This window comes from Chiloscyllium punctatum, chromosome 33 (assembly GCF_047496795.1).
Source record: "Chiloscyllium punctatum isolate Juve2018m chromosome 33, sChiPun1.3, whole genome shotgun sequence".
In the NCBI taxonomy this organism is placed as follows: Eukaryota; Metazoa; Chordata; class Chondrichthyes; order Orectolobiformes; family Hemiscylliidae; genus Chiloscyllium; species Chiloscyllium punctatum.
Window position 1 is genome coordinate 31,077,067 of NC_092771.1, and position 142,835 is coordinate 31,219,901.

The 142,835-nt window shown below is 48.0% G+C and overlaps 1 protein-coding gene across 3 annotated transcripts; it reads left to right on the forward strand.

The window, feature by feature from the left end:
• Window positions 1-10,945: 10,945 nt before the first annotated feature.
• On the forward strand, window positions 10,946-76,976 carry LOC140458536 (BPTI/Kunitz domain-containing protein). 3 transcript variants are annotated; one of them, XM_072553312.1, is made up of 8 exons: window positions 10,946-11,083; window positions 27,987-28,169; window positions 61,481-61,672; window positions 64,960-65,133; window positions 70,078-70,122; window positions 72,352-72,429; window positions 72,715-72,802; window positions 76,864-76,976. In XM_072553312.1, exons 2-8 carry the CDS (start codon window positions 28,085-28,087, stop codon window positions 76,925-76,927), a joined length of 726 nt encoding a protein of 241 aa, XP_072409413.1. In that variant the 5' UTR covers window positions 10,946-11,083; window positions 27,987-28,084; the 3' UTR covers window positions 76,928-76,976. The 3 variants fall into 3 exon arrangements, with proteins under 3 accessions (XP_072409413.1, XP_072409416.1, XP_072409414.1); XM_072553315.1 differs by lacking the exon at window positions 72,352-72,429 and having other exon boundaries at window positions 10,952-11,083; XM_072553313.1 differs by lacking the exon at window positions 10,946-11,083 and having other exon boundaries at window positions 27,975-28,169.
• Window positions 76,977-142,835: the final 65,859 nt, after the last annotated feature.

Below are 142,835 nucleotides of genomic sequence, written 5' to 3' on the forward strand. Positions count from 1 at the left end.
ATGGTGGTGGTCTTCTTGAAGCAAGTGGGGACATTGGCTAGGAGAGGTTGAAGATGTGAGTGAATACCTGCACCAGCTGGTTTTAAGTGTATGGCCAGGGTCTCCGTCCAGGCCCATTGCTTTCCTTGGATTGACTCCCAGGAAGACCAATCCGAATTCAGCAGCGGTGACGGAGGGAACAGGTGTGTCCAGGGCTGTCGGAGCAGGTGACACTGCGCCGCTGGCATTCTGCTCAAACCAAGCATAGAGAGTATTGAGCTCATCAGGAATGGGGTGTGACACTGTCCTCTATCTTGCTCTGCTTCATTCTGTATCTTGTTATGTTGTTTAGACATTGTTACAGGTGGTGGGAGTCTGTTTGGTTGGTCTGGTAATCTAACCTGGTCCGGTACTGCCTCTGGAATGCCTGATGACTTTGCGAGGTCATATCTGTATCTCCTGTCAGCTGACTCAAATGCTGCACGTCTGGTCTTCAGTCAGGAGTGGATTTCCTGGGTCATCCAAGGTTTCTGCTTGGGAATACTTGGATTGACTTATTTTGCAAGAAGTCCTCCACAAGTTTGCTGATGAAGTCCATGGCGGTAGTGGCATACTTGCCTGGCTTTTCCACTGAGTACTTGAATACAATCCAGTCCACTGGTTTCAAGCAGTCCAAGAGGATAGATTTTGGATAAAGATGGTGGCAGGGATGTGCAGAAAAGGCAGGAGATTGTGACTAAAGGATAGAGCCGGAATGGGCATTAGAGCCAGTGCACGCAAATTCTGTGATTTTTACAACCTTTTCTGAACATGCTTGCAATTCTCCATCCTCCAGCACCACCCGAATCTGTGGAAGATTGAAAGATAATTGTCAGTGTCTCTGCAATTTCACTTCCTTCAATATCCTTGGATGCATCTCTGTTCCTCTGTTCAAGAAGGGAAATAGGGATAATCTAGGAAACTATGATTTGGAGATGCCGGTTTTGGACTGGGGTGTACAAAGTTAAAACTCACACAATACCAGGTTTAATTGGAAGCACATTAGCTTTCGGAGCACCGCTCCTTCATCAGGTAATTGAGAGGGTGCAATTGTAAGACACAGAATTTATAGCAAATAAAGTTTGCTATAAATTCTGTGTCTTACAATTGTGTACTCCACAACCACCTTATGAAGGAGCAGTGCTCTGAAAGCTAGTGCTTCCAATTAAACCTGTTGGACTATAACCTGGTATTGTGTGAGTTTTAACCAGGAAACTATAGACTGATGTGTCTCATCAGTAGTTGGGAAGCTCATGGAGAGGATTCTTAGGGATAGATTTATGTGTCCAGCATAAATTTGGAAAAGCATGGCCTAATTTGAAAAAGTCAGCATGACTTTGTGCAGGGTAGGTCATGCCTTACTAACTTGATTGAATTTTGTGAGGAGGTGACAAAGCTGATTGCTGAGGTTAGAGCAGTGGATGTTGCATGAATTTTTATAAGACTTTCAACAAGGTCCCTCATGATAGGCTCATCCAGAAGATTAAGATAGCGAGTCTTGAGAATATTTGTAGCTCAGGTTGAGGTTCCTTGGGAAATTCAAAACACATAAATAGAAAGTGGGCTATACCACCAGTGCATCATCAGAAGGCTCACTGAAGATCTTACCTAGTATGGTGACAAAATATCTAAAAACGAATCTTCCAGCTCAGCAAGAAAACCTACATCAAGAGAAGGTTATGATGTTTCATCCACAATGACTTGGCAGTGTGGATTCAGAATTGGCTTGCCCATAGCAGGTAGAATGTAGTGTTCGAAGAGAGTTTTTCTGGCTGGAGATCCGTGATTAGTGGTGTTCCATAGAGAGCCATACTGGAGCAACTGCTTTTTGTGATAGCTAAAACCAAAACACCCAGAGAGGCTCACTTCACCTCATAATCTGATAAAGAAGTGTATCAGGTGGTATAACGTATCTCTCACACCCATAAACTGTTATAAAGGAATGGTTAAATGAAATAAAATCCATTCACTCACTCTATAATCAACAAGTAACAACTTATTTATCCAACCGCCAATAGTGAACAAATTAACAGAACAACTAATAAACCGAACAATTCCCTTCCAACTAATTATTCCCTAATAAACAAAATCGTAATGATATACTGTTCGAATAAAATATAATTGCCATTTATATAACAAAACAATGGAGTGTAGACCCAAAATTACAGCTGGGATATGTCTTCCAGAATGTTCCTCACCCTCTCGACTGATCTTCTTTCTTCGAATTGTGCTGTCAGGAATACTAGTTAAGAATGTGACAGTACTTTTATTAATTAGATGGTGCTTTCTTTGAGAGTTGAAAGTTGTTATCTCTGGGCAGATGACAGTTGGCTCTCTGCCAAATTTCAAATGCCTTCTTTTATACCCTTAATTTTGCACAATCAGATTGGCTCTAAGTTGTCAAAACCATCATATTTAAATTTAATAGACTCTTGGTAGCTAAGTGCTTGGCTTAAATCAATTGGCCAAATTTGAAAATGCTTCTTGTCTTGGTAAAAACTTTGCTTGACTGATTGATATAAAATGTTTCAATTTGGGTGCGCTGTGTGTATCTGCACTTTAAGCTGCTGTTCAAATATCCACTTCAACTCTAAGCTCTGGAAAAATACACCATCTTTTAAAGGGACCATATAATGCTTTCAGCCATTTTACAAATTTACAATTTTATGCATACCAACTTCACAACAATATAAATGACTTGGATGAAAATGAAGATGGGTAGGGTTAGTAAGTTTGCAGATGATACAAAGATCAGTGGAATTGTGGATGGTGTAGAAGGTTATACTGGATTAGTGGTGCTGGAAGAGCACAGCAGTTCAGGCAGCATCCAACGAGCAGCAAAATCGACGTTTCGGGCAAAAGCCCTTCATCAGGAATAAAGGCAGTGAGCCTGAGGTGTGGAGAGATAAGCTAGAGGACGGTGGGGGTGGGGGTGGGGAGAGAGTAGCATAGAGTACAATGGGTGAGTGGGGGAGGAGATGAAGGTGATAGGTCAAGGAGGAGAGGGTGGAGTGGATAGGTGGAAAAGGAGATAGGCAGGTGGGACAAGTCCGGACAAGTCAAGGAGACAGTTACTGAGCTGGAAGTTTAGAACTAGGGTGAGGTGGGGGAAGGGGAAATGAGGAAACTGTTGAAGTCCACATTGATGCCCTGGGGTTGAAGTGTTCCGAGGCAGAAGATGAGGCGTTCTTCCTCCAGGCGTCTGGTGGTGAGGGAGCGGCGGTGAAAGAGGCCCAGGACCACCATGTCCTCGGCAGAGTGGGAGGGGGAGTTGAAATGTTGGGCCACAGGGCGGTTTGGTTGATTGGTGCGGGTGTCTCGGAGATGTTCCCTGAAGTGCTCTGCTACGAGGTGCCCAGTCTCCCCAATGTAGAGGAGACCACATCGGGAGCAATGGATACAATAAATGATATTAGTGGATGTGCAGGTAAAACTTTCATGGATGTGGAAGGCTCCTTTAGGGCCTTGGATAGAGGTGAGGGAGGAGGTGTGGGCACAGGTTTTACAGTTCCTGCGGTGGCAGGGGAAAGTGCCAGAATGGGACGGTGGGTCGTGGGGGGGGGGTGGACCTGACCAGGTAGTCACGGAGGGAACGGTCATTGCGGAAGGCGGAAAGGGGTGGAGGTGTAGAGGGATTGGATATTCATGGTGAAGATGAGGCATTTGGGGCCGGGGAAACGGAAATCTTGGAGGAGGTGGAGGGCGTTGGTGGTGTCTCGAACATATGTGGGGAGTTTCTGGACTAGGGGGGATAGGACAGTGTCGAGGTAGGTAGAGATGAGTTCAGTGGGGCAGGAGCATGCTGAGACAATGGGTCGGCCAGGGTGGTCAGGCTTGTGGATCTTGGGAAGGTGGTAGAACCGGGCAGTGCGGGGTTCCCGGACTATGAGGTTGGAAGCTGTGGGTGGGAGATCTCCTGAGGTGATGAGGTTCTGTATGGTCTGGGAGATGATGGTTTCGTGACGGGGGGTGGGGTCATGGGGTCATAGAGAGGTTAGGTGCCGGCGCATTGCTGCAATGGGGGTCGAGGGGACAGTAGGAAGAGGTGTCCTCGAGTTGGCGTTTGGCTTCAGCGTTGTAGAGGTCAGTGCGCCAGATTACCACTGCGCCCCCTTTATCCGCTGGCTTGATGGTGAGGTTGGGATTAGAGCAGAGGGATTGGAGGGCTGCGCGTTGTGAGGGTGAGAGGTTGGAGTGGGGGAGGGGGGTCGACAGGTTGAGGCAGTTAATGTCCCGGCAGCAGTTGGAAATGAAGAGGCCGAGGGCAGGTAATAGGCCAGCGCGGGGTGTCCAGGTGGATGCAGTGTGGGCGAAGGGGTACTCAGAAAGTGGGCGGGAATCCTGATTGTGAAAGTAAGCTCGGAGGCGGAGGCGACGGAAGAATTGTTCAACGTCACGGCGTGTATTAATTTCATTCATGTGTGGTCGGAGGGGGATGAAGGTGAGGCCTTTGCTGAGGACTGATCATTCGTCCTCAGTGAGTGGGAGGTCTGGAGGGATGGTGAAAACTCGGCAGGGCCGGGAGCTGGGATCTGGTGTGGGTGTAGAGATGGGAGTGGGGTCGGAGCCAGTACCTGGAGTGGGTGTGATGGTGGGGGGAATAGGGGTGGAGGCATGAGCAGGGGTAATGTTCCCCTCGGGGTTTTGGGGGGTGGGGATAGTGACAGTGGGGTCTGTGGGGGCCGTGTCAGCAGAATGCAGGTGAGTGGCGCTGGTGGGGGTGGAAGTGGTGGTGATCATGGCAGTAGGGGTGGCGGGAGTCACTGAGCATGTGGCATCAGCGATGATGTGAAGGGCCGGAAGTGGCTGTGGGAGTGGCCATGATGTGGGCGGAAGTGACATCATCACTCAGCGTGGGGGTGGTAGCTGTGTCAGCCGCATGGCTAATGGCGTTTCCGAGGCCAGGGGAATCTTCTGGGATGTTTGAGGAGCGCTGGTTATGGAGATGGGTGGATAAAAGTTTGTTGTACTTACAGTTTTTGATGTTTGAGATGGAATTGAAATACTGTTTGTTGAGAGTATGAATTCTCCTGAGGATGTAGTACAGAGTGGGTCCTTTGTAATTCTGAGACAGTGTGGCCCTCAGCTGAAGCAGGGCTGACTGTAGAGAGGTTAGGTGCCGGCGCATTGCTGCAAGCGTGGAGCGGAGGTTCTTGAAGGAACACTGTTGCTGGTGTTTTTGAATCTGTCGTCTGTACTGTTTGTCCTGTTCGGGTCCAAACTCTGCTGGTTTAAAGGTGGTCCGGAGTCCGTGTGGGATGAGTTGGTTACGGAGGCATGCACTGAGGAAGCAAATGTGGCTGTGGTACCGAGTTTGTTTCACAACATGGTTGAAGAGCTTCAGAGCAGAGGAAATGACCTGGGAGTTGCAGTGGGAGAGGAAACCTTCCTCAAGGCCTTGCAAGAGGATTCGCAGTAGGGTTAAAATCAACGAGGTAAAAACAATAACTGCAGATGCTGAAAAGCAAATACTGGATTAGTGGTGCTGGAAGAGCACAGCAGTTCAGGCAGCATCCAACGAGCAGCGAAATCGACGTTTCGGGCAAAAGCCCATGGCCCAACATTTCAACTCCCTCTCGCACTCTGCTGAGGGCATGGAGGTCCTGGGCCTCCTTCACCGCCGCTCCCTCACCACCAGACGCCTGGAGGAAGAACGCCTCATCTTCCGTCTCGGAACACTTCAACCCCAGGGCATCAATGTGGACTTCAACAGCTTCCTCATTTCCCCTTCCCCCACCTCATCCTGGTTTCAAACTTCCAGCTCAGCACTGTCTCCTTGACTTGTCCGGACTTGTCCCACCTGCCTATCTCCTTTTCCACCTATCCACTCCACCCTCTCCTCCTTGACCTATCACCTTCATCCCCTCCCCCACTCACCCATTGTACTCTATGCTACTCTGTCCCCACCCCCACCGTCCTCTAGCTTATCTCTCCACGCTTCAGGCTCACTGCCTTTATTCCTGATGAAGGGCATTTGCCCGAAACGTCGATTTTGCTGCTCGTTGGATGCTGCCTGAACTGCTGTGCTCTTCCAGCACCACGAATCCAGAATCTGGTTTCCAGCATCTGCAGTCATTGTTTTTACCACCTTGGTGTAGAAGGTTGTCAAAGGATACAGCGGGATGAGAGATCAGTTGCAGGAGAAATGGCAGATGGAGTTTAATCTGAGTAAGTATGAGGTGATGCACATTGGGAGATCAAATGTTAAGGAAAAGTATGCTGGTAGACCCTGAACAGCACTGATGTACTGAGGGACCTTCGGGTAAGGAAGGCATGTTGCATGCTTGCCTTTATTGGTCAGGGAATTGAGTACAGGAGTCAAAATGTCATGTTGCAGCTTTATGAGACTTTGGTTAGGCCACACTTAGAGTATTGCATTAAAGTCTGGTCAGCACATTACAGGAAAGATGTGGAGGCTTTAGTGATGGCTTAGAAGAGACTTACCAGGGTGCTGCCTGGATGAGAGGTGAGAAAAACATGGGTTGTTTTCTCTGGAGTGGCAGAGGCTGAGGGTACACTCGTTAGAAACCTATAATATTATGAGATTCATAGGGTTAAAAATTGCACAACACCAGGTTATAGTCTAACAGGTTTAATTGGAAGTACTAGATTTCGGAGCGACGCTCCTTCATCAGGTGGTGTGGAGTACAGAATTTATAGCAAAAGTTTACAGTGTGATGTAACTGAAATTATACATTGAAAAATATTTTGATTGTTTGTTGAGTCTTTCATCTGTTAGAATGACCATGATAGTTTCACTTCTTTCCTCTGTAAATCACAAAACATTTTTTAAAAGTTACATTCTCAGGTTAACTGTAACAATTAGTGTCAGCCAGATAAGATGTTCAACATATCAATTACATTCTTTTGCAGTCCAGGCCAGTAAAAATGTTTTTGTACTTTAGGTTGAGATTTTCTTACCCTTAAATGACCTCCTTCTGGGAATTCATGTGCTACCCCCAACACCTCCTTTCTATAGCCTGCTGCTAATGCAACTTGATGAATTGCTGCCCATTTCTCATCTGCCTGAATATATGATAATCTCCATTTTCTCATCAAGACATCATTTTTAAGATAGTAGCAATCAAGAATATACTCAGATTCTTCTTCTGTGTATGTGTTTTGAATCAATTGCTTAAGATTTTCATCTTTCTGGTGGAACTCATTTAATTTCTCTGAGCTAAAAATATCCACCTTGTCCTCCACCTGTTCTTGTTTCGGCTAAACCATTTGATCAAAAATGGTCTCTGATAATTCTACTTCAACTTCCTTATCTTTATTATTTGATTTCTCCTCCTGTTTCAATTGTGGCTTTGTGACCTTGTTATCATACAGTCCGGAAAAATCCCAGGGTATGATTCCTGTAATATCTCAGTTGCCTGATTTTCCACTGGGTTTTCAACCACATTGGGCAGCACTCCTATCTGTGACCCAGCCATATCATGAGCAAGGGCAAATTGTATCCCTGGAGCAGCGAGTTTGTCCAGTACTCCTACGACCACTTCACGTTTCATTGGGCACTCCAAACTCACTCTACATAATGGAGCACTTCTCATCTCACTAACTCTACCAACCAAGTTTGTTTGGATCAACAAAACCCATGTGGTCGCTGTCCACTTCATTTGATTAGCCACTTTCTCAAAAGAAATGAAAAAGGCTTCTACATCCTTCTCATGAATTTTATATCCTTCTCATATATTTAAACAGATCCCCACCAGGCCTTTGGGTCCGATGGACTTGCTCATCCTTACTACCCTCCTCGGAGACCGAGAGGGCTGCCAATGTTGGAGATCAGAGTCAAGATTAGAGTAGTGCTGGGAAAGCACAGCAGGTCAGGCAGCATCCAAGGAGCAGGAGAGTCAATGTTCCAGGCATAAGCACTCCCCACCCTCCTCACTAAGCCTACCTTCTACCTTCACCCTCATCCTTTTATTTTGACTTTCTTTTTTTAATTTCCAACTTCTGAAATTCAAACCCTCTCTCTTTCTCCATTTCTTGTACTAGGACGTTCCTCCCCTTTTCTTATTCCTCTGCCAGGGTAATTATGTCCTTTTCATTTTGTTCTGCTCAGGCAATTCTTTCCTTTTCTCTGGGCCAATGGGCTGAGAGGTGGCAGATGGAGTTTAATTCAGATAAATGCGAGGTGCTGCATTTTGGGAAAGCAAATCTTAGCAGGACTTATACACTTAATGGTAAGGTCCTTGGGAGAGACCTTGGAGTGCAGGTTCATAGCTCCTTGATATTGGAGTCGCAGGTAGATAGGATAGTGAAGAAGGCATTTGGTATGCTTTCCTTTATTGGTCAGAGTATGGAGTACAGGAGTTGGGAGGTCATGTAGCGGCTGTACAGGACATTGGTTATGCCACTGTTGGAATATTGTGTGAAATTCTGGTCTCCTTCCTATCGGAAAGATGTTGTGAAACTTGAAAGGGTTCAGAAAAGATTTACAAGGATGTTGCCAGGGTTGGAGGATCTGAGCTACAGGGAGAGGCTGAACAGGCTGGGACTGTTTTCCCTGGAGCATCGGAAGCTGAGGGGTGACCTTATAGAGGTTTACAAAATTATGACGGGCATGGATAGGATAAATAGACAAAGTCTTTTCCCTGGGGTTGGGGAGTCCAGAACTAGAGGGCATAGGTTTAGGGTGAGAGGGAAAGATATAAAAGAGACCTGAGGGGCAACATTTTCACGCAGAGGGTGGTACGTGTATGGAATGAGGATGTGGTGGAGGCTGGTACAATTGCAACATTTAAGAGGTTTTTGGATGGGTATAGGAATAGGAAGGGTTTGGAGAGATATGTTCTGGGTGCTGACAGGTGGGACTAGATTGGATTGGGATATCTGGTCGGCATGGACGGGTTAGACCGAAGGGTCTGTTTCCATGCTGTATATCTCTATGACTCTATGACTCTTTCCTCGGCTATTAACTTGTAATTCAAACTGTTTTCCATGTTCAAGCTGCTTCATCCGCAGTTAAATTCAAGCCATTTCTAAAGATACCAATGGCATTTCCAGCAAATCTAAACGCCAAACTATTGCTGTAATTACCTGTCCTTTTCACACAGGTGATCTGACCCCCAACTCCAGCCTATCTGCCAATTCTAACTGCTTTTCCTTGCTCACACTCTATAAAACCCCCAAAGTCACTTTTTCCTCCCCCAGAGACCTCTTAGTGACTCAAAGAGCCATTACTTAACAAAGCACTGTTTAAAACCAACTGAATTCAACACCAAGAACAAAAGACACTTCCACTCGCCACCTTTGTGTCCAGCAACCCTAAACCCAAAGTGGAATTGTAGAATCAATTTTGACAAGAGCCCCTAATCTTTTATGGACCAAGCCAGACCACCTCAAAATATTTAAAGGAGGTAGCCCAGATCAGATTCCTGGATTCAACTCATGAACTAGCAAAGTTGATAGTTTTGGTACAAGAGCTGAGTTTGTTTTTACTCACTTGCAGGACATGGGCATCGCTGGCTGGCCAGCATTTAGTTCCTGTCCCTAGTTGGCCTTGAGAGGGTAAAAGTGAGCTGCCTGGTTGAACCTCTGCAGTCTGTGTGCTGTAGGTTGACCCACAATGCCATTAGGGAGGGAATTTCAGGATTTTGATTCAGTAACAGTGAAGAAACTGCGATATATTTCCAAGTCAGAACAGTGAGTGGCTTGGAGGAGAACATGCAGGTGGTGGTGTTCCCATGTATCTGCTGCCCTTGGCCTTCAAGATAGAAAAGATTGTGGGTTTGGAAGGTGCTGCAGGTGGGTTTGGAAGCTGCAGCTATCCAAGGCCAGTGGGAAGTATTCTATCACATTCCTGATAGATGGTGCCTTGTAGATGGTGAACAGGTTTTGGGGAGTCAGGAGGTGATTTACTGGCTGCAGTATTCCTAACCTCTGACCTACTCTTGTGGCCACTTGGTTTATGTCGTGAGTCCAGTTGAATTTCTGGTCAATGATAGCCCCAAGGATGTATACAGTAGAGGATTCAGTGATGGTAACAAAGGGTATTGGTTAGATTGTCTCTTATTGGTCATTCCCTGGCATATGTGTTTTGTGAGTGTTACTTGCCACATCTCAACCCAAACCTGGATATTGTCCAGATCTTGTTGCATTTGAACATGAACTGCTTCAGTATTTGAGGAGTCGCAAATGGTGTTGAACATTGTGCAATAATTGTGAACATGATGGAGGGAAGGCCATTATTGAAGCATCTGAAAATGGTTGGGCCTTGGACACTACCCTGAGGAACTCCTGCAGAGATGGTGTGTGGGAGGTGCTCTTTAGTGGATTTAAACCTGTCTGAATATTTTCTCTAACCACACCCTGCTTCAGTTCCGACAACATAGTGCACACTCTAACGCATCATGGTGGCACAGTGGTTAGCACTGCTGCCTCACAGCGCAAGAGACCCGGGTTCAATTCCTGCCTCGGGCACATTCTCCCCATGTCTGCGTGGGTTTCCTCCCACAGTCTAAAAATGTGCAGGTTAGGTGAATTGGCGATGCTAAATTGCCCGTAGTGTTAGGTGTAGGGGTAAATGTAGGCAAATGGGTCTGGGTGGGTTGCTCTTCGGAGGGTCGGTGTGGACTTGTTGGGCCGAAGGGCCTGTTTTCACACTGTGAGCAATCTAATCTAAAAAAAAGTGGACTTCAACAGTTTCCTCATTTCCCCTCACCCCAGTTCCATAATTCCAGCTGAGCCCTGTCCTACCTGCCTATCTTCTTTTCCACCAATCCACTCCACCCTCCTCCCTAACTTATCAGCTTCATCCCCTCCCCCACTCACCCATTGTACTCTATGCTACTTTCTCCCCACCCCCACCCTCCTCTCATTTATCTCTCCACCCTTCAGGCTCTCTGTCTGTATTCCTGATGAAGGGCTTTTGCCCGAAACGTCGATTTTACCACTCCTGAACCTGCTCTTCCAGCCTCACTAATCCAGAATCTGGTTTCCAGCATCTGCAGCCATTGTTTTTACTTAACTCCGACTGACCAGCTTTATTTTAACAATTTGGTGCGTTCGAAGGTTATGGAATGACTGCACTAAAAGCTAGACCCAACAGCCACAGGTGAGTGCCTGCTGGGAACTTTCTGATCTTATTGTATCTCTATATCTGTGTATTGTCTCTGTGTGTTGATGGCTTACCTCGATGACTACAGTTGTAAGTTTGAACTGGCTCTTTTTTAGAGTCAGGCTGAGACTAAAATAACCAGCAAATTGAAACTTTTCTCCAAGACTGTTTCCCCTTTTAAGCAACGTGACATGACACAGACAGTGAAGAGGCGAGTGGAAAAGCACAGCAGGTGAGAAAGCGTCCGAGGAGCAGGAGGGTCGACATTTCAGGTATAAGCCCTTCATCAGGAACGAGGCTTGTGGGCTGGGGGGCTGACAGATAAATGGGAGGGGAGTCGGGCTGGGGAAGGTATCTGGGAAGGTAATAGGTAGATGAATACAGTAAGTATACAGCTTTGGAAACTGTTGGGGGGGACAGCCTTGCAGGTGTAAGCTGCAGTGAAGGGGTCTGTGGCTCTGAGATTCAGAAGGGAAAGGGGGAGAAGAGGAGAGCGCTAGTTATAGGGGACTCTCTAGTTAGAGGGACGGACAGGCGGTTCTGTGGACATGGGCGAGACTCTCGGATGGTTTGTTGCCTCCCGGATGCTAGGGTCCGAGACATCTCGGACCGTGTCTTCAGAATCCTTAAGGGGGAGGGTGTGCAGCCAGAAGTCGTGGTACACATTGGCACCAACGACATAGGTAGGAAGAGGGGTGGGGAGGTCATTCAAGAGCTCAAGGAGTTAGGCTGGAAGCTAAAAGCTAGGACAGACAGAGTCGTCATCTCTGGGTTGTTGCCGGTGCCACGTGACAGAGAGGCAAAGAATAGGGAGAGAGTGCAGTTGAACACGTGGCTGCAAGGATGGTGTAGGAGGGAGGGCTTCAGATATTTGGACAATTGGACTGCATTCTGGGGAAGGTGGGACCTGTATAAACAGGACGGGTTGCACCTGAACCAGAAGGGCACCAATATCCTGGGGGATAGGTTTGCTAGCACTCTTCGGGGGGGTTTAAACTAATTTGGCAGGGGGATGGGATCTGGACTTGTAGTCCAGCAAGTAAGCTAGCTGTGTGTCAGGATGTCCAAGACTGTAGGGAGACTGTGGAGAAGGTAGCACTGACAGGGACTACTTGCGGACACAGAGATGGGCTCAAGTGCGTATACTTCAATGCAAGGAGTATCAGAAATAAGGTGGGTGAACTTAAGGCGTGGATCGGTATCTGGGACTACGATGTTGTGGCCATCACGGAAACATGGATAGATGAGGGACAGGAATGGCTGTTGGAGGTTCCTGGTTACAGATGTTTCAGTAAGATTAGGGAGGGTGGTAAAAAAGGAGGGGGTTGGCATTGCTAATTAGAAATGGTATAACGGCTGCAGAAAGGAAGTTTGAGGGGGATCTGCCTCTGGAGGTAGTATGGGCTGAAGTCAGAAATAGGAAAGGTGCAGTCACCTTGTTGGGTGTTTATTATAGGCCCCCCAATAGCAGCAGAGATGTGGAGAAACAGATTGGGAAACAGATTTTGGAAAGGTGCAGAAGCCACAGGGTCATAGTCATGGGCGACTTCAACTTCCCAAATATTGATTGGAAGCTCTTTAGATCAAGTAGATTGGATGGGGCGGTGTTTGTGCAGTGTGTCCAGGAAGCTTTTCTAACGCAGTATGTAGATTGTCCAACCAGAGGGGAGGCCATATTGGATTTGGTACTCGGTAATGAACCGGGACAAGTGGTGGGCTTGTTAGTGGGTGAACATTTTGGTGATGGTGACCACAATTCTGTGACTTTCACCTTGGTTATGGAGAGAGATAGGTGCATACAACAAGGAAGTTTTTACAATTGGGGGAAGGGAAATTACGATGCTGTAAGACAGGATTTGAGGAGCATACGTTGGGAGCATAGGCTGTCAGGGAAGGATGTGGTGGAAATGTGGAACTTTTTCAAGGAGCAGATACGACGTGTCCTTGATATGTATGTACCGATCAGGCAGGAAAGAAATGGTCGTGTGAGGGAGCCTTGGTTGACGAGGGAGGTTGAATGTCTAGTAAAGAGGAAGAAGGAGGCTTACATAAGGTTGAGGAAACAGGGTTCAGACAGAGCAGTGGAGGGATACAGGATAGCCAGAAGGGACCTGAAGAAAGGGATTAGGAGAGCTAAGAGAGGGCATGAAAAATCCCTGGCGGATAGGATCAAGGATAACCCCAAGGCATTCTATGCATATCTGAGCAACCTGAGAATGACGAGAACGAGGGTAGGTCCGATCAAGGACAGTGGTGGGAGACTGTGTATTGAGTCGGAAGAGATAGGAGAGGTCTTGAACAAGTACTTCTCTTCAGTATTTACGAACGAGAGGGACCGTATTGTTGAAGAGGAGAGTGTGAAACGGACTGATAAGCTAGAAGAGATACCTGTTAGGAAGGAAGATGTGTTGGACATTTTGAACAACTTGAGGATAGACAAGTCCCCCGGGCCTGACGGGATATATCCTAGGATTATGTGGGAAGCAAGAGAGGAAATTGCAGTACCGTTGGCAATGATCTTCTCGTCCTCACTGGCAACGGGGGTGGTACCAGGGGACTGGAGAGTAGCGAATGTTGTGCCCCTGTTCAAAAAAGGGAATAGGGATTACCCCGGGAATTACAGGCCAGTTAGTCTTACTTCTGTGGTAGGCAAAGTAATGGAAAGGGTACTGAGGATATAGGATTTACGAGTATCTGGAAAGACACTGCTTGATTAGGGACAGCCAGCACGGATTTGTGAAGGGTAGGTCTTGCCTTACAAGTCTTATTGAATTCTTCGAGGAGGTGACCAAGCATGTGGATGAGGGTAGAGCAGTGGATGTAGTGTACATGGATTTTAGTAAGGCATTTGATAAGGTTCCCCATGGTAGGCTTATGCGGAAAGTCAGGAGGCATGGGATAGAGGGAAATTTGGCCAATTGGATAGAAAACTGGCTAACCGGTCGAAGGCAGAGAGGGGTGGTAGATGGTAAATATTCAGCCTGGAGCCCGGTTACAAGTAGAGTTCCGCAGGGATCAGTTCTGGGTCCTCTGCTGTTTGTAATTTTTATTAATGACTTAGATGAGGGAGCCGAAGGGTGGGTCAGTAAATTTGCAGATGATACAAAGGTGGGTGGAGTTGTGGACAGTGAGGAGGGCTGTTGTCGGCTGCAGAGGGACTTAGATATGATGCAGAGCTGGGCTGAGGAGTGGCAGATGGAGTTCAACCCTGCCAAGTGTGAGGGTGTCCATTTTGGAAGAACAAATAAGAATGCGGAATACAGGGTTAATGGTAGGGTTCTTGGTCAGGTGGAGGAACAGAGGGATCTTGGGGTCTATGTACATAGATCTTTGAAGGTTGCCACTCAGGTGGATAGAGTTTGTAAGAAGGCCTATGGAGTATTATCGTTCATTAGCAGAGGGATTGAATTCAAGAGTTGTGAAGTGATGTTGCAGCTGTACAGGACTTTGGTTAGGCCACAGTTGGAGTACTGTGTGCAGTTCTGGTCGCCTCACTTTAGGAAAGATGTGGAAGCTTTGGAGAGGGTGCAGAGAAGATTTACCAGGATGTTGCCTGGAATGGAGAGTAGGTCGTACGAGGATAGGTTGAGAGTTCTCGGCCTTTTCTCGTTGGAACGGCGAAGGATGAGGGGTGACTTGATAGAGGTTTTTAAGATGATCAGAGGAATAGATAGAATAGACAGTCAGAAACTTTTTCCCCGGGTACAACAGAGTGTTACAAGGGGACATAAATTTAAGGTGAAGGGTGGAAGGTATAGGGGAGATGTCAGGGGTGGGTTCTTTACCCAGAGAGTGGTGGGGGCATGGAATGCGCTGCCCGTGGGAGTGGTAGAGTCAGAATCATTGGCGACCTTTAAGAGGCATTTGGATAGGTACATGGATGGGTGCTTAATCTAGGATAGAAGTTCGGCACAACATCGTGGGCCGAAGGGCCTGTTCTAGAACATAGAACATAGAACAATACAGCACAGAACAGGCCCTTCGGCCCACGATGTTGTGCCGAACTTCTATCCTAGATTAAGCACCCATCCATGTACCTATCCAAATGCCGCTTAAAGGTCGCCAATGAATCTGACTCTACCACTCCCACGGGCAGCGCATTCCATGCCCCCACCACTCTCTGGGTGAAGAACCCACCCCTGACATCTCCCCTATACCTTCCACCCTTCACCTTAAATTTATGTCCCCTTGTAACACTCTGTTGTACCCGGGGAAAAAGTTTCTGACTGTCTACTCTATCTATTCCTCTGATCATCTTATAAACCTCTATCAAGTCACCCCTCATCCTTCGCCGTTCCAACGAGAAAAGGCCGAGAACTCTCAACCTATCCTCGTATGACCTACTCTCCATTCCAGGCAACATCCTGGTAAATCTTCTCTGCACCCTCTCCAAAGCTTCCACATCTTTCCTAAAGTGAGGCGACCAGAACTGCACACAGTACTCCAAATGTGGCCTAACCAAAGTCCTGTACAGCTGCAACATCACCTCACGACTCTTGAATTCAATCCCTCTGCTAATGAACGATAATACTCCATAGGCCTTCTTACAAACTCTATCCACCTGAGTGGCAACCTTCAAAGATCTATGTACATAGACCCCAAGATCCCTCTGTTCCTCCACCTGACCAAGAACCCTACCATTAACCCTGTATTCCGCATTCTTATTTGTTCTTCCAAAATGGACAACTTCACACTTGGCAGGGTTGAACTCCATCTGCCACTCCTCAGCCCAGCTCTGCATCATATCTAAGTCCCTCTGCAGCCGACAACAGCCCTCCTCACTGTCCACAACTCCACCTATCTTTGTATCATCTGCAAATTTACTGACCCACCCTTCGACTCCCTCATCTAAGTCATTAATAAAAATTACAAACAGCAGAGGACCCAGAACTGATCCCTGCGGAACTCCACTTGTAACTGGACTCCATGCTGAATATTTACCATCTACCACCACTCTCTGACTTCGACCGGTTAGCCAGTTTTCTATCCAATTGGCCAAATTTCCCTCTATCCCATGCCTCCTGACTTTCCGCATAAGCCTACCATGGGGAACCTTATCAAATGCCTTACTAAAATCCATGTACACTACATCCACTGCTCTACCCTCATCCACATGCTTGGTCACCTCCTCGAAGAATTCAATAAGACTTGTAAGGCAAGACCTACCCTTCACAAATCCGTGCTGGCTGTCCCTAATCAAGCAGTGCCGTTCCAGATACTCGTAAATCCTATCCCTCAGTACCCTTTCCATTACTTTGCCTACCACAGAAGTAAGACTAACTGGCCTGTAATTCCCGGGGTTATCCCTATTCCCTTTTTTGAACAGGGGCACAACATTCGCTACTCTCCAGTCCCCTGGTACCACCCCCGTTGCCAGTGAAGACGAGAAGATCATTGCCAACGGTACTGCAATTTCCTCTCTTGCTTCCCACATAATCCTAGGATATATCCCGTCAGGCCCGGGGGACTTGTCTATCCTCAAGTTGTTCAAAATGTCCAACACATCTTCCTTCCTAACAGATATCTCTTCTAGCTTATCAGTCCGTTTCACACTCTCCTCTTCAACAATACAGTCCCTCTCGTTCGTAAATACTGAAGAGAAGTACTTGTTCAAGACCTCTCCTATCTCTTCCGACTCAATACACAGTCTCCCACCACTGTCCTTGATCGGACCTACCCTCGTTCTCGTCATTCTCAGGTTTCTCACATACGCATAGAATGCCTTGGGGTTATCCTTGATCCTATCCGCCAGGGATTTTTCATGCCCTCTCTTAGCTCTCCTAATCCCTTTCTTCAGGTCCCTTCTGGCTATCCTGTATCCCTCCACTGCTCTGTCTGAACCTTGTTTCCTCAACCTTATGTAAGCCTCCTTCTTCCTCTTTACTAGACATTCAACCTCCCTCGTCAACCAAGGCTCCCTCACACGACCATTTCTTTCCTGCCTGATCGGTACATACATATCAAGGACACGTCGTATCTGCTCCTTGAAAAAGTCCCACATTTCCACCACATCCTTCCCTGACAGCCTATGCTCCCAACGTATGCTCCTCAAATCCTGTCTTACAGCATCGTAATTTCCCTTCCCCCAATTGTAAAAACTTCCTTGTTGTGTGCACCTATCCCTCTCCATAACCAAGGTGAAAGTGACAGAATTGTGGTCGCCATCACCAAAATGTTCACCCACTAACAAGCCCACCACTTGTCCCGGTTCGTTACCGAGTACCAAATCCAATATGGCCTCCCCTCTGGTTGGACAATCTACATACTGCGTTAGAAAAGCTTCCTGGACACACTGCACAAACACCGCCCCATCCAATCTACTTGATCTAAAGAGCTTCCAATCAATATTTGGGAAGTTGAAGTCGCCCATGACTACGACCCTGTGGCTTCTGCACCTTTCCAAAATCTGTTTCCCAATCTGTTTCTCCACATCTTTGCTGCTATTGGGGGGCCTATAATAAACACCCAACAAGGTGACTGCACCTTTCCTATTTCTGACTTCAGCCCATACTACCTCCAGAGGCAGATCTCCCTCAAACTTCCTTTCTGCAGCCGTTATACCATTTCTAATTAGCAATGCCACCCCCCCTCCTTTTTTACCACCCTCCCTAATCTTACTGAAACATCTGTAACCAGGAACCTCCAACAGCCATTCCTGTCCCTCATCTATCCATGTTTCCGTGATGGCTACAACATCGTAGTCCCAGGTACCGATCCACGCCTTAAGTTCACCCACCTTATTTCTGATACTCCTTGCATTGAAGTATACGCACTTGAGCCCATCTCTGTGTCCGCAAGTAGTCCCTGTCAGTGCTACCTTCTCCACAGCCTCCCTACAGTCTTGGACATCCTGACACACAGCTAGCTTACTTGCTGGACTACAAGTCCGGATCCCATCCCCCTGCCAAATTAGTTTAAACCCCCCCGAAGAGTGCTAGCAAACCTACCTCCCAGGATATTGGTGCCCTTCTGGTTCAGGTGCAACCCGTCCTGTTTATACAGGTCCCACCTTCCCCAGAATGCAGTCCAATTGTCCAAATATCTGAAGCCCTCCCTCCTACACCATCCTTGCAGCCACGTGTTCAACTGCACTGTCTCCCTATTCTTTGCCTCTCTGTCACGTTCTGTGCTGTATTGTTCTATGTTCTATGTTCTATGTTCTATGAAGGTGGGGGACAATGTGATAGGCCGGAGAGGAGGCTGGAGCAGATAGGTGGGAAGGAAGATGGACAGGTAGGACAGGTCATGAGGGTGATATCGAGTTACAATGTTGGATCTGGGATGAGGTTGGGGGGAGGGGAAATGAGGAAACTGGTTGAAGTCCACATTAATCCTGTGTGGTTGGCATACAGTAAAGAGCCTGTGGATGTGAATGGGGTGGTGGGGGTGTATGGTCTATTTGAGGCGAGCTGTCAGAGGGTTTTCTCTATAACTGTGTCTCCTCTGGATACTGCTTTCAAAAGGGAACATTTTGATCTAATAACATTTCACACAGAAGTTTGTTTCTGCAATGGTTTCTGGGCCTATGGAGGAGGATGTGTCTCTAGCGGAAACAATTGACCACAATTCACAATTTAATATCTCTCTGCCTTCCTCTCAACATTGCCTTGATAAACAAAAGATGTTTTAATCAACAGACAGTTCTGTCGATCGGGGCTTGTTGTAATAGGCATCATGTGATGGTTGACAGCACAAAAGGTAAATATGGAGCTGAAACATAGTTTACCTGAGGCAGCTTCAGTGGCTGATATATCACCCGGGAGAATAAAAGGGCTTTTCAATGTCTACATTCTGACAAATGAGAGAATCTAGCCTAGGAATATCCACCAGTCACCAGGTGAGCCCAGTGTGTGTCTCTGAGACAGACAGGAACCAGATGGATCAAACAGAGACAGACAGAATGGGGATGTTGCTATTTTTAAAGGTTTTATTTTTAGCTTAAGTACTTTCATTATCACAATTTTTTTACAGATTAATCCAATTGGGCTGGGACAGGATAAATTAGAACCCATGCAAGTAAGATCAGAACAGACCTTAAATATAAAATGAAGGTTTAATGAAGTGGGGGAGGTGGTGCTGGGGAGGGCAGTATTTGAGACCCATTCTTTAATCAGGACTTCCCAAAGTGAGGATTGCGAGCTGAGATTCTGGGCTGGCAGGTTCTGAAGCTGTGTTTCTGTTGCACGAAGCCACCCCCTCCCCAGTCACAATCAGCCCTCAGCCCCTCATCCCAACATTCTCACTCAGGTCTTACTGTCAACCTTGAAACAGGATGCAGCAGATTGTGGACAGGCTTTGGGGAGTCAGGGGTGGATGGAGTTACTCACTGTAGGATTGCTAGTCTCTGACTTGCCCGTGTAGTCTCTGTATTAACTGAATGATCCAGGTGTGTTTTATTTGGTCAGCGAACAGACATTTCAGACTCTCAGCACCACCCTGGTGTCTGGGATTTACAGAAGTGGAACAAGAGACTGGTAACTTCAATGTTTCAGTCAGATTGGCAGGCTCTGCTTTAACCTGTTCTTCTTACGATTAGCCGGTTGATGAGGTTTCCCAGGCCTCAGGAAAATCAAATGCTAAAGATACAAACCTACTAATTAGGAGCAGGAGGTCACTCAGCCCCTCAATCTTGCTCTGCCTTTCAATATGATCATGGTTAACCTGATAATTCCACATTCCCACCCTGGTAACCTCTTACCTCTTGCTCATCAAGAATCTATCTATCTCTGATTTAGTGAAGAAGGCATTTGGTATGCTTTCCTTTATTGGACAAAGCATTGAGTACAGGATGTTATATTGCAGTTGTACAGAACATTGGTTAGGTCACTTTTGGACTTTTGCATGCAATTCTGGAAGGATGTTGTTGAACTTAAAAGTATTCAGAAAAGATTCAGAAGGATGTTGCCAGGGTTGGAGGATTTCAACCACAGGGAGAGGCTAAATCGGCTGGTGTTGTGTTCCTTGGAGCATTGGAGGCTGAGGAGTGACCTCATAGAGGTTTTTGAAATTAAGAAGGGCATAGATAGCATAAATAAACAAGATCTTTTCCCTGGGGTGGGGTCTCCAGAACTACATACAACATAGAACATAGAACATTACAGCACACTACAGGCCCTTCAGCCCTTGATGTTGCGCTGACCTGTGAAACCAATCTGAAGCCCATCTAACCTACACTGTTCCATTTTCATCCACATGTTTATCCAATGACCATTTAAATGCCCCTGAAGTTGACAAGTCCACTATTGTTGCAGTCAGTGCTTTCCATGCCCCCACTACTCTGTGAGTAAAGAAACTACCTCTGACATCTGTCCTATATCAATCACCCCTCAATTTAAATCTATGTTCCCTCATGCTAGCTATCTCCATCAAGTAAAAAGGCTATCTAACCCTCTGATTATCTTATATGTCTCAATTAAGTCACCTCTCAGCCTTCTTCTCTCTAACGAAATCAGCCTCAAGTCTCTCAGCCTTTTCTCATGAGACCTTCCCTCTATACCATGTAATATCCTAGTAAACCTCCTCTGAATCCTTTCCAAAGCTTCCACATCCTTCCTATAACCTGGTGACCAGAACTGTATGCAATACTCCAAGGGCGGCCGCACCAGAGTTTGTACAGCTGCAGCATGACCTCATGGTTCTGAAATTCAATCCTTCTACCAATAAATGCTAACACTCTCCATATGCCTGCTTAACAACCCTATCAACCGGGGTGGTAACTTTCAAGGATCTATGTACCTGAACACAGAGATCTCTCTGGAGAGGCAAAAGTGAGGACTGCAGATGTTGGAGAGCAGAGTCGAGAGTGTGGTGCTGGAAAAGGAAGGGCTTATGCTTGAAACATCGATTCTCCTGCTCCTTGGATGCTGCCTGACCCTGCTGTGTTTTTCTAGCACTACACTCTTGACACCAAGATCTCTCTGCTCATCTACACTGCCAAGAATCTTACCAATGGCTCAGTACTCTTTATTCCTGTTGCTCCTTCCAAAGTGAATCACCTCACCTTTTCCACATTAAACTCCATTTGCCACCTCTCAGCCCAGCTCTTCAGCTTATCTATGTCCCTCTGTAACCTGCAACATCCTTCAGCACTATCCACGACTCCACCAACATTAGTGTCATCAGCAAATTTATTAACTTATCCTTCTATACCCTCATCCAGGTCATTTATAAAAATGCCAAACAGCAGTGGCCCCAAAACAGATTCTTGCGGTACACCACCAGTAACTGAACTCTTGGATGAACGTTTCCCATCAACCACCAGCTTTCAGCTAGCTGTCTTCTTTCAGCTAGCTAATTTCTGATCCAAACTGCCAAATCATCCTCAATCCCATGCCTCCATGTTTTGTGCAATATGGGGAACCTTAACAAACGCCTTACTGAAATCCATGTACATCACATCAACTACTTTACCCTCATCCATCTGTTTGGTCACCATCTCAAAGAACTCAATAAGGTTTGTAAGGCACAAACCTTCACAAAACTATGTTGACTATCTCTAATCAACTTATTCCTTTCTAGATGGTTATAAATCCTATCACTTATAACCTTTTCCAACATTTTATCCACAACCAAAGTAAGGCTTACTGGTCTATAATTACCGGGGCTGTCTCTATTCCCCTTCTTGAACAAGGGAACAACATTTGCTATCCTCCAGTCTTCTAGCACTATTCCTGTGGACAATGACGACACAAAGATCAAAGCCAAAGGCTCTGCAAACTCCCCCCTGGCTTCCCAGAGAATCGTAGGATAAACCCCATCCAGCCTAGGGGGCTTATCTATTTTCACACTTTCCAGAATTGCTAACATTGTGAACCGTAATCCCATCTAGTTTAGTAGCTTATAATTCAGAATTGTCCTCGACAACGTTGTCTTTTTCCAGTGTGAATACTGATGAAAAATATTCATTTAGCACTTCCCCATCTCCTTGGACTCCACACACAACTTCCCATTACTGTCCTTGATTGGCTCTAATCTTACTCTAGTCATTCTTTCATTCTTGATATACCTATAGAAAGCCTTAGAGTTTTCCTTGATCCTACCTGCCAATGACATCTCATGTCTCCTTCTGGTTGCTCTTAGCTCTCTCTTTAGGTCTTTCCTGGCTAACTTGTAACTCTCAAGTGCCCGAACTGAGCCTTCATGTCTCATCCTAACATAAGCCACCTTCGTGCTCTTGACAAGAGATTCAACTTCTTTAGAATACCACAGGTCCCTTGCTTGACCGCTTCCTCCCTGCCTCACAGGTCCATACTTATTAAGGACACTGTTGGAGAAATTTGCCCAATAGGTTAGAGATCACAAAACACAGCTCGAACTAAAATTGATGAACACTTTATTGCAAGCGATATTGCTGGAAGAGAAATTGACTAGGCTGGCACAGAACTGACAGTCTGTTACAGGCAGATCAGCTTTCTCTTCCCAGAGTTGAGGATGAGACCAGTTTTTATAATAATGTTGCACAATAAGAAATGGGGAAATTACAATGTATCTGGGAATGGAGTAAGCTAGTCACAAGGATGCTAATTGGAAAACAGTTATCAGATGTCCTGTTCCTTCACACAATGCAACATCCTGACAGTGTGGATGATTCCATTCCTCTTCACAAGTAGGTGTTAATGTCTCCTCTGAAGTGGTGAGGTGCTTCCATTGTCCTGTCCAGGGATCAATGCTCTTGCTGGTGTCTCTCTGTCTGACCTGCTCTTTGTGTGGCTTTGGTATTGCTGGGTTGTGAAACTGCCCTTGGGGCTTTGGGATATCTGTGGTGCTCTGTCTTGTTAGTGGGAGCTTGAAGTGTATTCCCTTGTCTCCTTGGGCTGTCTGATGTGGCTTGTGAGCCTGCTTGGGAATTCTGGGTGTCTTTGGTACAGTTTGGCCAATTTTGCTTTTGTGGGCCTATCGTGGGTTAGCAGATGTTTTCCCACAGATACGCAGTAGCTGTTCCTTGAATAAACTCCACATTTCAATTGTGCCCATCTCCTGCAGTTTCCTTCCCCATCCTATGCATCCTAAATCTTGCCTAATCGCATTATAGAACATAGAACATAGAACATAGAACATTACAGCGCAGTACAGGCCCTTCGGCCCTCGATGTTGCGCCGATCAAAGCACCCCTAACCTACACTAAGCCACTATCCTGCATATACCTATCCAATGCCCGCTTAAATACCCATAAAGAGGGAGAGTCCACTACTGCTACTGGCAGGGCATTCCATGAACTTACAACTCGCTGAGTGAAGAACCTACCCCTAACATCAGTCCTATATCTACCCCCCCTTAATTTAAAGCTATGCCCCCTTGTAATAGCTGACTCCATACGTGGAAAAAGGTTCTCACTGTCAACCCGATCTAACCCCCTAATCATCTTGTACACCTCTATCAAATCACCCCTAAACCTTCTTTTCTCTAATGAAAACAACCCCAAGTGCCTCAGCCTTTCCTCATAGGATTTTCCTACCATACCAGGCAACATCCTGGTAAACTTCCTCTGCACCCGTTCCAGTGCCTCCACATCCTTCCTATAGTATGGCGACCAAAACTGCACACAATATTCCAGATGCGGCCGCACCAGAGTCTTATACAACTGCAGCATGACCTCAGGACTCCAGAACTCAATTCCTCTACCAATAAAAGCCAGTACGCCATATGCCTTCTTCACTGCACTATTTACCTGGGTGGCAACTTTCAGAGATCTGTGTACATGGACACCAAGATCCCTCTGCTCTTCCACACTACCAAGTAGTCTACCATTAGCCCAGTAATCCATCTTTTTATTACTCTTACCAAAGTGAATCACTTCACACTTAGCTACATTGAACTCCATTTGCCACCTTTCTGCCCAGCTCTGCAGCTTCTCTATATCCCGCTGTAACCTGCCATATCCTTCCTCACTGTCTACAACTCCTCCGACTTTCGTATCATCCGCAAACTTGCTCACCCAACCTTCTAACCCTTCCTCCAGGTCATTTATAAAAATGACAAACAGCAATGGTCCCAAAACAGATCCTTGCGGAACACCGCTAGTGGCGGCACTCCACGATGAACCTTTGCCATCAACTACTACCCTCTGTCTTCTTCCAGAGAGCCAATTCCTAATCCAAACCTCCAACTCACCTTCAATGCCATATCTCTGTATTTTCTGCAGTAGCCTACCAAACGCCTTACTAAAATCCATATATACCACATCTACCGCTTTCCCCTCATCTACCTCCTTAGTCAGCTTCTCAAAGAATTCAATAAGGTTTGTGAGGCACGACCTGCCCTTCACAAAACCATGCTGACTATCCTTGATCACATCACTCTTATCCAGATGTGCATAAATCCTATCCCTTACAATTCTCTCTAAGACTTTGCCCACAACAGAAGTGAGACTCACTGGCCTATAGTTACTAGGATTATCCCTACTCCCCTTTCCTTTCACTCAGCTATAACTCTTGCCCTGAGGTATATACCTATCCCTTTCCATCACTAAAGTAAATGTAACTGAATTGTGATCACTATCACCAAAGTGCTCACCTACCTCCAAATTTAACACCTGGCCTGGTTCATTCCCCAGTACCAATCCTCATTGTTGGCCTGTCTGCATACTGTGAAGCCCTCCTGCACACATCGGATAAAAACTGACCTATCTAAAGTACTCAAACTATAGTATTTCCAGTCAATATTTGGAAATTTAGAGTCCCACAATTACAACTACCCTGTCACTCTCGCTCCTATTGAGAATCATCTTTGCTATCCTTTCCTCTACATCTCTGGAACTATTCAGAGGGCTCTAGAAAACTCCCAACAGAGCGATCTCTCCTTTCCTGTTTCTAACCTCAGCCCGTACTACTACAGTAGATGAGTCCTCAAATGTCCTTTCTGCCACCATAACATTGTCCTTGACTAACAATGCCACACCTCCTCCTCTTTTACCATCCTCCCTGTTCTTACTGAAACATCTAAATCCCGGAACCTGCAACAATCATTCCTACCCATGTCTCCGAAATGGCCACAACATCAAAGTCCGAGATACCAACCCATGCTGCAAGTTCACCTATCTTATTCCAGATGCTCCTGACATTGAAGTAGACACACTTCAAACCACCTTCCTGCTTGCTGGTGCATTCCTGCAACCTTGAAACCATATTTCTGACCTCAATATTCTCAACCTCCTGGACACTGGAACTGCAAATTATTTTCCCATCTCCCTGCTGAATTAGTTTAAACCCTTCTGAAGAGCATTAGCATTAGAGGGCATAGACTAAAGGTGAGAGGGGAAAGATTCAAAAGGGAACTAAGTGGTAACTTTTTCTCACAGAGGGTGGTGCGTGTATGGAATGAGCTGCCAGAGGAAGTGATGGAGGCTGTTACAACTACAACATTTAAAAGACATTTGGATGGGTATATGAATAGGAAGGTTTTGAGAGATATAGACCAAGTGCTGGCAAATCAGACTAGATTAAGTTAGGATATTTGGTCAGCATGGATGAGTTGGACCAAAGGGTCTGTAGCCATGCAGTACATCTGTATGATTCTATCTCTATGACTCTATGTCCTGGAGTTGAGATAACTGACCTACAATGACTACAATCATCTTCCTATGTGTCAGATATGACTCCAATGGAGTTTCCAGTGAAGAATTTGCCTCCTGATATCCATTGATTCCAGTTTGGTAAGGTCTCCTTGATACCACACTCAGTCGAATGTGGCCTTGATGTCAAGACCTGTCACTCTCCCCTCCCCTCTGGAATTCAGCTCTTTTGTCCATGTTTGAACCAAGGCTGTAATGAGGTACGGAGCTAAGTGGACCTGGCAGAACCCAATCTGTGTGTCATTGAGCAGGTTATTGCGGAGCAGGTGCTGCTTGATAGCACTATTGATGACAACTTCCATCACTTCACAGATAATCGAGAGTAGACTGTTGGGGCCGTGATTGGCTGAGTTGGATTTGTCCTGCCTTTGGTGTACAGGACATACCTGGGCAATTTTCCACATTATTAGACAGATGCTAGTTTTGTAACTGTACAGGAAGAGCTTGGGAACAACAAACTTTGGAGCACAAGTCTGACTCTCTGACTATTATTGTTGACAGGGCTTATAACCTTTACAGTAACCAGTCTCTCCAATCATTTCTTGATATCACGTGGAGTGAATTAAATTGGCTGAAGACTAGTATCTGTAATGCTGGGGACCACTGGTGTAGTCTGAGTTGCATTTCTAGCTGAAGTTTTCTGCGAATGCTTCAGCTTTATCTTTTGCACTGACGTACTACACTCTTCCAACATTGAGGATGGGGATATTTCTGAAGCTTCCTCCTCTAAGTGAATTGTTTAATTATTCATCATTATTCAAGATGAGATGTGGGAAGACTGCAGAACCTAGATCTGATCTGTTAATTGTGGGATTGCTTAAATCTGTCTATCACTCACTGTTTATGCTGTTTGGCACACAAGTTATTTTCAGGTCTACCTGCTGCTGCTCCAGTGTGCCCTCTTGCACTCTCCATTGAACCAAGAGTGAGCCTATGGCTTGATGGTAATGGTTGAGTGAGGGGGAGATGCCAGGTCATGAGTTTACAGATTGTGTTGGAGTACAATTCTGCTACTGTTGATAGCCTACAATGCTTCATGGATGCCCAATCTTGAGTTGTCAGATCTATATGAATTCTATCCAATTTAATACGGTGATGGTGACACACAACATGCTGGAGGAATTCTCAATGTGAAGGTGAGACTTCATCTCCACAAGCATTTACGTGGTAGTCACTCTTACTGATATTGTCATGAAGAGATGCATCTGCAGCCAATAGATTCATGAGGAAGAGGTCAAGTATGTTTTCCCTCTTGGTGGTTCCCTCACCACCTGCAGTAGACTCAGTCTAGCAGCTATGTCCTTTAGGACCTGACCTGCTTGATCAGCATGGCTACTGCTGAGCCACTCTTGGTGGTGGACATTGAAATTCTCCCCCTCCCCAGGTACATTTTGTCCCTTGCCATCTTCAGTACTTCCTTCAAGTGTTGTTCAACTGTATGGAGGAGAGACTAATTCATCAGCCAAGTGAGGACGGTTTGTAGTATTCAGCAGGTGGCTTCTTTACCCATGTTTAACCTGATGCCATGACACCTTGTGGGATTTGGTGTCAATGTTGAGGGCTCCCAGGGCGATTCCCTCCTGACTGCATACCTGTGCTGCCACCTTTGCTGGGTCTGCCCTGCCAATTGGACAGGACATATCCAGGAATGGTGATGGCAGTGTTTGGGACATTATCTGACAAGTATGTTCCAATCGCATGTCAATGACAGGCTGTTGCTTAACTAGTCTTTGAGACAGCTCTCCCGATTTTGGCACCATCCCCCAGATATTAGTTAGGAAGACTTTGCAGGATTGACAAGGGTTTTTCTGTTGTCTTTTCCAGGTGTCTCGGCTGATGCAGGGAGGTTCACCTGGTTTTAATACTTTGCTGAGACTTTGTACCAATTGGTACAACCGAATGGCTTGCTAGGCCATTTCAGAGGGCGACAGACACATGCCTGTGGTCTGGAGTCACATGTAAGCTAGACCAGGCGAGGATGGCACATTTCTTTCCCAAAAGGACGTTAGTGAACCACATGCAATTTTTGGACAATTGACAATGGTTTCATGGTCATCAGTCGATTCTTACTTCCAGATAATTTTTATAGAATTCAAACTCCCCCATCTGTTGTGCTGACATTAGAACATTAGCAAGGACACTGGATGAATAGTTTGAAAATATCACCACTGGGCCATTGCCTCCTCATCATTACTGAATTATTGGCGTGAGTGGTGCTCTGGTAAAACATTAAACAGATACTAATAACATGCACTGATTGTTCAATGAGTTTATTCCTCCTTATCAAAGTGGGGACAAAGTTCACTGCTTCAAATACTTTCTGTTATTCAGATGTTTACTTCAGACCAACACAGTCTTCCTCTCAGCCGAAAAACAACTGAGTTTGGAAAAGAACAATACTGACAGAGAGCAGAAGATCCGTTTACACCATGTGGAATCTTGACATCTTTACTGGATGTATCGGGCTGCTTGCCGTCCATTTCATTGCCTTTACCGTTGGTCAAAGGCCTTTGGGTAAGTCCTGTAGTTAATGAGAAAAGGAACAATCTGACTGAGATAATCAATGTTTAACTTGATGGGGCATTAAATATGTACTAACATCATCAAATATTCCTGACTGTCCAAGATTAATAAAGAAAGAAGTTGCTTATATATTAAACCTTTCTTCAAGATGTCCCACTTGAGTGCCTTACAGCCACATCTGAAATGTAGTCACAGTTGTCGTATAGGAAAAGCAGTAGATAGTTTGCATCCAACAAACATTGAACAGTTCATAGAATCCCTACAGTGTGGAAGCAGGCCATTCGACCCATCAAATCCACACTGACACTCCAAAGCGCATCCAACCCAGACCTATCCTTGCCCTGCAACCCTGCATTTCCCGTGGCTAATCCATCAGTCGTGCATATCTCTGGACATTATGGGCAATTGAGCATGACCATTCCACCTGACTTATACAGCTTTGGACTGTGGAGGAAACTGGAGCACCCAGAGGAAACCCACGCAGACATGAGGAGAATGTACAAACTCCACAGAGACAGTTGCTTAAGACTGGAATCGAACCCGGGTCCCTGGTGCTGAGAGACAACAACACTCACTACTAAGCCACTGTGCTGCCCCAAAGTTACAGGACTACAATTGAATTCACCTCCACTATGCACTCAGACAGCACATTTGATGCACGTTTTGATGGTATGAGACATGCATTACATAGGGTAAGCAGGCCAAGGATACTTAAGGGGTTGATGGTGGATAGGAATGGCAGACATTTAAAGAACACATGGATGAACATTATACATCCTTATCCAGTATAAGAGTAAAGCAGGGATGGTGGCTCAACCCTTCCTGAAAAGGGAAATCAGGGGTAATGTTAAAGCCTAGGTGGGGGCATATTAACTTGGCCAAGACAAAGCAGCAAACCTGAGAACCGGTAGAAATTTAAAATTCAACAGAGGAGGACAATTCAGGAAGGGACAATAGAATGCGAGAGTAAGCTTGTGGAATACAAAAACTGACTGAAAAAGTTTCCATGAATATGTGAAAAGAAAGACTATGCGAAGACAAATGTAGGTCCCTTACAGTGAGAATCAAGTGAATACATAATGAACAACAAGGAGATGGCAGACTAGTTGAACAAATAATTTTGGTCTGTCTTCATGAATGAGAATACAAATAACATTCCAGAAATGGTAGGGAACAGAGATTCGAGCGTGAAGGAGGGACTGAAGGAAATCCTTATTTGTCAGGAAATGGTATTGGGGAAACTGATGTGATTAAGACCCAGAAAGTCTGCAGGGCCTGATGCTCTGCTTCCCAGGATACTTGAGGAAGTGGCCCTAGAACTAGTGGACACATTGGTGATTGTTTTCCAGCACTCTATTGTAATTGGAGGAGTTCCAATGGACAGAAGAGTAGCTAATGTAATCTCACTTCTTGAAAAAGGAGGGAGAGAGAAAACAGGGAATTTTAAGCCGGTTAGCCTGATATGGTGGTGGAGAAAATGCTGGAGTCAAATATTAAGAATGTAATAACTGAGCATTTGAAAAGCTTGGCAAGTTTAGTTCCAATCAACATGGATTCACTAAAAGGAAATCACGCTTGACAGTTTTTTTAAGCAAATTACTTTAAGTCTGTGCCCTCTAGTTTTTGATTCATCCACCAATACAAATCATTTGTCCCTTATCTGCTCAGTCCATATATTCCCATGATTTTGAAAACCTTGATCAAATCTCCTCTCAGTCTTCACTTCTACAAGAAGAACTGTTCTAACTTCCCCAATCTGCTTTGTTGCTGAAGTCTCTCAGCCCTGGAAGCCTTCTCATGAATCTTTTCTGCACTTCCTTCCTTCCTTTTCTGTCACATTCTTCCGGATGTGCAGTGCCTAGAACTGGATTTAATGTTTCAACTAAAGCCAAACACAGATTATACATAAATTTCTAATTATTGTGCTCTATTCCTCTATTGTGAAAGCCCACGGATCCCTATTTGTCATTAATTGTGCTCTCCACCTGTCCTGCACTCTTCAATGATTTGTGCAAGTTTACACCCAGTCCCATCTGTGCCTATACCCTCTTTAGAATTGTGCCCTTTACTTTAAATCATCTCTCCATGTTATTTCAGCACCATTCCAGCAGTCTGTCTGTGCTCTTTTGAAGTTAATACTATTTGCCTTGCAATTCTTCCAAGTTGTGTGTCATTCATAAACATTGAAACTGTGCCCTGTACACTAGGGTTAGATCATTAAATGAAGGACTGAGGAAAAGCAAAGGTCCCAATACTGACCTCTGGGGATTCAGTCCAGAAAACAATCTTAACTTCTACTTTCTGTTTCCTGTCCTGCTCCACATCATATCGATGCAGCTCCTATCCTTATTATTCCATGAGAATGCAATAATAACCACATTAACTAAAAGTCTCTTCCAAAAGATAGTATCTCTGATATGGTAGCATTCCCTCAAAACTGCACTGGGACACCAGGCTGGAATTGTAGGGCTTGAATTCATGCCTCTCCTGATTTAAGACAAGAGAATTCTAGAGCTCACTGCAATACTGCTAAGTCAAGTAGTGAATTCTGTATTTTACCAATGTCACTGTTAACCTGATCATTGCATACAACATCCTGTTACTCGGGAATTGGATCCTTTGGAGGACTACACAATAGCTATGATCAAATTTATATTAAGCTGTTTTGCCGAAGACAAGGACATTAGGGAGGAGTCTATATGCTTCAAGATTGCAGACTCCAAGACACTAAATACTCGACACAAATATATCCTATAACTGAGAACGAAATTCCATCCCAGATTTTGCCAAGAGTTCCTGATCCATTGAGGTGATAACCTGAGAGAGGACTTTCCTATGAATGGGAACTCTGGAAGTAAGCAGGTATCGCTCGCCTGGTATTTATGCCAATGCAAGCATGGCACCTTTTTACCTTCTGCATCAGGAATGCATACTCACGAATGAAACAACTTTCATTTGTATTGTACCTTTCACCGCCTTTGAACATCTTAAAGCGCTTTGCACCCAATGGAGAATTTTTGAACTGTAGTCATCGTTGCAGGGAAGTGAAAGGCATACTTTCAGACAGATCCTATATAGACAACAAGCAAAAGTAATGTCATTTACAAAATACCTTGCAAGAGCTGTAACAAATATTACATTGGACAAACAGGCAGAAAACTAGTCAACAAGATAACATGAACATCAACTAGCCACAAGAAGACATGACCTACTCTCATTAGTATACTCACATACAGATGAGGAAGGACGTCACTTCGACTGGAACAACACATCCATCCTAGGACAAGCCAAACAGAGACACACATGAGAATTCCTAGTAGCATGCCATTCCAACCAGAACTCTGTCAACAAACACATGTACCATACCCTGAGAAAAAGAACAGGAAATGACATCATCAACCCAAGGAAACCTAAACACATAATTAGAAAGTGGGCCATACCACCAGTGTTTCATCTGGAAGCTCACCTAGTATGGTGATGAAATGTCTGAAAACAAACCTTCCAGTTCAGCAAGCAAACCCACATCCAGAACTAATGAATATTGCCAGGCATCCTAGTGTGGCTATCTCTATGTCAGTATTGCTGTGCAATAGTAGCTTGAGGATAGCTTAGGGTGCATTCACAGGACAACGTGCTGTGGGAAACTTGTTTTAAACTTGAAAGGGTTTAGAAAAGATTAACAAGGATGTTGCCAAGGTTGGAGGGTTAAGTTTTGGGAGAGGCTGAATAGGCTGGGGCTCTTCTCCCTGGAGTGTCAGAGACTTAGGGGTGATGTTATAGAGGTTTATAAAATCATATGGGATATGGATAGGGTGAGTATGGATAGGGTGATAGGGTCTTTTCTCAGATCCACTCCCTTACCCTCTCCCTGTAACCCTACATTTCCCATAGCTAACCCACCTAACCTATGCATCTGTGGACAGGAGGGGCAATTTAGCATGGCCAATCCATCTTTAGACTGTGGGAGAAAACCAGAGCACCCAGAGGAAACTCATGCAGACAAGGGAGAATGTGCAAATTTCACACAGTCAGCCAAGGGTGGAATCAAACCTGGGTCCATAACACTATGAGGCAGCAGTACTAACCACTGAGCCAGGATGGGCAGAAGGCATCATAAAGACTAATAAAATTAAGGAGAATCTCAAGGCATTTTATAGGTATATTAAGAGCAAGAGGGTAGCGAGGGAAAGGGTAAGTACAGTCAAAGACAAAGGAGGGAGTTTATGCATGGAAACAGGGGAAATGTGTGAGGTCCTTGAAGGTTAAAAATCACATGACACCAGTTATAGTCCAATAGGTTTATTTGGAAGCACTAGCTTTCGGAACGCTGCTCCTTCATCAGGTAGCTCGTGGGGCAGGATCATAGGACACAGAATTTATCGTAAAAGATCAATGTGTCATACAAATGATGCAATGTATTGAACAAAGCTAGATTGCTGTTAAGTCTTTAATCAAGTTGTAAATCCCAGAACTTATTTCAAGTCACATTCCCGAGATAAGTTAAGGTTTTATAGAAAAATGGGTGATATCTCAGCTCAGACAATGCATTAAAGATGTGAGATTAGAGTCTGTCTTTATTCCAACCTTGAGTCAGACTGGTTCTATTTCCAAAGTAGGAATTAATAAAACGTCACATGGGCTGACTACCTACAAGATTGTGTGCTTTTTGAACAAATTTTGATTCTTGATGGAGGGCTCCAGCCCAAAGCGTTGATTTTCTTGCTCTTGGGATGCTGCCTGACCTGCTGTGCTTTTCCATCAACACACTCTCAGCTCTGATCTCCAGCATCTGTACACCTCACTGTCTCATATGTGTGTATATGCATGTGAGGGAGAGACAGTGAGAAAGTGAGTGAAAGAGAGAGTGTGTGTACGCGTGAATGTGACAGAGTATATGCCTGTGAGAGGGTGTGTGCATGAGTGTGGGGGAATGTGTGTGTCTGAGAGAGGGTCTGTGTGAGTGTGAGTGTAATCATGTGCAAGAGTGTGTGTGTATGTGTGTGTATAGTGTAGTGGGGTTACCTGTAGTGTGACATGAACGGAAGATTGCAGTTGAGGCCATCCCCATTAGTAAGAAAACTTGACTATCAGGCTCTGCTCAGTGACTGCATTGTTGCGTATCCTGAAGTCCGCCTTGGAGGATGGTCACCCGAAGATCCAAGGCCGAATGTCCCTGACTGCTGAAGTGTTCCCTAACTGGGAGGGAACACCCCTGTCTGGCAATTGTTGAGCAGTGTCCATTCATCTGGTGTCGTGGCATCTGCTTGGTTTCGTCAATGTACTTTGCCTTGTGACATCCTTGCAGCATGGATAGGATGGCAGAGATAGACAATGTTGGCCAAGTCACGAGTATTTGCCATGTACATGGTGGGTGGTATCCCCACGTGTAATCTTTGTTGACATTCTGACATGTTTTGCCATGACAGGGTTGTATTGTGTTGTAGTCAATGTTGTCTTGAAGACTGGACAGTTTGATGAAGAAGCAGCGCTCCGAAAGCTAGTGGTTCCAAATAAACCTATTAGACTGTAACTTGGTGCTGTGTGATTTTTAACTTTGTCCAACCCAGTCCAACACCAGGACCTCGACGTCATGGCTACCAAGGAGAAGGACATAGGTGATGATCAGGTTTGGGAGGAATATGTTGATATTCTGGGGCATGTCAATATTCCTAAGGAGGTGGTGTTGGGTGTCTTACAGTAAATAAGTCCCCAGGACCTGATAGGCTGTGAAGGATGTGAGAGAGGAGATTGCTGTGTCCTCTTTAGCCTCAGACGGGTCCCAGAAGACTGGCAAATAACCAATGCCATTTTGCTGTTGATGAAGTGCAACAGGGATAATCCAGGATGTTATAAGTTGGTGAGCCTTACAATAGCAAAAGGGAAATAATTGGAGAAAATTCTTAATGACATTTGGAGAAGAATGAACATATTAGGAATAGCTAGCATGGTTTTATGTGGGGAAGGTCTTATCTCACAGAGTTGATTGAGTTTTTTGAGGAAGTGACAAAGATAAGGGTGGGGCAGATGATGTTTTCTATGTGGATTTTACTAAAGTATTTGACAAGGTCCCTCATGACAGGCTGGTCAAGAAGATTAAGTCACATGTGAATTAGCCTGGTACGTTGGTTACAAAATTGGCTTGGCCATAGAAGACCTCAGTAGTCAGGGAAGGGTATTTTTCTGACTGGAGGTCTGTGATCAGTAATGTTTTGCAAGGATCAGTGCTGGGACCATTGTTTTTCATCATATATATAAATGATTTTAATGAAAAGAAAGAATTGGATAGAGCTCTTAAAGATAGTGGAGTCAAGGGTTATGGAGATAAGGCTGGAACAGGATACTGATTGGGAATGATCAGCTATGATCATATTGAATGGCGGTGCAGGCTCGAAGGGCAGAATGGCCTACTCCTGCATCTATTGTCTATTGTCTATTGTCTAAAATGTAGATGGTTTGACTAGTAAGTTTGCAGATGACACAAACATTTGTGGAGTTATGGATAGTGAAGACAATTGTCAAAGGGTATACAAGGAATCAGACCAGTTGGAAAGTTGAGCAGAATAAATGTGAGGTTTGGGAGGTCAAATCCATGGTGTACAGTAAATAGCAGGACCCTTGGGAGTATTGATATTCAGGGGGATCTTGAGGTACAATTGCATATCTCCCTGAAAGTGGCAACTCAAGTGGATAAGATAGCAAAGAAGGCATACAGTATGATGTAGCAAGGCACATTGCAACTGTAAAAGACTTTAGTTAGGCCACATTTAGCGTACTGTGTGCAGTTCTGGTTGCCACATAAAAGAAGGTTGTGGAGGTCTTGGAGAGAATGCAAAACAGGTTTACCAGGATGTTGCCTGGATTGGAGTGTATTAGCTACAAGGAGAGGTTGGACAAACTTCCGCTAGAGTGTCAGATATTGTGGGACGATCTGATAGAAGTATACAAACTTCTGCGAGCCATGGATAGGATGGATAGTCGGAGTTTCTTTCCCAGGGTGGAAATGACAAATGTCAGGGGGCAAAGGCTTAAGGTGATTGGGAAAAGTTTAAAGGAGATGTGTGAGGGACCTTTTTTATGCAGAGGATGGCAGGTGTCTGAAATGTGCTATCAGGGGAGGTTGTAGACACAATATTTAAAAGGCATATAGACGAATGCAGGAACAGGCAAGGAATAGAGGGATACAGACTATGTGGAGGCAGATGGCATTAGTTTAGAATGACATCAAGGTTAGCTCAGACAAGGTGGCCTGAAAGGCTGTTCCTGTGCTGTGCTGTGTTCTAAGATATGGAGGTGCCGGTGTTGGACTGGGGTGGACAAAATCAAAAATCACACAATACTGGGTTATAGTCCAACAGATTTATTTGAAACCACAAGTTTTCAGAGCCCTGCACCTTTCTTAGGCAGCTAGTGAGAGAGGATACATTGGACACAGAATTAAGAAGTAAAAGATCAAAGGATCATACAACTTTTGCAAATGTATTGAACAAATCTACATGGCTATTTAAGAATGGAGATGCAGGTTTCAGTTGATTAATTTGGAAGTCCGAGAACTTCTTTCAAGTCACTGCTCCTAAGGTTTTATCAATATAAAGGTGACATCTCAGGTCAAACAATGCATTATAGGTGTGACGCCTTGTTTCGAGTCTGTGTCTCAACCTGGAGTCAGACTGGTTTTATTTCCAAAGTAGGGATTTATAAAATTCCACATTGACTGACTGTCTACAGGTCATAAAGTATGGTGCTGGAAAAGCGAAGGTGGTCAGGCAGCATCTGAGGAGCAGGAGAATCAATATTTCAGGCATAAGCTCTTCATCAGGAATGTGGTGGGGGAGGCCCAAGGGGGCTGAGAGATAAATGGGAGGGGGTGTGGGACTGGGGGGAAGGTAGCTGGAAAGGCGATGGGTAGATGAAGGTGGGGGTGAAGGTGATAGGTCACAGCGGAAGGTGGAGCAGATCGGTGGGAGGGAAGATGGACAGGTGGTTCAAGAGGGCAGTGCTGAGTTGGAGGGTTGGATTTGGGATAAGGTGGGGGCGAGGAGATGGCGAAACTGGTGAAATCGATATTGACCTCATGTGGTTGGAGGGTCCCAAAGTGGAAGATGCGTTCTTCCTCCAGGCATTGGGTGGCTAGAATCTGGTAGTGGAGGAGGCTCAGGACTTGCATGTCCTTGGTGGAGTGGGATGTGGGGCATTCAGCTGGGGCGATGGGGTTGTTTAGTGCGTGTGTCCCAGAGATGTTCTCTGAAAGTTTTTACATTACATTACTTACAGTGTGGAAACAGGCCCTTTGGCTCAACAAGTCCACACCAACCTGCTGAAGCGCAACCCACCCAGACCCATTCCCCTACATTTACCCCTTCACCTAACACTACGGGCAATTTAGCATGGCCAATTCACCTAACCTGCACATTTTTGGACTGTGGGAGGAAACCGGAGCACCCGGAGGAAACCCACGCAGACACGTGGAGAATGTGCAAACTCCACACAGTCAGTCGCCTGAGGCGGGAATTGAACCTGGGTCTCTGGCGCTGTGAGGCAGCAGTGTTAACCACTGTGCCACCGTGCCGCCCACTAAACATTCCGCAAGTTGGCGTCCTGTCTCCCCAATCTAGAGGAGACGACATCGGGAGCAATGGACACAGTAGATGGTGTATGTGGAGGTGCAGGAAAATCTCTGCTGGATGTGGGGCCTTGGATGGAGGTGGGGGTGGGGGGTCGGGGGGTGCAGGTTTTATACATCTTGTAGCAGCATAGAAAATTGCCAGGAGTGGAGGGTGGGTTGGTGGGGGCATGGACCTAACAAGGGAGCCACAGAGGGAATGGTCTCTGCAGTACACAGATAGTGGTGGGAAGGGAAATGTATCTCTGGTGGTGGGGTCTCAGCCTCCTTGGACCTCCTCCACATTCCTGATGAAGAGCATATGTTCGAAACATCGACTTTCCTGCTCCCTAGGTGCTGTCTGACTGGCTGTGCTTTTCCAGCACCACACTTTTCAACTTTGACCTCCAGCATGTGCAGTCCTCACTTTCTCACTGTCTACAGGTCATATGCTTTATGAACAACACAGATTGTATCTGCAAATATAAATCTGCAAATACAAATTCACCCTGTAGACTCATATGTGTGTGTGCATGTGTGTGAGAAAGACAAAGTGCGTGTGGAAAAGAGAGAGAGTGTGTGTGAAGGAGTATATGAGTGTGAGAGTGTACATGCGTGTGAGTGTATGTGAGAGTGTACATGCGTGTGAGTGTATTGTGAGAGTGTGTGCGCATGATGTGAGGGCATATATGCCTGTGAGTGAGAGAGAGAGAGAGTGTGTGTGTGTGTGTATATGAGAGAAGGTCTGTGTGAGTGGGTGTGTTTGTGTGAGAGAGTGTGTGTGACTGTGTATATGTGTATATAGTGTGGTGGGGTCACCTGTAGTGTGACATGAACCCAAGATCCCAGTTGACCTCCTCAGAAGACAAAAATGGCATACGACTGATAGGATACCCTTCGTCATCACACACACTAAACAACTCTACCACCCCGTGGCTGAACACTTCAACTCCCCCTCCCACTCCACCAAGTACTTCCCAGGAGAAGAGGAACTATGCCACGTTCTTCACAGCCTGTAAACCATTATCGATGAGGATGAACACCTTGCCAAGATCTTCTTACCTTTAAACAATCTCCAAACTTTACGCAGACCATTGTTCTCAGCAAACTACCTAGCCTTCAGGACAAAATTGACCACAACACTGTACAGGTAAAAGTGAGGACTGCAGATGCTGGAAACCAGAGTTTAGATTAGAGTGGTGCTGGAAAAGCACAGCAGGTCAGGCAGCATCCGAGGAGCAGGAAAATAGACGTTTCGGGCATTCATCAGGAATAGACACTGGTACACCCTGTCATGGCAACCACTGCAAGACATGTCAGAACATTGACATGGATACTACCATTACAAATGGGGACTCGGCCAGTGTTGTTTGTCTCATACACTGCAGGCAAGGATTTCCCAAGGCATGGTACAATGGCGAAACCATGCAGATGCTACAACAACGGATGAATGGACACTGCACAACTGCATATCCCGCCAGACCGGGATATTCCTTTCCAGTCAGGGATCACTTCAGCAGTCAAGGACATTCAGCTTTGGATCTTCGGGTAAACATCCTCCGAGGTGGACCTTGGAATACGCAATAACACAGTTGCCAAAACAGAGGCTGATAGCCAAGTTCAGTACCCATGAAGTTGGCCTCAATCTGGATCTGAGGTTCATGTCACATGACAGATGACCCCACCACACTATACACTGTTACACATACATACACACAGATACATGCACACACTCTCTCACACACTCACGCAGACTCTCTCTCATACACATACACACTCACATTCACACACACGTTTGCACTCACGCACACTCTCTCACAAATACTCCCTCACACTCATGCACACTCTCTCTAAAGCACACACCCTCACACACACTCAAATGTATGATTATACTCATATGTGCACACACACTCTCTCAAGTCTGCGTGCACGCACATATACAGACAGACACAAACACACCCCCACCCACCTGCACTCTCTCACTCTCTCCCTCCTCTCTCTCCCACAAGCTCTCTCTCTCTCTCTATCTCACACACATACATGCACACACACATTTGAGTCTATGGGGAGAATTTGTATTTGCAGAAATATTCTATGTAGTTCAAAAAGTACACAATCTGCAATCGATGTTTTATAAATTCCTACTTTGGAAATAAAATCAGTTTGACTCCAGGTTGAGACACAGACTTGAAACAAGGCCTCACATGTAAAATGCTGGAAGAGCACAGCAGTTCAGGCAGCATCCAACAAGCAGCGAAATCAACGTTTCGGGCAAAAGCCCTGCATTGTCTGACCTGAGCTGTCACCTATATACTGATAAAACCTTAAGTTATTTTGGGGCACTGACTTGAAAGAAATTCAGGGACTTAGATATTAATTAATCGAAAACCTGCACCTCCATTCTTACTGATTAAAGACATGGTAGCCATCTAGGTTTGTTCAATACATTTGCATAAGTTGTATGACCCTTTGATCTTTTACTTATGAATTCTGTGTCCAATGTATTCTCTCTCACTGAGAAAGGAGTGGGGTTCTGAAAGCTTACGGTTTCAAATAAACCTGTTGGACGAAAACCTGGCATTGTGTGATTTTTGGCTATGAACTATGGGCTAAAGGTGAGTTACTCTCCTGGGAGGCGAAAGGATATGCGAGATTAACCTGGCCATAAAAATGGATGAAAGCGGTGCTGCAGAAATGAATTCGAGAATACAGAGAGAATAACCAATGGGAATTTGGAGAATAAACCTTTAACAAATTAAAACTAACCCATCCAAATTCTGCAGGTGGAGCAGCAGCCACTGAGTAAAAATGGGTCTTTTAAATTCTTACCTTCTTCACTTCCATTTAACAACTCAAACCCAGGAACCCTTTGATAGTATCATCAAATGCCTGGAAATCAACTGGTTTACTTATATAAGAATATTTAGTGAGTAGGATGGTGGCAGGTTTGAATTCTTGATACTTCCAAAGATGCTATATATTGAGTATTGCCCATCTTACAGCGTCAGCGGTACACACACAATCCCTGTTACTGGGAGTGCTCTCCTTGTCTTATTGCTGTGGTTTCCTGTAACAAATCTTTGTTTACACAATACACAAAGCTATCACCAAGTGCACAGATGTCCAATGAGCTAGCAAGAGAATCCTGTGAGTCACAGGTATACAGGGCTTTTAATGAGGTGTCAGGCTGTGTAACCATCCAAAGTCCAACCACAACTGATTGCAGTGGAGGAGGTGACATGTTATAACAAATTCTCCAACTGAAGATTCTTCAAGTCAGTTCCTTGAGGCCTGGTTTATTATTGATTCCCATGAAGGAATGCTGGGCCATACATATGATTTCCCAAGTTAGAAAACAATGGAAAATAGTGTGGGAGGGAACTGTAAATTGCAAAGGAACATTAATGGAGTAAATGAGTGAAACTCTAATTGTTAGAGATCAATGTGGATAAGTGTGAACTTATTCAATTTGGACGAAAGATGATTAAACCAGAGAATGTTCAAAATGGTGAGAAACTTAGAATGTTGTCCATTGTCTCAAGAAGAACAAATACAAGAGTGGAGAAGTTATCTTAAAAGCATATAAATAAAGACACAGAGTTGACACTTTTTGAACTTGTACTCATCAGGACTTGGTTGCCAAATAAAAACTTAGAAAGGGAACAGTGACTTGTGCAGCTTGAGAACAGGGCTGCTGATTTTTTTTAGATGACTTACAGCGTGGAAACAGGCCCTTTGGGCCAACAAGTCCACACCGACCCACCGAAGCACACCCACCCACACCCATTCCCCCACATTTACCCTGCACCTACCACTACGGGCAATTTAGCATGGCCAATTCACCTGGCCTGCACATCTTTGGACTGTGGGAGGAAACCGGAGCACCCGGAGGAAACCCACACAGACACAGGGAGAATGTGCAAACTCCACACAGTCAGTCGCCTGAGGCAGGACTTGAACCCAGTGTCTCTGGCGCTGTGAAGCAGCAGTGCTAACCACTGTACCACTGAGCCGCTGTGCTGCCGTGTTGCTAAATACTTAACGTGGGAAAATGGCAGGAATTGTTAGCTGAAAAGACAAGACCAGGAAGTTCAATCTTGATTGATTAGGGCATTGCCATGGGGAATGCAGCAGGGATTAACAGTCTCCATGATGGCTTCCTCAATGAAAAGGTGTAATGTATAAACAAATTCCTTTTCCTGACAAAGAACATAAAAACATAAGTAAGTCGTCTGGAGTGTTGAGTCTACTCCACCATTCAATAAGGTCATAGCTGATGTTTTGTGGACACAGCTCCACTTACTCACCTGTTCATCATAACCCTTAATTTCTATACTGTCCAACATCTATCTATCTTTGTATTAAAAACATTCTTGAGGTAGCCTCAACTGCTTCATTGGGCAGGGCATTCCACAGATTCACAACCTTTGGGGTGAAGGAGTTTCTCCTCAACTCAGTCCTAAATCTGCTCTCCTTTATTTTGAGGCTATGGCCTCTCCTTCCAATTTCACCTGCCAGTGGAATCAACCTCCTTGCTTCTATCTAATCTATTCCCTTCATAATTTTACATGTTTTTTTAAGATCCCCCCTCATTCTTCTTAATTCCAAAGAGCATAGTTTACTCAATTTCTCCTCATAAGCCAATTCTCTCAATGAAGGACAATATTCGAATTACCTGCTGTACCTGTAAACCAGCATTTTGCAATTCAATCACAAATGTACCCAGGTCCTTCTGCACAGCAGCATGCTGCATATTTTCACCGTTTAAAGAACATGGTCATTTGTGTTATCGTGTAGCTTCCAGCAAGTGCAAATGAATTACACTGTGAGCCAGACTGAGAATCTTAAGTTGGTTTCTGGTGTAATTCTTAGAATAGTTTGGATCATGTAGTAAATGTCATCCAGTAGTAAAATCACTTCTAGTGCTGGACCCAATGTTTTGCATTTGCAAACAAGGGCTGGTTGAACACAGTTTGTAGACTGCCAACTGTGAGCAATCAAAGGAACACTGGCTGCTTGATACAATCAGGTAGTCTGTGGTATGTATGACCTGATGTACATGATGCCACACTGACACTGAAATTCAGATTACATTACTCATTTGTGTGGAGGCAGAATGACCTTTTGGCTTGACAGCAGCATCTTGTTAGAAAAGAATGTCTCGTATTTCCTGTAAGGTAACAAGATGAAACAGTTAGTTTTATCTCTTTATCAAATTTTTGAGAGAACTTATTCCAAGGTAATCTGAGGTAGACTGCACATTGGGATAAGCTTCAAGTACAGTTTTTGATCATAACTTTGTTGGTTATCCTGAGAAACATGATTGAATGATCATGAATATCCCATCCCTTCCAATACATCAATGACATGTTTGCAATATTTAAACATGAAGCTGCATTAATAGTAGCAGTTAAGACAGTTTAGTAAACTACATCCTGACTTCAAATTTACCAAAAGTATGAGGGCTATAGACAAGATGAACATAGATTTATAAAATTATGAATCTATGTATCTCGGAATACGATGGCAAGTGGCTCACCTCCTGACTCCCAAAGCCTGTCCACTATCCGAGGAGAAAGTGAGGACTGCAGATGCTGGAGATCAGAGCTGAAAATGTGTTGCTGGAAAAGCGCAGCAGGTCAGGCAGCATCCAAGGAACAGGAGGATTGACGTTTCGGGCATAAGCCCTTCCTGAAGAAGAGCTTATGCCCGAAACGTCGATTCTCCTGTTCCTTGGATGCTGCCTGACCTGCTGCGCCTGTCCACGATCCACAAGGCACAAGGCAGGAATGTGACGGTTTACTCTCCACTTTCCTGAAAGGGTACAGCTCCAACAACACACAAGAAACATGATACCATCCAGGGCAAGCAGCTGCTTGAGATGCAGCAGATCTGCAAATATCCATATCTGGAGCTGGATGAACTTTGGATCATTCGGCAGGTGGAGTGGATTATTGAGAAGAATTACAGGGAGGTAGGCACACCTCAGGTGAAGAAGGTTATCGTCAGGGGACAGAAAGGGAACTGGCTGGCAGTGCAGGGATCCCCTGTGGCCGTTCCCCTCAACAACAAGTATATCATTTTGTATATTATTGGGGGGTTGACTTAACAGGGGTAAGAAATGGGACACAGGTCTCTGGCAGAGTCTGTCTCTACTGCTCAGAAGGGAAGGGGGGAAAAGGAGCAGAGCCTTAGTCACCTGGGGACTCCATTGTTAGGGGGACAGATGGAAGGTTCTGTGGGAACAAGAGAGACTTACAGTTGATGTGTTACCTCCCAGGTACCAGGGTTTGTGATGTCTCAGAACTTGTTTTCTGGATCCTTTAGAGGAAGGGGAGCAGCCCCAAGTCATGGTCCACATAGGTACCAATGACATAGGTAGGAAAAGGGATGGGGACTTAAGGCAGAGATTTGGGGAGTTAGGGTTGAAGCTTAGAGCTAGAACAAACAGAGTGCTTATCTCTGGTTTGTTGCCTGTGCCACTAGCGAGGTGAGGAATAGGGAAAGAGAGGAGTTGAACACGTGGCTCCAGGGATAGTGCAGGAGGGAGGGTTTCGGACACCAGGCTCATTGTGGACCAGGTGGGACCTCTACAAACAGGATGGTTTACACCTGAACCAGAAGGGTACCAATATCCTGGGGAATTTTGCCAATGGTCTTTGGGAGGGTTTAAACTAATTCAGCAGGGGGATGGGAATCTAAATTGTAGTTCAAGTACACAGGAGGTTGAGAGTAGCAAAGTCAAGAGCGCAAGAAAGCACAAGCAAGCAAGAAGTTGATTTGAAGTGTATCTACTTCAATCCCAGGAGCATCCAGAATAAGGTGGGTGACTTACAACATGGGTTGGTACCTGGGATTTCGATGTTGTTGCCATTTCGGACACATGGGTAGAGCAGGGACAGGAATGGTTATTGCAGGTTCCAGGATTTAGGTGTTTCAGTAAGAACAGAGAAAATGGTAAAAGAGGGGGAGGTGTGGCATTGATGGTCAAGGACAGTATTACAGTGGCAGAAAAGACATTTGAAGACTCATTGACTGAGGTAATATGGGCTCAGATTAGAAACAGGAAAGGAGAGGTTACCCTGTTGGGAGTTTTCTATAGGCTTGATGATCCTCAATAGGAGCGACAGTGTCAGGATAGTTGTTATGGGGGAACTTAAAATTTCCAAATATTGATTGGGAATACTATATTTCAAGCACTTCAGATTGGTCAGTTTTTGTCCAATGTGTGCAGGATGGTTTCCTGCCACAGTATGTAGATAGGCCAACAAGGTTTATTGCTGGGTAATGAACCTGGCCAGGTGTTAGATTTGGAGGTAGGTGAGCACTTTGGTGATAGTGACCACAATTCAGTTACGTTTACTTTAGTGATGGAAAAGGATAGGTATATGCCGCAGGGCAGGAGTTATAGCTATGGGAAAGGCAATTATGATGCGATTAGGCAAGTTTTAGGATGCATAGGATGGGGAAGGAAACTGAAGGGGATGGGCACAATTGAACTGTGGAGCTTATTCGAGGACCAGTTACTGCGTGTCCTTGATAAGTATGTATCTGTCAGGCAAAAAGGAAGTTGCCGAGTGAGGGAGCTGTGGTTTACTAAGGAACTTGAATCCCTTGTCAAGAGGAAGAAGAAGAAGACCTATGTTAGGATGAGACATGAAGGCTCAGTTAGGGTGCTTGAGAGTTACAAGTTAGCCAGGAAAGACCTAAAGAGAGAGCTAAGAGCAGCAACAAAGGGACATGAGAAGTCATTGGTAGATAGGATCAAGGAAAACCCTAAGGCTTTCTATCGGTATATCAGGAATAAAAGAATGACTGGAGTAAGATTAGGGTCAATCAAGCATTGTAGTGCTAATTGTGCGTTGAGTCCGAGGAGATAGGAGAAGTGCTAAATGAATACTTTTTGTCAGTATGCACACTGGAAAAAGACAACGTGGTCAAAGAGAATACTGAGATATAAGCTACTAGACTAGATGGTGCATAGGGAGGAGGTGTTAGCAATTTTGAAAAGTATAAAAATAGAAAGTCCCCTGGGCCAGATGGGGTTTATCCTCAGATTCTCTGGGAAGGCAGGGAGGAGTTTGCAGAGCCTTTGGCTTTGATCTTTATGTCATCATTGTCTACAGGAGTAGTGCCAGAAGACTGAAGGATAGCAAATGTTGTCCCCTTGTTCAAGAAAGGGAATAGAGACAGCCCCGGTAATTATAGACCAGTAAGCCTTACTTTGGTTGTGATAAATTGTTGGAAAGAGTTATAAGAGATAGGACTTATAATCATCCAGAAAGAAATAAGTTGATTAGGGATAGTCAACACAGTTTTGTTAAGTGTTGGTCATGCCTCATAAACCTTACAGAGTTCTTTGAGATGGTGACCAAATAGGTGGATGAGGGTAAAGTGGTTGATATGGTGTATATGGATTTCAGTAAGGTTCCCCACCATTCCCCACAAAATAGGGATGCATGGGATTGAAGGTGATTTAATGGTTTGGATCAGAAGTTGGCTAGCTGAAAGAAGACAGAGGGTGGTGGTGATGGGAAATATTCATCCTGGAGTTCAGTTACGAGTGGGGTACCACAAGGATTTGTTTGGGGCCACTGTTGTTTGTCATTTTTATAAATGAACTCGATAAGGGCATAGAAGAATGGGTTAGTACATTTGCAGTTGACACAAAGGTCAGTAGAGTTGTGGATAGTGATGAAGCATGAAGGGTCTGTTTCCATGCTGTATATCTCTATGACTCTATGTTTTAAGTTACAGAGAGACATAGGTAAGCTGCAGAGCTGGGCTAAGAGATGGCAAATGAAAATTAATGAGGAAAGGTGTGAGGTGATTTACTTTGGAAGGAGTAACAGTAATAAAGCATATTGGGCTAATGGTAAGATAGTGTATTGGTTGTATAGATGAGAAGAGAGATCTCCGTGTCCCGGTACATATATCCTTGAAAGTTGTCACCCAGGTTGTGAGGGCTGTTAAGAAGACAGATGGTGTGTTAGCTTTTATTGGTATAGGGATTGAGCTTTGGAACCATGAGATCATGCTGCAGCTGTACAAAACTCTGGTGTGGCCACATTGGAGTATTGCGTTCAGTTCTGGTCACCGCATTCTCGATGGGTGTGGAAGCTTTGAAGAGGGTTAAGAGGAGGTTTACTAGGATGTTGCCTGGAAGGTCTTTTGGGAAAGGCTGAGAGACTTGAGGCTGTTTTCATTAGAGAAGTTGAGAAGTGACTTAATTGAGACATATATGATAATCAGAGGGTTTGATAGGTTGGACAGTGAGAGCCTTTTACCTCAGATGCTGATGGCTAGCATGAGGGACATGGCTTTAAATTGAGGGGTGATAGATATATCAGATATCAGAGGTAAGTTCTTGACTCGGGGAGTAGTAGGGACGTGGAATGTACTGCCTACAACAGTAGTAGACTCGCCAACTTTAAGGAGAAAGTGAGGACTGCAGATGCTGGAGTATTAGAGCTGAAAATGTGTTGCTGGAAAAGCGCAGCAGGTCAGGCAGCATCCAAGGAACAGGAGAATTGACGTTTCAGGCATCAGCCCTTCTTCAGGAATGAGGAAAGTGTGTCCAGCAGGCTAAGATAAAAGGTAGGGAGGAGGGACTTGGGGGAGGGGCGTTGGGAATGCGATAGGTGGAGGGAGGTCAAGGTGAGGGTGATAGGCCGGAGTGGGGTGGGGGCGAGAGGTCAGGAAGAAGATTGCAGGTTAGGAAGGCGGTGCTGAGTTCGAGGGATTTGACTGAGACAAGGTGGGAGGAGGGGAAATGAGGAAACTGGAGAAATCTGAGTTCATCCCTTGTGGTTGGAGGGTTCCCAGGCAGAAGATGAGGCGCTCTTCCTCCAACCGTCGTGTTGCCATGGTCTGGCGATGGAGGAGTCCAAGGACCTGCATGTCCTTGGTGGAGTGGGAGGGGGAGTTGAAGTGTTGGGCTACGGGGTGGTTGGGTTGGTTGGTCCGGGTGTCCCAGAGGTGTTCTCTGAAACGTTCCGCAAGTAGGCGGCCTGTCTCCCCAATATAGAGGAGGCCACATCGGGTGCAGCAGACGCAATAGATGGTGTGTGTGGAGGTGCAGGTGAATTTGTGGCAGATATAGAAGGATCCCTTGGGGCCTCGGAGGGAAGTAAGGGGGGAGGTGTGGGCGCATTTTTTGCATTTCTTGCGGTTGCAGGGGAAGGTGCCGGGAGTGGAGGTTGGGTTGGTGGGGGGTGTGGACCTGACGAGGGAGTCACGGAGGGAGTAGTCTTTTCGGAACACTGATAGGGGAGGGAAGGGAAATATGTCCCTGGTGGTGGGGTCCGTTTGGAGGTGGCGGAAATGACGGTGGATGATACGCTGGACATGGAGGTTGGTGGGGTGTTAGGTGAAGACCAGTGGGGTTCTGTCCTGGTGGCGGTTGGAGGGGCGGGGCTCAAGGGCGGAGGAGCGGGAAGTGGAAGAGATGTGGTGGAGGGCATCGTCGACAACATCTGGGGGGAATTTGCGGTCCTTGAAGAAGGAGGCCATCTGGGTTGTACGGTTTTGGAACTGGTCCTCCTGGGAGCAGATGCGGCGGAGACGAAGGAATTGGGAATATGGGATGGCATTTTTCCAGGGGGCAGGGTGGGAGGAGGTGTAATCTAGGTAGCTGTGGGAGTCGGTCGGTTTATAGTAAATGTCCGTGTCGATTCGGTCACCCGAGATGGAAATGGAAAGGTCTAGGAAGGGGAGGGAAGGGTCTGAGATGGTCCAGGTGAATTTGAGGTCAGGGTGGAAAGTGTTGGTAAAGTGGATGAACCGTTCAACCTCCTCGTGGGAGCACGAGGCAGCGCCGATACAGTCATCGATGTAGCGGAGGAAAAGGTGGGGGGTGGGGCCAGTGTAGCTGCGGAAGATGGACTGTTCCACATATCCGACGAAGAGGCAGGCAAAGCTGGGGCCCATGCAGGTGCCCATGGCTACTCCTTTGGTTTGGAGGAAGTGGGAGGATTGGAAAGAGAAGTTGTTCAGGGTGAGGACCGATTCAGTCAGTCGAAGGAGGGTGTCGGTGGAAGGGTACTGGTTGGGTCGGCGGGAAAGGAAGAAGCGGAGGGCTTTAAGTCCTTCGTGATGGGGGATGGAGGTGTACAGGGACTGGATGTCCATGGTGAAAATAAGGCGTTGGGGACCAGGGAAGCGAAAATCATGGAGGAGGTGGAGGGCGTGGGTGGTGTCCCGAACGTCAGTGGGGAGTTCTTGGACTAAGGGGGACAGGACCGTGTCGAGGTATGTAGAGATGAGTTCGGTGGGGCAGGAGCAGGCTGAGACAATGGGTCGGCCGGGGCAGTCAGGTTTTTGCATTTTGGGCAGGAGGTAGAAACGGGTGGTGCGGGGTTGTGGGACTATGAGGTTGGAGGCAGTGGATGGGCGATCCCCTGAGGTGATGAGGTTCTGGATGGTCTGGGAGATGGTGGGAGGTGGGGTCATGGTCAAGGGGGCAGTAGGAGGAGGTGTCTGCGAGCTGGCGATTAGCCTTCCTAACCTGCAATCTTCTTCCTGACCTCTCCGCCCCCACCCCACTCCGGCCTATCACCCTCACCTTGACCTCCCTCCACCTATCACATTCCCAACGCCCCTCCCCCAAGTCCCTTCTCCCTACCTTTTATCTTAGCCTGCTGGACACACTTTCCTCATTCCTGAAGAAAGGGCTGATGCCCGAAATGTCAATTCTCCTGTTCCTTGGATGCTGCCTGACCTGCTGCGCTTTTCCAGCAACACATTTTCAGCTCGCCAACTTTAAGGCCATTTAAATGGTCATTGGATAGGCATATGGATGAGAATGGAATACTGTAGGTTAGATGGGCTTCAGATTGGCTCCACAGATCGGCACAACATCATAGGCTGAAGGGCCTGTACTGCACTGTAATGTTCTATATTCTATGTTCTATCTTCCACCACCGATGCTCAGTAGCAGCAGTGTATGTTATCCACAAGACGCACTGCAGAAATTCATCAAAGATCCTAAGGCAGCACCTTTCAAACCCACAACCACTTGCATCTGGAAGGACAAGGGCACAGATACATGGGAACACCAACACCTTCAACTTCACCTCCAAGCTACTTACCATGCTGACTTGGAGAATGTAAATCTGAGACAGGATTTACATAGAGCATAGAACAGTACAGCACATTGCAGGCCCTTTGGCCCACAATGTTGTGGCAAGCTTAATCTTAATCTAAGATCAACCTAACCGACACACTCCTCAATTTATTGCTGTCCATATAGAGTCATAGAGATGTACAGCATGGAAACAGACCCTTTGGTCCAACCCGTCCATGCCAACCAGATATCCCAACCCAATCTAGTCCCACCTGCCAGGACCCAGCCCATATCCCTCCAAACCCTTCCTATTCATATACCCATCCAAATGTTTCTTAAGTGTTGCAATTGTACCAGCATCCACCACTTCCTCTGGCAGCTCATTCCATACCCGTACCACCCTCTGTGTTCAAAGGTTGCCACTTAGGTCTCTTTTATACCTTTCCCCTCTCACCCTAAACCTATGCCCTCTAGTTCTGGACTCTCTGACCCCAGGGAAAAGACTTTGCCTATTTACACTATCCATGCCCCTCATAATTTTGTAAACCTCTTTAATGCCACCCTCAGCCTCCGACGCTCCAGGGAAAACATCCCCAGCCTGTTCAGACTCTCCCGATAACTCAAATCCTCCAACCATGGCAACATCCTTGTAAATCTTTTCTGAACCCTTTCAAGTTTCACAACAACTTTCCGATAGGAAGGAAACCAGAATTGCATGCAATATTCTGACAGTGGCCTAACCAATGTCCTGTACAGTCGCAACATGACCTCCAAACTCCTGTACTCAATACTCTGACCAATAAAGGAAAGCATACCAAATGCCTTCTTCACTATCCTATCTATTTGCGACTCCACTTTCAAGGAAATATGAACCTGCACTCCAAGGTCTCTTTGTTCAGCAACACTCCCTAGGACCTTACCATTAAGTGTATAAGTCCTGCTAAGATTTGCTTTCCCAAAATGCAGCACCTCTGAATTAAACTCCATCTGCCACTTCTCAGCCCATTGGCCCATCTGGTCCAGATCCTGTTGTAATCTGAGGTAACCCTCTTCGCTGTCCACTACACCTCCAATTTTGGTGTCATCTGCAAACTTACTAACTGTACCTCTTATGCTTGCATCCAAATCATTTACATAAATGACAAAATGTAGAGGACCCAGCACCGATCCTTGTGGCACTCCACTGGTCACAGGCCTCCAGTCTGAAAAACAACCCTCCACCACCAACCTCTGTCTTCTACCTTTGAGCTAGTTCTGTATCCAAATGGCTAGTTCTCCCTGTATTTCATGAGATCTAACCTTGCTAATCAGTCTCCCATGGGGAACCTTGTCGAAGTTCATATAGATCATATCTACTGCTCTGCCCTCATTAATCCTCTTTGTTACTTCTTCAAAAAACTCAATCAAGTTTGTGAGACATGATTTCCCACACATGAAGTCATGTTGACTATCTCTAATCAGTCCTTGCCTTTCCAAATACATGTACACCCTGTCCCTCAGGATTCCCTCCAACAACATGCCCGCCACTGAGGTCAGGCTCACTGGTCTCTCGTTCCCTGGCTTGTCCTTACCATCCTTCTTAAACAGTGGCACCACGTTTGCCAACCTCCAGTCTTCTGACACCTCACCTGTGACTATCGATGATACAAATATCTCAGCAAGAGGCCCAGCAATCACTTCTCTAGCTTCCCACAGAGTTCTAGGGTACACCTGATCTGGTCCTGGGGATTTATCCACCTTTACCCGTTTTAAGATATCCAGCACTTCTCCTCTATAATATGGACATTTTACATGATGTCACATCTATTTCCCTACAGTCTATATCTTCCATATCCTTTTCCACAGTAAATACTGATGCAAAATACTCATTTAGTATCTCTCCCATTTTCTGTGGCTCCACAGAAAGGCCACCTTGCTGATCTTTGAGGGGCCCTATTCTCTCCCTACTTACCCTTTTGTCCTTAATGTATTTGTAAAAACCCTTTGGATTCTCCTTAATTCTATTTGCCAAAGCTATTTCATGTCCCCTTTTTGCCCTCCTGATTTCCCTCTTAAGTATACTCCTATTTCCTTTATATGCTTGTCTAGCAGTCGCTTAAATGTCCCTAAAGTCTCTGACTCTACTTGCACTGCTGGCAGTGCATTCCACGCACCCACCACTCTCTGCCTACTTACCCACCTATCTAAACATCTCCCCTACACCTTCCTCCAATCACCTTAAAATGATGACTCCTTGTGACTGCCATTTCTGCCCTGGAGAACAGTCATTGGCTACCTACTCTAACTATGCCTCTCATACTTGTACACCACTATCAAGTCACCTCTCTTCCTTCTTTTATCCAATGTGAAAAGCCTGAGCTCACTCAAACTCTCTTCATAAGACCAGCCCTCCAATCCAGGCAGCATCGTGGTAAATCTCCTCTGTACCCTCTCTAAAGTATCTGCATCTTTCCTATAATGAAGTGACCAGAACTGGACACAATATTCCAGGGTTTTTTAGAGCTGCAGCAAAACCTCATGGCTCTTAAACTCAATCCCCCGGTGATGAAAGCCAATACATCATACGTCTTCTTAACAACCCTATCAATTTGGGTGGCAACTTTGACATATCTATGTATGTGTACCCCAAGATCCTGCTGTTCCTCCACACTGTCAAGAATCCTGTCTTTAACCTTTCATTTAGCAATCAAATCCAACCTTCCAAAATGAATCACTTCACATTTATCCAAATTGAACTCCATCTGCCACTTCTCTGCTCAGCTCTGCATCCTGTCAATATCTTGTTATAGCCTGCAATCACCCTCGACACTATCTACAACACCACCAAAATTTACGCCATTGGCAAACTTACTAACCCTTCCACTTCTTCATCCAAGTCATTTATCAAAACTACAAAGAGCAGAGGCCCAAGAACAGATCCCTGCAGGACACTACTGGTCACCGACCTCCAGGCAGAATATTTTTCATCCACTACCACTCCCTGTCTTCTTTCGGCCAGCCAATTCGGTATCCAGACAATCAAATGTTCCTGTATGCCATACCTCCTAACTTTCTGAAAGAGCCAACTATGGGGGACCTTATCAAATGCCTTATTGAACACCACAAATGCCTTATAAACACCACATCCTTGTCTTGTCACATCCTCAAAGAATGCAATAAGGCTTATGAGACACAACTTTCTCCTTCCTCCCCTACCTCTTCAGACTCCAGGCAAAAGTTCCCTCCAGTATCCCTGATCAGCTCTATTCTCTCTCTGATCATTCTCTTTTTCCTCACCTATGTGTAGAATACCTTTGGGTTTTCTCTCATCCTTCCCACCAAGGCCCCCTCCTAGCTCTTCTCAATCCATTTTTTAGTTTTTTCCTAGCTACTCTGAAATCTTCTAAAGTTGTGCCAGATCCTTACTTCCTCAACCTTAAGCAAGCTTTCTTCTTCCTCTTGATAAAAAACTCCTCTTCTCTTGTCATCCAAGGCTCCTTCACCTTCTCATTCCTTGCCTGTCTCAGTGAGACAAAGTTGTCCAACACTCGCAACAAATGTTCGTTAAAGAGCCTCCACATTTCTGTTGTATATTTCCTGCAGAACAATTGTTCCTAATTTATACTCCACAGCTCCTGTCTAAAAGCAATATAATTTCCTTTCCCCCAATTAAATACCTTCCTATACTGTCTGTTCCTATTGCTTGGATGTAGGTTTGCTCACTGAGCTGGAAGGTTCATTTCCAGACATTTTGTTACCCTACTAGGTAACATCTTCAGTGGGCCTCAGGCAAAACAATGCTGAAAATTCCTGCTTTCTATTTATATGTTTGGGTGTCTTTGGGTTGGTGATGCCATTTCCTGCGGTGATGTTATTTCCTGTGATGAAGTCATTTCCTGTTTCTTTTCTCAAGGGGGTGGTAGATGGGGTCTAACTCGATGTGTTTGTTGATAGAGTTCCAGTTGGAATGCCATGCTTCCAGGAATTCTTGTGCGTATCTTTGTTTGGCTTGTCCTAGGATGGATGTGTTATCCCACTTGAAGTGGTGTCCTTCCTCATCTGTATGTGAGGATACTAGTGAGAGAGAGTCATGTCTTTTTGTGGCTAGTTGGTCAATCGTAGTATCCTCACATACAGATAAGGAAGGACACCACTTCGACCACTCTTATTCCTAACATTTTAACCATCCCTTTGCCAATCAACTTCCTGACAGACTTTCTGCACTTTATTTCTGCCTGTTCAACAACTACCTTCTCCTCTGATCTGTAGCTCGGGTTCCCTTCCCCACCAACCTTCCCGAAGTGTTCCAGCAAGTCTCCTGCCCTGGACATTGGTGCCCCTCCGGTTTTAGTGCAACCTGTCCTTCATGTACAGGTCCCACCTTCTCTAGAAGGTACCCCAATGATCTACATATCTGGAGCCCTCTCTTCTACAACAGCCCTGTAGTCACATGTTTATCGGCACTCGCTCCCTGTTCCTCACCTCACTAGCACATGGCACCGGTCGTAGTCATGAGGTTATTACTCTGATTGTCCTGCTTTTTATCTTCCAACCTAACTCCCTGAAATCGCTTTTTAGATCCTTGTTCCTTTTCCTGGCTATGTCATTGGTTCCAATGGGCACCACGACTTCTGGCGATTCACCCTCCCCTTCAGAATCTTGTAGCCTTGATCAGAGACGTCCTGACCCTGGCACCTGGTAGGCAACATACCTTCCAGGGGTCCTGTTTGCTCTCCTGTCCTGAGTCATACTTTGCTACTTTTTCTCTTAAACAACTGCATCACATCTTCATGTCCCCCAGGATTAATCCCGGAAAATTCTATCAACGGCTCTTCAGTTTGTTCCCGTATCTCTCTCTTTATCCGAGCACTGTACTGCTCGGTTGCTCAACACTCACGTTTATAACTAGGCCATTGTCACCATCTTCTAATTTGGTAAAGGCAGAACCAAAGTACTCATTTAGTACCTCTGCCATACCCTTTGCTTCAGTGAGCAGCTTACCCTGCTTGTTCCTTGTGGGCCCTGCTATATCCTTCATTAATCTTTTACTATTAATAGGTTTGAATAACATTTAACAATTTGTTTTACTGCAGTCAGCCATCATAGAACATAGAACATAGAAAAATACAGTGCAGGACAGGCCCTTTGGCCCTCGATGTTGCACCGATCCAAGCCCACCTAACCTACACTAGCCCACTATCCTCCATATGCCTATCCAATGCCCGTTTAAATGCCCATAAAGAGGGAGAGTCCACCACTGCTACTGGCAGGGCATTCCATGAACTCACGACTCGCTGAGTAAAGAATCTACCCCTAACATCTGTCCTATACCTACCACCCCTTAATTTAAAGCTATGCCCCCTCGTAATAGCAGACTCCATACGTGGAAAAAGGTTCTCACGGTCAACCCTATCTAAACCCCTAATCATCTTGTACACATCTATCAAGTCACCCCTAAACCTTCTTTTCTCCAATGAAAATAGCCCCAAGTGCCTCAGCCTTTCCTCATACGATCTTCCTACCATACCAGGCAACATCCTGGTAAACCTCCTCTGCACCCGTTCCAGTGCCTCCACATCCTTCCTACAGTATGGCGACCAAAACTGCACACAATACTCCAGATGTGGCTGCACCAGAGTCTTATACAACTGCAACATGACCTCAAGACTCCGGAACTCAATTCCTCTACCAATAAAAGCCAGTACGCCATATGCCTTCTTCACAGCACTATTTACCTGGGTGGCAACTTTCTGAGATCTGTGTACATGGACACCAAGATCCCTCTGCTCATCCACACTACCAACTATCCGACCATTAGCCCAGTACCCCATCTTCTTGTTACTCTTACCAAAGTGAATCACTTCACACTTAGCTACATTGAATTTCATTTGCCACCTTTCTGCCCAGCTCTGTAGCTTATCTATATCCCATTGTAACCTGCTACATCCTTCCTCACTGTCAACAACTCCACCGGCTTTCGTATCATCCGCAAACTTGCTCACCCAACCTTCTAACCACTCCTCCAGGTCATTTATAAAAATGACAAACGGCAATGGTCCCAAAACAGATCCTTGTGGAACACCGCTAGTAACTGCACTCCAAGATGAACCTTTATCATCAACTACTACCCTCTGTCTTCTTCCAGCCAGCCAATTCCTAATCCAAACTTCCAACTCATCCTTAATGTCATACCTCCGTATTTTTTGCAGTAGCCTACCATGGGGAACCATATCAAATGCCTTACTAAAATCCATATACACCACATCTACCGCTTTACCCTCGTCCACCTCCTTAGTCACCTTCTCAAAGAATTCAATAAGGTTTGTGAGGCACAACCTGCCCTTCACAAAACCATGCTGACTATCCTTGATCACATTATTCCCATCCAGATATTCATAAATCCTAACCCTTACAATTCTCTCTAAGACTTTGCCCACAACAGAAGTGAGACTCACCGGCCTATAGTTACTCGGGTTATCCCTACTCCCCTTCTTGAACAAGGGAACCACATTTGCTAGCCTCCATTTGCTTTTATTGGTAGAGGAATTGAGTTCCGGAGTCTTGAGGTCATGTTGCAGTTGTATATTTCTGTAGACAACGAGGACATAAAAATCAAGGCCAATGGCTCTGCAATCTCCTCCCTTGCTTCCAAGAGAATCCTAGGATAAATGCCATCAGGCCCAGAGGACTTATCTATTTTCACCCTTTCCAGAATTTCCAACAGCTCTTCCCTACATACCTCAAAGCCATCCATTCTAATTAATTGTGACTCAATATTCACATCGGCAACAATGTCCTATTCCTGAGTGAATACTGATGAAAAGTATTCATTCAGTGTCTCCCCAATCTCTTCAGCCTACACACGCAACTTCCCACTACTATCCTTGACTGGACCTATTCCTACCCTAATCATTCTTTTATTCCTGACATACCTATAGAAAACCTTAGGGTTTTCCCTAATCCTACCAACTAAGGACTTTTCATGTCCACTCCTTGCTGCTCTTAGCTCTCTATTCAGATCCTTCCTGGCTACCTTATAACTCTCAATCGCCCTAATTGAACCTTCACGCCTCATCTTTACATAGGCCGCCCTCTTCCCTTTAACAAGGGATTCCAATTCCTTATTAAACCATGGCTCCCTCACACAACCCTTTCCTCCCTGCCTGACAGGTACATACTTATCAAGGACACTCAATAGTCATCCTTTCCTCATGGCTTTCTTAGCCTTCTTTATTCCAGTCTTTGCCTCTCTCCTGCACTTGAGATACCCTTTGGATTTCTATTGCTATTATTATTCTGGTATGCATCATGTGTCTGCTTTTCCTCCATTATTTTCTTCTAAGTAAGGGTACTCATCCAGGGTGCTCTAGCTTTAGACACGCCGTCTTTACTTCTCATGGGTATCTATGTAGCTTGCACCCTATTCATCCCTCTTTTGAAAGTGTCATATTTTTCATCGACTATGTTAACCATCAAAATGCATTTCCAATCACCTGCTCCAGTTCAACTTATAGACCCCTAAAATCTGTCCTTTTCCAGTTTGGGATCTTAGTACTTGATTGTTTCTTATCCTTTTCAAACTAACTTTGAACGTTGTCATATTATGAATGCTATTCCCCAAATGCTTCCCCACTCTGACATTCTACACTTGACCTACCTCATTTCCTAGGACCAGATCCAGCACAATCCCCTACTGGTAGGACTAGAAATGTACTGTCTCAGAAAGTTCTCCTCCGCACATTGCAAGAATTTTACTCCGTCCATGCTTCACACTCTACCTTTTTGCCAGTCTACCCAAGGATAATTGAATTCACGAAGTACCACAACCCTTGTCCTGCAGATTTCTATAATCTACCTACAAATTCTCTCTTCTCTATCCTCCCCACTATTTGGAGGTCTATAATAAAAACCCAACAAGGTCACCACTTCATTCCTATTTCTCACTTCCAACCATACAGATTCAAATTCAGGAGCTGTATCGTGTTTGAGGGCTATCATACCTTTTTTTTTTAACCAAGAGTGTTTCCTCTCCTCACTTTTTAACCAAACTTGTTTCTAGTAAAAGCCTTCTAACCCAAATGTTAAGTATCCAATCCTGTTCTGGCTTTAAATACGTTTCCATCAATGATTCTATGTCATGGTCCCAGAGCAATTTCTGCTTCCAGTTGCCCAGTTTTGTTCACTATACTCCTTGCATTTACATACATACCATTTAACCTTGGCTTTAGCACTTTCTTGCCCATTAGCAAACATCTACCTCTTTGTTCACTGTCAACACTCAAGCCTTCCTTGACTCCCTTTTCCCTGCTCCTTATTTTCTGTCTTTTGTCCTCACTGGTACTTCCAAACTAGACCCATTAGTCAACCAACCACCTGCCTTATAAATTTAAAGCCATCCCCACAACACTATTTATTCTCTCAGCCAGGAGATTACTTGCATTTCATCTCTTCTGAACAGCGTTCTCTTTTTCCAAAAGTGATCCCAATGTCCCAAAACTCTTAAACGGTGTATTCTACACCATCCCTCATGTCACACATTTACTTCCCTGATCTAACTTTATCAAAATGGTGAAGCCCGGCACAGGTAATATTTCTGAGATTACAACCCCTGAGGTCTTTTGTTTTAACCTACTCCCAACTCTTCAAACCAATCTTGCAAGACCACAAGGTTCTCCCTCCTTATGTCATTGGTTCACACATGAACCACTACCATTGGTTATTCATCCTTCCTTTATCCTGTACCTTTGCACCCGGTGGCAACAGACCATATGGGACATATAATCTCAGCCATAAATTAGACTGTCTATCCCTCGAATTTTCTAATCTGTCTGCAGCCTCTCTCTTTCTTCCCAGAATAGTCTCGGCCACCATGGTACTGTGGTTTTCCCTTGAGTTATCCACCCCGACTCAGCCATGTTGCACACTATATAGGCACCTAAAATGTCAGACCTGAATGGTAGGAGTGTAGTGGAACAGAGGGACCTCGGAGTTCAGGTGCATGGTTCTCTGAAAGTAGAGTCACAGGTAGACAGGGCACACTGGCCTTCATCAGTCAGGGCACTGAGTATAGAAGTTGGGAAGTTATGTTGCAGTTGTACAGGATATTGGTGAAGCTGCACTTGGAGTATTATGTTTGGTTTTGGTCAACCTGCTATAGGAGGATATTATTAAACTGATAAGAGTGCAGAAGAAATTCACAACGATGTTTCAATGGTCTGAGCTATAGAGAGAAAAAGGGAACCTGAGGGGCAACTTTTTTACACAGAGGGTGGTACGCATATGGAATGAGGTGCCAGCAGAAGTGTTTGAGATGTGTGCATTAACACATTTAAAAAGCATTTGGACAAATACATGTATAAGAAAGGTTTAGAAGGACATGGGCCAAGTGTAGGGAAATCGGGTTAGCTTAGGTCAGTATGGTCAGTTTGGGCCAAAGGGCCTGTCTCCATGCTGTAAGACCCTATGACTATTAGACAGCTGGTAGACAGCTTCATGGAGCTCTGGTGTCCTGCACTAGATGCCTCTTTTCCTTTTGACAAACGGTCACCCACTCACCTGCTGTATCTCCACATCGTCTTACCTGCTGATCACAATGTGGAGTGACTGCCCTCTGGAACGACTGTTGCAGAACCTCTGTGCTTCTTGTACAGTGCACAGTGAAGAATCACTGTTCCAAATCAGCCACGTGCTGTTTAATTTTTTCAAAGTCCAGAAACCTCACAAGAGAAAGCTACACATATGATCCCTCAGAGGGGGCAATGTTCATAGGGGCTATATTAAAAATGATTTGTTTTTACAAAAATGCAATTTTTTTTCAATGTCACCATCTGATTTTTATTCAGGTCTGGATATAAATAGACACATCAGTATTCACAAGTGTGATCCTGAAATAGAGCCCAAATGCATCATGATTCGCAGCCTGTAATCTTTACATTTGCAATTAGAGACCTAATGCCAATCTGAGACTCCCTCTTTGGATAGCTTGCCATGAGGGAGCTAGGATCACCACTGCCTATTCCTTCACTGTCACTGGGTTGAAATCCTGGAATTCCCTCCCTAATGTCATTGTGAGTCAACCCACAGCAGGTGGACTGCAGTGGTTCAAGAAAGCAGCTCACCCCCAGCTTCTCAATGACAACAAGGAATAGGCAATGAATGCTGGCCGGCCAGTGACGCCCACATCCCACAAATGAACAAAAAAAAGTTCAATTGCAGTGACCACCAACACAAACTGAATAGAATGTGGAAACAAAAGGAGAAACTCTTCCTCATTTCTCATGACCCCACATTAAATCACATCCTGATCACTGCAATCTCCCTCCCCAACTGCCATCAATAACCCCATCTCCTTCACCTCCCAACAAACCTCTTTCCTCCTCCTCCACACTCTATCTCTCTTTGCCAACTTCTCTCCTCCCCAACCCCTTCCCCACATTGTATTTTGCTCTGTCCCATAAAACCCATTATTTGACATTCATATCAGCTTTGTCCAATTTCCTCTCCAAATCTAACCAACAGTCCCTCTGTCTCTTATTTCAGGGTCACTATGACATTAACATAACTCAAAATTGCATTCTCTTCACGGGTGTGTTCTCCAATCACATTATCTACGCTGTGGTGTTCTCCAATTCCATTTTTTTCCAGTGGCATGTTCGATACTTCACTCTAACACTGACATGAAATGTGAAGCCAATAAATAGTTAACCTCATTCAGGTAGAATGTAGGAAATGGGTGAGTGAGTGTTTGAGGTGACATATGTAGGGATGGTAACAATGAGTTGTAGGTTGGTAACAGTGGATGAGAGATCGGTAATAATGTGTGGTTTGGGCCGTGTGAAGATAAGAATGACAGCGTGGTCGCAACAGGTCTCAAGTTGAACCTGATCTGAATTATTGTGAGACTGCAATCATGTGAACGACTCTGGTAATGTGGACCCAGAATGGCTTTGCAAATCTTTCACTGAACTTTTCCTGTGACTTTGTATTGCTGCTTTCTGGGTGCACAAGTGTTCCATATTTCAGTAAACACAGCTGTGAAATCATTGCTTCAGACAGAATGGTTTTACAACTTATGAAACAGCCATAAATGTTATAGCAGTTGCACCTGTTAGTTGCACCAGTTTACTCAATTAACAGCAAGACTGTTTATGTGTACCTCCCATTTTCAATCTGTCTCATTAAATCCATCCAACATTTCGACAGTTAGGATATCGGATTATGATGCTGTTCAATGACATGGAAACGTTTAAAATGGGAGTTCATGCCAATCATTCTTTTGAGTCCGCTCTGCCATTTATTATGATCATTGGCTGGTCCTCTAACTCAATGTTATCTTCCTGCTTTCTCCCCATAATCATTGTGCTTGTAATATCTGAAAATACATCTATCTATTTCTTGAATATATTCAGTGACTTGGTCTCCACAGCCTTCTTTGGTAGATGATTCCACAATCCATTTTTGAGAGAAAACATTTTTCCTGATACACGTCCTAAATGGTCTAGCCCATATACTGAGACTTTCTAGAGAGAAATACCTTTATCCAGGGAGTGAGTGGGAAAGTCACTGCAACCTCAACTTTTGAGGTTTTTGATATCTAATTCTGTGAATAGGATGCCTTGGTGATAAAGGTGACAAGTCAAACAGGTGCCCAAAATAATTTGTGAATTATTAATAACATCTCTTGGGAGCCCTCTTGTGGCACAGTGATGGCATCGCTTCTCCTCGGCCAAGGAGACCTGGGTTTCAAGTCCTACCTGCTCCAGAGGTGTGTAGTAACGTCTCTGAACAGATTGAGCAGCAAGTATCTACTTTTGTGGCACAGTGGTTCGGTCTCTGCCTGCCACTCAGAAAGTCCAGGGTTACATCCTACCTTCCCTGCATGTGTCTGATTATTGGTTGTTACAAAATATTTCTCCCACAAATTATTTTCAAATCCCACTTCCCTTTATTAATTACTCTGCCATAATGGGCTGTTTCAGTTTCTTTGAGTTCTGTGCAGTCTGGTTTTTGTTTTCACAAAAATGTACTAAATGGTGTACGGCTTCTCTTTTATGGTGACATCTGCATCTAGATGTCCTGGACAACATGCTTGAAGAAGCACATGGAAGCTCTCGGTGCTGGTGGGATGGTGCGGGAGGGTTGTGTGGAGTTTAGTCTAATAGATCATCCCCTGCACAGTGCCACTGAGGGACTGTTCAGTTTTCAATTTGATTCAATCCAGTCCTTTCTGTTATTTCATCACAAAAGAATATTAATAGATTATATATATAAAAGCTAGCCAGGTGTGGATTTGAGTAGTGTAGCAAACTCCAGATGAAGGAGTGAAGAAGTTTTCCAAATGTACTCTTCTCTGCATATGCTTCACAAATAGGCACACGCAACCCTGAAGGATAGTGAATAGCATAGAGAAGCACATGGGGCAAAAAAATTGATATGTGACCAAAAGGGAAAATGCTGGAAAATCTCAGCAGGTCTGGCAGCATCTGTAAGGAGAGAAAAGAGCTGACGTTTCAAGTTTAACTGACCTTTTGTCAAAGTGATATGTGAGTTGAGTTTGTTGAAGTACAGTGGGAGGAAGTGCATGTATGAGTTGGTTGGGCCAAATGACTTTCTGTGTTGCAAATTCCATATAATAGTACTTTGCTTTTGCCCATATTACAGCTTGCAACTTGCCCATGGATGAAGGACAAGCTGGAGATAACCCATCTGTGAAATTTTATTACAATCAAACCAGTGACCGGTGTAAGATTTTTGCCTATAGAGGAGCTGGAGGAAATGCGAACCGCTTCTTCACAGATAAACATTGCATGAGGAACTGTTCCAGCCTGGCAGCTGACATCTATCCCAATGATGGTAGGTAATAAACTAAATCTATATTGCTGCAAGTACATAGTGTCTGAGGGATCACACTCACAGACAAGTCCAATCACTTAGTGTATGTTTCTGCTTGCACTGGCCACACATAGAAACTCAGGGATCAAACACCTCACCCACCTTAACCACCTCACCCACCCTAACCATGTCACCCAACCTAACCATCTCACCCACCCTAACCACCTCATACCTCCCATTCCAACCACTTTGCCCACTCTAACCATGTCTCTTACTCTAACCACGTCACTCACTCTAACTACCTCACTCACCTTAAGCGCCTCACCCACTCTAACCACCTAATCCACTCTAACAATCCCATCTATCCTAACCATCTCACCCACTCCAACCAATGGATTAGGTGCATTAGTCAGAGGGAAATGGGTGTGGGTGGGTTACTCTTCAGAGGGTTGGTGTGGACTGGTTGAGCCAAAGGGCCTGTTTCCACACTGTAGGGAATCTAATCTAATCTAATCAACCATCTCACCCACTCTAACCATCTCATCCACCTTAAACACCTCACACACTCTAAGCACCTAATCCACTTAAACAACCTTGCCTATTTTAATCACACCCACCCTAAACACCTTACCCAGACCAACCACTTCATTTACTTTAACAACCTCACCCACCCTAACCGCCTCACCTTAACCACGTTACCCACCTCCCACCCTGACCGTCACACTCACCTCAACTATCCTAACCACCTACTCTAATCTTCTCACCCACTCTAACTACCTTACCCATCCCAATTGATATACCCACACAAACCACCTCACCCAGCCTAAGCATCTCACCCTTCTCCTAACTATCATACAGGATCTTTTAGCTGGAACTCAAAATCGTTTGAGTGTCCTATCTTCTCAGAAGCTGCTCTGATGGAGTATCCTGAAAGACTCAGGTTAGTCTTGGGTGTGGAGGTATTTTGTTATGAGGACAGCTTGAGAAGGCTGGGCCTGTGCTCATTGGAACTTAAAATAATGAGAGGCAACCTGTTTGAAACATACAAGAATCTTAGGGGACTTGATGGGGTTGATGCAGAATTTTTTTTACCATTGTGAGAGAGTCTAGGACCAGAGGGCATAATCTCAGAATGAGGGATCAATATTAAGACATTGATGAAGAGGAATTTCTTTTCCCAGAGAACAGTGAATCAGTGGAATTCTTTACCACAAAGGGCTGTTGAGGTGGGGTTGTTAAGTATATTCAAAGCTGAGATAGACTTATTTTTAAGTAAAAAGGGAATAAAAGACAGAAAACTGAAGTTGAGAATTATTAAGTTAGCCATGATTTCATTGAATAGTGGAGCAAACTTGATCAGTGAACGGACTACTCCTGCTCCTATGCCTTAAGGGCTGTTGAGTCAAAGGAATCTTTGAATGCAGGGTCCATCCACTCACCATTGCCTCTGCTTGGAACCTCCAGATCTAAATATCAGATCAGAACAAAATTGCTCACTTCAGGAGAAACATCTAGGGTGTAGGTTTGCTCGCTGAGCTGTAGGTTTGATATCCAGATGTTTCATTACCTGGCTAGGTAACATCATCAGTGGCGACCTCCAAGTTAAGCGAAGCTGTTGTCTCCTACTTTCTATTTATATCTTTCTCCTGGATGGGGTTCCTGGGGTTTGTGGTGATGTCATTTCCTGTTCATTTTCTGAGGGGTTGACAGATGGTATCTAGGTCTATGTGTTTGTTTATGGCTGAGCCATAACATGTTCTAACAGATCTAAACCTTACAGTAACTGAAAGGCGGTGTCAGAACAGGGATGCATACTTGTATTATGTGAAATTAATCTCAAGAAATTACATTTATATGGTTGCTGAGAGTTAAGGTCTAGTTTCAACTTTCAACCCATTGAACATATTTGTAAAGAAATTCTAGCAAAGTGTGAATTTATTATTGTCTTTTTTGAGTTTCAGTTCAATCTGACTTCAGTCATTGTTCAGCTTCAGAATGGGTGACAATGTGTGATTGATTAGTGTAAAAGTGATTACCAAGGGGATGAAAGATTATTAGGGATTGTAGGAACATAGAGTTGAGGTTAAAAGCTAATCAGGTGAGAAAGGCAGATTTGGCTCGATGGGCTGGGTGACCTACTCTTGTTCCTTGTTTGTATAGCCAGAAGTGTGATAACCCCTACAAGACACATGGGGAGTCACTAATGAATCTCCTGATGGAGCTTGATGAGTCCCTTGGTAACGTTAATGACTTACCAAACAGGAATTCATCACCTGAGCCCTTTATAAAGCAGACCAAAGGAGCTCTTGTGGTGCAGTGGTGGTGTCCCTACCTCTGAACTGAGAGACCCAAGTTCATGTTCCACCTACTCCAAAGGTTTTTAATACCATCTCTGAACAGGTTCATTAGAAACCTGGGTTAAATAAATAAAAAGAAGCAGACAAAAAAAAGAGTTTTTGTAACACAGTGGTAGTATCCCTGTTGTAAGCCAGATGGCCTGGCTTCAGGTCCCACTTATTCCAAAGGTGTGTAATAACACATTGATTAGAAAATGAAGAAAAAAAAAGCAAACTCAGTTTGGTAGCACAGTGGGAAGAGACATGGATTGAAGTCCCACCTGTCAGATGTGTATAATAATATCTCTGAACAGGATGGTAAGACAATATCTTTAAAGCAGACTCAAGTGTGGGTTCCTGTAGTCCCTAGCTTTGAGCCAAGTGCCCTGGACTAAAACCCCACCTGTTTCAGATGTTTGTAATAACATCTCTGAACAGGTTGTTTAAAAAAAAAACAGATGAGGGTGTCATTTCTGCTGACTGCTTCCTCCTCTTCCAGGGCTACATTCGTGCCCTAGTGTCCTTGGAGAGAGAGCATGTGGTGTCCACCAATAGCCTCCATGCCTTTAGAGAGTGGTGGGCAGCATTGGCAGTAATGGAATTTGCGTGTAAATATTCAGCTGTCTACGCAGACAATTTACCGGCAGTGGTTAGTAGTTAAAAACAAAGAGAATGCAATGATGATTTGGTGATGGAAAGCAAAATATTTGGTTCTATATGATAGTGCTTCTAGATATAAAGAAAGAAAAAGAAATGAAGCAGATCCAAGGATTGGTCTGCAGAAGTGTCAGTCCTGGGCTGGGCACTAGCCTATCTATTCCACAAATAGTGGCTCTATTTTGGCATTCAACTATAACCAATGTTACTTTCCAGTCTGGAATCCTGAGTTATTACAGTGATTAACATGTTATACAGCCCAGTGTGATCATGAAGAGTTTTACTGATGGGTCATCTCCTGTAATCTTTCAACAGACCGGGCTTGCTTGCTGCCAAAAGATCCCGGAGATTGTAAAGGACGTTTGTTGCTTTATTACTTTGACAGTGCAAAGAAGAAATGCAAAACCTTTTTGTACGGAGGATGTGGAGGAAATGGAAACAGGTTCTTCCTCCTTGATGCATGCAATTCATTTTGTATCAGTAAAATGGGTAAGGTCTACTTACATTAGGGGGCTTTCTACATGATGCTAGAGTCAAATTTAAAGGGTTAATTCATTACTTGTGACTCAGGTACCCCATTCCCACTGTGACATGGAGCCAGCCCACAATGTGGAGGAGGTCACCCTCTGGCCGCCCTCATACAGCTGCACATACTCACTCTCATGCTGCTGCTGCATTTTCAAATCGATTCCCCACCCACATTGAAGCAAGACAAGAAATCCCGGGGGAATAGGTAATATGGAGGAGATAGAGACAGAGTTAGATACAGGAACTGAGAGTCAAATTGCTGAGGTACAACAAAAAAATCCTGTCAATGTGTTATCAATCCTATTGTTGGATGTGTTTGGAATAAATCATATGGAATACCATGTACTCAATGGCTGGCTAATCCCACACAGTGAGAGCTGTGTTCCATTCCAGTCCCTGAGAATAAAAGAATCTGTGAGGCCAGAAAAGATACATGACTCTCTTGTGGAAAGAATGAGTTCTGAGGGTGAGCTAGGGGACCATCTTTAAAATGGTGAGATTGGTGTTTGGGAGGGGACCTGATAGAAATGCAGTAAATATTGAGATTTTATTCAGTCTTACGATGAGGAGTGTCACTGGTAAAGAGAGCATATTGGTGTGAGACAGGGGTCACAAGTAGACCAAATTACTTAATTTATCAGATCCTTTCCAGAAGGATATCGCCAGTCCTTTTCTTTTGCTTCAATGTCATTTTGACTGATCATAGCATTTTTATTTTCAGGTTTGGGTAAAAACACAATGGAATCATGGGATCAGAGAATAGGTACAGCCAGAAGGAGGCTATGCTTCCCATTGTGTCTGTGCTGGCTCCCTGAAGGAGTAATTCACCTGGTGCCACCCCTCCACTTTCTGGTCCCTAGCCCTTGTTATAAGCCTGGACTAGATTGCCAAAGTTATGTTACTATTTCACTTGGACCATGAGCTTATTTAAAACTAAACAAAATGAATGATCCTAGGGACTTACTAAAGGAATAAAGCCACAAGATTCCATAATTTTAACAAATAATTATAAATTTCTCTCTTCAAAGTTAGAATGGGAATGCAATCTACCTCCCAGACAATTCATATTCTAATATCCATCATTAACCTGAAGTAAATACAGGTAAAAGACAAGCTGTGGTCAAATATCCCATGGTTTACATCAAATTATAAATGTGGTAAATGGATTTCTCAGCATCATTTCCCACCACTCCACCCCTCACAAGACATTAGTGATAACTCTAATTTTCATTTCAGATTTCATTAAAACTCCACAAGGGATTTCAATTCCGACTTTGTCACATCCACCATACTACTGATGCGTCCAGGTTTGTTTTAGCATGAAAGTTTTACAGCTGCAGAAACAAATGTTGCTTTGTGCCTCCTTCAGTCTCACTCTCAAATACACTGAATGATTAACAACATAGAGTCACTCTGATACCTACAGCACTCAGGGCTTTTCCAGAATCCTAACCCCAACATTTAGCAGTACCTACTGTCTCTCAGAATGTTTCCTGAGTCTTAAATGCTTAGACCATGCTACAGCTGCACATTTTTGGAGCGATGCCTCTTTTCCGACCTCTTTAATACCTGACTGATTAGCAGCTCAAAGAAAGAGACCCTCTTCTCTGACTGTCTCTCTCTGAAGTGACTGAAAACAGACAGCGCAACAACTCTTGAGTTGTTCTGAGTGACCTATTGAAAGCTGCACAACAATCCCTGCCCCCTTTAGGGGGCAATCTTGCCCCCTTAGGCAAGATTGAATGTAGCAAATGTTTGACCTGATGAATTGAGCAAACACTGAGCATCCCTGTTCCCAGACATTACAATATTCATAAATTGCTGGCTTACATAGAACAAAGAAATATATGAGTATTTAAAAATGCAAATCATCTCTTGGAAGAAAGAAAGCTTCAATAAAGCTAGTTCTTATTATTATAAACATCATTAAAAATCACTTATTACAGACTCTACAGATAACTCTTACATTTACACACTTGCATACATTGTATTTACAAAGCTATAAAAGCTTTTCAACAATGAAAGGCAGTAGATATCCTGCCCCAATCTAGTCTCACCTGTCAGCACCTGGCCCATATCCCTCCAAACCCTTCCTATTCATATACCCATCCAGACACCTTTTAAATGTTGCAATTGTACCAGCCTTCACCACTTCCTCTGGCAGCTCATTCGATACATGTACCACGCTCTGCGTGAAAAGGTTGCCCTTTAAGTCTCTTTTATATCTTTCCCCTTTCACCCTAAACCTATGCCCTCTAATTCTGGACTCCCCGCACCCCAGGAAAAAGACCTTGTCTATTACCCTATCCATGCCCCTCATGATTTTATCAACCTCTCTAAGTTCATCCCTCAGCCTCTGACATTCCAGGGAAATAGCCCCAGCCTATTCAACCTCTCCCTTTTGCTCAAATCCTCCAACCCTAGCAACATCCTTGTAAATCTTTTCTGAGCCCTTTCAGGTTTCACAATATACTTCCAATAAGAAGACCAGAATTGTACGCAATATTCCAACAATGGCCTAACCAATATCCTGTACAGCCACAACATGACCTCCAAACTCCTGTTCCGTGCTGCACATCTCTATGACTCTATGACTATAGTATTAAAATAACTCAGCATCAAACTTTTTTTCAACCTTTTTTTAAACAATGGAGTGAATATAGATATTCCCTAAAACACTCTGCTAGGAGGCGTCCAGTCTCCCCAATGTAGAGGAGACTGCTTTGGGGAACATCAACCACCACCCTGTGGCTCAACATTTCAACTCCCCCTCCCACTCTGCTGAGGACATGCAGGTCCTGGGCCTCCTTCACCGCTACTCCTTCACTACCCGACACCTGGAGGAAGAATGCCTCATCTTCCGCCTCGGAACATTTCAACCCCAGGGCATCAATGTGGATTTCACCAGTTTCCCCATTTCCCTTTCCCCTGCCTCATGCCAGCTCCAGCCTTCCAGCTTAGCACTGCCCTCATGACCTGTCCTACCTGCCTATCTTCCTTTCCACCTATCCACTCCACCCTCCTCTCTGACCTATCACCTTCATCCACACCCCCATTCATCTATTGTATTCTATGCTACTTTCTCTCCCCCCCACCCCCATTTATCTCTCCACCTTGGAGGCTTCCTGCCTCTATTCCTGATGAAGGTCTTTTGCCCGAAACATCGATTTTCCTGCTCCTCGGATGCTGCCTGACCTGCTGTGCTTTTCCAGCACCACTCTAATCTAAACTCTGTTCTTGTCAATTATCACTGAAGTTACCAGGCAGGTGCAACAAGTTATTAGGAAGGCTAATGAAATATCAGCCTTTAGTGCAAGATGATTTGAGTACAGGAGTAGCTAAGTTTTGCTTCCATTGTCTAAGAGTTTGGGTAGACTGCCTTCGATATTAATGCCTTGGAGGAAGTGCAACAAAATTCTCCAGACTTGTTCCAGGATTGTGGAACTTTCCTATGAAGGAAGATTGGGCAAACTGAGTCTCTATTCCCTAGAGCTTTGACTGATGAGACGTGATCCCAGGGAAACTTATTAAATATTTAAAGGAATAGACAAGGTGGATGCAGGTGACATCTTTTCCCGAGTAGGGAGTCTAGAACCTGCTGTGCTGTAGGGCGGCACGGTGGCACAGTGGTTAGCACTGCTGCCTCACAGCGCCAGAGACCCGGGTTCAGTTCCCACCTCAGGCGACTGACTGTGTGGAGTTTGCACATTCTCCCCGTGTCTGCGTGGGTTTCCTCCGGGTGCTCCGGTTTCCTCCCACAGTCCAAAGATGTGCAGGTCAAGTGAATTGGCCATGCTAAATTGCCCGTAGTGTTAGGTAAGGGGTAGATGTAGGGGTATGGGTGGGTTGCGCTTCGGCGGGGCGGTGTGGACTTGTTGGGCTGAAGGGCCTGTTTCCACACTGTAAGTAATCTAATCTAATCTAAACCAGGAGCACAATTTGAAATAAGGTTGATATACTTAGTTGGGGAGGAGAATGAGGAGCATTCATTTTTAACCAATTGGTTATGAACCTTTGGAATTCTGTATCAAAAACTTTGGAAGCTTTGTCTTTGAGAATGCTTAAGGTAGATTTTTGATTACTGGTGTGCAGGCATGTGCCAATGGGCGGGTTGAAACCAACGAAGTGCCCAATCAGCCACGATTGTATTGAATGGCATGACAAGCTTGACGGTTAACTGCTGTTCCTGTGAAAGGGCCTATTCTCTCTGAATAAACCTGCAAATGTACTTCTGTCACTGCACCCCTCCTTTCTCTCTCTATCTCTGTCTGGATAAAACTCAAGGCAGCAAATACCGTACAATCATATCCCCAGGTTTAGCTATACTCACATGACTTACTGGAAGTGCTGTTTTTAACACGCACTTCAAAATTTGAATTTCTGAACTTTGAAAGAGTCAGGCCTTCTCAGAACAGAAACTACAATGTACTTTTCCTCCAAGTTCCCAAATAATAATATGTTAGAGCATTCCAACAGGAATCAGACTACTGATGAAAAAGTTTTCTTAACAAACTCTAGAACTCTTTCCCTACTCTGCCCTTTAATGCACTGCTATCCCAGTCTGTGTTTGAGTGATTGAAATCTCCCATTATAACTATTCTACAATTCTCCTTTAATTGTCAACACTGCCCACTGGGTTGCAATTAAATATCGGGAACACATTTCTGGGCCCTTGGGAAGGAACTGCTTGGAGCAGAAATTTAAGCAGAAAGTGTGAGACTCCAAAATCACTCCTTTATACGTCATTCAGGAATACCTCCAATTTACAGGTGACATTAGAGAAAGGCGGTTTTGTGAAACAAGGTTCAAAGCTAATCTTTACTCAATATACAGACGTGGAGTCACTGTGAGCAGCAAGATCGTTGAGTGTGTCTTTAATTGGCTGTTTGGATGCTCTTTTGACAGGAGGACCACCTGTTGAAGATGATGATGAATCGGAAGTGGATGAAGGTTCGTTCGAAATGACTGCTTAGCCTCACTTGGATACATTTGTTTTTGGGTTTAATTACAGTCATTGTTTGTTGCTTCTATTTTGGGGAGCATCTGAAGAATACATACTTGCACTTCAGGCTTTTAGGCTAAGAACATAAAGAGGATTGTGCCCACCAGATTATTGGAAGCTTGCTTTTGAGCCACTCCAGAGAGAGGACAACTGCTTTCTCTGAAGCACTGTAATAAAATGATAGCATCAAAAGGTGTAGGAAGAAATGTTATCTGCTGGTGACCAAGTCTGGGATACTGAACCGACAGTTGCAGTATTCCTTAAAGTGATCTTTCAGGAAAGAAACTAGGGAACACTTTATCCCACAAAAAGTAGATTTAATTTAATTAATAATATAATGTCTAAAACTGATATATTTTGCCACTCAAAAGTACACTATGACACTATAGGGAAAGGGTACACTGAATAAAGAGCAAGGGTAAAGAGGATTTAGTGTGGAGACATAGAGGATATAAAGTGAGGGTATGGAGGATATAAGAGTGGGTGTATGGACACAGAGTTGTGTATAGAGCAGAGATATAATGAATATGAGAGCAAAGATATGGGTGTGATAGAGTAGGAGTATATAGTGGGTGTGGAGTGTAGGCATACAGCAGTGATATAGTGGATATAAGTGCAGCGGTGTGAAGATATAAGAGCAAGGATGTAGAGGATATAAAATAGCAGATATTAGACTGATGATATAGAGGTTGTAGAGCAAAGATATAGAGGATGCATTGCAAGAGTTTAAGGATGTACAGCAGATGTGTAGAAGATATAGAATGCAGGTATAGAGAATGTAGAGCAATGCATAGATGATAAAGAGCAAGAGAATAGATGATATCAGAGACATGGCAAAAATATATAGAGCAAGGGTATAGAAGATTGAGAAGACTGGGCTGTCATGGTGAGCTTTGCTGGCTTGGGAATTGAACCCTTGCTGTTAACCTCTTTCAGCATTGCAAACCAGCCAACTGTGATCCTGAGGGGCAGAATGTAACCAGGTAGGTAATGAGAGGATGAGTGCAATCAGTAGAATTGTGCAGCAAGCCAGTATCAGATACTTCTACAGCTTTGATGTCTCACTGATCCTGTGGCTGTGATATTTAGTTACACCGAGATAGTAAGACCCAAGTCTGGTCTCGATTGGGATGCCAGTGGGAAATGTTCCACATCCTCAGAATGAAAGAGGGGAAAGGATTGGTTCCTAGACGCTGGTCTTGAGAGCTCGAGAGCATTAGTTTCGTGCAGGCAAAGTTGAAGGAAAACAGGAACCTTCTTGAACAGGTGACAGACATTCACGTCCATGGGCAGAAATGGCACTCACTTCACAGAATTATAGTCAGTATTCCAGCACAAGAGGCCACTTGACCCATTATGCCTGCACCAGATCATTAAGTGAGTATAATGATCTGGTGTTAATCTCCTGCTTTCTCCCCAATATCCTTGCACATTATTTTTATCCAGATTATCACACAATGCCTTCCTGAATTCTTGAGTTGAATTTGCCTCCACACATTTCCAGGTAATGCATTCTGTCACCTAACTACTCACTATCTATTTATTTCGCATAGCACCCTTGCTTCTTTTGCAAATCACTTTAAAACTACATACTGGTATGTCATTTCATTCTTGTTCCTTTTACAAGTAGGGATGGTTTCTCTCTATCTACCCTGTCCAGCCTACTCTTGATTTTGAAAACCTCTATCAGATCTCCTCTTAGTTTTCTCCACTTCAAGGAGAGCTGTTCCACCTGCTACAATCTAACCTCAAACTAAAGCCAAAGTTTATCATCCCTGGAACTTTGCTTGCAAACTACTTCTGCTGTCTCTCCAATCTTTTCACATCCTTCCTTTAATATGGTGCCTACATCGGTACACAGTACTCTAGCTAAGATCATCATCTCTTTGTTCTTGTACTTTATCCTGCTATTAATAAAGCCAAGGATACTGCATGCTTTACTAACTACTCTCTGTACTGTGCTGCCACTTTCAATAATCTGTGTACACTGTGAGTAATCTAATATACACCCAGATCCCTCTGCTCCTGTACCCACCTTGGAATTGTACCTCAATTTTGCATTGTCTTTCAATGTTGTTCCTATCAAAATGTATCACCTCAAACTTCTCTGCATTGAAACTCATATGTCACCTATCTGCTCACACTGCCAACTTGTCAATGTCCTGGTTGAGTTGCAGGGAAAATATTGTGGTCCCTGAGGAACTATGAGAGTGGCCTGCTTCAGCTGCTGAGTGATGGGTTGATTTGGATGAAAGGTAAGTAGGGGCTAGGGGTGGGGTTGGGGAGGTGGGAGGAGGGGGTGATCATTAGAAAATATATCTGATCAATTATCATGAAAAATGATCCAGCAAGTGGGGCATAGTTGGGGAAGCTGGGGCACACGGGTACATCTTATTAATGAGTAGGGACAGGCAGTGAGTGGTGGCTACAGCCTTGGGAGGTGAGTGAGAGGCCTGGTGGCTCTTGCTATGAACCACAGTAAGGGAGGCTTGTTTATAGCTGATGAACTAATCCGGGCCTGGTGTGTTTCTGTCTCACAGGTCTAGCGGTGGGACTGGGAATGGGATGTGCCGTCCTGCTCACTCTTGCTGTTGCACTTGCAGTGTTTTTTACACAGAGGAAGAAAAGGTTTGGATATTTTTCTCTCTCGTGGACAAACAGGAGTAATATTAAAGATGTAATTTGATATTAGGAAAATATTAGGAATCTAAAGCAAGAGGAGCAGGTTTCTGAAACTTACTTCAATGACAAACAATTAGGTAGCAGTTAATCTCCATCTGGGCACTCAAGAAGGACCCCTCTTACTCACAATGTGCCAAAGGGGGACATAATGCAATTTATGCCTCTGGTTTAGCATCACACACTTGTTTTCAAAGTTAGTAATGAAGAGTGTACTTGATATTGATATTCATCCCAGCACTATTGCAGAATTACAGACTAGACCCACATTTTTCAGGATCTATACTATGACTGTTGGAGAGTTGGAAAGTTCAATCTGAGAGAGGATAAAAAAGAAGCATTGCTTATCCTGATGGCAGACAAGTTTTTATGTCCTTTGCAAAAGTAATAAGCCGCTAATTTGAAGTCTTTGTACGAACTTGATTTTCTTTGAGACAGCCGGCATTAACTGCAGCTGCACAAAAACCCAGAGCTTGGGCCTGTCACAAAGGCAAGTAACTTCACTGAATGTGTACGCAGGTCCTCCCTAGCTCACCAATGCTATCAATTAGAACATATCCCAGGAAGTGGCCCATAACCATGGATTCAGGCCTCAAACCTGGCTCATGTACTAATCAGCAAGGCAGATTAGATTACTTAACCCCAAATGGAAGCACCAACCCTCAACCCAACCCTTATTCCAATCTTTAACAAATCCCTGGTGACCTTTCATGCATCATCATGCCACTAGCAGGGTGCAATTTGAAGCCATTGCGTTGGAGCATTCTTCATGTCTCATCATTGTGCTAAGACCCAACAAATAAAGAGCTTCAAGGCTCCCACTGTGACCGAGGTCACAAGTCGCCACCAAATTCTTTCCAAAAATTTGCAATTTGCCCGAAGGGCCTGTTCCTGGGCTATAAATTATCTTTATTCTTTGTTCTAGTGAATTGCACCCCTAAAACTCTATTTGGCTCTCTCAGATTTTGAATGTTGGAAGAGTTGCAAATGGTAGGAAGTGGAGTTCTACAGAGATTGGGGCTGATCATTGCACATCTTAACTGGATTCAGGAATTGGAAAGATAACATATAAATATGAGACTGACAATGAACTGTGGAATGTGATCCACAGAGAAAGGCTATAACAAAAGAGAAAGAAATGAATGAAGTTGTGAACTGGGTGATGAGTGGCAAATACGAACAATTCATGTGATTGTGAAATGTTGCATTCTGGTGGAAAGAATACTGTGTCAATAATAAGAATCCAAATGATCAGGGTTAAGTGTATAGAGGATTTAGGTGACAGGGAGCACGGGGTGATGGGTGGGGAAATGGGGAGAATAGTTGGGAGTTGGTTAGGGGTTACAGTTAAATAAAGCATCCAAAGTAACAATGAAATTTAATAACCCAAACATGGCTACGTCACCCAGGTCACCTCAGAGAATATGAGTTCCCCGAGTAGGGCTGTTAATCTGGTTCAATTAGGGAACCCTTGCTGATAAATATAAACAGGAGTGTTAGAGGTTCTGAGGATGGTCACCGGGCCTGAAATGTTAACTCTGATTTATCTTCGCAGATGCTGCCAGACTTGCTGCAATTTCTAGCACTTTCTGTTTTTGTGTCATAGGTTCTGTTCACTCTGAAAACTGGCTCTGAGGGAGCTGGATTCTCCACATGTAAATAAAGGGTGATGGGATAATGGCCTCTGTGGAGTTATTTCTACGGTGACAAGAGTGGAATGTAGACATGGTTGTGTTGGTTGGGCTGTGCCCAGTGTGCCAACAAGGACAAAAATTACTGCCAGCAGTGCCCCACATTCATGGGAATGGCTGGCTAAACCTGGACTTATAGTTATAAGTCAATAAGGACTATAAGTCCTTTCATGGTCTCAATGTTCTTAATCATTGTAGACACCCACTCAAAGTGGCTGGACATGCATAGAGTTCATTTGTCAAACACGAGGACGATGATAAAAAAAACTGCATCCATCTTTTGCAACTCACAGATTCGTGGAAGTGGTAGTCACAGGTAACAGGCTATTGTTTGCCATCAGGGAATTTGAGTATTTCCTTAAGTTGAATGATATGCATCAGAGAAGAACAACTCCATACCATCCATTATCCAATGGTCTGGCAGTAAGAGCAGTTCAAGTTTTGAAGGCAAGCTCAAAGAAACAGCCAACACCTTCACTAGATGTTAAATTGGCCGGTTCCTATTTGATTATCGGACCACCCCTCATGCAACTACAGGGATAGCTCCAGCAGAATTGGTACTGGGGAGAAGACTCTGCACCAGGTTAAATCTCATCTTCCTGGACTTGGAGGGATAGTGAAACAGCAATAGGAAGGCCAACACTGGACAGAAGACTCTGCTTAGCGAGAGAGACAGTTTAAATCCAAGGGGACGAAGGTTGGCGTAAGAACCACAGGAATGGCCCTGCATGAGTAAGAGGCATGGACGAAGCAAGATCAGGTCCTGTGACATATAAAGTTCAGGCAGTTCTGAATGAGCACATGGATCATATGAGAGCTGTAAACTCACAAATGATGCAGGAGCAAATTGTGTGTGGCTCCTTGACTGCCTTTTGACTATTCCAGAACCCATAGGTTTGTCCCTCTCCATCAAGTGTTGAAGATACCTCAGAATCTGGGATGGACATGGCAGATGTGACCACTTTGACACCTTTACTGGCTGAAGAGGAGAATGAATTTCTTCAGAGATGCTCTGGGAGCAAGAGACAAGCTACTGTTAGTTCCCCACCTGAATCAGAAGCAGAGTTGAAGGAAAGTGACCCAGTGATAAAACGCTCCAGGAGGAGGTACAAAACAAAAGAACCCGGCTTGAAGGGGTAGTGAGGGGGGTTGGGGGGGGGTGGCATCTGTGGAGTTATTTTAGTTATTTTCATTGTGCAAAATTGTACGGCATAGTTAACCGATATCGAACCTTGACCATATTCAGAGCTTAGTTAACCGGTCTGTTATGAGTTTCCTTTTATGAAAAGAGTGAAGATTGGAGAATGTGCAACAAAGATTTATCATGATAATTCTAGAACTGAATGACTATAAAAATCAGCAAAGACAGAATAATGTAGCGCCTTTTGTTTAGTGAAGAAAGAACCGAGAGGTAAAAACTGATAAAGATCTTGGAAATGATAAATTGATTTGAAGTTTGGGACACGGATGTTTTCAGAGTTACTGACTATAAATATAAGGAGAATAGCAGAAAACCCAACAGAAAATTCAGGAAAAATATCTTTACCTAGGCAGTGGTCAGATGTGGAACTCAATATTGGAAGAAGTGGTTGAGGTGATTAATTTAGCTGTATTTAGATAAACACACAAAGTAAGAAAAAAAGGAAAGATATGCTGATATCCTGAGATGAGGGTAGTGAGAGCTTGGTGAGAGAGGATGTATGACTTAATGTGATCATGCTTATGTTTCTCCTGCAACACAAGAATCTAGGTATGGATATCATGGTATTGAAGAATCCACGAGATCTTTATTACAACTACCTATTATGTCAAACAACACATTCCTCAGGCACAAAGTGTCTGCGCTAATATTAAGCTATTATGGTAAAAGGGACAGCATGCTTCCAGTCAAATGTTGTGCTTCAAATGATCCGAGTTAAGATGGATCTTTATATCTTCAGTTCACATGCAATGTGATCATCAGCATGTCTCTTAAAGGCATACTAACCATGAGACTTAACACAACATAGCTCTTGTGAACCAGAAACAATATGCCAAAAGCCTGTGCAATCTACAAAAAATGGAATTCAGTAAATTTTAGGGGTTCACACTAGCAGTGTTGAGTTTTGCCTTGATTTGATGGGGTGTGTATCAGGTGCTAACCCCTGGGTCTCCATGTTGTTTCCTCTCTCTTAGGCCTCTGGTCTTTCCTTGGCCTGGGAAGTCGAGGTTCTCCCCTGAATGGGAAGATCCATCTTGGAAACATGAGTTTGTTGAATTTGCTCTTGTTTGAATTCCTGGATCTACTTTCACTGATTTCAATTTCTCTGTTTTATTAAGGGTCAATAAGCCGGCAAGAAAATCTCATGAAGAGCCACTGAATAAAGGAATTGAAATGCGATAAAATGGAAGAAATAGATAATAAATCTAGCTCACTAATAAAGAACGTTTTTTGGAACACTTCAATATAACTAAGTTGTAGTTATTTTACTACATGTTCTATTCATTGATACACTTTGTGTGTGTACTTCTTACCAACAATATTAAATGCAGAACCTATGAAGTCCCACCATAGTGAGTAGCTATTGAGTAGAGTTATTGTCTGGCCATCAGGCTTGTTTTGGTTATTAGAGAAATGTGTTGATCTTAACTCTCTGACACAGGGAACTAAGTCTGCAGCTCCCAGCAATTACCTCATTGCCTTGAGTATATCAGCAGAGTTTCAGTGACTCATCCCTGAGTTTGGATTTAAGTGCTTTCACCCAGTTGTCTTCAGCTGCTTCATTAATGAAGCCCATCATAAAGTAGAAAGTGAGGACCTTTGCCAATGATTGAATAATGTTCAGCATCATTCATGACACCTCAGATATTGAAGCAGTCCATGTTCAAATGTAGCAAGACCTGAACAATATCCAGGGTTGGGCAAGTGGCAAGTAACATTCACACCACGCAAGTGCCAAGCAATGACCTTCTCCAGGTAATCTAACTACTAGTTGAAGCATCAATAACAAGCAGACAGATTTTAAGGTAAGAAGCAGGTGATTTTAAAGGAGATCTGAGGGGGGAAGAAATCCAGAATGTTGTGGGTATCTACCTGAAGGATAGTACAAGGTAGTACCCTGAGGATATTTAAGAACCTTTTAGATAAGCAATTGAAATGCCATAGCATGCAAGGCTATGAGTTAAGTGCTAGAAATATGATTAGAATAGATAGATATGAGATGACCAGCACTGACATGGTGGGCCAAAGGGCCTCTTTCAGTCTGTAACAACTCTATGACTAAGATCCGTAACTATGACATTGCTCTTTCAATTAACCACACTTTCTAAAAGTCACACACCACTGTTCACTATCCAACCAGGTTTAAAGAACCAATTCAAACCCAATTTAACCTTAATTAATATTTCCATCATCAGTCCCCTCATTCCATTAGACCTCAGGTATTCCTTCAGATCATATTAGGTGATAACATTAACATGGTTGAATCCCACAGCATCTATATTGTTGGGTTACTGTTGACCAGAAAGTGAACTGGACTAGCCACAGAACTGCCACTGTGGCTACAACAGCAGATCAGAGGCTAGGAATTCTGCTATGAATAACCTACATCCTATCTCTCCAATGCTTTCTCACACTGTCCACGGCACAATTCAGGACTGTGATAGAGTAATCCCTACTTGTTTGGATCATTGTAGCTCCAACAACACTCAAGAAGCTTGACATCATCCAGGACAAAGCAGACCACCGACAAAGCAGACCACCTGATTGTCACCCCATCCACCATCTTCAATCTTCACTCGCTCCACTATTAATGCACAGTAGCAGCAGTGCGTCTGCAGCAACGCACCAAGACTCCTTCAACAGCAACTTCCAAGCTTGAAACCTCTACTATTTAAAACGGTAAAGGAAGCAGATACATGGAAACACCTCCGCCTGCAAATTTTCCTCCAAGCCACCACCATTCTGACTTGGAAATAAGTCTCAAGCTCCATCCCTAACAGCATTGTGGGTGTCCTACTGCACATGAGTTGCAGTGGTTCAGGCTCACTGCCACATCCTCCGGGACAACTAGGGATGGACAATAAATGCTAGTCTAGCTAGCAAAACCCAAATCATTTGAAAACAAACTGTCCTCCAATATCTTTCTCTCTGTCATCCAGCTGGATGGGACTGCTCTCACCGGGTTCTGTTCTTTACTATTGAATTACTTGAGAGAATAACTTGCAATGGCTTCTCTTCCAGTTCCTATACACCAAGGATCTGTCCTTGGCCCCATCTCATCAATATACTGTCCATTATCTAACAGCACAGTTCCCACATTCCCACTAATAATACCCACCTCATCAGCTGTGTACTTGTACATGTACAAGCAAGTTCAACAAGTACTACATACTTAATGATTAACAGTGGCATGTTGAGAATACTTTGATATACCACCAATTGATGATTGAGTTTTTTGAGGAAGTGACAAAGAGGATTGACAAAGGCAGATACATGGACATTGTCTATATGGACTTCAGCTAGGCATTTGGGGAGGTTCTGCATGGTAAACTGATTAGCAACATTAGATCATATGGAACCCAGGAGAGCTAGCCATTTGGATATAAAATTGGCTTGAATGTAGAAGACAGAGGATGGTGGTGGAAGGTTGCTGTTTGGTCTGGTGGCCTGTGACCAACAGTGTGCCACTTCTGTTTTTCATCATTTATAGAAAATATTTGAATGTGAATACAAGTTAGCAAGCTTGCAGATGACACCAAAATTGGTGGTGTATTGGACTGCTAAGAAGGTTATCTCAGAATTAATTGGGAACTCAATCACATGGACCAATGGGTTGAGGATGGAGTTTAATTTAGATAAATGTGAGATGTTACATTTTGGTAAGGCAAATCATGGCAAGAATTGTATGCATAATGGTAGGGTCCTGGGAGTGTTGCTGAACAAAGATGCTATAGGAAAGATGTTGTTAAACTTGAAAGGGATCAGAAAGGATTTACAAGGATGCTGCTATGGAGCTTTGGAGGCTGAGTGTGATCTTATAGAGGTTTGTAAGTTCATTAGGCTGGTGGATAGGATGTATAATAACTTCCTGAGGTGTTTGCACTGTATTCTCAAGTTTAAAACAAAGAGAGAATGAATCATTAAAATGACTGGAGAGTACATTTCCCAGGGTAGGGCAGCCCAAGGCTAGAGGGCATTGATTTAAGGTGAGAGGGGAAATATTTCAAATGGATTTAAGGGGCAACTTTTTCACTTGGGGGGTGGTGCATGTTTAGAATGAGCTGCCAGAGGGAATGGTGGAGACTGGCACAATTACAACATTAAAAAGGCATCTGGATGAATACATGAATAGGAACAGTTTATGGGCCAAATGCTGGTAAATGGGACTAGATTGATTTAAGTTATCTGGTAAGCATGGACAAGTTGGACTGAAGGGTCTGTTTCTATGCTGTACAACTCTATGACTCTATGATTCTGTAATGCCTTTTGAGACTGTGACACCACTCGTGACTGGATTTCCACTTGTGTTTGATCTCACTTGATGCAGCCAACATGAACAGCCAACATGAACAGGCAGCGCAATCCTTTGGTGTTGCAGTAAGTGAGATAGTGCAGTAAGAGAGCTCAGGAAGCAGGATTGGTGAATAAAAGGAGCCTTTATTTGAAGATTGGTGGACTTGGTGCTGGCCAGTGAGTGGTTTCTAAGTGACTATGGGTGAAAATATTTGTTTCTGAGGCACATTTGGATGCAATTTCACTGATGGTATTAATATACAACTGCAAAGATTCATTGGATCAAATGAATATATGAAAGTTGATGAATGAAGGAGGCAGTGAAGGGGAGAGGTAGCAAGTCAGGAGATTGAGCACAGAACAGGAGAGGCAATGAGGTGTGGAAGTATACTGGAAAGAATAAGTGATTGGGAGAGACTGGTCTTGCAAAATTGAGCAGGACTGAGGTGTCTGAAGGCTGGCCTGGAAGCAGCTGAAACAAAAGGAGCAGGATTACTAACATCATCTCAAAGCCAATCTCATGGGCAGGATTGATGACCAGGAGGTTGACACATCAGCATCAAGATAAACAGGTGTTCAACAAGAGGGTGAAATTAACTCCAGTTAATCTTATTTCTTTCGTAATATCTGCCGTTCAAGAGAAGATCTGACAATGAAGGATGGTTGAATGGTGAAGTTGCAACATTGAAGAGGAATGGAGAGATGCCTTGTTCAGTAGCATAAGCAACATCTGAGGTTGTTTTGCACTGTATTCTCAAGATTAAAGCAAATAGAGAATGAATCGTTAGAATGACTATAGAGAAAATATTAATTTCTTCAAAAGACTAACAAGACTGCAACTAGACAATAAAAACCTTTTCAAACAGCCTTCACTGGGAGATTTCCAGTCAGGTCTGGCAAGACTATGTCTGTTCTGCTGCAAAGAATTCTGGATGGAAAGATGATGTGAGATGAACTTCAGCAATAACATTTGCAATGTCTGACAGAATGTCTGGAATACTAAATAAAAATGAAGCATTTTCTGGACTCAGACAGAAGTCTGAGAAATGAATATACTTATGTTTTGCTGAAGAACTTTTTTGCATGTACAGTATTGTGCAATCTTGAACAATCTTGTCAGTTTGCCATTGATTGAAAAATCATTATGAGCACTTTGTGAAACCAATGCACGTGAACATCTGCCACTTCTTCAATAGACACATGCAAAGCTTCTTAAACAGCACTGCTAGTCACATAAACTGGCATCACCAAGAGGTCAGGTCCCAGTAATCACAGATTCATAGATTCATACAGTACAGAAAAGACCCTTTGCCCTATTGAGTCTACACAGACATAACTGCCATTAAAAGAGTGTGAATCCCAATTTTCTGCACTTGTTCTTTGTCCTTGAATGTTATTTTCTTCTTGAAATGATGGAACTGAGGATGACGGTGACATATTTTCAGGCTCCGCTCGAATTGGCTTCTTATTCAGCATCTCTGAAGGAAGAGTCTGTCATAATATGACTAGCTGATCAAACTTTTAATAAAAGCTGACAAAGTTCTTCCAACACACTGTTCAATTCACTCGGCATGGAGCTTCAGTAAATAGGGAAAGCTGTGGGAAATCTTCACCAAATGTTATTGGATCTTCCTTAGATGAAAGCCTATGTTCCTGGAGAAACCAAGGTAACTTCTCACAAAACAGAATGTAATCTTCATCTAACCCAAGCAATTCCTCACAGACTGAAACATAGTCATCAAAGGATATCAGTACTTCACTGGCTAAAAGGTAGTTTTGTGACATCCTGGGTGGTGAATGGCTTTTTCAATTCAGTGAAATTACAGGGTCATCTAGATATCCATTAAACTTATTTGTACTTTTCCACCAAACATTTCCTCTTTTACCTGGAATGTTTGGCACTAATCATGGAAAATCTAGTTGGATGTATGCTTAGTAATTCAACAAAGATTTATTCTTCTTCACTGAGAAATAAATAGTCTTATTGATAACTTTATCATTGTTGGTAAATATTGCTGAAAAGATTTTTTTGACTGAAAATGTGGATTCTGGATCTTGACTTTTGATCATCAAAAGATGTAAAGTGTAATCCCACTCTGAGGTATCAGCCAGGCCAGTAATAGTTGGTCAAGATTTCTGACTTTTAAGGTTACAGACTAATAATCCTAATCCAAATGATCATCCCGCACTAACAATGTAAGGCCAACAATATCTATTCAGCCAAATAAGTGTCTAATTTTCATATCATCTTTTTAGAGGTGATCTCACAAAACTGCTTAAAGTTACCAAATCTACCACATTGGACTCTACCTGCTGAACAATCTGATGCTTATGTTATCTTTTGGAATGTTTCTTGTTATAGTAGGAGGATGTCATTGTGCTGTGCCAATAATGGGCTTGGATTGACACTCCAAACTTGGAGGCAAAGAGGCACACAGCTCAGAAACAAGCCTTTTGGGTAGCCATGTCTATTCTGACCAACAAACACCAAAGAGGCAAAAAGTTTTTAGTTTAGCAAGGCGTCCTGTGTCAGTGCAGATTTGGTGGGCTGAAGGGCCTCTTCCTGGGCTGTACTGTTCATTGTTCTAAAATAATCCCATTTCTCTGCACCCAGTCCATAGCTTACTATGCCCTGGTATTTAAATGTGCATCAGATTCTTCTTAAATGTTGCGAGAGTACATGTTTCCATCATCCTTTCAGGCAGCATGTTCCATATTTCCATCACCCTCTGGGTGAAAACATTTTTGCTCAGATTCCATCTAAATCACTTATTCCTTACCTTAAACCCTGCCTCAGACACACCTGCCATTATTCTCACTGGATAAAGAGTGGAGCTGGAAAAAGCACAGCAGGTCAAGCAGCTTCAGAGGAGGAGGGGAGTCAATGTTTCATGTTGAAACCTTTCATCAGAACCCTGATGGAAGCTTCTGACCTGAAACATCAACTCCCTTCTTCCTCTGATGCTACTTAATCTGCTGTGCTTTTCCCAGCTCCACTCTTTATCTTTTCTGATCTCTAGCATCTGCAGTTCTCATTATCTCCAGAAAATTATTCTCACTATCTACTCTATCTTTACCTCTCATAATTTTGTACACCTTAATTAGAATACCGCAGCCACTTCTGCTTCAGGAAGAAACAAACCTACTCTATCCAGTATCTACTCATAAGTGAGATTTTCCATCCCAGGCCATATCCTGATGAATTTCCAGTGCAGTCACGTTCTACCAATTTTGAATAGACAGATGCAATGTTGTTAACATTATAGAGGTGGAAAATAGATGATCCAAGTGATACCATCTCAGGATCAAATACGACACCACATTGGTGTCAGATGGAACAGATTAGTTACTTTCAAGGAGTTGTCAGAAAGCGAGATGGAATTGGTGATCAATTGGTGATCAGAAATGCACACACTATTCTATCTGTGGTCTAGGCATTGTTCTATAAAGTTGCAACAAGACTTCCTTGCTCCAATAGTCTATGCCTTTGTGAATGAAGACAAGCCACTGATCTTCCCTACTCTGTCTACCTGTGCTGATACCTTCATGGATCTATAGACTTGTACACCAAGGCCTTTTTGTTCCTCAGTACTCCCTCAAGACTTACCATTCATTTTGGTTATCCTTCTCTTATTAGACATCCCAAAAATATAACCTCACACTTACTTGGGTTAAATTCCATCTGCCCCTTCCCTGCCCAATTTGCCTCCTGATCAATATCAGACTATGGCCTGAGACCATGCTTCACAATTAACAACACAGACAAATTTCTGTCATCTACAGACTTTCTACATATCGGTGCCCACAGAAAACTTCATTTTTCAGATCGGAAAAATTAAAGGGCAATTTGCTCATTATCACTTCTCTCAACTTTCCTGCTGTTGCCAATTGATTAGTCTGTCTATCTGCCAGCCAGTGCTGGATTACCAGATTCTTTCTCAAATTAAATATTGAAAAGGTGGAAACATGTTTTTAAATCCCCCATAACAAACTCCATTCCCTTGCTACCAATTCCATCTCGCTTTCTGACAACTCCTTGAAAGTAACTAATCTGTTCCATCTGACACCAATGTGGTGTCGTATTTGATCCTGAGATGGTATCACTTGGATCATCTATTTTTCACCTCTATAATGTTAACAACATTGCATCTGTCTATTCAAAACAAACTGATGAACTTATTATGCAAATCAGTACAAAAGGGTATGTTTAGTTGCCATTACAGAAACATGGTTGCAGGGTGATGGTGACTGGAAATTAAATATCCAAGGGTATCAGGTAATTAGGAAGGATAGGCAGGAGGGTAAGGGTGGTGTGCTTACATTCTTAATTAAGGATGAAATTAGGGCAATAGAGAGAGCCGATATAAGATCTAAGGAGCAAAATGTTGAATCCATTTGGGTAGAGATCAGGAATGGTAAGGGGAAATAGTCTGTAGGTCACCCAATAATAATGGTATTGTGGCTCAGGAGATCAGTCAAGAAATATCTGACGCATATCTGAAATATCTGGAACAGCAGTAGTCATGGGGGACTTTAACATACACATTGATTGGCTGAATCAAGTCAGTAGAGGCAGTCTTGAAGAGAAGTTCATAGATAACTTTCTTGAACAGCATGTTACTGAACCTACAAGGGAGCATGCAATCTTAGATCTGGTCCTGTGTAATGAGACAGGTACAATTAATGATCTCATAGGTGAAATAGCATCATCTAAAACCAGGCAGTCATGCTTAAACAAGGGACACTATAATGGGATGAGGAAGGAGTTGGCTAAATTAGACTGGGAACACAAGTTATGTGGTGGAACAGTGGAGGACTTTCAAAGAGGATTTTTCACAACACTCAAGCCAAGTGTATTCTGGTCAAAAACAAGAATAGCAATGGTAAGTAGAGCCAGCCTGGGATAACCAAGGAAATAAAGGAAGGCATCCACTTGAAAGGTCAGGCTTACAAAGTAGCCAAATGTAGTGGGAAACAGGAAGATTGGGAAAACTTTAGAAAGCAACAAAGAACTACGAAGCAAGGAATAAACATAGGAAAGATAGGTTATGAATGCAAATGAGCTAAAGTGGATATAGGTCCCTTGCAGGATGAGAAAGGGGAATTAATATTGGGCAATACTGAAATGGCTGAGGCCTTAAATAACTATTTTGCCAGTCTTCACAGTGGAAGATGTGTCTAATATGCCAAAAATTATGTTAAGGATATAATGGGTGATAAGGACCTCAATTCAATTAATATCATTAAAGGGGTAATGTTGAGAAAATTTGAGGATCTAAAGGTAGATAAGTCCCCTGGTCCTGATGGAATGCATCCCAGGGTGCTGAAAGAAATGGTGAAAGTTATAATACATGCGTTAGTGTTAACTTACCAAATTTAACTGGACTTTGGGCACAAATTTGATTGAGTTTTTGAAGAAGTTACAAAGAGGATTGATGAGGGCAGAGTGGTAGATGTAATCTATATGGACTTCAGTAAGGCATTCGACAAGGTTCCCCATGGGAGACTGATTAGCAAGGTTAGATCTCACAGAATACAGGGAGAACTAGCCATTTGGATACAGAACTGGCTCTAGGGGGTGGTGGAGGGTTGTTTTTCAGACTGGAGGCCTGTGACCAGTAGAGTGCCACAAGGATCAGTGTTGGGCCCTCTGCCTTTTGTCATTTACATAAATCGTTTGGGTGTGAGCATAAGAGGTACAGTTAGTAAGTTTGCAGATGACACCAAAATTGGAGGTGTAGTGGACAGTGAAGAGGGTTATCTAAGATTACAACAGGATCTTGACCAGATGGACCAATGGGCTGAGAAGTGGCAGGTGGAGTTTAATTCAGATAAATGTGGGGTGCTGCATTTTGGGAAAGCAAGTCTTAGCTGGCCTGATACACTTAATGGTAAGGTCCTAGGGAGTGTTGCTGAACAAAGAGACCTTGGAGTGCAGGTTCGTAGCTCCTTGAAAGTGGAGTCATAGGATAGTGGAGAAGGTGTTTGGTATGCTTTCCTTTATTGGTCAGAGGACTGAGTACAGGAGTTGGGAGGTCATGTAGCGGCTGTACAGGACATTGGTTTGGACATTGTTGGAATATTGCATGTAATTCTGGTTTCCTTCCTATCGGAAAGATGTTGTGAAACTTGAAAGAGATCAAAAAATATTTAAAAGGATGTTGCCAGGGTTGGATGATTTGAGCTATAAGGAGAGTCTGAATAGGCTGGGGCTGTTTTCCCTGGAGCGTCAGAGGCTGAGGGGTGACCTTATAGAGGTTTACAAAACTATAAGAGGCATGGATAGGGTAAATAGGCAAACTCTTTTCCCTGGGGTCGAGGAGTCCAGAACGAGAGGGCATAGGTTTAGGGTGAGAGGGGAAAGATATAAAAGAGACCTAAGGGACAACTTTTTCACACAGAGGGTGGTACGGGTATGGAATGAGCTGCCAGAGGAAGTGGTGGAGGCTGGTACAATTGCAACATTTATCAGGCATTTGGATGGGTATATGAATAGGAAGGGTTTGGAGGGATATGGGTCGGGTGCTGGTAGGTGGGACTACATTGAGTTGGGATATCTGGTTAGCATGGACGGGTTGGACCGAAGGGTCTGTTTCCATGCTGTACATCTTTATGACTCTTTGACTATGACTTGGAATAAAACTCTCTCGTGTATACAGTGTAACAAACAGCAAGGCACAGATACAGAACACAAAACCACTTGCCTGTGCAGAAAACAAATCTGGATTCACAGGACTCATTCCAGGTCATGCAGCTTGTCGAGTATCAACAACAATTTCAGCCCCTTCAGGCCATCCGAGTCAATCTATTGTCTCATGCAGCTGTCGAATATCATCATTATGTTTTGCCCTTCGGCTTATCCTTATACAGAACTGTGTTCCCAAAAGATCAGTTTCTGCCGCCCAAGATTTTACACATGTTCAAACCATATTCCTAGCACCTTCAGGTAATCTGTCCTGTTGGTGAAGGAGATTAAGGATTGGTCAGCCCAGATCCCTTGCTCATGCCTTGATTTACCTTGGCTCCCAAGACCAGTTTGAGCTGGTTGTGAATGATCATGAGTCTGTGCATCGAGCAGATCTGAGCAGAGAACAGCGATGTCATCCCTGTCCTCTGCTGCCCGGTATAGCTGCCCCTCTCCCACACTGCATTGATTAGAAGCTCTGAATACAGGCCGATTGTGCTGCTAAACACAGGGACTCAAAACTCCTTTTTGATATCTTCTTCCAACAACATTACAGACCAAATTGTGGTAGGTGCTGCTAATGTGTTGTCTGATTTATTACAGTCCAAAGAAGTCCACATTCTAGACAGATCCATTCAGACAGTGAGTTAAACACAGGTCCAGAAGCAACACAGATCAATCCTAAGAGGAGAACAAACGTTGTGCAGGAGACCTTCAGAGTCAATTCTATTTCTTAAAGTAGAGCACAACAAAGGACACACTTAATAAACCAGTGCAATGGGCAGGACAGATGCTAGACACTAGAATTTCTTACTGTGAAGCAAAGAAACTTCACAGGCTCAAATGGTGCCCAACTTTTAAAAACAAATTATGTTACTGAAAATGTGCTGAAGCAGGATGCAGCCAGAGAAACATGAAAGCCAAAAAAAAACTCACACAAGAATAAACCAGGTAGACAGTCATCAGTATAATATTGTTATGGACCAGGCTAGACCCCCTCAAAATATTTTACGAAGGTAGCCCAGACCCAAACTTTTATTTTTTAAAGGCAAATGTAGAGTGGATTTTCCCGGAGCAACGCAGCTGGTCAAAGCACCCGGCTTCAAGCAAAACAGAATGTACTTACACACTGTGGTTGGAATATGAACAGAAATAAATTGAATTAGAATAAACTCGAACCAACTCAAAATTGCTAACTTAATGAAGCTGTTCCAAATCCCACAATATTCCATAAACGAGTGATTTCAGAGAGTAAGTTCAGGTAAGATCTCTGTTGAATCATGGAACCTCTTTTCACTGTAGCTGCTTCTCTGCTACTAGTAGCTTCTGACTGCTTGCAAAAGCTAAACTAAACTAAAAAAAACTGAACTGGGAAAACTGGCCGCTCCCCTTTCATTGTATGACTGTTTAAAAAAAAACCTAAAGACCTCCTCTGATTGTTGACTTGGGCAGTGTCTGTGAGCCAATTTGGCATTACTGATTTTATAACCCCTCTTAAAAAAAAGGACAACATAACCTTGTTAAAGGGGCATCATTGTCACACCTTCCCATTTATAAAAAAAGAACCATCAAAAGACAAAGACAGCTTCATTTTAAAACCCTTTAGCCGTACACTGTTAGTACGCTACAGTACATATACGTTATATTGATTATGAATATGTAAACATGCACATGCACATGTAAACATGTAAATATGTAAACAGTTTAGTCTGTTTACTCCTGCCACTGAACACCTCCATTTTTTATCCAAGTCTCAACAATGTGTCGGCAATCACATTTCCTCATGCTGTCACATGTACAAGCTGCAATAACAGGCTCAATCTAACAGCCTGGAATTTTTGTCCTTAAATTTCTCGAAAAACTTTAATGGGTTATGATCAGTATTTTTGATTGTCTCAGACACATCACTGGTAACATAAACAAATGTTGTAATGCCAACACCAAGCTCAAAGTCTCCTTCTCAATTGTTGAATATTTCTGCTGATGAATTTCTTCAAGAAGTACCTAATAGGTCTTTCAATCTTCTCGTTTTCCTGTAAGAGTACAGCACCAACACCCACATTACTCACATGGATAGCTACCCTGAGTGGCCACGGTGTGTGGCCAATACTGGGGTAGTGGTTAACATGGTTTTCAGGCTATCAAATATCTTCTGACAGTCTGCTGCCCACTGAAACGTCTTACATTTCTCTCGTAATTCAGTGAGTGGAGCAGCCACACTGCTAAACTTTGATATGAATTTCCAGTAAAAAGCACTTAATCCCAGGAAACTCCCCAATAACCTTTGTTTTTACATTCCATGGGGCCATCTGTCCATGTCCGAGAATATAGCCCAGGAAGGTGACTTGGGCTTTGGCAAATTCACTCATCCAGATTTATCACCAAACCTGCCTCCCAAAGCTGAATGAATAATTCTGATAAATGCTGCAAATGTTCCTTCCATGTGAGACTAAAAATCACCAGGTTATAAATGTAAACCACACAATTGGTTAATTGGAAATGACTTTATTGGTTAGCCTTTAAAATGTGGCTGGCACATTTTTTATACCAAATGGCAGGACTTTAAAATTAAACAGTCCATTTGGTATTATGAAAGCTGAAATTGTCTTTGCTCTTTTGGATAAGGGTACCTGCCAGTATCCTCTGATTAAGTCCAACTTAGAAATATATGTTGCTTGTCCCATCTTTTCAATACAGTCTTCCAACCGTGGAATCAGATATGAATCACACATTGTAACTGCACTGACTTTGCGATAGTCCACACATCACCACTGGTTACCATCTGGTTTTGGCACCATTCCCATGGGTGAGCTTCAGTCACTTCAATTATGTCATCTTTTGATAACTGGGGGCTGCCGAGAAGGTGAATCACTGAGTTAAGAACTTACCTTGAGTGTCAGGGTCCTCCATTTTTGTTTAGCAGCAGAAAGAGTGAGAGCGATGACCAGGCGGCTGCTGGGAAGGTGAGTTACAGATTTACAAACTTACCTCATGAATAGGCGAGCGCACGCTGAGCAAGAGTGGACACGGGACTGCTGAGTAAGTGAAGTAACATACTTTCTCCCCACTCTCACCCCCCTCTCATTCATCTCTCCACTCTGCAGGCACCCTCCCTCTATACCTGATGAAGGGCTTTTGCCCGAAACGTCGATTTTCCTGCTGTGTTTTTCCAGCACCACTCCAATCTAGACATATTTGGGCCTGAACGGAAAGGCCTCCCACCTATGCACCTCCTCTAACCAAAAAAAAAGTTCTGTGCACCGGATTGGTAAGGGATCTAGTTTTTGTTTCTTTCTCTTTATTTTTTAAATAGTCTGTTCGGGAATTTAGAATAGTAAGAATAGTTGAATGTTTCTCCTGTAGAATGTGGGAGGTAAGGATCATCACGAGTGTCCCAGTTGATTTCATCAGTGGGAAGTGCACCCAACTTGAAAACTGTGTTCAGGGATGGTGCAGGAGGGAGGATTTCAGGTACCTGGAGAATTGGGGCTCATTCTGGTATGGGTGGGACCTCTACAAACAAGATGGTCCATACCTGAACCAGAGGGGTACCAATATCTTGGGGGCGGGGGGGGGGGGGTGGGGGGGAGGGGGAGGGAAAAATGATAATGCTCTTCGGGAGGTTTTAAGCTAATTCAGTAAGGTAATGGGAACTTAAATTGTAACTCCAGTGTCCAGGACGTTGAGAGTAGTGAGGTCAGAAATATGGTTTCAAGGTCGCAAAAGGGCACTGGCAAGTAGGAAGGTGGTTTGAATTGTGTCTACTTCAATGCCAGGAGCAATTGGAATAAGGTGGGTGAACTTGCAGGTGGGTTGGTATCTGGGACTTCGATGTGGCCATTTCAAAGATATGGATAGAGCAGGGACAGGAATGGTTGTTGTGAAAGGAGTAAGACAGACGAGGAGAGAGAGGTGGATTGAGGGAGAGCGAGAGTGGTGGGAGGGAGAAACAGGCAGGGAGAGTGGGGGAGAGGGAGAGAGAGAGACAACTGGAGAGAGAGAGACAGAACGACACAGGTGGAGAGAGGCAGAGAGAGCGATAGAGAAAGGGAGAGTGGGAGAGAGAGACGGGCGCAGAGGTGGAGAGAGTGAGAGACAGGCAGTGAGACAGATACTGGGAGAGGTGAGGAATGAAAGAGAGAGAGACAAACATGCGGAATCAGAAAGAGAGAGAGATAGACAGGCAGGGAGAGAGATATATATAGAGAGAGAGAGATATGCAGAGGGCGAGCGAGGGAGAGACACGTGTGGTGGCAGATCGAAAGACCGAGAGAGAGAAGAATGGTCGTGAGACAGAGAGAATGACAGCGTGAAACAGAGAGAGATTGACATGTGGAGAGAGACAGAGAGAGAGACTGACAGACAGAGAAACAGAGGGAGAGAGACAGGTGGTGGGGGGAGAGGGACAGGGGTGAGAGGGAGGGACAGTAGTGCTCGGGGAGGGAGAGAGAGTAGTTTGTAAGCGAGAGAGAGAGAGACTGACAGGCGGAGAGACAGAAAACAACAGACAGACAGACAGGTGAGAGCATATCGTGGAGAGTGAGAGAGGCGGGGAGAGAGACAACCTGGGAATGCTTGAGACAGAGAGGCAGATAGGCAGGGAGAGAGAGAGGGAGTGGGAGCGAGGGGCAAGAGATAGAGAGGGGGGAGAGAGACTGAGCGATTGACATGCGGAGGGAGGGAGTGAAACAAAGATCGAGAGCAGGATAGGGAGAGTGAGAGAGAGGCAAGGAGAGGAAGAAGCAGCGAGAGAGAGACACACAGGCAGAGAGTCTGACAGACATGGAGAGGGAGAGAGGTGTTGGAGAGAGAGAGTGGCAAACAAGAGTATGTTTGTGAGAGAGAAATACACAGAAAGACAGGTGTGGAAGGCGAGACAGAGAAAGAGGGGCGGGGAGATGTAGACATGTGGAGAGAGAATAAGAGAGAAAGAGCGAGACAGGGAGAGCGCCTGACAGGCAGAGAAAGAGAGGGAGAGTCTGACAGGGAGAGAGAGTGAGAGAGAGCAGAGCAGGTAGAGAGAGAAGCGGGGGGAGAGAGAGATAGGAAGTGAGAAAGAGAGAAAGGAGGAGAGAGAGACAGAGAGTGACAGACAGGCGGATTGATAGAGAGAGACAGATGGGCAAAGAGAGAGAGACGGAGAGGGAGATGGAGATACAGACAGACAGGGAGATAGCACGAGGTAGAGAGGCTGGGAGGGAGAGAGAGAGAAGTGGGGATAGAGAGACAGGTGACAGAGAGAGGGACAGAGAGAGAGAGAGACAGGAGTAGAGGGGGAGAGGCAGTTAGTGGAAGAGACACGGCGAGACAAAAGTTACAGTGGAGAGGTATATAGAGAGTGAGAGAGCGAGAGAGAGAGAGATTTAGTGAGCGAGAGAGAGAGAGAGAACTGTGCAGGGAGAGCTAGAGGTGGGAGGGAGAATGAGAGGTTGAGAGACAAGTGGGAAGGGGGAGAGAGAGAGACGCAGACAGAGAGTGTGAGAGAAAGAAAGAGACATACATGTGGAGAAATATAGTGAGAGACTGACAGTAGGTGTGAGAGAGAGGCAGGCGTGGCGACGGTGAGAGAGAGGCGGGAAGGTAGAGAGGGGTTGAGAGACTGACGGGGAGGGTGTGTGTGTGTCAGAGAGAGAGAGAAAGTGTGTGTGAGAGAGAAAGACACTCAGGCAAAGTGAGAAAGGGCAAGAGAAGCAGGAACACAGGAAACGGCAGGCAATGAGACAGAATGACTGTCAGACATGGGAAGAGTGAAAAAGAGAAAGACAGACAAGCAGGTAGATCGAGAGAGAGCGAGAGTGGTGAGAAGGAGAAACAGACGGAGATAGAGTGCGAGAGAGAGAGGGGGGAAAGAGAGACAGGAGAGGAGGTGGAGAGAGTGAAAGATAAGTGGTGCAGAGAGAGAGAGACTGGGAGAGGTGAGGAGTGAGAGAGAGGGACAGACAGCCAGAGACAGAAAGAGAGAGAGAGGTAGACAGGCGGGGGAGGGAGAGAGAGATGCAAAGAGGGAAAGATGGAGAAACAGGTGTGGTGGGAAGCCGAGAGATTGAGAGAGAGAGACAGGAAGAGGGAGAGACAGAGACAGGTTTGGGAGAGAGAGACAGGCAGGTAGAGAGAGAGAGAGACAGAGAGAGAGTGACACTGACGGGCAGAGAAACAGAGGCAGAGAGAGAGAGAAGTGGTGGGGGTGAAGAGAGAGAGAGGGCAGGGGAGAGAGTGAGAGAAAAAATGAAAGAGAATTGCTGGGAAGGGTACTGAGCGAGTGAGCCTGGCGGGGAGGGTGCGCCTGTGTGGAGAGGGAGAGACAGAAGGTATATTGCGAGCAGAGAGACAGAAAAAAACAGACAGACAGGTGGTGACAGAGAGTGGAGAGTGAGAGAGGCGGGGAGAGCTTGAGACAGGGAGGCACACAGGTGGGGGGCGAGAGAGATACAGACTTCTGCTGAAGAGAGATACAGCCAGACAGACAGGCTCAGAGAGATATGCATGAGAGAGCGAGTGACAATCGGGAAAGAGGTCGAGACAGAGCCGAAGAGAGAGACGGACAGACAGAGAGAGAGAGAGATTGGCAGAGAGAGACAAACAGAGAGACAGAAAGACAGGTGGGGAGAAAGAGAGAGAGACGGGCGGAGAGACACAGAGAGTAAGAATGAGACAGGGAGAGAGGAAGGGAGGGATCGAGACAAAGACAGATGGGGACAGAGAGACAGGCGGAAAAAGCAAGTGTGAGAGATAGGGAGGGAGAGAATGAGTGACAGACGGGGGAGAGAGAGAGTAAGAGAGATTGAGGCAACAAGAGAGGGAGACAGACAGACAGACAGACAGAGAGACGAGGAGAGAGTTTAGATAGATATATAGATAGTTAGATAGAAAGATAGACAGACAGAGAGATAGATAGAGACAGAATGTGTGGTGAGGGGGGAGATAGAGGGAGACAGACATGTGGAGTGAGATAGACAGACAGACTGACAGGCAGAGAGAGAGAGAAGAGAGAGACAGGCGTGGTGAGAGAGAAAGACAGGTGGGGAGAGTGAAAGAGTGAAAGAGAAAAACAGAGATTCGGAGAAAGCGATAGAGAAAGGCGTGGTGAGAGAGTGAGCAAGACAGACAGGTGGGGTGTGAGGGAGACAGAGGGGGAGACACTGATGTAGGAAGAGAAAGAGAGAGAGACAGAGAGAGAGAAAAAAACTAGAGGCAGACAGGCGGAGAGAGGGAGAGAGACATACAGGCAGATAGGTAGAGTGAGACAGAGAGGCAGAGAGAGACAACGGCACGGAAAGAGACAGAGAAAGAGGCTTGCAGGCAGCGAGGGAGTGAGAGAGAGAAAGACAGAGAAACAGAGGGAGAGGGAGGGAGGGAAACAGAGAAAGACAGGAGGGATCAGCGAGATGGAAACATGCGGGGAGAGAGACAGACAGACAAGCTGAGACAGAAGGAGAGAGACATACGCATGAGAGAGGGTGACGTACGCATGACAGATGGGGAGGAGAGAGAGGGTGAGACAAAGAGAGAGATTCAGAGAGAGAGAGAGAGAGCGAATCAGACAGACAAAGAGATATAGACAGTATGAGAGAGAGAAATAGATGGGTAGAGACAGAACGAGAGTGAGTGTGTGGGTGAGAAAGAAACGAGAGGCAGAGAACGAGAGAGCCACAGCGAGGCGCAGAGAGAGAGAGAGACAGACAGACAGACAGCTGGACAGGCGGAGAGAGATACAGGCAGTGCGAGAGAGAGACAGAGAGAGAGAGACAGAGACAGGCAGTGCGAGAGAGAGACAGAGAGAGAGAGAGACAGAGACAGGCAGTGCGAGAGAGAGACAGAGACAGGCAGTGCGAGAGAGAGACAGAGACAGGCAGTGCGAGACAGAGACAGGCAGTGTGAGAGAGAGACAGAGACAGGCAGTGCGAGAGAGAGACAGAGACAGGCAGTGCGAGAGAGAGACAGAGACAGGCAGTGCGAGAGAGAGACAGAGACAGGCAGTGCGAGAGAGAGACAGAGAGAGAGAGACAGAGACAGGCAGTGTGAGAGAGAGACAGTCAGGCAGACAAGCAGAGAGAGACAGACAGAGATAGCCAGCTGGAGGAAGAGAGAGAGAGAGAGAGAGACAGATGGGCAGAGAGAGACAGGTGGGGACAGAGGGAGAGGCGGGGATTGAAACAGATAGGCATTGAGAGAAAGAGGGAGATAGGCGGGGAGACACACACACACACACACACAGATCAGCAGGCAGAGAGAGAGACGGAGAAAGAGAGAGAGAAAGACAGGCGTAGAGACAGAGAGACAGAGAAAGGAAGAGAGAGGGAAGGAGAGAGAAAAACACAGTCGGGGATAGAGAGAGACAGGTGGGGGAGAGTGAGAGAGTGAAATAGAGAGTCAGAGAGGCGGAGAAAGCGATAGAGAAAGGCGTGGAGGGAGACAGTAAGAGTGACTGGTGGGGAGGGAGGGAGGGAGAGACAGGAGGAGGGAGACACTGCTGTAGAACGAGAAAGAGAGAGAAATAGAGACAGACAGGCGGAGAGAGAGATACAGACAGACAGAGATAGTGTGAGAGCGAGAGACAGACAGACAGGCAGAGACTGAGAGAAAACTAGTCAGACAGGCAGGAATGTCGAGAGAGATGGGGAGAGAGAGGCAGGGAGAGAGAAACACAGGCTGAGAATGAGAGAGCCACAGGCAGTCGAAGAGAGAGAGAGGGAGAGAGAGAAGGAAAGAGAGAGAGAGAGATTGATTGGCGGAGAGAGACAGGCAGACAGGTAAAGAGAGTGAGGCAGAGAGAGACAGCCGCATAGAAAGAGACAGACAGAGAGAGGCTTACAGGTAGCGAGGGAGAGAGAGAGAGAGAGAGAGAGAGAGAGATAGAGACAGAGAGGGAGGGAGTGGGAGAGAGATAAAGAAAGACAGGCGGGAACAGCGACATGGAGACTTGTGGGGGGAGCGAGACAGACAGGCTGAGAGAGAAGGAAAGAGAGAGACAGGCAGGCAGGGAGAGAGACACAAACAGACAGAGAGAGAGATGGAGAGAGAGAGAAGTGGATAGAGGGATAGACAGGGTGAGAGAGCGCGTGAGAAAGACGTGGGACCGAACGAGAGAGAGACAGAGGCAATGAGAGAGAGTGAGTGGGAGAGAGGCAGGCATGGGGAGAGTGTTAGATAGATAGAGTGGGAGAGAGAGAGAGACAGAGTGGATAGAGAGTGACAGAATGTGTGTGACAGAGGGAAACAGAGAGACACAGACACATGTAGTGAGAGACTGAGAGAGAGGCAGGCAGAGAAAGAAAAGAGAAAGACAAACGTGGGAGAGAGAAATACAAGCGGGGGAGAGAAAGAGAGAGACAATGTGGTAGAAAAAAGCATGGAGGGAGAGCGCGAGGGAGACTGGTGGGGAGGGAGGCAGAGAGAGGGGCAGTGGTGTAGGAAGAGACAGAGAGAGAGGGAAACTGGAGTGGCGAGAGAAAGAGAGAGAGAGAGCGAGGGAGAAAGAGAGACAGACAGAGGGAGAGAGACACAGACAGACAAACAGACAGGCAGAATGAGACAAAGAGGCAGAGAGAGATAGCTGTGTGGAAAGAGAGAGAGAGGCTCGCAGGCAGAGAGAAGAGAGAGAGAGAGACAGAGATAGCGAGAGATAAAGACAGGTGGGGAGGGAGAGACAGACAGACAGGCTGAGAGAGAAGGAGAGAAAGATATACGGGAGAGAACAAGTGACAGGTGGTGAGAGAGAGAGGGGCGGAGAAAGCGAGACAGACAAACAGAGAGAGGTAGATAGTGACAGAAAGAGACAACGGGTAGAGAGCGAACGAGTGTGTGTGTGTGAGTGAAAGAAAGAGAAAGAGACGATAGTGTAGGGAGAGAGAGAGGAGCAGGGAGGGAGAGAGGTGGGAGAGAGAAAAACACACAGGCAGAGAACGGAAGAGCCACAGACAGGCGGAGATAGAGGTCGAGATACATACAGACACACAGACAGATGGACAGGCGGAGGGAGAGACAGGCAGTGAAACAATCAGAGAGCAGAGAGACAGAGAGAGACAGTCACGGAGAGGAAAAGAGAGAAAGAGAGATAGGGAGAGAGGCAGAGAGATCTCTCTAAAGAAGGAGGCCAGCTGGAGGCCACCACAGAGCTCACCAGATGGCCAGAGACAGTTGTGCAGGGAGGGGTGGAGAGAGATAGAGACAGGTCGTGAGAGAAAAAGAGAGAGAAACTAACAGGCAGAGAAGGGGGTGAGAGAGAGAGAGATCGGATAGGCAGAGAGAGAGAGAGAGAGAGAGACGGGGTGAGAGAGAGGGGGGAGACAGAGACAGATAGGCGAAGAGAGAGACAGATAGGCAGAGGGATAGACAGACAGACAGACAGAGAGATAGAGAGAGTCAGGCATGCAAATAGAGAGAGAGGGGGAAGAGTGCGGGAGAGAGGGAGAAAGATAAACGGGGAGAGAAACTGACAGGCACGATGGAACGAGAGAGAAAGAGAGACAATAACCTAGGGTGGGAGACAGGGAGAGAGCCTGAAAGCGACAGACCAGACTATGAGTGACAGGGAGGCAGAAAACGTAGAGACAGCCGTATGGAGAGAGACAGAGAGAGCAGCTGACAGCCGCAAAAGAGAGAAAGAGAGAGAGAAGCGGGACAAGAGAGATGCGGGGCGCAAGTGAGAGATAGGCAGGGAGGGAGAGAATGAGAGTGTGTGTGAGAGGGACACAGAGACAGACACATGGAGTGAGATAGAGAGAGAGACAGGTAGGCAGAGAGAGAGAGAGAGACACAAGTGGGAGGGAGAGAGAAAGATTGGCCGGGAGAGTGAGAGAGATGAGAGAGAGAGAAAGGCATGGAGGGAGAGTGAACGAGGGTGTCAGTGTGTGCGTGTGATTGAGAGAGAGAGAGAGAAGAGAGACGGACAGGCAGACAGAGACAGTGGTGCAGGGAGAGAGAGAGTGAGACAGAGGGGGAGAGAGAGAAACACGACAGAGACAGAGAGGCGTATAGAGAGGGGGGAGAAACAGACAGGCAGACATAGATACGGGGAGAGCGATAGATAGAGAGAGAAAGAGAGAGACAGACAGACAGACAGAGACAGCCACAAGAAGAGAGAAACTGAGAGAGGCTTCAAGGCAGAGGCAGAGAGAGAGAGAGGGGGGGGGGGGGGAGTCGGAGGAGAGAGGCGGGTAGCCAGATAGGCGGAGAGAGAGTGAAACAGATAGGCGGAGAGGGGGAAAGAGTAAGACAAAGAGAGAGACAGACAGGCAGAGAGATAGAGAGGGTCAGATTGGCGAAGATAGAGCGAGAGAGAGAAAAAGACTGCAGAGAGTGAGGGGGGGAGACAGAGACAGACAGGCGACAAGAGAAAGAGAGAGAGAGAGACAGGCAGGGGAGAGAGGGAGGTGGGAAGGAATAGAGAGAGATGGATCGAGATAGAGACGGACTGGCATGTAGAGAGATATAGTGACAGGCGGAAATAGAGAGAGAACCAGACAGACAAATAGACATGTGAAGATAGTGAGAGAGGGAGAGTGGCAGATGGAGTCAGAGAGAGGGGGAGAGAGAAAGAGAGAGAGAACGGCGTGGTGGGAGAGAGAGTGAGGCAATCATAGGGAAGGTGAGAGAGAGAAAGACAGACAGACAGACAGACAGAGAGACAGTGGTATAGGGAGAGAGAGAGGGGAGGGAGAGAGAGAGAAAGAGAGACTGGGTCAGAGAGAGAGAGAGACAGGTGGACAGAGTGATGGGGTGAGACAGACAGACGGACAGAGAGGGGAAGAGTTAGATAGCTGAATGAGAGAGGGAAGGAGTGAGACAGATAGGTAAAGAGAGAGACAGACAGAGTAAGGCAGTCAGGTAGATGCAGAGAACGATAGACAGTGAGCGAATGGTAGAGAGAGAGAGAAAGAGAGAGACAGGTGGTGAGGGGGAAGAGACGGGGACAGAGAGAAAAACAGGTGTGGAGTGGATGTGAGACAGAGAGGAGAAGAGAGTAAAAGAGATAGAGAGCAGGATAAAAAGCAAGAGAGTTAGTGAGAGAGGTGGGGAGGGAGAGAGATAGAGACGGAGTGAGAGTGAGATAGATTAATAGAGAGAAAGAAAGACAGACTTGCGAGGGGTTTAGAGGTGAGACAGAGAGTGACAGGCAGGCTACGAGAGGCAGTGAGACAGAGAGGGAGACAGACAGACAGACACATGCAGAAAAACAACGGGAGGGAGAGAGAGAGAGAGAGAGAGAGGAACCGGCGTGGGGGGAGTTAGAGGGAGGGTAAGAGAGAAAGAGAGAGACAGAGAGTGACAGAGAGAGAGAAACAGGTAGAGATAGAGACAGGCAGTGAGAGAGGGAGTGGCAGTAAGGTAGCCCGAGAGAGAGGGAAAGGCAGACAGGTGGAGATAGAGAGATAGATTGATAGAGAGAGAGAGAGAGAGACAGTGAGACAGCCACTTGGTGAGAGATAGTGGAAGAGAGACGGACAGATAGAAAGAGGCAAAGAGAGAGAGAGTGACACGGAGTGACAGAGAGTGGCGGGGAGAGAAGAAGAGAGAGACAGAGAACCGTGGGGAGTGAGAGGCGTGGAGAGAGTGTGTGAGAGAGAGACAGACGAGGGGAGAGAGAGACAGAAAGATAGACAGGCGGAGTCAGGAAGAGCGAGAGACAGGCAGAGAGACAGAGACGGGGAGACAGACAGTCTGACAGTCTGAGCGAAAGAGACAGGTTGACACAGACAAGGGGTGAGAGAGATATCATGAGACAGACAGGCTTAGAGAGAGAATAAGTGAGAGTTAGAGAGAGAGAGAGACCGGCGTGCAGGGAGAGTGAGAGAGATAGAGAGATATAGAGAAATAGATAGGTAAGGAGGGAAAGAAAAAGTGAGATGGAGTAAGAAGACAGACTAACAGGCGGAGATAGAGAGAGAGAGAGCGAGAAAGAGAAAAGCATACAACTGGAGGAGGGAGAGACAGAGAGAGAGATGGGCAGAGAGAGAGTCAGAGAGACAAGGAGACAAGAGAGAGACAAGAGAGAGACAGACATGTGCGATGACAGAAAAGGAGAGAGAGGGAGAGAGTGAGACGGAAAGACAGGCAGGGTAGAGAGTGTGTGAGAGAGAGAGGCAGAGTGAGATAGAGAGGCAGCCACATGGAGAGGGATACAGAAAGAGAGACAGGCAGGTAGAAAGAGAGAGAGGGGAGAGGAGACAGAAACAGAGAGGTGAAGAGAGATAGATCGATAAATAGAGAGAGAGAGAGAGATCAGAAAAGACACAGAAACACACAAACAGAGAGACAGACGGGGGAGAGAGAGAGACAGACAGACGGGCGGAGAGGGGACGAGAGATAGGGAGAGAGAGGGTGCGGAAAAGAGAGAAAGACAGGTGGGGAAAGTGAGAGTGGGACAGGCAAGGAGAGAGAAAGAGACAAACAGGCTGGGAGTGGAAGAGAGAGAGAGAGAGAGAGAGATAGAGGAGGCAGAAGGAAGAGGGAGAGAGAGACAGGCAGGAGTAGTGAGAGAGAGGCAGATAGAGACAGACATAGATAGTTAGATAGATAGACAGACAGACAGACAGATAGATAGATGAATAGATAGATAGTGAAACAGGCTGGGAAAGAGAAAGAGAGACAGGTGGAGAGAAGGTTTGGGAGATCGAGAGACAGAAAACTGCGGAAGAAAGAGAGACAGGAGTGAGAGTGAAAGAGAGAGAGAGAGAGAGAGAGAGACAGGCGTGGGGGGGGGGGGGTGCGCGGGGGGAGAGAGAGATAAGGAGATAGAGAGACCGGGAGCAGAGAGAGAGACAGACAGACAGACAGACACGTGGAGAGAGATAGAGACAGAGAGACAGGCGGTGGGAGAGAGCACGAGTGACAGCTAGGGTAGAGAGAGAGGCGGGGTGGGATGGAGAGACACAGGGAGACAGATAGAGACAGCCTTGTGGAGAGAGATAGAGAGATAGTCTGGCAGGCAGAGAAGGGGGGAAAAAGAGAGAGCTGGAAACACAGAGAGGGACAGAGAGGTGGGGCGAGCGAGAGGTGGGGAGACAGAGATAGATTGGTGAAGAGACAGAAAAGCAGAGAGAGAGACAGAGAGACAGGTGGAGAGATAGAGTGAGAAGATCGAACACAGGGGTGGGGGGAAGAGAGCGGGAGAGAGTAAGAAAGACAAGGCCAGGAGGGAGAGAGGGAGAGAGAGAGTGAAAGAGAGAGAGAGGGAGAGAGAAACTGACAGGCAACAACAGAATGAGAGAGGAAGAGAGACAATAACCTATGGCGGGAGAGAGGGAGAGAGCCTGGGAGTGAAAGTGAGAGAGAAAGAGAGTGAGTGAGTGAGAGAGGCGAGCGTGGCGTGAGAGAGAGAGTGAGGAACCTGAAAGAGACAGACACGTGGAGAGAGATAGAGAGAGAGAGACTGACAGAGAGAAAGAGAGTGGGAGGGAGTGATGCGCAGAAGAAAAGAAAGTGAGAAATACCTGGAGCGAGTGAGAGTAAGAAAGACTGGCGGGAGTCTTTGACATAGAGAGAGAAGAGATAGAGTAAAAATGATGCAGGGAGAGAGAGAGAGAAAGACCGACGTTGGGTGAGAGAGAGAGGGAAAGAGAGAATGAGAGAGAAAGACGGAGAGAGAGAGAGAAAGACTGACAGACGGATACAGAGAGAAAAATAGACAGACAGGCGGTGACCATGAGGAGGAGAGAGAGAGATATAGAGAGAGAGAGAGAGCAGGAGAGGGGGGGGGGGAGAGAGATGGGGAGGGCGAAACACACTGACAGAGAGGAGGAGAGACAGAGTGAGAGGCGAGGCTAGAGAGATGCTTTTGAGACAGAGGCAGATAGGCGGAGTAAAGAGAGAGAGATAGAGAGAGAGAACAGATGGACAGACAGGCAGAGAAAGAGAGAGTCAGAAGGGCGAAGAAAGAGTGCGAGGGAAAGGGGAGAGAAAGAGAGGGAGGGTGAGAGACAGAAAGACAGGCGGAGAGAAGAGAGAGTGACAGCCGGGCAGAGTGGGGAGAGATAGAGAGAAAGAAAGATGCAGTGAGAGAGAGGGAGAGAGAACGGTGGTAAGAGAGAGAGAGCGAAAGAGTGAGACAGAGAATCAGACCGAGGGGGAGAAAGAGTAATAACGAGACAGACAGAGGTTGAGAGAGATTGAGTGAGACACGGAGGGGAGAGAGAGAGAAAAACTGGCAGAGAGAGAGATATAGAAAAAGAGAAAGACTGTTGAAGAGACAATGAGACAGATGGGGAAAGACAGAGAGAGTGACAGACGGACAGGCAAAGAGAGACAGAGGGAAGACAGAGAAGCAGAGAGAGAGAGAAAGACAGGCGGAGGGGGGAGAGAGAGGCTTCGATTGAAGAGAGAGAGGCGGGAGGAATAGAGAGAGACAGATCGGTGGGAATAGAGACATAATGACAGGCGGAAAGAGAGAAAGATAGAGAAACAAACAGACAAATAGATAGAGTACTCTATGCTACTCTCTCCACACACACACCCTCCTCTAGCTTATCTCTCCACACTTCAGGCTCACTGCCTTTATTCCTGATGAAGGGCTTTTGCCCGAAACGTCGATTTCGCTGCTCGTTGGATGCCAGCTCCACACCCACACCAGATCCCAGCTCCCGGCCCTGCCGAGTTTTCACCATCCCCCCAGACCTCCCACTTACTGAGGACGAACGATCAGTCCTCAGCAAAGGCCTCACCTTCATCCCCCTCCGTCCACGCATCAATGAATTTAATACACGACGTGACATCGAACAATTCTTCCGTTGCCTCCGCCTCCGAGCTTACTTTCACAATCAGGACTCCCGCCCACCTTCCGAGGACCCCTTCGCCCACCTCCAACACACTGCATCCACCTGGACACCCCGCGCTGGCCAATTACCTGCCCTCGACATCTTCATTTCCAACTGACGCCGGGACATTAACCGCCTCAACCTGTCGTCCCCCCTCCCCCACTCCAACCTCTCACCCTCACAACGCGCAGCCCTCCAATCCCTCTGCTCTAATCCCGACCTCAACATTAAGCCAGCGGATAAAGGGGGCGCAGTGGTAGTCTGGCGCACTGACCTCTACACCGCTGAAGCCAAACGCCAACTCGAGGACACCTCTTCCTACTGCCCCCTCGACCATGACCCCACCCCCCATCACCAAACCATCATCTCCCAGACCATACAGAACCTCATCACCTCAGGAGATCTCCCACCCACAGCTTCCAACCTCATAGTCCGGGAACCCCGCACTGCCCAGTTCTACCACCTTCCCAAGATCCACAAGCCTGACCACCCTGGCCAACCCATTGTCTCAGCATGCTCCTGCCCCACTGAACTCATTTCTACCTACCTCGACACTGTCCTATCTCCCCTAGTCCAGGAACTCCCCACATACGTTCGAGACACCACCCACACCCTCCACCTCCTCCAAGACTTCTGTTTCCCTGGCCCCCAATGCCTTATCTTCACCATGGATATCCCAATCCCTCTACACCTTCATCTGCCATGACCAGGGCCTCCAAGCCCTCCGTTTTTTCCTCTCCAGACATCCCCAACAGTACCCTTCCACTGACACTCTCATTCGTTTGGCCGAACTGGTCCTCACCCTTAACAATTTCTCCTTTGAATCCTCGCACTTCCTCCAGACCAAAGGAGTAGCCATGGGCATATGTATGGGCCCCAGCTATGCCTGTCTCTTTGTTGGCTATGTAGAACAGTTGATCTTCCGTAATTACACCGGCACCACTCCCCACCTCTTCCTCCGCTACATTGATGACTGCATTGGCGCCACCTCGTGCTCCCGCGAGGAGGTTGAGCAATTCATCAACTTCACCAACACATTCCACCCTGACCTTAAATTTACCTGGACCATCTCTGACACCTCCCTCCCCTTCCTGGACCTCTCCATCTCCATTAGTAACGACTGACTTGACACTGACATTTTTTACAAACCCACCGACTCCCACAGCTACATGGATTACACCTCTTCCCACCCTATCTCTTGCAAAACATGCCATCCCTTATTCCCAATTTCTCCGCCTCCGCCGTATCTGCTCCCATGAGGACCAGTTCCACCACAGAACACACCAGATGGCCTCCTTCTTTAGAGACCGCAATTTCCCTTCCCACGTGGTTAAAGATGCCCTCCAATGCATCTTGTCCACATCCCGCACCTCTGCCCACAAACCCCACCCTTCCAACCGTAACAAGGACAGAACGCCCCTGGTTCTCACCTTCCACCCTACAAACCTTCGCATAAACCAAATCATCCACCGACATTTCCGCCACCTCCAAAAAGACCCCACTACCAGGGATATATTTCCCTCCCCACCCCTTTCTGCCTTCCGCAAAGACCGTTCCCTCCGTGACTACCTGGTCAGGTCCACACCGCCCTACGACCCACCCTCCCATTCTGGCACTTTCCCCTGTCACCACAGAAACTGTAAAACCTGTGCCCACACCTCCTCCCTCACCTCTATCCAAGGCCCTATAGGAGCCTTCCACATCCATCAAAGTTTTACTTGCACATCCACCAATATCATTTATTGTATCCGTTGCTCCCGATGTGGTCTCCTCTACATTGGGGAGACTGGGCGTCTCTTAGCAGAGCGCTTTCGGGAACATCTCCGGGACACCCGCACCAATCAACCAAACCGCCCCGTGGCCCAACATTTCAACTCCCCCTCCCACTCTGCCGAGGACATGGAGGTCCTGGGCCTCCTTCACCACCGCTCCCTCACCACCTGGAGGAAGAACGCCTCATCTTCCGCCTCGGAACACTTCAACCCCAGGGCATCAATGTGGACTTCAACAGCTTCCTCATTTCCCCTTCCCCCACCTCATCCTAGTTTCAAACTTCCAGCTCAGCACTGTCTCCTTGACTTGTCCGGACTTGTCCCACCTGCCAATTTCCTTTTCCACCTATCCACTCCACCCTCTCCTCCTTGACCTATCACCTTCATCCCCTCCCCCACTCACCCATTGTACTCTATGCTACTCTGTCCCCACCCCCACCCTCCTCTAGCTTATCTCTCCACGCTTCAGGCTCACTGCCTTTATTCCTGATGAAGGGCTTTTGCCCGAAACGTCGATTTCGCTGCTCGTTGGATGCTGCCTGAACTGCTGTGCTCTTCCAGCACCACTAATCCAGACAAATAGATAGGCCCGGGGTGAGAGAGAGAGAGAAAGAGACAGATGGTGACAGACACAGGAAGAGAGGGAGAGAGACAGTGCGTGGAATGTGAGACGGAGAGACAGACAGTAGAACAGAGAGAGAGAGACAGACAGAGAGAGAAAGAGAGAGAGATTCTGGTCGGGAGGCAGCGAGTGAGAGAAAGAGAATTGACGAGGGAGAAAGAGAGGCAGACAGAGAGAGAGAGTGTGTGAGAGAGATTATGACCTAAGGCATGAAAAGGGAACAGAGAGAGAGAGAGAAAGAGAGAGAGTAAGAGTGAGATAGAGAGAAGTGAATGTGTGAGAGAGAGGGGGACCGACATGCGGGGGCTGAGAGAGAGAGACAGACAGACAAGAGAGAAGCGGGGTTTAAAGAGAGGGAGAGAGGGAGAGAAAAAGACAGGCAGAGAGTGAGACAGTGAGAGAAAGTGACAGAGAGCAGGAGACAGACAGGCGGAGGCTCAGAGAGAGACAGGAAGAGAGACAGAGAGAGAGACGGATAGGCAGAGAGAGACACACACACAGAGAAGAGACAGAGAGGTGGAGAGAGAGAGTCAGACGGGTGGAGAGAGCGAGAGAATGTGGAGAGAGAGAGACGTTGAAAGAGAAAGACAGGTAGGGAGAGCGAGAGATAGAGACGGGGCGACAGAGAGACAGACAATCGGAGAGAAAGATAGAGATATAACCGTTGGGAGAGAGAGAGAGAGAGCAAGAGGCAGCCAGGGTAGGGGGACAGAGAGCGAGTGAGAGAGAGAGAGAAAGTGACAGAGAGAGGGGCAGGCAGGGAGGGATAAAGAGAGACAGACAGAGAGAGACTTCGAGAGAGAGAGATTAACCTATGGCGGGGGAGAGAGATACAAAGAGAGAAAGAGAGAGAGGGGGGACAGACAGGCAGTGGAGAGAGGCAGACAGAGAGACGAAGACAGAGAGAGAGGCATGCAGGTTGAGAGACAGATGAAGAGACAGAGACGTGGAGAGAGATAAGACAGAGACAGATAGGCTCAGAGAGAGAGGCAGTGAGACGGGGAGAGACAGAGGCAGGAAACGAGAGACAGATAGGCAGGGAGAGAGAGACACACACACACAGGGAACAGTCATACAGGCGGCGAGAGAGAAAGCGTCAGACAGGCAGAGAGAGAGAAAGGGGAGAAAGAGAGAGAGGTTGAGAGAGAAAGCTGGGCGGGGACAGGGAGAGAGAAGTAGGCGGAGTGAGAGAGATATATTGGCGAGGAGAGAGAGAGACCGGAGTTGGGGAACAGGGAGAGAGAGAGAGAGAGAGAGAGAGAGAGAGAGAGAACCACAAAGGGCAGAGAGAGACCAGTAATGAGACAGACAGCGGGTGAGAGAGGTTGAGCCAGAGAGAGAGAGAGTATGGGAGAGAAGCCCGCAGGGAGAGAGAGAGAGATAGAGAAAGACAGTCGAGGAGAGAGTTAGACAGACAGACAGGGACAGACTGACTGACAAAGACAGAGAGAGGAAGAGAGAGGGAGAGTGAGAGACAGGCGAGGGAGAGAGAGAGAGAGAGAGAGAGAGAGAGACTGACTGGCAGCGATAGGAGAGGGAGAGACAGGCTGAACAAAAAGAGAGAGAGGCAGGTGGGATAGAGAGAGATGGATTGAGATCGAGACAGATAGACAGGAAAAGAGAATTAGTGACGGGCGGAAAGTTAGAGAGAGATAGTGAAACAGACAGAAAGTCGGGGGTGACAGAGAGAGAGAGAGAGACAGACGAAGAGAGTGAGAGAGACAACAGGGGAGAGAGGGGCAGAGACAGACAGGAGTAGAGGGGAGAGAGAGAGGCAGGAAGGGAGTTTGAGAGAGAATGACCTATGGTTGGAAAGAGAGAGAGGTGAGGAATGAAAGCCAGAGCTGGAGATAGAGAAAGAGAGAGAGTCAGAGAGGGAGGGAGGGACAGATAGGTGGGGGAAAGAGAGAGAGTCAGAGAGGGAGGGAGGGACAGATAGGTGGGGGAAAGAGAGAGATAGAGAGACAGGCGGTTTGAGGGAGAGAGAGCGTGTTAGCGTGAGAGAGATATAGAGACAGACTGAGAGAGAGAGAGAGAGGGAGAGACACAGGTGATGCGGGAGAGACAGAGAGGCTGTGAAGGAAAGAGAGAGAGAAAGAACTGGATGTAGGTTTGCTGGCTGAGCTGGAAGGTTCATTTCCAGGCATTTCATCACCCTAATAGGTAACAGCTTCAGTCAGCCTCCAGGCGAATAACTGTTGATAATTCGTGCTTTCTAGTTATATGTTTGGGTTTTGTTGGCTTGGTGATGTCATTTCCTGTGGTGACATCATTTCTTGTTCTTTTTCTCAGGGGGTGGTAGGTGGAGTCAACCTCGGTGTGTTTGTTGATAGAGTTCTGGGTGGAATGCTATGCCTCCTAGTCAAAGTGGTGTCTTTACTCCTCCGTATGTAAGGACACTGGTGAGAGAGGGTCGTGTCGTTTTGTAGCTAATTGATGTTCATGTATCCTGATTCGGAAGTTTCCAATTAAACCTGTTGGACTATAACCTGGTGTTGTGTGAGTTTTAACTTTATGTATCCTGATATTCTTGTGTACTATGCCTGTCCATTCATGGTCTATCACATGAGTAATTAAAGGTTTTTGGTGCTAAATTTCCAGGTTGTATTTACGACGTCTGTTGTTGACATCATTAATCATTTGTCTAAGCAGTCTGTGGCTGTTTTGCTCTGCTATCCTTTTGGCTAAAGGGGCGTTAAGGAAAGGTGTGCAATTTACATATTTAGGTAGCAACTGTTTCCTTAGATATTCGTGCAGGAGGTACAGCTGTTCGCTAGTGGCACTCTGTCGGATGGTATTCATTTCCCATTTTCGGGCCATTTTAGCATATTGCACCCGTGGGAGAGAATGAGAGAGAGAGAGAGAGAGAGAGAGATGGACTGACGGATACAGAGAGAAAAGTAGACACATAGGCGGAGACCTTGAGTGGGAGGGAGAGAGCTAGAGAGGTGGGCAGAGTGACAGTTAGGGGAAAGAGAAAAATACAGGTAGAGAATGAGAGAGAGAGACAGAGACAGTGAGAGAAAGAGAAAGTCAGATAGGTGTAGGGAGACAGAGGGGTGAGAGAGAGAGAGGCAGGGAGCGGGAGACAGATAATCTTGGAGAGAGAGAGTCATATGGGCAGAGAGAGTGAGAGAGAGAGACGGAGAAAGGGGGGAGGGGGGGGAAGAGAAAGAGATTAGATTAGATTACTTACAGTGTGGAAACAGGCCCTTCGGCCCAACAAGTCCACACCGCCCCGCCGAAGCGTAACCCACCCATACCCCTTCATCTACATCTACCCCTTACCTAACACTACGGACAACTTAGCACGGCCAATTCACCTGACCTGCACATCTTTGGACTGTGGGAGGAAACCGGAGCACCCGGAGGAAACCCACGCAGACACGGGGAGAACGTGCAAATTCCACACAGTCAGTCGCCTGAGGCGGGAATTGAACCCGGGTCTCCGGCACGGTGAGGCAGCACTGCTAACCACTGTGCCACCGTGCCGCCCACGGTGCGGAGAGAGACAGCAAGAGAGAGAGACAACCAGACAGGGGAAGAGAGGGAGAGAGAGCAATAACGAGACAGACATGATGTGAGAGGGATTGAGCAAGGGAGAGAGAGAGAGGGAAAGAGAGAGAGAGAAAACAACCTGAAGAGGGACAGACGGAGAGAGGCCAGCAGGGAGACAGAGAGAGAAAATAAAGCCAGTCGAGGAAAGAGTGAAACAGACGAGGAAAGACAGAGAGTGGGAGAGACAGAGTTGGAGAGGTAGAGAGAGTCAGACGGATGAAGAGAGGGGGGAGGGGAGGAGGGAGAGGGGGAGGGAGGGAGGAGGGAGAGGGGGGAGGGAGGAGGGAGAGGGGGCAGGGAGCAGGGATAGGGGGAGGGGAGAGGGGGAGGGGGAGGGAGGGAGGAGAGAGAGGGGAGGGCGGAGGGAGAGGCGGGAGGGAGGAGGGAGAGGGGTGGAGGGGGGAGGGAGGAGGGAGAAGGGGAGGGAGGGGGGAGGGAGAAGGGGAGGGAGGGGGAGGAGAGGGGGAGGGAGGGGGGAGGGAGGAGGGAGGGAGGAGGGAGGGGGAGGGGAGAGGGAGGGAGGGGGACGGGGAGGGGGAGAGAGGGGGGACGGGGTGAGGGGGGGAGGAAGTGGGGAGGGAGGAAGGGGAGGGGGGAGGAAAGGGGGAGGGAGAGAGGGAGGGGGTAAGGGAGGGAAAGGGGTAGAGGGGGGAGGAGGGAGGAGGGGAGGGAGGGGTAGGGGTGGAGGCAGGAAGGGGGAGGAGGGGGGAGGGGAATGGGGAGGGGGAGGGGGAGGGGGAGGAGTGGGGGGGCGGGGAGGGAGGGAGGGAGGAGGGGACGGGGAGGGAGGAAGGGAGGGGGAGAGAGAGGGGGAGGGAGGGAGTGGGAGGGAGTGGGAGGGAGAGGTAGGGAGAGGGAGAGAGAGGAGAGAGGTAGAGGGAGTGGGAGGGGGAGGGAGAGGGAGAGAGAGGGAGAGAGGTAGAGGGAGGGAGGGAGGGGTGGGGAGAGGGGGGTGAGGGAGAGGGAGGGAGGGAGGGGGAGAGAGGGAGAGGGAGAGGGGGAGGGAGGGAGAGAGGGGGGAGAGGGAGGGAGGGAGGGGGAGAGAGGGAGAGGGAGAGGGGGAGGGAGGGAGAGAGGGGGGGAGAGGGAGAGGGAGGGAGGGAGAGAGAGGGAGGGGGAGAGAGAGGGAGAGGGAGAGGGAGGGGGAGAGAGAGGGAGAGGGAGGGGGAGAGAGAGGGAGAGGGAGGGGGAGAGAGGGAGAGGGAGAGGGAGGGGGAGAGAGAGGGAGAGGGAGGGGGAGAGACAGGGAGGGGGATGGGGAGGGAGAGAGAGAGGGAGAGGGAGGGGGGAGAGACAGGGAGGGGGATGGGGAGGGAGAGGGAGAGAGAGAGGGAGGGAGAGAGAGGGAGGGAGAGGGAGATTGGGAGGGAGAGAGAGGGAAGGTGGGAGGAGGGGGTGGAGGGGGGAGGGGGCAGTGGAGGGGGGGAAACGGGGAGGGGGGAAAGGGGGGAGGGGGAGGGAGGAGGGGAGGGAGAGGGAGAGGTAGGGGGTGGTAGAGGGAGGGGGGGGGGAGGGAGAGGGAGGGAGAGAGAGAGGGAGGGAGGGGGAGAGGGAGGTGGAGCGGGAGAGGGAGAGGGAGTGGGAGAGAGAGGGAGAGGGGGGAGAGAGAGGGGGGAGGGAGAGAGAGAGGGAGGGAGAGGGAGGTTGGGAGGAGGGGATGGAGGGGGGAGGGGGGCAGTGGAGGGGGGAGAGAGGGAAGGAGGGGGAGGGAGGGTGGAGGGAGAGGGAGGGAGGGAGAGGGGAGGGAGAGGGGAGGGAGAGAGAAGGAGAGAGAAGGGGGCGGGAGAGAGAGGGAGGGAGAGAGAGAGGGAGGGAAGGAGGGGGAGTGGGAGGTGGAGCGGGTAGGGGAGAGGGAGGGGGAGAGAGAGGGAGGGAGGGAGGGGGAGAGAGAGAGGGAGGGGGAGGGAGAGAGAGAGAGGGAGGAGGTAGAGAGAGAGAGAGACGGAGGGAGGAGAGAGAGGGAGGGAGAGAGAGAGGGAGGGAATGAGAGGGGGGAAGAGAGGGGGGAGAGAGAGAGGGGAGGAGAGGGAGGGAGAGAGAGGGAGGGAGAGAGAGGGAGTGAGAGAGAGGAGGGAGAGAGTAGAGGGAGGGATGATGTGAGAGGGGGGAGGGAGGGGGGGGCGAGAGAGGGAGGGAGAGAGGGAAGGAGGGAGAGAGAAGGAGGGAGAGAGAGAGGGAGGGAGAGAGAGGGGAGGAGAGAGAGGGTGGGGGAGAGAGGGGGAGAGAAGGGGGGAGAGAACTGGGGGGAGAGAGAGTGGGGGGAGAGAGAGTGGTGGGAGAGAGATAGGCGGAGGGAGAGAGAGAGATAGGTGGAGAGAGAGAGAGTTTGGCGGAGGGGGAGAGAGAGAGATAGGCGGAGAAAGAGAGAGAGATAGGTGGAGAGAGAGAGAAAGAGATAGGCGGAGAGAAAGAGAGAGAGAGATATAGTAGAAGGAGAGAGAGAGAGATAGGCAGAGGGAGGAGAGAGAGATAGGTGAGGGAGAGAGTGAGAGAGAGGGAGATAGGGAGAGAGAGAGAGATAGGTGGAGAGAGAGAGAGTAGGTGGAGGGAGAGAGAGATAGGTGGAGGGAAAGAGAGAGATAGATGGAGGGAGAGAGAGGGAGAGAGAGAAAGGCGGAGGGAGAGAGAGAGAGAGATAGAGAGAGATAGGCGGAGAGGGAGAGAGAGAGAGAGAAAGATAGGCGGAGAGAGAGAGAGATAGGCGGAGAGAGAGAGATAGGTGGAGAGAGAGAGAGAGAGAGAGGCGGATGGAGAGAGCGAGAGAGAGAGATAGGCGGAAGGAGAGAGAGAGAGATAGGTGGAGGGAGAGAGAGAGACAGATAGGTGGAGGGAGAGAGAGAGAGATAGGCGGAGGGAGAGAGAGAGAGAGAGATAGGCGGAGGGAGAGAGAGAGATAGGTGGAGGGAGAGAGAGAGATAGGTGGAGGGAGAGAGAGAGATAGGTCGAGGGAGAGAGAGAGATAGGTGGAGGGAGACAGAGAGAGAGAGATAGGCGGAGGGAGATAGGTGGAGAGAGAGAGAGACAGGCGGAGGGAGAGAGAGAGAGATAGGCGGATGGAGAGAGCGAGAGAGAGAGAAAGGCGGAGGGAGAGAGAGAGAGATAGGTGGAGGGAGAGAGAGAGAGAGAGATTTAGGCGGAGGGGAGAGAGAGAGAGAGATATAGGCGGAGGAGCGAGAGAGAGAGAGAGATAGGCAGAGGGAAAGAGAGAGAGAGTTAGAGAGAAATAGGCGGAGAGAGAGAGAGATAGGCGGAGGGAGAGAGAGAGAAATAGGCGGAGAAGGAGAGAGGGAGAGAGAGATAGGCGGAGGGAGAGAGAGAGATAGGTGGAGGGAGAGAGAGAGATAGGTAGAGGGAGAGAGAGAGAGAGATAGGTGGAGGGAGAGAGTGAGCGATAGGCAGAGGGAGAGGGAGAGAGAGAGTGAGAGAGATAGGCGGAGGGAGAGAGAGATAGGCAGAGAGAGAGAGAGAGCGGCGGAGTGAGAGAGAGAGACGGAGGGAGAGAGAGAGATAGGCGGAGTGAGAGAGAGAGATAGGCAGAGGGAGAGAGAGAGAGAGGGATAGGCAGAGGGGGGAGAGAGAGAGAGAGAGATAGGCGGAGGGAGAGAGGGAGAGGCAGAGTGAGAGAGAGAGAGAGGCAGAGAGAGAGAGATAGGCAGAGAGAGAGAGAGAGCTAGGCGGAGAGAGAGAGAGAGATAGGCGGAGAGAGAGAGAGAGAGAGAGATAGGCGGAGGGAGAAAGAGAGAGATAGACAGAGGGAGAGAGAGAGAGAGATAGGTGGAAGGAGAGAGAGAGTGAGAGAGAGATCGGCGGAGGGAGAGAGAGAGTTAGGCAGAGGGAGAGAGAGAGAGAGAGATAGGCAGAGAAGGAGAGAGAGAGAGAGATAGGCGGAGAAGGAGAGAGAGAGAGATAGGCGGAGGGAGAGAGAGAAAGATAGGTGAGGGAGAGAGTGAGAGAGAGGGAGATAGGCAGAGGGAGATAGAGAGATAGGTAGAGGGAGAGACAGATAGGTGGAGGGAGAGAGAGATAGGCGGAGGGAGAGAGGGAGAGGCAGAGTGAGAGAGAGAGAGAGGCAGAGAGAGAGATAGGCAGAGAGAGAGAGAGAGCTAGGCGGAGAGAGAGAGAGATAGGCGGAGAGAGAGAGAGAGAGAGAGATAGGCGGAGGGAGAAAGAGAGAGATAGACAGAGGGAGAGACAGATAGGTGGAGGGAGAGAGAGATAGGCGGAGGGAGAGAGGGAGAGGCAGAGTGAGAGAGAGAGAGAGGCAGAGAGAGAGATAGGCAGAGAGAGAGAGAGAGCTAGGCGGAGAGAGAGAGAGATAGGTGAGGGAGAGAGTGAGAGAGAGGGAGATAGGCAGAGGGAGATAGAGAGATAGGTAGAGGGAGAGACAGATAGGTGGAGGGAGAGAGAGATAGGCGGAGGGAGAGAGGGAGAGGCAGAGTGAGAGAGAGAGAGAGGCAGAGAGAGAGAGATAGGCAGAGAGAGAGAGAGAGCTAGGCGGAGAGAGAGAGAGATAGGCGGAGAGAGAGCGAGAGAGAGAGATAGGCGGAGGGAGAAAGAGAGAGATAGACAGAGGGAGAGAGAGAGATAGGTGGAAGGAGAGAGAGAGTGAGAGAGAGATCGGCGGAGGGAGAGAGAGAGTTAGGCAGAGGGAGAGAGAGAGAGAGAGATAGGCAGAGAAGGAGAGAGAGAGAGAGATAGGCGGAGAAGGAGAGAGAGAGAGATAGGCGGAGGGAGAGAGAGAGAGATAGGTGAGGGAGAGAGTGAGAGAGAGGGAGATAGGCAGAGGGAGATAGAGAGATAGGTAGAGGGAGAGACAGATAGGTGGAGGGAGAGAGAGATAGGTGGAGGGAGAGAGAGAGAGATAGAGAGAGATAGGCGGAGAGGGAGAGAGAGAGAGAAAGATAGGCGGAGATGAAGAGATAGACGGAGGGAGAGAGAGAGAGAGAGAGATAGGCGGAGGGAGAGAGAGAGAGGCGGATGGAGCGACAGAGAGAGAGAGATAGGCAGAGGGAGAGAGAGATAGAGAGAGATAGGCGGAGAGGGAGAGAGAGAGAGATAGGCGGAGAGGGAGGGAGAGAGAGAGAGAGAGATAGGCGGAGATGAAGAGATAGACGGAGGGAGAGAGAGAGAGAGAGAATTAGGCGGAGGGAGAGAGAGAGAGGCGGATGGAGCGACAGAGAGAGAGAGATAGGCAGAGGGAGAGAGAGATAGATGAGAGATAGGCGGAGAGGGAGAGAGAGAGAGAGATAGGCGGAGAGGGAGAGAGAGAGAGAGAGAGATAGGCGGAGAAGGAGAGAGGGAGAGAGTGATAGGCGGAGGGAGAGAGTGAGAGAGAGACAGGCGGAGGGAGAGAGAGAGATAGGTGGAGGGAGAGAGAGAGCGATAGGGAGAGGAAGAGAGAGAGAGTGAGAGAGATAGGCGGAGGGAGAGAGAGAGAGATAGGCGGAGGGAGAGAGAGATAGGCAGAGAGAGAGAGAGGGATAGGCGGAGGGAGAGAGAGATAGAGAGAGATAGGTGGAGGGTGAGAGAGAGAGAGATAGGTGGAGGGTGAGAGAGAGAGAGATAGGTGGAGGGTGAGAGAGAGAGAGATAGGTGGAGGGTGAGAGAGAGAGAGATAGGTGGAGGGTGAGAGAGAGAGAGATAGGTGGAGGGAGAGAGAGAGATAGGTGGAGGGAGAGAGAGAGATAGGTGGAGGGAGAGAGAGAGAGGCGGAGTGAGAGAGAGAGAGATAGGCAGAGGGAGAGAGAGAGAGGGATAGGCAGAGGGGGAGAGAGAGAGAGAGAGAGAGATAGGCGGAGGGAGAGAGAGAGAGAGATAGGCGGAAAGAGAGAGATAGGTGGAGAGAGACAGATAGGCGGAGGGAGAGAGAGAGAGAGATAGGCGGATTGAGAGAGCGAGAGGCGGAGGGAGTGAGCGAGAGAGAGAGAGAGAGAGGCGGAGGAAGTGAGCGAGAGAGAGAGAAACAGGTAGAGGGAGAGAGAGAGAGAGATAGAGAGAGATAGGCGGAGAGGGAGAGAGAGAGAGAGAGATAGGCAGGGGGAGAGAGAGAGAGAGAGATAGGCGGAAAAGGAGAGAGGGAGAGAGATTTAGGCGGAGGGAGAGAGAGAGAGAGAGATAGGCGGAGGGAGAGAGAGAGAGGCGGAGGGAGTGAGCGAGAGAGAGAGAGAGAGAGACAGGTAGAGGGAGAGAGAGAGAGAGATAGAGAGAGATAGGTGGAGAGGGAGAGAGAGAGAGAGAGAGATAGGCAGAGGGAGAGAGAGAGATAGGTGGAGGGAGAGAGAGATAGGTAGAGGGAGAGAGAGAGAGATAGGTGGAGGGAGAGAGAGAGAGAGTGAGAGAGATAGGCGGAGGGAGAGAGAGAGAGATAGGCGGAGGGAGAGAGAGATAGAGAGAGAGAGATAGGCGGAGGGAGAGAGAGAGATAGGTGGAGGGAGAGAGAGAGAGGCGGAGTGAGAGAGAGAGAGATAGGCAGAATGAGGGAGAGAGAGATAGGCGGAGGGAGAGAGAGAGGCAGAGAGAGAGACAGAGATAGGCGGAGAGAGAGAGAGAGATAGGTGGAGAGAGAGAGGGAGAGAGAGGGAGAGGCGGAGGGAGAGAGAGAGATAGGCGGAGGGAGAGAGAGAGAGAGATAGGTGGAAGGAGAGAGAGAGTGAGAGAGAGATTGGCGGAGGGAGAGAGAGAGATACGCGGAGGGAGAGAGAGAGGGAGATAGGCGGAGGGAGAGAGAGAGAGATGCGGAGGGAGAGAGAGAGAGAAAGAGAGATAGGCGGAGGGAGAGAGAGAGAGGCAGAGTGAGAGAGAGAGAGAGAGAGGCAGAGAGAGAGATAGGCAGAGAGAGAGGCGGAGAGAGAGAAAGATAGGCGGAGAGAGAGAGGGAGAGAGAGAGAGAGATAGGCGGAGGGAGAGAGAGGGAGATAGGCGGAAGGAGAGAGAGAGTGAGAGAGAGATAGGCAGAGGGAGAGAGAGAGCGAGAGAGATCGGCGGAGAGAGCGAGAGAGATAGGCGGAGAGAGCGAGAGAGATCGGCGGAGTGAGAGAGAGAGATAGGCGGAGTGAGAGAGAGAGATAGGTGGAGGGAGAGAGATAGGCGGAGGGAGAGAGAGAGAGATAGGCAGAGGGAGAGAGAGGGATAGGCGGAGGGAGAGAGAGAGATAGGTGGAGGGAGAGAGAGATAGGCGGAGGGAGAGAGAGAGATCAGCGGAAGGAGAGAGAGAGTGACAGAGAGAGAGAGGCGGAGGGAGAGAGAGAGGCGGAGGGAGAGAGAGAGATAGGCGGAGGGAGAGAGAGAGATAGGCGGAAGGAGCGAGAGAGTGACAGAGAGAGATCGGCGGAGGGAGAGAGAGAGGCGGAGGGAGAGAGAGAGATAGGTGGAGGGAGAGAGAGAGAGAGAGATTTAGGCGGAGAGAGAGAGAGAGAGATGGAGAGAGATAGGCGGAGAGGGAGAGAGAGAGAGAGAGAGATAGGCGGAGAGAGAGAGAGAGAGAGAGATAGGCGGAGAGAGAGAGAGAGATAGACGGAGGGAGAGAGAGAGAGATAGGCGGAAGGAGAGAGAGAGTGAGAGAGAGATCAGCGGAGGGAGAGAGAGGTACGCAGAGGGAGAGAGAGAGAGAGAGATAGGTGGAGTGAGAGAGAGAGAGATAGGCGGAGGGAGAGAGAGAGAGAGACAGGCGGAGTGAGAGAGAGAGAGAGATAGGCGGAGGGAGAGAGAGAGAGGGATAGGCAGAGGGGGGAGAGAGAGAGAGAGATAGGCGGAGGGAGAGAGAGAGTTAGGCGGAGAGAGAGAGAGAGATAGGCGGAAGGAGAGAGAGAGTGAGAGAGAAATCGGTGGAGGGAGAGAGACAGATAGGCAGAGGGAGAGAGAGAGAGAGACAGGCGGAGAGAGAGAGAGAGAGATAGGCGGAGTGAGAGAGCGAGAAAGATAGGTGGAGGGAGAGAGAGAGATAGGTAGAGGGAGAGAGAGAGATAGGTGGAGGGAGAGAGAGAGATAGGTAGATGGAGAGAGAGAGAGATAGGTGGAGGGAGAGAGAGAGCGATAGGCAGAGGGAGAGGGAGAGAGAGAGTGTGAGAGATAGGCAGAGAGAGAGAGAGGGATAGGCGGAGGGAGAGAGAGATAGAGAGAGTGAGATAGGCGGAGGGTGAGAGAGAGAGATAGGCGGAGGGAGAGAGAGAGAGATAGGTGGAGGGAGAGAGAGAGAGGGATAGGCAGGGGGGGAGAGAGAGAAAGAGAGATAGGCGGAGGGAGAGAGAGAGGCAGAGAGAGAGAGAGAGGCAGAGAGAGAGAGATAGGTGGAGAGAGAGAGAGAGAGAGATAGGCGGAGAGAGAGAGGGAGAGAGAGAGAGAGATAGGCGGAGGGAGAGAGAGAGATAGACGGAGGGAGAGAGAGAGAGAGAGATAGGCGGAAGGAGAGAGAGAGTGAGAGAGAGATCAGCGGAGGGAGAGAGAGAGATACGCAGAGTGAGAGAGAGAGAGAGATAGGCGGAGTGAGAGAGAGAGAGATAGGCGGAGGGAGAGAGAGAGAGAGACAGGCGGAGTGAGAGGGAGAGAGAGATAGGCGGAGGGAGAGAGAGACAGGGATCGGCAGAGGGGGAGAGAGAGAGAGAGAGAGATAGGCGGAGGGAGAGAGAGACAGGCAGAGTGAGAGAGAGAGATAGGCGGAGAGAGAGAGAGAGATAGGCGGAGGGAGAGAGAGAGAGATAGGCGGAAGGAGAGAGAGAGTGACAGAGAAATATCGGTGGATGGAGAGAAACAGATAGGCAGAGGGAGAGAGAGAGAGAGACAGGCGGAGAGAGAGAGAGAGATAGGCGGAGTGAGAGAGAGAGAGATACGCGGAGTGAGAGAGCGAGAAAGATAGGTGGAGGGAGAGAGAGAGAGATAGGTGGAGGGAGAGAGAGATCGGCGGAGGGAGAGAGAGAGAGAGAGAGAGAGATAGGCCGTGGGAGAGAGAGAGAGAGACAGACGAAGAGGGAGAGAGAGCAAGATAGGCGGAGGGAGAGAGAGAGAGAGAGAGAGAGAGATAGGCGGAGGGAGAGAGAGAGAGAGATAGGCAGAGGGAGAGAGAGAGAGAGATAGGCAGAGGGAGAGAGAGAGAGAGATAGGCGGAGGGACAGAGAGAGAGAGAGAGACAGGCGGAGGGAGAGAGAGAGAGAGAAAGAGATAGGCGGAGGGAGAGAGAGAGATAGGCGGAAGGAGAGAGAGAGTGAGAGAGAGAGATCGGCGGAGGGAGAGAGAGATAGGCGAGGGAGAGAGTGAGAGAGAGGGAGATAGGCGGAGGGAGAGAGAGAGATAGGAGGAGGGTGAGAGAGAGAGAAAGGCAGAGGGAGAGAGAGAGAGACAGAGATAGAGAGAGATAGGCGGAGAGGGAGAGAGAGAGAGAAAGATAGGCGGAGAGAGAGAGAGATCGGCGGAGGGAGAGAGAGAGAGAGGTAGGCGGAGAGAGAGAGATAGGTGGAGAGAGAAAGAGAGATAGGTGGAGTGAGAGAGCGAGAGAGATAGGCCGAGGGAGAGAGAGAGAGATAGGTGGAGGGAGAGAGAGATAGGCGGAGGGAGAGAGAGAGATAGGTGGAAGGAGAGAGAGAGTGAGAGAGAGAGATCGGCGGAGGGAGAGAGAGAAAGAGAGAGAGAGAGATAGGTGGTGGGAGAGAGAGAGAGATAGACGAAGGGGGAGAGAGAGAGAGAGATAGGCGGATGGAGAGAGCGAGAGAGAGAGATTGTGGAGGGAGAGAGAGAGCTAGGCGGAGGGAGAGAGAGAGAGAGATAGGCGGAACGAGAGAGAGAGTGAGAGAGAGATCGGCGGAGGGACAGAGAGAGATAGGCAGAGGGAGAGAGAGAGAGATAGATAGGCGGAGAGAGAGAGAGAGAGAGAGAGAGAGAGAGAGAGAGAGATAGAGAGAGATAGGCGGAGAGAGAGAGAGAGAGAAAGATAGGCGGAGAGAGAGAGAGAGAGAGAGAGAGAGAGAGAGAGATAGAGAGAGATAGGCGGAGAGAGAGAGAGAGAGAAAGATAGGCGGAGAGAGAGAGAGATAGGCGGAGAGAGAGAGAGATAGGCGGAGGGAGAGAGAGAGAGAGGTAGGCGGAGAGAGAGAGATAGGTGGAGAGAGAGAGAGAGATAGGTGGAGTGAGAGAGCGAGAGAGATAGGCGGAGGGAGAGAGAGAGATAGGCGGAAGGAGAGAGAGAGTGAGACAGAGAGATCGGCGGAGGGAGAGAGAGAAAGAGAGAGAGAGATAGTAGAAGGAGAGAGAGAGAGATAGGCAGAGGGAGGGAGAGAGAGATAGGCGAGGGAGAGAGTGAGAGAGAGGGAGATAGGGAGAGAGAGAGATAGGTGGAGGGAGAGAGAGATAGGTGGAGGGAAAGAGAGAGATAGATGGAGGGAGAGAGAGAGAGAGAGAAAGGCGGAGGGAGAGAGAGAGAGAGATAGAGAGAGAGAGATAGGCGGAGAGGGAGAGAGAGAGAGAGAAAGATAGGCGGAGAGAGAGAGAGATAGGCGGATGGAGAGAGAGAGAGATAGGCAGAGGGAGAGAGAGAGAGAGAGAGATAGGCGGAGGGAGCGAGCGAGAGAGAGAGAGAGATAGGCAGAGGGAAAGAGAGAGAGAGATAGAGAGAAATAGGCGGAGAGAGAGAGAGATAGGCGGAGGGAGAGAGAGAGAGAGATAGGCGGAGAAGGAGAGAGGGGAGAGAGAGATAGGCGGAGGGAGAGAGAGAGATAGGTGGAGGGAGAGAGAGAGATAGGTAGAGGGAGAGAGAGAGAGAGATAGGTGGAGGGAGAGAGTGAGCGATAGGCAGAGGGAGAGGGAGAGAGAGAGTAAGAGAGATAGGCGGAGGGAGAGAGAGATAGGCAGAGAGAGAGGGATAGGCGGAGGGAGAGAGGGATAGAGAGAGAGAGAGATAGGCGGAGGGAGAGAGAGAGCGGCGGAGTGAGAGAGAGAGAGACGGAGGGAGAGAGAGATAGGCGGAGTGAGAGAGAGAGATAGGCAGAGGGAGAGAGAGAGAGAGGGATAGGCAGAGGGGGGGAGAGAGAGAGAGAGAGATAGGCGGAGGGGGGGAGAGAGAGAGAGGTAGGCGGAGAGAGAGAGATAGGTGGAGAGAGAAAGAGAGATAGGTGGAGTGAGAGAGCGAGAGAGATAGGCGGAGGGAGAGAGAGAGAGATAGGTGGAGGGAGAGAGAGATAGGCGGAGGGAGAGAGAGAGATAGGCGGAAGGAGAGAGAGTGAGAGAGAGAGATCGGCGGAGGGAGAGAGAGAAAGAGAGAGAGAGAGATAGTAGAAGGAGAGAGAGAGAGATAGGCAGAGGGAGGGAGAGAGAGATAGGCGAGGGAGAGAGTGAGAGAGAGGGAGATAGGGAGAGAGAGAGATAGGTGGAGGGAGAGAGAGATAGGTGGAGGGAAAGAGAGAGATAGATGGAGGGAGAGAGAGAGAGAGAGAAAGGCGGAGGGAGAGAGAGAGAGAGATAGAGAGAGATAGGCGGAGAGGGAGAGAGAGAGAGAGAAAGACAGGCGGAGAGAGAGAGAGATAGGCGGAGAGAGAGAGAGATAGGCGGAGGGAGAGAGAGAGAGATAGGCGGAGAGAGAGAGATAGGTGGAGAGAGAGAGAGATAGGTGGAGGGAGAGAGAGAGAGAGAGAGAGAGAGGCGGATGGAGAGAGCGAGAGAGAGAGATAGGCGGAAGGAGAGAGAGAGAGATAGGTGGAGGGAGAGAGAGAGACAGATAGGTGGAGGGAGAGAGAGACAGAGATAGGCGGAGGGAGAGAGAGAGAGAGAGATAGGCGGAGGGAGAGAGAGAGATAGGCGGAGGGAGAGAGAGAGATAGGTGGAGGGAGAGAGAGAGATAGGTCGAGGGAGAGAGAGAGATAGGTGGAGGGAGAGAGAGAGAGAGAGATAGGCGGAGGGAGGGAGATAGGTGGAGAGAGAGAGATAGGCGGACGGAGAGAGAGAGATAGGCGGATGGAGAGAGCGAGAGAGAGAGATAGGCGGAGGGAGAGAGAGAGAGATAGGCGGAGGGAGAGAGAGAGAGAAATAGGCGGAGAAGGAGAGAGGGAGAGAGAGATAGGCGGAGGGAGAGAGAGAGATAGGTGGAGGGAGAGAGAGAGATAGGTAGAGGGAGAGAGAGAGAGAGATAGGTGGAGGGAGAGAGTGAGCGATAGGCAGAGGGAGAGGGAGAGAGAGAGTGAGAGAGATAGGCGGAGGGAGAGAGAGATAGGCAGAGAGAGAGGGATAGGCGGAGGGAGAGAGGGATAGAGAGAGAGAGAGATAGGCGGAGGGAGAGAGAGAGCGGCGGAGTGAGAGAGAGAGAGAGGCAGAGAGAGAGAGATAGGCAGAGAGAGAGAGAGAGAGATAGGCAGAGAGAGAGAGAGAGATAGGCGGAGAGAGAGAGAGAGAGATAGGCGGAGGGAGAAAGAGAGAGATAGACAGAGGGAGAGAGAGAGAGAGATAGGTGGAAGGAGAGAGAGAGTGAGAGAGAGATCGGCGGAGGGAGACAGAGAGTTAGGCAGAGGGAGAGAGAGAGAGAGATAGGCGGAGAAGGAGAGAGAGAGGAGAGATAGGCGGAGGGAGAGAGAGAGAGAGATAGGTGAGGGAGAGAGTGAGAGAGAGGGAGATAGGCAGAGGGAGATAGAGAGATAGGTAGAGGGAGAGAGATAGGTGGAGGGAGAGAGAGATAGGTGGAGGGAGAGAGAGAGAGATAGAGAGAGATAGGCGGAGAGGGAGAGAGAGAGAGAAAGATAGGCGGAGATGAAGAGATAGACGGAGGGAGAGAGAGAGAGAGATAGGCGGAGGGAGAGAGAGAGAGAGAGAATTAGGCGGAGGGAGAGAGACAGAGGCGGATGGAGCGACAGAGAGAGAGAGATAGGCAGAGGGAGAGAGAGATAGAGAGAGATAGGCGGAGAGGGAGAGAGAGAGAGAGATAGGCGGAGAGGGAGAGAGAGAGATAGGCGGAGTGAGAGAGAGAGATAGGCAGAGGGAGAGAGAGAGAGAGGGATAGGCAGAGGGGGGGAGAGAGAGAGAGAGAGATAGGCGGAGGGAGAGAGGGAGAGGCAGAGTGAGAGAGAGAGAGAGGCAGAGAGAGAGAGATAGGCGGAGAGAGAGAGAGAGATAGGCGGAGAGAGAGAGATAGGCGGAGGGAGAAAGAGAGAGATAGACAGAGAGAGAGAGAGAGATAGGTGGAAGGAGAGAGAGAGTGAGAGAGAGATCGGCGGAGGGAGAGAGAGAGTTAGGCAGAGGGAGAGAGAGAGAGAGAGATAGGCGGAGAAGGAGAGAGAGAGAGATAGGCGGAGGGAGATAGAGAGAGATAGGTGAGGGAGAGAGTGAGAGAGAGGGAGATAGGCAGAGGGAGATAGAGAGATAGGTAGAGGGAGAGAGAGATAGGTGGAGGGAGAGAGAGATAGGTGGAGGGAGAGAGAGAGAGATAGAGAGAGATAGGCGGAGAGGGAGAGAGAGAGAGAAAAATAGGCGGAGATGAAGAGATAGACGGAGGGAGAGAGAGAGAGAGATAGGCGGAGGGAGAGAGAGAGAGAGAGAATTAGGCGGAGGGAGAGAGAGAGAGGCGGATGGAGCGACAGAGAGAGAGAGATAGGCAGAGGGAGAGAGAGATAGAGAGAGATAGGCGGAGAGGGAGAGAGAGAGAGAGATAGGCAGAGGGAGAGAGAGAGATAGGTGGAGGGAGAGAGAGAGAGAGGCGGAGTGAGAGAGAGAGATAGGCAGAGGGAGAGAGAGAGAGGGATAGGCAGAGGGGGAGAGAGAGAGAGAGAGATAGGCGGAGGGAGAGAGAGAGAGAGAGAGATAGGCGGAGAGAGACAGATAGGCGGAGGGAGAGAGAGAGGGAGATAGGCGGATTGAGAGAGCGAGAGGTGGAGGGAGTGAGCGAGAGAGAGAGAGAGAGAGGCGGAGGAAGTGAGCGAGAGAGAGAGAGACAGGTAGAGGGAGAGAGAGAGAGAGAGATAGAGAGAGATAGGCGGAGAGGGAGAGAGAGAGAGAGAGATAGGCAGAGGGAGAGAGAGAGAGAGAGATAGGCGGAAAAGGAGAGAGGGAGAGAGATTTAGGCGGAGGGAGAGAGAGAGAGAGAGATAGGCGGAGGGAGAGAGAGAGAGGCGGAGGGAGTGAGCGAGAGAGAGAGAGAGAGAGACAGGTAGAGGGAGAGAGAGAGAGAGATAGAGAGAGATAGGTGGAGAGGGAGAGAGAGAGAGAGAGAATGATAGGCAGAGGGAGAGAGAGAGAGATAGGTGGAGGGAGAGAGAGATAGGTAGAGGGAGAGAGAGAGAGATAGGTGGAGGGAGAGAGAGAGAGAGAGATAGGCGGAGGGAGCGAGAGAGCGATAGGCAGAGGGAGAGGGAGAGAGAGAGTGAGAGAGATAGGCGGAGGAGAGAGAGATAGAGAGAGAGATAGGCGGAGGGAGAGAGAGAGATAGGCAGAGGGAGAGAGAGAGAGGCGGAGTGAGAGAGAGACACGGAGTGAGAGAGAGAGAGATAGGCAGAGTGAGAGAGAGAGAGATAGGCGGAGGGAGAGAGAGAGAGGCAGAGAGAGAGACAGAGATAGGCGGAGAGAGAGAGAGAGAGAGATAGGTGGAGAGAGAGAGGGAGAGAGAGGGAGAGGCGGAGGGAGAGAGAGAGAGAGGCGGAACGAGAGAGAGAGTGAGAGGGAGATTGGCGGAGGGGAGAGAGAGAGATACGCGGAGGGAGAGAGAGAGAGAGATAGGCGGAGGGAGAGAGAGAGAGAGAGAGAGATAGGCGGAGGGAGAGAGAGAGAGGCAGAATGAGAGAGAGAGAGAGAGAGAGAGAGGCAGAGAGAGAGAGAGTGAGAGAGGCAGAGAGAGAGGCGGAGAGAGAGAGAGATAGGCGGAGAGAGAGAGGGAGAGAGAGAGAGATAGGCGGAGGGAGAGAGAGAGAGATAGCAGAAGGAGAGAGAGAGTGAGAGAGAGATAGGCAGAGAGAGAGAGAGAGAGAGAGAGATAGGCGGAGAGAGCGAGAGAGATAGGCGGAGAGAGCGAGAGAGATCGGCGGAGTGAGAGAGAGAGATAGGCGGAGTGAGAGAGAGAGATAGGTGGAGGGAGAGAGAGATAGGCGGAGGGAGAGAGAGAGAGATAGGCGGAGGGAGAGAGGGGGATAGGCGGAGGGAGAGAGAGAGATAGGTGGAGGGAGAGAGAGATAGGCGGAGGGAGAGAGAGAGATAGGCGGAAGGAGAGAGAGAGTGACAGAGAGAGATTGGCGGAGGAGAGAGAGAGGCGGAGGAGAGAGAGAGATAGGTGGAGGAAGAGAGAGATAGGCGGAGGGAGGAGAGAGAGATAGGCGGAAGGAGAGAGAGAGTGACAGAGAGAGATCGGCGGAGGGAGAGAGAGAGGCGGAGGGAGAGAGAGAGATAGGCGGAGGGAGAGAGAGAGATAGGCGGAAGGAGAGAGAGAGGTGACAGAGAGAGATCGGCGGAGGGAGAGAGAGAGGCGGATGGAGAGAGAGAGATAGGTGGAGGGAGAGAGAGAGAGATTTAGGCGGAGAGAGAGAGAGAGAGATAGGCGGAGGGAGAGAGAGAGAGAGATGGAGAGAGATAGGCGGAGAGGGAGAGAGAGAGAGAGAGAGATAGGCGGAGAGAGAGAGAGAGAGAGATAGGCGGAGAGAGAGAGGGAGAGAGAGAGAGAGATAGGCGGAGGGGAGAGAGAGAGATAGACTGAGGGAGAGAGAGAGAGAGAGATAGGCGGAACGAGAGAGAGAGTGAGAGAGAGATCAGCGGAGGGAGAGAGAGAGATACGCAGAGGGAGAGAGAGAGAGAGATAGGTGGAGTGAGAGAGAGAGAGATAGGCGGAGGGGAGAGAGAGAGAGAGACAGGCGGAGTGAGAGAGAGAGAGAGATAGGCGGAGGGAGAGAGAGAGATAGGCGGAAGGAGAGAGAGAGTGACAGAGAGAGATCGGCGGAGGGAGAGAGAGAGGCGGACGGAGAGAGAGAGATAGGTGGAGGGAGAGAGAGAGAGAGAGATTTAGGCAGAGAGAGAGAGAGAGAGATAGGCGGAGGGAGAGAGAGAGAGAGATGGAGAGAGATAGGCGGAGAGGGAGAGAGAGAGAGAGAGAGAGAGATAGGCGGAGAGAGAGAGAGAGAGATAGGCGGAGAGAGAGAGGGAGAGAGAGAGAGAGAGATAGGCGGAGGGAGAGACAGAGATAGACTGAGGGAGAGAGAGAGAGAGAGATAGGCGGAACGAGAGAGAGAGTGAGAGAGAGACCAGCGGAGGGAGAGAGAGAGATACGCAGAGGGAGAGAGAGAGAGAGATAGGTGGAGTGAGAGAGAGAGAGATAGGCGGAGGGAGAGAGAGAGAGAGACAGGCGGAGTGAGAGAGAGAGAGAGATAGGCGGAGGGAGAGAGAGAGAGAGGGATAGGCAGAGGGAGAGAGAGAGATAGGCGGAGGGAGAGAGAGACAGGCAGAGTGAGTGAGAGAGATAGGCGGAGAGAGAGAGAGAGGTAGCGGAAGGAGAGAGAGAGTGAGAGAGAAATCGGTGGAGGGAGAGAGACAGATAGGCAGAGGGAGAGAGAGAGAGACAGGCGGAGAGAGAGAGAGAGATAGGCGGAGTGAGAGAGAGAGAGATAGGCGGAGTGAGAGAGCGAGAAAGATAGGTGGAGGGAGAGAGAGATAGGTAGAGGGAGAGAGAGAGATAGGTGGAGGGAGAGAGAGATAGGTAGATGGAGAGAGAGATAGAGATAGGTGGAGGGAGAGAGAGAGCGATAGGCAGAGGGAGAGGGAGAGAGAGAGAGAGAGGGATAGGCGGAGGGAGAGAGAGATAGAGAGAGAGAGATAGGCGGAGGGTGAGAGAGAGAGATAGGCGGAGGGAGAGAGAGATAGGTGGAGGGAGAGAGAGAGATAGGCGGAGTGAGAGAGAGAGAGATAGGCGGAGGGAGAGAGAGAGTGATAGGCAGAGGGAGAGGGAGAGAGAGAGTGAGAGAGATAGGCAGAGGGAGAGAGAGATAGGCAGAGAGAGAGAGAGAGGGATAGGCGGAGGGAGAGAGAGATAGAGAGAGAGAGATAGGCGGAGGGTGAGAGAGAGAGATAGGCGGAGGGAGAGAGAGATAGGTGGAGGGAGAGAGAGAGATAGGCGGAAGGAGAGAGAGTGAGAGAGAGAGATCGGCGGAGGGAGAGAGAGAAAGAGAGAGAGAGAGAGATAGTAGAAGGAGAGAGAGAGAGATAGGCAGAGGGAGGGAGAGAGAGATAGGCGAGGGAGAGATTGAGAGAGAGAGAGATAGGGAGAGAGAGAGATAGGTGGAGGGAGAGAGAGATAGGTGGAGGGAAAGAGAGAGATAGATGGAGGGAGAGAGAGAGAGAGAGAAAGGCGGAGGGGGAGAGAGAGAGATAGAGAGAGATAGGCGGAGAGGGAGAGAGAGAGAGAGAAAGATAGGCGGAGAGAGAGAGAGATAGGCGGAGGGAGAGAGAGAGAGATAGGTGGAGAGAGAGAGATAGGTCGAGAGAGAGAGAGATAGGTGGAGGGAGAGAGAGAGAGAGAGAGAGAGGCGGATGGAGAGAGCGAGAGAGAGAGATAGGCGGAAGGAGAGAGAGAGAGATAGGTGGAGGGAGAGAGAGACAGATAGGTGGAGGGAGAGAGAGACAGAGATAGGCGGAGGGAGAGAGAGAGAGAGAGAGATAGGCGGAGGGAGAGAGAGAGATAGGTGGAGGGAGAGAGAGAGATAGGTCGAGGGAGAGAGAGAGATAGGTGGAGGGAGAGAGAGAGAGAGAGATAGGCGGAGGGAGGGAGATAGGTGGAGAGAGAGAGAGAGATAGGCGGATGGAGAGAGAGAGATAGGCGGATGGAGAGAGCGAGAGAGAGAGATAGGCGGAGGGAGAGAGAGAGAGATAGGCGGAGGGAGAGAGAGAGAGAAATAGGCGGAGAAGGAGAGAGGGAGAGAGAGATAGGCGGAGGGAGAGAGAGAGATAGGTAGAGGGAGAGAGAGAGAGATAGGCGGAGGGAGAGAGTGAGCGATAGGCAGAGGGAGAGGGAGAGAGAGAGTGAGAGAGATAGGCGGAGGGAGAGAGAGATAGGCAGAGAGAGAGGGATAGGCGGAGGGAGAGAGGGATAGAGAGTGAGAGAGATAGGCGGAGGGAGAGAGAGAGCGGCGGAGTGAGAGAGAGAGACGGAGGGAGAGAGAGAGATAGGCGGAGTGAGAGAGAGAGATAGGCAGAGGGAGAGAGAGAGAGGGGGATAGGCAGAGGGGGGAGAGAGAGAGAGAGAGATAGGCGGAGGGAGAGAGGGTGAGGCAGAGTGAGAGAGAGAGAGAGGCAGAGAGAGAGAGACAGGCAGAGAGAGAGAGAGAGAGAGATAGGCGGAGAGAGAGAGAGAGATAGGCGGAGAGAGAGAGAGAGAGAGAGAGATAGGCGGAGGGAGAAAGAGAGAGATAGACAGAGGGAGAGAGAGAGAGAGATAGGTGGAAGGAGAGAGAGAGTGAGAGAGAGATCGGCGGAGGGAGAGAGAGAGTTAGGCAGAGGGAGAGAGAGAGAGAGAGATAGGCGGAGAAGGAGAGAGAGAGAGAGATAGGCGGAGAAGGAGAGAGAGAGAGATAGGCGGAGGGAGAGAGAGAGAGATAGGTGAGGGAGAGAGTGAGAGAGAGGGAGAAAGGCAGAGGGAGATAGAGAGATAGGTAGAGGGAGAGAGAGATAGGTGGAGGGAGAGAGAGATAGGTGGAGGGAGAGAGAGAGAGATAGAGAGAGATAGGCGGAGAGGGAGAGAGAGAGAGAAAGATAGGCGGAGATGAAGAGATAGACGGAGGGAGAGAGAGAGAGAGAGAGATAGGCGGAGGGAGAGAGAGAGAGAGAGAATTAGGCGGAGGGAGAGAGAGAGAGGCGGATGGAGCGACAGAGAGAGAGAGATAGGCAGAGGGAGAGAGAGATAGAGAGAGATAGGCGGAGAGGGAGAGAGAGAGAGAGATAGGCGGAGAGGGAGAGAGAGAGAGAGAGAGAGATAGGCGGAGGGAGAGAGAGAGAGAGAGAGATAGGCGGAGAAGGAGAGAGGGAGAGAGTGATAGGCGGAGGGAGAGAGTGAGAGAGAGACAGGCGGAGGGAGAGAGAGAGATAGGTGGAGGGAGAGAGAGATAGGCAGAGAGAGAGAGAGGGATAGGCGGAGGGAGAGAGAGATAGAGAGAGATAGGTGGAGGGTGAGAGAGAGAGAGATAGGTGGAGGGTGAGAGAGAGAGAGATAGGTGGAGGGAGAGAGAGAGATAGGTGGAGGGAGAGAGAGAGAGAGAGGCGGAGTGAGAGAGAGAGAGATAGGCAGTGGGAGAGAGAGAGAGGGATAGGCGGAGGGAGAGAGAGAGAGAGAGATAGGCGGAGAGAGACAGATAGGCGGAGGGAGAGAGAGAGGGAGATAGGCGGATTGAGAGAGCGAGAGGTGGAGGGAGTGAGCGAGAGAGAGAGAGAGAGAGGCGGAGGAAGTGAGCGAGAGAGAGAGAGACAGGTAGAGGGAGAGAGAGAGAGAGATGGAGAGAGATAGGCGGAGAGGGAGAGAGAGAGAGAGAGAGATAGGGAGAGAGAGAGAGAGAGATAGGCGGAAAAGGAGAGAGGGAGAGAGATTTAGGCGGAGAGAGAGAGAGATAGGCGGAGGAAGTGAGCGAGAGAGAGAGAGACAGGTAGAGGGAGAGAGAGAGAGAGATAGAGAGAGATAGGCGGAGAGGGAGAGAGAGAGAGAGAGATAGGCAGAGGGAGAGAGAGAGAGAGAGATAGGCGGAAAAGGAGAGAGGGAGAGAGATTTAGGCGGAGGGAGAGAGACAGAGAGAGATAGGCGGAGGGAGAGAGAGAGAGGCGGAGGGAGGGAGTGAGCGAGAGAGAGCGAGAGAGAGACAGGTAGAGGGAGAGAGAGAGAGAGATAGAGAGAGATAGGTGGAGAGGGAGAGAGAGAGAGAATGATAGGCAGAAGGAGAGAGAGAGAGAGATAGGTGGAGGGAGAGAGAGATAGGTGGAGGGAGAGAGAGATAGGTAGAGGGAGAGAGAGAGAGATAGGCAGAGAGAGAGAGAGGGATAGGCGGAGGGAGAGAGAGATAGAGAGAGATAGGTGGAGGGTGAGAGAGAGAGAGATAGGTGGAGGGTGAGAGAGAGAGAGATAGGTGGAGGGTGAGAGAGAGAGAGATAGGTGGAGGGAGAGAGAGAGATAGGTGGAGGGAGAGAGAGAGAGAGGCGGAGTGAGAGAGAGAGTGAGAGGCAGAGGGAGAGAGAGAGAGGGATAGGCAGAGGGGGAGAGAGAGAGAGAGAGATAGGCGGAGGGAGAGAGAGAGAGAGAGAGAGATAGGCGGAGAGAGACAGATAGGCGGAGGGAGAGAGAGAGGGAGATAGGCGGATTGAGAGAGCGAGAGGTGGAGGGAGTGAGCGAGAGAGAGAGAGAGAGAGGCGGAGGAAGTGAGCGAGAGAGAGAGAGACAGGTAGAGGGAGAGAGAGAGAGAGATAGAGAGAGATAGGCGGAGAGGGAGAGAGAGAGAGAGAGAGATAGGCAGAGGGAGAGAGAGAGAGAGAGATAGGCGGAAAAGGAGAGAGGGAGAGAGATTTAGGCGGAGGGAGAGAGAGAGAGAGAGATAGGCGGAGGGAGAGAGAGAGAGGCGGAGGGAGTGAGCGAGAGAGAGAGAGAGAGACAGGTAGAGGGAGAGAGAGAGAGAGATAGAGAGAGATAGGTGGAGAGGGAGAGAGAGAGAGAGAGAATGATAGGCAGAGGGAGAGAGAGAGAGATAGGTGGAGGGAGAGAGAGATAGGTGGAGGGAGAGAGAGATAGGTAGAGGGAGAGAGCGAGAGATAGGTGGAGGGAGAGAGAGAGAGATAGGCGGAGGGAGCGAGAGGGCGATAGGCAGAGGGAGAGGGAGAGAGAGAGTGAGAGAGATAGGCAGAGGGAGAGAGAGAGAGATAGGCAGAGGGAGAGAGAGATAGAGAGAGAGATAGGCGGAGGGAGAGAGAGAGATAGGCAGAGGGAGAGAGAGAGAGGCGGAGTGAGAGAGAGACACGGAGTGAGAGAGAGAGAGATAGGCAGAGTGAGAGAGAGAGAGATAGGCGGAGGGAGAGAGAGAGAGGCAGAGAGAGAGACAGAGATAGGCGGAGAGAGAGAGAGAGAGATAGGTGGAGAGAGAGAGGGAGAGGCGGAGGGAGAGAGAGAGATAGGCGGAGGGAGAGAGAGAGAGAGAGAGGCGGAACGAGAGAGAGAGTGAGAGAGAGATTGGCGGAGGGAGAGAGAGAGATACGCGGAGGGAGAGAGAGAGAGAGATAGGCGGAGGGAGAGAGAGAGAGAGAGAGATAGGCGGAGGGAGAGAGAGAGAGAGAGAGATAGGCGGAGGGAGAGAGAGAGAGGCAGAATGAGAGAGAGAGAGAGAGAGAGGCAGAGAGAGAGAGAGTGAGAGGCAGAGAGAGAGGCGGAGAGAGAGAGAGATAGGCGGAGAGAGAGAGGGAGAGAGAGAGAGATAGGCGGAGGGAGAGAGAGAGAGATAGGCAGAAGGAGAGAGAGAGTGAGAGAGAGATAGGCAGAGGGAGAGAGAGAGAGAGAGAGATAGGCGGAGAGAGCGAGAGAGATAGGCGGAGAGAGCGAGAGAGATCGGCGGAGTGAGAGAGAGAGATAGGCGGAGTGAGAGAGAGAGATAGGTGGAGGGAGAGAGAGATAGGCGGAGGGAGAGAGAGATAGGCGGAGGGAGAGAGGGGGATAGGCAGGGGGAGAGAGAGAGATAGGTGGAGGGAGAGAGAGATAGGCGGAGGGAGAGAGAGAGATAGGCGGAAGGAGAGAGAGAGTGACAGAGAGAGATCGGCGGAGGGAGAGAGAGAGGCGGAGGGAGAGAGAGAGATAGGTGGAGGAAGAGAGAGATAGGCGGAGGGAGAGAGAGAGATAGGCGGAAGGAGAGAGAGAGTGACAGAGAGAGATCGGCGGAGGGAGAGAGAGAGGCGGAGGGAGAGAGAGAGATAGGCGGAGGGAGAGAGAGAGATAGGCGGAAGGAGAGAGAGAGTGACAGAGAGAGATCGGCGGAGGGAGAGAGAGAGATAGGTGGAGGGAGAGAGAGAGAGATTTAGGCGGAGAGAGAGAGAGAGAGATAGGCGGAGGGAGAGAGAGAGAGAGATGGAGAGAGATAGGCGGAGAGGGAGAGAGAGGGAGAGATAGGCGGAGAGAGAGAGAGAGAGAGATAGGCGGAGAGAGAGAGGGAGAGAGAGAGAGAGATAGGCGGAGGGAGAGAGAGAGATAGACTGAGGGAGAGAGAGAGAGAGATAGGCGGAACGAGAGAGAGAGTGAGAGAGAGATCAGCGGAGGGAGAGAGAGAGATACGCAGAGGGAGAGAGAGAGAGAGATAGGTGGAGTGAGAGAGAGAGAGATAGGCGGAGGGAGAGAGAGAGAGAGACAGGCGGAGTGAGAGAGAGAGAGAGATAGGCGGAGGGAGAGAGAGAGATAGGCGGAAGGAGAGAGAGAGTGACAGAGAGAGATCGGCGGAGGGAGAGAGAGAGGCGGACGGAGAGAGAGAGATAGGTGGAGGGAGAGAGAGAGAGAGAGATTTAGGCAGAGAGAGAGAGAGAGAGATAGGCGGAGGGAGAGAGAGAGAGAGATGGAGAGAGATAGGCGGAGAGGGAGAGAGAGAGAGAGAGAGAGATAGGCGGAGAGAGAGAGAGAGAGAGATAGACGGAGAGCGAGAGGGAGAGAGAGAGAGAGATAGGTGGAGTGAGAGAGAGAGAGATAGGCGGAGGGAGAGAGAGAGAGAGACAGGCGGAGTGAGAGAGAGAGAGAGATAGGCGGAGGGAGAGAGAGAGAGGGATAGGCAGAGGGAGAGAGAGAGAGAGAGATAGGCGGAGGGAGAGAGAGACAGGCAGAGTGAGAGAGAGAGATAGGCGGAGAGAGAGAGAGGTAGCGGAAGGAGAGAGAGAGTGAGAGAGAAATCGGTGGAGGGAGAGAGACAGATAGGCAGAGGGAGAGAGAGAGAGACAGGCGGAGAGAGAGAGAGAGAGATAGGCGGAGTGAGAGAGAGAGAGATAGGCGGAGTGAGAGAGCGAGAAAGATAGGTGGAGGGAGAGAGAGAGATAGGTAGAGGGAGAGAGAGAGATAGGTGGAGGGAGAGAGAGATAGGTAGATGGAGAGAGAGAGAGAGATAGGTGGAGGGAGAGAGAGAGCGATAGGCAGAGGGAGAGGGAGAGAGAGAGTGAGAGAGATAGGCAGAGGGAGAGAGAGATAGGCAGAGAGAGAGAGAGGGATAGGCGGAGGGAGAGAGAGATAGAGAGAGAGAGATAGGCGGAGGGTGAGAGAGAGAGATAGGCGGAGGGAGAGAGAGATAGGTGGAGGGAGAGAGAGAGATAGGCGGAGTGAGAGAGAGAGAGATAGGCGGAGGGAGAGAGAGAGCGATAGGCAGAGGGAGAGGGAGAGAGAGTGAGAGAGATAGGCAGAGGGAGAGAGAGATAGGCAGAGAGAGAGAGAGGGATAGGCGGAGGGAGAGAGAGATAGAGAGAGAGAGATAGGCGGAGGGTGAGAGAGAGAGATAGGCGGAGGGAGAGAGAGATAGGTGGAGGGAGAGAGAGAGATAGGCGGAAGGAGAGAGAGAGTGAGAGAGAGAGATCGGCGGAGGGAGAGAGAGAAAGAGAGAGAGAGAGATAGTAGAAGGAGAGAGAGAGAGATAGGCAGAGGGAGGGAGAGAGAGATAGGCGAGGGAGAGATTGAGAGAGAGAGATAGGGAGAGAGAGAGATAGGTGGAGGGAGAGAGAGATAGGTGGAGGGAAAGAGAGAGATAGATGGAGGGAGAGAGAGAGAGAGAAAGGCGGAGGGAGAGAGAGAGAGAGATAGAGAGAGATAGGCGGAGAGGGAGAGAGAGAGAGAGAAAGATAGGCGGAGAGAGAGAGAGATAGGCGGAGGGAGAGAGAGAGAGATAGGCGGAGAGAGAGAGATAGGTGGAGAGAGAGAGAGATAGGTGGAGGGAGAGAGAGAGAGAGAGAGAGAGAGAGAGGCGGATGGAGAGAGCGAGAGAGAGAGATAGGCGGAAGGAGAGAGAGAGAGATAGGTGGAGGGAGAGAGAGAGACAGATAGGTGGAGGGAGAGTGAGACAGAGATAGGCAGAGGGAGAGAGAGAGAGAGAGATAGGCAGAGGGAGAGAGAGAGATAGGCGGAGGGAGAGAGAGAGATAGGTGGAGGGGGAGAGAGAGATAGGTCGAGGGAGAGAGAGATAGGTGGAGGGAGAGAGAGAGAGAGAGATAGGCGGAGGGAGGGAGATAGGTGGAGAGAGAGAGAGATAGGCGGACGGAGAGAGAGAGATAGGCGGATGGAGAGAGCGAGAGAGAGAGATAGGCGGAGGGAGAGAGAGAGAGATAGGCGGAGGGAGAGAGAGAGAGAAATAGGCGGAGAAGGAGAGAGGGAGAGAGAGATAGGCGGAGGGAGAGAGAGAGATAGGTGGAGGGAGAGAGAGAGATAGGTAGAGGGAGAGAGAGAGAGAGATAGGTGGAGGGAGAGAGTGAGCGATAGGGAGAGGGAGAGAGAGAGTGAGAGAGATAGGCGGAGGGAGAGAGAGATAGGCAGGGAGAGAGGGATAGGCGGAGGGAGAGAGGGATAGAGAGTGAGAGAGATAGGCAGAGGGAGAGAGAGAGCGGCGGAGTGAGAGAGAGAGAGACGGAGGGAGAGAGAGAGATAGGCGGAGTGAGAGAGAGAGATAGGCCGAGGGAGAGAGAGAGAGGGGGATAGGCAGAGGGGGGGAGAGAGAGAGAGAGAGATAGGCGGAGGGAGAGAGGGAGAGGCAGAGTGAGAGAGAGAGAGAGGCAGAGAGAGAGAGATAGGCAGAGAGAGAGAGAGAGAGATAGGCGGAGAGAGAGAGAGAGATAGGCGGAGAGAGAGAGAGAGAGAGAGAGATAGGCGGAGGGAGAAAGAGAGAGATAGACAGAGGGAGAGAGAGAGAGAGATAGGTGGAAGGAGAGAGAGAGTGAGAGAGAGATCGGCGGAGGGAGAGAGAGAGTTAGGCAGAGGGAGAGAGAGAGAGAGAGATAGGCGGAGAAGGAGAGAGAGAGAGAGATAGGCGGAGGGAGAGAGAGAGAGATAGGTGAGGGAGAGAGTGAGAGAGAGGGAGATAGGCAGAGGGAGATAGAGAGATAGGTAGAGGGAGAGAGAGATAGGTGGAGGGAGAGAGAGATAGGTGGAGGGAGAGAGAGAGAGATAGAGAGAGATAGGCGGAGAGGGAGAGAGAGAGAGATAGATAGGCGGAGATGAAGAGATAGACGGAGGGAGAGAGAGAGAGAGAGAGATAGGCGGAGGGAGAGAGAGAGAGAGAGAATTAGGCGGAGGGAGAGAGAGAGAGGCGGATGGAGCGACAGAGAGAGAGAGATAGGCAGAGGGAGAGAGAGATAGAGAGAGATAGGCGGAGAGGGGGAGAGAGAGAGAGATAGGCGGAGAGGGAGAGAGAGAGAGAGAGAGATAGGCGGAGGGAGAGAGAGAGAGAGAGAGATAGGCGGAGAAGGAGAGAGGGAGAGAGTGATAGGCGGAGGGAGAGAGTGAGAGAGAGACAGGCGGAGGGAGAGAGAGAGCGATAGGGAGAGGGAGAGAGAGAGAGTGAGAGAGATAGGCGGAGGGAGAGAGAGAGAGATAGGCAGAGGGAGAGACAGATAGGCAGAGAGAGAGAGAGGGATAGGCGGAGGGAGAGAGAGATAGAGAGAGATAGGTGGAGGGTGAGAGAGAGAGATAGGTGGAGGGTGAGAGAGAGAGAGATAGGTGGAGGGTGAGAGAGAGAGAGATAGGTGGAGGGAGAGAGAGAGATAGGTGGAGGGAGAGAGAGAGAGAGGCGGAGTGAGAGAGAGAGAGATAGGCAGAAGGAGAGAGAGAGAGGGATAGGCAGAGGGGGAGAGAGAGAGAGAGAGATAGGCGGAGGGAGAGAGAGAGAGAGAGAGATAGGCGGAGAGAGGGAGATAGGCGGAGGGAGAGAGAGAGGGAGATAGGCGGATTGAGAGAGCGAGAGGTGGAGGGAGTGAGCGAGAGAGAGAGAGAGAGAGGCGGAGGAAGTGAGTGAGAGAGAGAGAGACAGGTAGAGGGAGAGAGAGAGAGAGATGGAGAGAGATAGGCGGAGAGGGAGAGAGAGAGAGAGAGATAGGCAGAGGGAGAGAGAGAGAGAGAGATAGGCGGAAAAGGAGAGAGGGAGAGAGATTTAGGCGGAGGGAGAGAGAGAGAGAGAGATAGGCGGAGGAAGTGAGCGAGAGAGAGAGAGACAGGTAGAGGGAGAGAGAGAGAGAGATAGAGAGAGATAGGCGGAGAGGGAAAGAGAGAGAGAGATAGGCAGAGGGAGAGAGAGAGAGAGAGATAGGCGGAAAAGGAGAGAGGGAGAGAGATTTAGGCGGAGGGAGAGAGAGAGAGAGAGAGATAGGCGGAGGGAGAGAGAGAGGGGCGGAGGGAGTGAGCAAGAGAGAGAGAGAGAGAGACAGGTAGAGGGAGAGAGAGAGAGATAGAGAGAGATAGGTGGAGAGGGAGAGAGAGAGAGAATGATAGGCAGAGGGAGAGAGAGAGAGATAGGTGGAGGGAGAGAGAGATAGGTGGAGGGAGAGAGAGATAGGTAGAGGGAGAGAGAGAGAGATAGGTGGAGGGAGAGAGAGAGAGAGATAGGCGGAGGGAGCGAGAGAGCGATAGGCAGAGGGAGAGGGAGAGAGAGAGTGAGAGAGATAGGCGGAGGGAGAGAGAGAGAGATAGGCGGAGGGAGAGAGAGATAGAGAGAGAGATAGGCGGAGGGAGAGAGAGAGATAGGCAGAGGGAGAGAGAGAGAGGCGGAGTGAGAGAGAGACACGGAGTGAGAGAGAGAGAGATAGGCAGAGTGAGAGAGAGAGAGATAGGCGGAGGGAGAGAGCGAGAGGCAGAGAGAGAGACAGAGATAGGCGGAGAGAGAGAGAGAGAGAGAGATAGGTGGAGGGAGAGAGAGAGAGAGAGAGAGGCGGAACGAGAGAGAGAGTGAGAGAGAGATTGGCGGAGGGAGAGAGAGAGATACGCGGAGGGAGAGAGAGAGAGAGATAGGCGGAGGGAGAGAGAGAGAGAGAGAGAAAGGCGGAGGGAGAGAGAGAGAGAGAGAGAGATAGGCGGAGGGAGAGAGAGAGAGGCAGAATGAGAGAGAGAGAGAGAGAGAGGCAGAGAGAGAGAGAGTGAGAGGCAGAGAGAGAGGCGGAGAGAGAGAGAGATAGGCGGAGAGAGAGAGGGAGAGAGAGAGAGATAGGCGGAGGGAGAGAGAGAGAGATAGGCAGAAGGAGAGAGAGAGTGAGAGAGAGATAGGCAGAGGGAGAGAGAGAGAGAGAGATAGGCGGAGAGAGCGAGAGAGATAGGCGGAGTGAGAGAGAGAGATAGGCGGAGTGAGAGAGAGAGATAGGTGGAGGGAGAGAGAGATAGGCGGAGGGAGAGAGAGAGAGATAGGCGGAGGGAGAGAGGGGGATAGGCGGAGGGAGAGAGAGAGATAGGTGGAGGGAGAGAGAGATAGGCGGAGGGAGAGAGAGAGACAGGCGGAAGGAGAGAGAGAGTGACAGAGAGAGATCGGCGGAGGGAGAGAGAGAGGCGGAGGGAGAGAGAGAGATAGGTGGAGGAAGAGAGAGATAGGCGGAGGGAGAGAGAGAGATAGGCGGAAGGAGAGAGAGAGTGACAGAGAGAGATCGGCGGAGGGAGAGAGAGAGGCGGAGGGAGAGAGAGAGATAGGCGGAGGGAGAGAGAGAGATAGGCGGAAGGAGAGAGAGAGTGACAGAGAGAGATCGGCGGAGGGAGAGAGAGAGGCGGATGGAGAGAGAGAGATAGGTGGAGGGAGAGAGAGAGAGATTTAGGCGGAGAGAGAGAGAGAGAGATAGGCGGAGGGAGAGAGAGAGAGAGATGGAGAGAGATAGGCGGAGAGGGAGAGAGAGAGAGAGAGATAGGCGGAGAGAGAGAGAGAGAGAGATAGGCGGAGAGAGAGAGGGAGAGAGAGAGAGAGATAGGCGGAGGGAGAGAGAGAGATAGACTGAGGGAGAGAGAGAGAGAGAGATAGGCGGAACGAGAGAGAGAGTGAGAGAGAGATCAGCGGAGGGAGAGAGAGAGATACGCAGAGGGAGAGAGAGAGAGAGATAGGTGGAGTGAGAGAGAGAGAGATAGGCGGAGGGAGAGAGAGAGAGACAGGCGGAGTGAGAGAGAGAGAGAGATAGGCGGAGGGAGAGAGAGAGATAGGCGGAAGGAGAGAGAGAGTGACAGAGAGAGATCGGCGGAGGGAGAGAGAGAGGCGGACGGAGAGAGAGAGATAGGTGGAGGGAGAGAGAGAGAGAGAGATTTAGGCAGAGAGAGAGAGAAAGAGATAGGCGGAGGGAGAGAGAGAGAGAGATGGAGAGAGATAGGCGGAGAGGGAGAGAGAGAGAGAGAGAGAGATAGGCGGAGAGAGAGAGAGAGAGATAGGCGGAGAGAGAGAGGGAGAGAGAGAGAGAGAGATAGGCGGAGGGAGAGACAGAGATAGACTGAGGGAGAGAGAGAGAGAGAGAGAGATAGGCGGAACGAGAGAGAGAGTGAGAGAGAGATCAGCGGAGGGAGAGAGAGAGATACGCAGAGGGAGAGAGAGAGAGAGATAGGTGGAGTGAGAGAGAGAGAGATAGGCGGAGGGAGAGAGAGAGAGAGACAGGCGGAGTGAGAGAGAGAGAGAGATAGGCGGAGGGAGAGAGAGAGAGGGATAGGCGGAGTGAGAGAGAGAGATAGGCGGAGTGAGAGAGCGAGAAAGATAGGTGGAGGGAGAGAGAGAGATAGGTAGAGGGAGAGAGAGAGATAGGTGGAGGGAGAGAGAGATAGGTAGATGGAGAGAGAGAGAGAGATAGGTGGAGGGAGAGAGAGAGCGATAGGCAGAGGGAGAGGGAGAGAGAGAGTGAGAGAGATAGGCAGAGGGAGAGAGAGATAGGCAGAGAGGCAGAGAGGGATAGGCGGAGGGAGAGAGAGATAGAGAGAGAGAGATAGGCGGAGGGTGAGATAGAGAGATAGGCGGAGGGAGAGAGAGATAGGTGGAGGGAGAGAGAGAGATAGGCGGAGTGAGAGAGAGAGATAGGCGGAGGGAGAGAGAGAGCGATAGGCAGAGGGAGAGGGAGAGAAAGAGTGAGAGAGATAGGCAGAGGGAGAGAGAGATAGGCAGAGAGAGTGAGAGGGATAGGCGGAGGGAGAGAGAGATAGAGAGAGAGAGATAGGCGGAGGGTGAGAGAGAGAGATAGGCGGAGGGAGAGAGAGATAGGCGGAGGGAGAGAGAGAGATAGGCGGAAGGAGAGAGAGAGTGAGAGAGAGAGATCGGCGGAGGGAGAGAGAGAAAGAGAGAGAGAGAGATAGTAGAAGGAGAGAGAGAGAGATAGGCAGAGGGAGGGAGAGAGAGATAGGCGAGGGTGAGATTGAGAGAGAGAGAGATAGGGAGAGAGAGAGATAGGTGGAGGGAGAGAGAGATAGGTGGAGGGAAAGAGAGAGATAGATGGAGGGAGAGAGAGAGAGAGAGAAAGGCGGAGGGAGAGAGAGAGAGAGATAGAGAGAGATAGGCGGAGAGGGAGAGAGAGAGAGAAAGATAGGCGGAGAGAGAGAGAGATAGGCGGAGGGAGAGAGAGAGAGATAGGCGGAGAGAGAGAGATAGGTGGAGAGAGAGAGAGATAGGTGGAGGGAGAGAGAGAGAGAGAGAGAGAGAGAGAGGCGGATGGAGAGAGCGAGAGAGAGAGATAGGCGGAAGGAGAGAGAGAGAGATAGGTGGAGGGAGAGAGAGAGACAGATAGGTGGAGGGAGAGAGAGACAGAGATAGGCGGAGGGAGAGAGAGAGAGAGAGATAGGCGGAGGGAGAGAGAGAGATAGGTCGAGGGAGAGAGAGAGATAGGTGGAGGGAGAGAGAGAGATAGGTCGAGGGAGAGAGAGAGATAGGTGGAGGGAGAGAGAGAGAGAGATAGGCGGAGGGAGGGAGATAGGTGGAGAGAGAGAGAGATAGGCGGACGGAGAGAGAGAGATAGGCGGATGGAGAGAGCGAGAGAGAGAGATAGGCGGAGGGAGAGAGAGAGATAGGCGGAGGGAGAGAGAGAGAGAAATAGGCGGAGAAGGAGAGAGGGAGAGAGAGATAGGCGGAGGGAGAGAGATAGGTGGAGGGAGAGAGAGAGATAGGTAGAGGGAGAGAGAGAGAGAGATAGGTGGAGGGAGAGAGTGAGCGATAGGCAGAGGGAGAGGGAGAGAGAGAGTGAGAGAGATAGGCGGAGGGAGAGAGAGATAGGCAGAGAGAGAGGGATAGGCGGAGGGAGAGAGGGATAGAGAGTGAGAGAGATAGGCGGAGGGAGAGAGAGAGCGGCGGAGTGAGAGAGAGAGAGACGGAGGGAGAGAGAGAGATAGGCGGAGTGAGAGAGAGAGATAGGCCGAGGGAGAGAGAGAGAGGGGGATAGGCAGAGGGGGGGAGAGAGAGAGAGAGAGATAGGCGGAGGGAGAGAGGGAGAGGCAGAGTGAGAGAGAGAGAGAGGCAGAGAGAGAGAGATAGGCAGAGAGAGAGAGAGAGAGATAGGCGGAGAGAGAGAGAGAGAGGCGGATGGAGCGACAGAGAGAGAGAGATAGGCAGAGGGAGAGAGAGATAGAGAGAGATAGGCGGAGAGGGGGAGAGAGAGAGAGAGATAGGCGGAGAGGGAGAGAGAGAGAGAGAGAGAGATAGGCGGAGGGAGAGAGAGAGAGAGAGAGAGATAGGCGGAGAAGGAGAGAGGGAGAGAGTGATAGGCGGAGGGAGAGAGTGAGAGAGAGACAGGCGGAGGGAGAGAGAGAGATAGGTGGAGGGAGAGAGAGAGCGATAGGGAGCGGGAGAGAGAGAGAGGGGGATAGGCGGGGGGGAGAGAGAGAGAGAGAGAGATAGGCGGAGGGAGAGAGGGAGAGGCAGAGTGAGAGAGAGAGAGAGGCAGAGAGAGAGAGATAGGCAGAGAGAGAGAGAGAGAGATAGGCGGAGAGAGAGAGAGAGATAGGCGGAGAGAGAGAGAGAGAGAGAGAGAGATAGGCGGAGGGAGAAAGAGAGAGATAGACAGAGGGAGAGAGAGAGAGAGATAGGTGGAAGGAGAGAGAGAGTGAGAGAGAGATCGGCGGAGGGAGAGAGAGAGTTAGGCAGAGGGAGAGAGAGAGAGAGAGATAGGCGGAGAAGGAGAGAGAGAGAGAGATAGGCGGAGAAGGAGAGAGAGAGAGATAGGCGGAGGGAGAGAGAGAGAGATAGGTGAGGGAGAGAGTGAGAGAGAGGGAGATAGGCAGAGGGAGATAGAGAGATAGGTAGAGGGAGAGAGAGATAGGTGGAGGGAGAGAGAGATAGGTGGAGGGAGAGAGAGAGAGATAGAGAGAGTTAGGCGGAGAGGGAGAGAGAGAGAGAAAGATAGGCGGAGATGAAGAGATAGACGGAGGGAGAGAGAGAGAGAGAGAGATAGGCGGAGGGAGAGAGAGAGAGAGAGAATTAGGCGGAGGGAGAGAGAGAGAGGCGGATGGAGCGACAGAGAGAGAGAGATAGGCAGAGGGAGAGAGAGATAGAGAGAGATAGGCGGAGAGGGAGAGAGAGAGAGAGATAGGCGGAGAGGGAGAGAGAGAGAGAGAGAGAGATAGGCGGAGGGAGAGAGAGAGAGGCAGAGAGATAGGCGGAGAAGGAGAGAGGGAGAGAGTGATAGGCGGAGGGAGAGAGTGAGAGAGAGACAGGCGGAGGGAGAGAGAGAGATAGGTGGAGGGAGAGAGAGAGCGATAGGGAGAGGGAGAGAGAGAGAGTGAGAGAGATAGGCGGAGGGAGAGAGAGAGAGATAGGCGGAGGGAGAGAGAGATAGGCAGAGAGAGAGAGAGGGATAGGCGGAGGGAGAGAGAGATAGAGAGAGATAGGTGGAGGGTGAGAGAGAGAGAGATAGGTGGAGGGTGAGAGAGAGAGAGATAGGTGGAGGGAGAGAGAGAGATAGGTGGAGGGAGAGAGAGAGAGAGGCGGAGTGAGAGAGAGAGAGATAGGCAGAGGGAGAGAGAGAGAGGGATAGGCAGAGGGGGAGAGAGAGAGAGAGAGATAGGCGGAGGGAGAGAGAGAGAGAGAGAGAGATAGGCGGAGAGAGGGAGAGAGGCGGAGGGAGAGAGAGAGGGAGATAGGCGGATTGAGAGAGCGAGAGGTGGAGGGAGTGAGCGAGAGAGAGAGAGAGAGAGGCGGAGAAAGTGAGCGAGAGAGAGAGAGACAGGTAGAGGGAGAGAGAGAGAGAGATAGAGAGAGATAGGCAGAGAGGGAGAGAGAGAGAGAGAGATAGGCAGAGGGAGAGAGAGAGAGAGAGATAGGCGGAAAAGGAGAGAGGGAGAGAGATTTAGGCGGAGGGAGAGAGAGAGAGAGAGATAGGCGGAGGGAGAGAGAGAGAGGCGGAGGGAGTGAGCGAGAGAGAGAGAGAGAGACAGGTAGAGGGAGAGAGAGAGAGAGATAGAGAGAGATAGGTGGAGAGGGAGAGAGAGAGAGAGAGAATGATAGGCAGAGGGAGAGAGAGAGAGATAGGTGGAGGGAGAGAGAGATAGGTGGAGGGAGAGAGAGATAGGTAGAGGGAGAGAGCGAGAGATAGGTGGAGGGAGAGAGAGAGAGAGAGATAGGCGGAGGGAGCGAGAGAGCGATAGGCAGAGGGAGAGGGAGAGAGAGAGTGAGAGAGATAGGCGGAGGGAGAGAGAGAGAGATAGGCGGAGGGAGAGAGAGATAGAGAGAGAGATAGGCGGAGGGAGAGAGAGAGATAGGCAGAGGGAGAGAGAGAGAGGCGGAGTGAGAGAGAGACACGGAGTGAGAGAGAGAGATAGGCAGAGTGAGAGAGAGAAAGATAGGCGGAAGGAGAGAGAGAGAGGCAGAGAGAGAGACAGAGATAGGCGGAGAGAGAGAGAGAGAGAGATAGGTGGAGAGAGAGAGGGAGAGAGAGGGAGAGGCGGAGGGAGAGAGAGAGATAGGCGGAGGGAGAGAGAGAGAGGCGGAACGAGAGAGAGAGTGAGAGAGAGATTGGCGGAGGGAGAGAGAGAGATACGCGGAGGGAGAGAGAGAGACATAGGCGGAGGGAGAGAGAGAGAGAGAGATAGGCGGAGGGAGAGAGAGAGAGATAGGCGGAGAGAGAGAGAGAGAGGCAGAATGAGAGAGAGAGAGAGAGAGAGAGAGGCAAAGAGAGAGAGAGTGAGAGGCAGAGAGAGAGGCGGAGAGAGAGAGAGATAGGCGGAGAGAGAGAGGGAGAGAGAGAGAGATAGGCGGAGGGAGAGAGAGAGAGATAGGCAGAAGGAGAGAGAGAGAGAGATAGGCGGAGAGAGCGAGAGAGATAGGCGGAGAGAGCGAGAGAGATCGGCGGAGTGAGAGAGAGAGATAGGCGGAGTGAGAGAGAGAGATAGGTGGAGGGAGAGAGAGATAGGCGGAGGGAGAGAGAGAGAGATAGGCGGAGGGAGAGAGGGGGATAGGCGGAGGGAGAGAGAGAGATAGGTGGAGGGAGAGAGAGATAGGCGGAGGGAGAGAGAGAGTGACAGAGAGAGATCGGCGGAGGGAGAGAGAGAGGCGGAGGGAGAGAGAGAGATAGGTGGAGGAAGAGAGAGATAGGCGGAGGGAGAGAGAGAGATAGGCGGAAGGAGAGAGAGAGTGACAGAGAGAGATCGGCGGAGGGAGAGAGAGAGGCGGAGGGAGAGAGAGAGATAGGCGGAGGGAGAGAGAGAGATAGGCGGAAGGAGAGAGAGAGTGACAGAGAGAGATCGGCGGAGGGAGAGAGAGAGGCGGACGGAGAGAGAGAGATAGGTTGAGGGAGAGAGAGAGAGATTTAGGCGGAGAGAGAGAGAGAGAGATAGGCGGAGGGAGAGAGAGAGAGAGATGGAGAGAGATAGGCGGAGAGGGAGAGAGAGAGAGAGAGAGATAGGCGGAGAGAGAGAGAGAGAGAGAGATAGGCGGAGAGAGAGAGGGAGAGAGAGAGAGAGATAGGCGGAGGGAGAGAGAGAGATAGACTGAGGGAGAGAGAGAGAGAGAGATAGGCGGAACGAGAGAGAGAGTGAGAGAGAGATCAGCGGAGGGAGAGAGAGAGATACGCAGAGGGAGAGAGAGAGAGAGATAGGTGGAGTGAGAGAGAGAGATAGGCGGAGGGAGAGAGAGAGAGAGACAGGCGGAGTGAGAGAGAGAGAGATAGGCGGAGGGAGGGAGAGAGATAGGCGGAAGGAGAGAGAGAGTGACAGAGAGAGATCGGCGGAGGGAGAGAGAGAGGTGGACGGAGAGAGAGAGATAGGTGGAGGGAGAGAGAGAGAGAGAGAGATTTAGGCGGAGAGAGAGAGAGAGAGATACGCGGAGGGAGAGAGAGAGAGAGATGGAGAGAGATAGGCGGAGAGGGAGAGAGAGAGAGATAGGCGGAGAGAGAGAGAGAGAGAGATAGGCGGAGAGAGAGAGGGAGAGAGAGAGAGAGATAGGCGGAGGGAGAGAGAGAGAGAGACTGAGGGAGAGAGAGAGAGAGATAGGCGGAACGAGAGAGAGAGAGTGAGAGAGAGATCAGCGGAGGGAGAGAGAGAGATACGCAGAGGGAGAGAGAGAGAGAGATAGGTGGA

Excerpts from the sequence above, each read along its gene's own strand:
- LOC140458536 (XM_072553312.1), top strand. The coding sequence starts at position 28,085 with ATGTGGAATCTTGACATCTTTACTGGATGTATCGGGCTGCTTGCCGTC. Across the intron at positions 70,123-72,351 it reads TGAATCGGAAGTGGATGAAG|GGAAAATATTGTGGTCCCTG; the intron begins GTTCGTTCGAAA and ends GTTGAGTTGCAG. Across the intron at positions 72,803-76,863 it reads TTTACACAGAGGAAGAAAAG|GGTCAATAAGCCGGCAAGAA; the intron begins GTTTGGATATTT and ends TGTTTTATTAAG.